This window comes from Thalassophryne amazonica, chromosome 15 (assembly GCF_902500255.1).
Source record: "Thalassophryne amazonica chromosome 15, fThaAma1.1, whole genome shotgun sequence".
NCBI classification, from domain to species: Eukaryota; Metazoa; Chordata; class Actinopteri; order Batrachoidiformes; family Batrachoididae; genus Thalassophryne; species Thalassophryne amazonica.
The window spans coordinates 19,016,170-19,138,065 of record NC_047117.1 but is presented as its reverse complement, the minus strand read 5'-3'; the positions used below and the strand labels follow the sequence as shown (position 1 = coordinate 19,138,065).

General features: G+C 40.6%; 5 protein-coding genes and 1 long non-coding RNA gene across 7 annotated transcripts; 5 read left to right on the top strand and 1 right to left on the bottom strand.

Annotated features, from left to right (window-relative positions):
• The first annotated feature begins 10,951 nt into the window (after positions 1-10,951).
• lap3 (leucine aminopeptidase 3) lies at positions 10,952-17,963 on the top strand. The gene is given in 13 exon segments (XM_034187779.1): positions 10,952-10,959; positions 12,232-12,286; positions 12,370-12,439; positions 12,442-12,477; positions 12,566-12,725; positions 12,857-13,021; positions 13,656-13,814; positions 13,907-14,031; positions 14,992-15,080; positions 15,190-15,292; positions 16,666-16,745; positions 16,833-16,945; positions 17,035-17,963. Coding segments are annotated over 13 exon segments (1,350 nt in total). The 3' UTR covers positions 17,222-17,963.
• Positions 12,283-31,032, top strand: med28 (mediator complex subunit 28). Its single transcript, XM_034188273.1, has 5 exons — positions 12,283-12,286; positions 22,035-22,199; positions 27,228-27,294; positions 29,396-29,508; positions 30,672-31,032. Exons 2-5 carry the CDS (start codon positions 22,041-22,043, stop codon positions 30,873-30,875), a joined length of 543 nt encoding a protein of 180 aa, XP_034044164.1. The 5' UTR covers positions 12,283-12,286; positions 22,035-22,040; the 3' UTR covers positions 30,876-31,032.
• Positions 31,033-33,693: 2,661 nt separating this feature from the next.
• klhl2 (kelch-like family member 2) lies at positions 33,694-64,871 on the top strand. Its single transcript, XM_034187991.1, has 15 exons — positions 33,694-34,066; positions 37,401-37,520; positions 37,607-37,713; positions 37,793-37,914; positions 42,880-43,042; positions 43,264-43,373; positions 45,774-45,890; positions 47,540-47,689; positions 47,798-47,915; positions 57,821-58,018; positions 58,118-58,219; positions 58,387-58,515; positions 58,631-58,771; positions 58,866-59,009; positions 63,461-64,871. Exons 1-15 carry the CDS (start codon positions 33,999-34,001, stop codon positions 63,487-63,489), a joined length of 1,818 nt encoding a protein of 605 aa, XP_034043882.1. The 5' UTR covers positions 33,694-33,998; the 3' UTR covers positions 63,490-64,871.
• A 4,875-nt stretch (positions 64,872-69,746) lies between these two features.
• On the top strand, positions 69,747-77,694 carry msmo1 (methylsterol monooxygenase 1). 2 transcript variants are annotated; one of them, XM_034188943.1, is made up of 6 exons: positions 69,747-69,819; positions 71,846-72,129; positions 72,223-72,371; positions 73,240-73,366; positions 73,466-73,620; positions 77,415-77,694. In XM_034188943.1, exons 2-6 carry the CDS (start codon positions 71,875-71,877, stop codon positions 77,602-77,604), a joined length of 876 nt encoding a protein of 291 aa, XP_034044834.1. In that variant the 5' UTR covers positions 69,747-69,819; positions 71,846-71,874; the 3' UTR covers positions 77,605-77,694. The 2 variants fall into 2 exon arrangements, with proteins under 2 accessions (XP_034044834.1, XP_034044835.1); XM_034188944.1 differs by having other exon boundaries at positions 69,770-69,819; positions 71,858-72,129.
• A 2,472-nt stretch (positions 77,695-80,166) lies between these two features.
• On the bottom strand, positions 80,167-99,975 carry LOC117526803. Its single transcript, XR_004565355.1, has 3 exons — positions 99,545-99,975; positions 81,388-81,403; positions 80,167-80,177 (listed from the first exon to the last, which is right to left on the bottom strand). It is a non-coding gene; the product is annotated as an uncharacterized LOC117526803 (long non-coding RNA).
• On the top strand, positions 80,994-116,418 carry cpe (carboxypeptidase E). The gene is made up of 9 exons (XM_034188878.1): positions 80,994-81,298; positions 97,162-97,358; positions 98,667-98,834; positions 99,411-99,528; positions 107,193-107,375; positions 107,595-107,734; positions 112,411-112,510; positions 112,689-112,807; positions 115,372-116,418. The coding sequence occupies exons 1-9, from the start codon at positions 81,058-81,060 to the stop codon at positions 115,468-115,470; spliced, it is 1,365 nt and encodes a 454-aa protein (XP_034044769.1). The 5' UTR covers positions 80,994-81,057; the 3' UTR covers positions 115,471-116,418.
• Positions 116,419-121,896: the final 5,478 nt, after the last annotated feature.

Below are 121,896 nucleotides of genomic sequence, written 5' to 3'. Positions count from 1 at the left end.
ATTTTCAATCTATTGCATTTATATCTGCTGCAGAATCCCATCTAGTGAAACTTGATAGACAACAAGCTCAAGCTTTTGTTGTGTGGGCCGCCAGAAGAGGTACTGCTGGCCCACCACCAAAGGGCGCCCTGCCTGAAGTGCGGGCTTCAGGCACGAGAGGGCGCTGCCGCCACGGACACAGCCGGGAGTGACAGCTGTCACTCAATTCCTGACAGCTGTCACACATTCTTCATCACACTCCATAAAGACCAGACGTCATCTCCACCTCGTTGCTGAGATATCGTACTTCATTGTAGGTAATATCCTCAGCCTTTTTGTGTTTATCTGTAATATGTACATTGTGAGTGTTTGCAGGCGTACCGGTCCCTTGTTTTGTGGAAGCTGAGTGAGTGCAGGACGGCACTCTTTTTCTCTGAGGGATCACTGCAAACACATCAGCATATTGAGTGAGAGGTGGAGGTGGCATTCCCAGCGCTGTTGTTACTGGGTGTACACACACCCACACTTGACTGTCTTTGTTCTCGCCAGCAGTACCAGATCCGACAGTCGGGGACGGTGATCACCTGGGAATTCGGGACTTGGCGGCTCCAGTCTTCGCTGGGTTCGGTGGCGGAGGAAATCGTGTGGTTCCGGTTCATCTCAGGACAGACGTCTTCTATCCTCGAGCCTGCCCGCACGTCACCTTTGTGATTTGACTGTAATTATATTCTGAGATTGTCTGTATATTCGTTGTGCACGTTTCACAACATTTAAATTGTTACTTTTTGGCTCATCTATTGGCCGTTCATTTGCGCCCCCTGTTGTGGGTCCGTGTCACTACACTTTCACAACAGCTTTAAGAACATGTAGTGGAGCATTTAAATCTAGTCCGGTGGCTGCACTCCAAGTTGAGGTGGGGGAGATACCTCTCAGGCTCAGAAGACTCCATCTGATGATGAACTATTGGATCAGTCTCCAGGGACATGCTCAGAGTCATCCAACTAAACCTATCTTGATAGAGTGCTGGGAGCATCAGGAAACTGATTCATGGAGCTTTGGCTGGGTTGGAAATGCTGAAGCTATGAATATAAACCATCTCCAGTTCTGCCCTACAGTGTTGCGTTTGCCTGTTCCCCTGTGGATTTTTGATTCCCCAAGAGTCGATATGGGTATACACCAGCTGCTCAACTGGAAGAAAAATACTCCAGAGTTGTTTCATGTACAGAAGCATTTTGAACAGGACAAAGATTTTCTCTTCATTTTCACTGATGGCTCTAAAGACTCAGTTAGTGGCGAGACACCGGTTCTGCAATTTTCATTCCAGAGTATGAAATCAGTATAAAGAGAGGAACATCTGATCATCTTTCTGTTTATTCTACCGAGCTGTGTGCTATTTTAATGGCCCTTACCTGGGCATAAGTTAGTGGTTGCCTCTGATAGTCAAGCCGTTCTCCCAAGTATTGAATCACGGAAGTCTTGCAGAACAGATTTAATATACAAGATTTATTACTTGATATGGAGGCTGGCTGCATAAGAAGGAAGTTTCTTTTGTACTTCCTCTGGGTACATGTAGGAACTGACGGAAATGAGGACGTTGACATCCTGGCTAAACAAATGTTAAGAATGGAAAGAATTGATTGGGACATTCCCTTAAGTAAGTTTGAAGGAAAGACTCTTATTAAAGAAAAGGTTTTGGAGTTATGGCAGGAGTTTTGGGACATGCATGATACAGGAAGGCATTTATATCAAATCCGTGAAGATGTTTTAGGTAGAATGAATGTGACTGGAAGCAGAAAAGAGCAGAAAATGATCTTGGCTCGTCTCAGGATAGGCCACACACGTCTTAATAACTGTCCCAACTGTGATCAACTGGAAACTGTTCATCATGCTCTTTTTATTGAGCAACGGAGGAGACTGTCTACGGTACTGTGCAGAGAGAATAAGAACATGTCCCTTGGGAATCTGCTGTAAAAAATCACATATCGTGCAAAAGGAATTATTTAAATATCTAAGGGACACTGGATTACTTCATCGCATCTAAACAAATGACTATGGCTGTCAGGAGCTAAAATTTTGTAGAATTTCAGCAATCACTCACCAGCCCGGTAGATGGCGGTAAATGCAGCTTAAGATGGTGCCGTCGTCCGCTATTGAATACGAAAGAAGAAGAAGATCCCTTCCGGGTCTTTTGAGCTAAGGTTTGAGCTTGTGTTGCTCCGGACTTCCCTCACGTGTGAGACCTTTTAATTCAGGAGTTATTAATTTTTTTTCATTGGCTCGTTCGATGTGTCACAGATGATCATGTTTGCTGTGAGGAAGTTTGCGGTTTTGACAGCGGTGCGGACGAACCACCGCAGATGTTTCTCCGCCTCACAGACTCAGGTCATTGGCAGAAAGGTCAGTGAAGCTCCATTGAGACTTTTGTAATAACGTAGTTTTTCCAAATTGATGGAGTTTATGTGACAACATATATGAAACAAAAATTGCTGAGCATAACAAAAGAAAGCATAAAATTTACTTCCACTGTGGTCCTCAAAATGCTAAAGAACTTTTAACCACCAACACCTGCAATGAAAAAATGTTGTTAATAAAATTACATAGAATGAAATTTACTTCAGTTGCGGACATCTAAATGCAACAAGCATATGCGTTGGCTGGGAATCGAACCCAGGTCAACTGCTTGGAAGGCAGCTATGTTAACAACTATACCACCAACATGTTCATTTCAGTGAGAAACATATTAAATGAAAAAATGTTGAGAATAAACCCAGAAATAATTACATTTTAAATTTACATCCGCTGGAGTCTTCAAAATGCAAAACAGTTATGCATCAGTAGGGAATTAAACCTGGGTCAACTGTATGGAAGACAGCTATACAAACTGTAACAAGACTACCGCCATAGTTTGACACAGCAAGGTATATATGAAGTGAAAAAATGTCAAGAATAACACCAGAAAGGACACGTAATTCAATTGCAGTGTTCTAAAGCTAAATAAATAAATAAATAAAAAGCAGGTATATTAACCACTAAACCACCAACACCTTTGCGTCAGCTTCTAATATATATGCAATGAAAAAATGTTGAGAATAAACGCAGAAAGAATGAAATTTACTTACGTTGCGGACTTCTAAATGCAAGAAATGTGTTGGCTAGGAATTCAACCCAGTTCAACTGAATAGAAGTCAGCTATGCTAGCCACAACACCAGCACCTTTCTTTTGATTGGCAACACATACGAGGTCTGTTAGAAAAGTATCCAACCTTTTTATTTTTTTCAAAAACCATATGGATTTGAATCACGTGTGATTGCATCAGCCAAGCTTGAACCTTTGTGCGCATGCGTGAGTTTTTTCACGCCTGTCGGTTGCGTTATTCGCCTGTGAGCAGTGGTCCACCCCTCTCGTCGGATTTTTATTGCGAATAAAATGTCTGAACGATTTTGAGCTTTGCTGCATCAAATTTTTCCAGAAACTGTGAGAGACCTCCAGGTGGACAGCATTCGGAAAATTCAGATGGCTTTCAGGGAAGATTTTATGGGGATTACACAGATTAAGGAGTGCTCCAGCCGGTTTAAAGACCGCCCACAGTGTCTGAGAGCGCGGCGCACTCCGAACGCCGATCGACAGGCTGAAACAACCAGATCATTTCCAACGTGACGGCTTTGTTGATCCGGGAAGTCGTCTGACTTACACAACAATGGCAGAAGACGTGGATATCAGTACTTTTTCGGCACATTCCACTGTTACAGGAGTTTTTTTCATGGAAAGAGGAGCGGAGGGATGCGCCACCGTGCATCACATGGCACGGCACAAAACCACCTCCATGTTGGTCTCACAGGACGGCTTTCAGACGGCTTTTCAGTCGTGTGACTATCCGAGAAATTGTGCATGAGCTGGACATGCCCCAACATGTTCTGTAAGGCTTCATCACGGCTTTTCTAACAGACCTCGTATATATATAAATGACAAAAATGTCAAGACTAATACCAGAAAGAATGAATTTTACTTCCATTGTGGTCCTCAAAATGCAAACTGCTTGAAAGACAGCTATACTCACCACCAATGCTTCCATTTCAATTACCAACATATATGAACTGAAAAATGTCAAGAACTTTTCCTTGGCTTGGAATCAAACCCAGGTCAAAAGCTTTAAATGCGACCATGCCAACCAGTACAACACAACTTCATTCAGCCAAATAAATATGAAACAAAAATTGCAGAGGTTCCCAAGAGAAAGCATAAAATATACTTCAGATATGGTCCTCAAAATGCAAAAGAACTTTATGTTGGTTGGGAATACAACCTGGTCAACAGTTTGGATGCCTTCTACACAAAACACGAAAATTCCACCGCCATATTTTTATACAGCAACGTTTATATGACGTGAAAAAATAGTAGAGAATAACACTAGAAAGAAATTTACTTCTGTTGCGGACATCTAAATGCAAAAAGCACTTGCACTGGCTGGGAATCGAACCCAGGTCAACTACTTGGACGGCAGCTATGTTAACAACTATACTACCAATGCCTTTGCTTTGAAAGCCAACATATATGAAATGAACAAGTGTTGAGAATAAAACCATAAATAATGAAATTTACCTCCACTGCAGTTCAAAATACAAAACAGTTAATACGTTAGTGGGGACTCAAACCTGGGTCAACTGTATGGAAGGCAGCTATGTTAACCACAATACTACCAACATTTTTGTTTCAGTAATTGACATAACAACACTACTGCCATGGTTCGACACAGCAAGGTATATACGAGGTCTGTTAGAAAAGTATCGGACCTTTTATTTTTTGCAAAAACCTGATGGATTTGAATCGTGTGCTTGCATCAGCCAACCTTGAACCTTCGTGCGCATGTGTGAATTTTTTCACGCCTGTCGATTGCGTCATTTGCTGGTAAGCAGTCTTTGTGTGAGGACGTGTGTAGTGCTCTCGGCGGATTTTCATTGCAAGGAAAAAGACGGAACGACTGGAGCAGCGCCGCATCAAATTTTGCGAGAAACTGGCCGACATTCAGGTGGAAACCATTCGGATGATTTAGATGGCTTTCGGTGACTTTTCAGTCGTGTGACTATCCGAGAAATTGTGGAAGAGGTGGGCATGTCACAGCATGTCCTGTGAGACTTCAACATGAAGGTGCTTTTGCTCCGCCTTCAGCAGCTTTGTGCCGAAGCCTTCGGCGCAAATTTCACCACCACTCTTTTCATGGCCACATCTTCTGTCACAATGGAATGTGCCGAAAAAGTGCTGATGTCCACCTCTTCCGCAATTTCTCAGATAGTCACACGATGGTCCCGCATCACCACAGCGTTCACTTTGGAAATGATCTGGTCATTTCAGCATGTTGATGGCCGACCGGAGCGTGGCTCCATCTCCACCGTTGTGCAGCGTCTTTAACCTGGTTGTACCGCTCCTTAATCTGTGTGATGCCCATAGCATCGTCACCGTATGTAGTGAAAAATGTCAAGAATAACGCCAGAAAGAAGGGCACATACTTCATTTGCGGTGTTCTAAAGCAAAAAAAAAAAAAAAAATGCATTGGCTGGGAATGTACCTCAGATCAACTGATTGGACAGCAGGTATGATAACCACTAAACCACCTTTGTGTCAATGAAACAAATACATCTATAGAACAGAAGCATGAAGAAGCACGTGTATTAACTGGGAATCAAACCCAGGTCAACTGTTTGGAAGGCAGCTTACATTAAACACAATACTACCGACATTTTTGCTTCAATAACTGACATATACAAAATGAAAAAATGTTGGATAAACCAAGAAAGAACGAAATTTACATCCATTGTGGTCTTCAAAATACAAAGCAGTTATATGTTAGTGGGGAATCAAACCTGGGTCAACTGTATGGAAGGCAGCTATGTTAACCACAATACTACCAACATTTTTGCTTCAGTAATTGACATAACAACATTACTGCCATGGTTTGACACAGCAAGGTATATATGTAGTGAAAAAATGTCAAGAATAACACCAGAAAAAAGGGCATGTAATTCATTTGCAGTGTTCTAAAGCAAAAAATGCATTGGCTGGAAATGTACCTCAGATCAACTGATTGGACAGCAGGTATGATAACCACTAAACCACCTTTGTGTCAATGAAACGAATACATGTTGAGAACAAAAGCATGAAGAAGCAGGTGTATTAACTGGGAATCAAACCCAGGTCAACTGTTTGGAAGGCAGCTACATTAAACACAATACTACCAACATTTTTCCGTCAATAACTGACATACGTATATATGAAATGAAAAAATGTTGAGGATAAACCAAGAAAGAACGAAATTTACATCCATTGTGGTCTTCAAAATACAAAACTGATTTGCGTTGGTGGGGAATCATTCCTGGGTCAACTGCATGGAACACAACAATGCAAACTATAACACCACTGCCATGGTTTGACACAGCAAGGTAGTGATAAAATGTCAAGAATATCACCAGAAACAAGCAAATGTACTTCAGTTGTGCTGTTGTAAATGCAAAACAATTATGCATCGGCAGGTATACTAAGCACTACCACACCAACACCTTTGTGTCAGCTCCCACTACATATGCAATGAAAAAATGTTGAGAATAAAATTTACTTCTGTTGCAGACTTCTAAATACAAGAAGCATATTCCTTGGTTAGACATCATTCAGTTCAAAATCAAATTCAAAATGAGTGAGTAAATTAAGACACAAGTAAAGGAATAAAACAGATACAAAAAAAAAAAAGCTATTCATCATAAGAAAGGGAGTAAAAATACATTTTTAGTCTTGATTTAAAAATGCCCACAGAATCTGACATGGTTGCAGGGGAGACTGTTTCGTAGAGCAGGTGCACGATAAGAGAAGGCTCTTTGACCCGCTGACTTCTTCTTCACCCTAGGTAGGAACACACAGTAGTCCCACATCAAACCCAGGTGAACTGTTTGGAAGGCAGCTATGTTAACCACTCTACTACCAACGCCTTTACTTCAAAGACCAACATGTATCAATGAAAAAATGTTGATAATAAAAGCATGAAGTCGCATATGCGTTGGATGGGAGTTGAACCCAGGTCATTTAAATAATGTTGAGAATAAAAGCATGAAGAAGCATATTTGTTGGCTGGGAATCGAACCCGGGTCAATGAAAAAAGAATGTTGTGAATAAAAGAATGAAGAAGGATATGCTTTGGCTGAGAGTCGAACCCAGGTCAGCTACTTGGAAGGCAGCTATGTTAACCACTATATTACCAACACCCTTGCATCAATTGAAAACGTATATGACGTGAAAACATGTTGAGAATAAAAGCTTGAAGAAGCATATGCATTTCCTGGCAATAGAACCCAGGTCATTTGCTTGAACAGCAGCTATGTTAACCACTATACTACAAACATGTTTTCTTCAATGAGAAAAATATATGAAATGAAAAAAATGTTGAGAATAAATCCAGAATGAATGAAATTTACATCCATTGCAGTTTTCAAAATGCAAAACAGTTTTGTGTTAGCGAAGAATCAAAACTGGGCCAACTGTGTGGAAGACAGCTATGCAAACTATAACAACACTACCGCCTTGGTTTGACACAACACGGTATAAACAAAGTGGGGAAAAAAATGGCAAGAATAACACCAGAAAGGACATGTACTTCAGTTGCAGCGTTCTAAAGCAACAAAATTATGCATTGGCCAGGAATCAAACCCAGATCAACTGTTTGGGCAGCAGTTATGCAAACCACTAAATCACCAACACCTTTGTGTCAGCTCCCAATATGTATGCAATGAAAAATGTTTGAGAACAAAATCAGAAAGAATTAAATTTTCTTTCCTTGCAAACATGTAAAGCCCTGGTCCCACCAAATAATGAAGGATGAATAATGAGCCATGCAGCATGTTTTTTTTTTTTTGCTGGGAGAGGATTTATTCAACAATCGTAGGACAATAGTGGCTCGTAGAGGCAGTATCTTCGGTTAATGAGGCTCATCTCTGAGCATGGTGCTAATTTCAAGATGTTCAAAATTTAGCAACAGCAGCGTGGAGCAGTTTATGTACGTGGTACTACAACGACTAACGAGGATTTAGAGGCACTGTGCGTGGCGCAGACGAGGCTGCTAAAGCCCATTATCTGAGCGTCTGGCAGCTAACGAGAACCGTTTTGGAAGCAGCTCAGCCCTCTTGAGCACAATCCCACCTGCTTTGTGCGATGGACACTGTATAATAAAATAATTATTTTTTGTAGCGGGTTAATCATTTTCTGTCAGAGCTTGGATGTTGAAAAACATCTCTAATCGCTTCTGGAATTACAGAGAAACCGTTTCATCTGTGGACCCCTTTTTGTCCGCTTGTCTCCTGCTGCATGAATGGATGGATCGGATGAGCTGCGCTCTGTGCGTGCTGATGCAATGGACTTGTGCTCAAGAAGAGCATTTACGCAAAACGCTGGCTCAAAAAAAGATTGATTTTCCAGTCAGTAACGCCCAAACACAAAGTTAAAAGTTTTGGATCACTGAATCAGATGTGTTTAAAGCTGCGGATGGAAAAGAAGCCAGTGGTACATTTATTGACTCTGAAACACAGGTGAACTGCAGCCTGGTGCAATGGGCACACCAGCTGGACTGTATGGAGCATCTATTTTTGGACTGCATTTAAAAATGTGACATCTTGAATGGATGCTGTGAATTGAAAACCCACACTTGGACCAAGTGTGAGGGAGCTGGAGGTTTGGACCACCAACCTGGAGCCACCAGGCAGGAGGAGAAGAGGGAGACAAAGAGGAGATTCATGGATGTGCTAAGAGAGAACATGCAGGTGGTTGGTGTGACAGAGGAAGATACAGAGGACAGGGTGAGATGGAAACGATTGATCTGCTGTGGCGACCCCTAACGGGAACAGCCGAAAGACAAAGAAGAATAGATGAAAACATGGATCATTCTTCAAATAATCGCTGACACACCCATGCTTGGCTCATTATTCATGGTTTATTATTCGGTGGGACCAAGGCTTAAATGCAAGAAGCATATGGGTTAGCTGCAAATCAAAGTGAAGTCAACTGCTTGGAAAGCAGCTATGTTACCTACTATACTACCAACACCTTTGCTTCAAAAACCAACATATATGAAATGAAATGTTGAGATATAATCCAGAAAGAATGAAATTCCCATCTACTGTGGTCTTAAAAGGCAAAACACTTTTGCATTAGTGGCGAATCAAACCCAGGTCAACTACTTGGAAGGCAGCTATGCTAACCACAATGGTAACTACAAGTTTGTATATGCATTGCTTTAAACAGCAGTGTATATATTAAGTGAAAAAATGTCAAAAATAACACCAGAAAGAATAAAAATATACTTTTGTTGGGGTTTAACTGCAAAACAACCATGTTGGTTGGAATACAAGCACAGGTCAGCTGCTTGGAAGGCAACTACGCAAACCATGAACCAGCAATGCATTTACCAAGTAACAAAATGAAAGAATAACACCAGAAAGGAATTTACTTCCATTGTGGTGTGCTCAGTGCAAAAACAGCTATGCTTGGACTGGAAGCCAAATCCAAATCAGCTTCTTGAAAGGCAGTTATGGTAACTACTATAACCACTAAAACTATGAGTCACTCAGCACACATGTATATGAAACAAAAAGGAGGATACCAAGCGAAAGTATAAAATATACTTCAGTTATGGTCTTAAAAATGTGTTGGTTGGGAACTGTAAAACCAGGTTGACTGCTTGAAAGGCAACTATGTTGATCACTACACCACCAACACCTTTGCTGTAATTGCTCAACATATATGAAATAAAAAACGTCAAGAATAAAACCAGAAAGAATGAAATTTATTTCCATTGCGGTCTCCAAAATGCAAAAAAAATCTTTGCGTTGCCAGGGAATCAAATTGAGGTTAACTTCTTTGAAGGTAGCTATGTTCATCTCTATACCACAGTTTTAATCTGTTGTACATATGAAACATAAATGGCTGAGGATAACACAAAAAAGTATAAAATTCTCTTCTATTGTGGGCTTCAAAATGCAAAATTTTCTTCATAAGGCAAAAATTCAACAGTGGTCATCTGCTGGGTAAAAAAACTATGCCAAACTAGTATTACCAACACTGTGTGTAACTGTTTTCTGCAGGGTTTGGTGCTGGGAGTATTTGAGAAGGAAAAAAGAAGATGAGCAAAGCCTTCTGACACATGCAGCACGCTCACTTTGACAGCACTGTGTCTGGAAAACCTGTCAGAAGTACTGTATATGTAAGAAATGAATTATCCCTGGGCCCATAGGTATTTGTAGAATAACACACTTCTTTTGCTTTTGTGCACCATCAGAGTGGAGTTGAAATGAAACAGTCAAGTTGTTTTTATCATGTAGCCCTTCACTGTTAATTCAAAGGTTAAAAAATATCACAAAACTATTAGTAGTTTAAGAACTTGAAGCCTATTTTGATCAAATCAGTTCCATTTAAGGTGACTAAGCAACACTTCACATACAGCCTAAGTATGTTATTCCAGGGTAGTTGGGGTTAATGGACGCTAACACAAGTGTCAAACTTTAAAAATGATCTGTGACTGAATGTTGTGCGTTGAAAACATCAAACTGGTGACAAAGTTCAATGTCAGTTTGTACAGTGGTAAATGGAGCCGTTTTGATTGTGAATGCTTGGTCTCAAAGTAATCCTCAAATGAGGTCAACAGCCAGTGGATTCTATTTGGCCACAACACATTCCCCTCTGAAGCTCTGTTTTGTGCAAAACATAGGGGGACAACTTTATTCTTGAACGTAAATTCGAGAAATATTATTGTTTACTAATTAAAACGTATATCCCCCCACCAACAAGCTGCTCACAAAAGCGTGAAAACGAATCCATTTCTGCAATTGCTTTCACTTTAAATTTCACTGCCAAACCTATTGCCCAACCAATCAGCAATATGTATTAGGCCCTGATGTAGTAGACCAATCAGGATCCACTGTATTACCTCTGCGAGCCACGATGGCAGAGTAATATCCAAGATATTATTTTTCACGTTGATGAGTTATGAAACTTACAGATCATGTAAAGTGACCAGTTTTGATAACATTTGAAAATAAAATGGATATTTAATATTTTGGTTACAATTTAACTGTATAGTAAAGCAAGACTACAAAATCAGACCCACACAGCTCTGTCAATTTTGTGTTGGATACAATAAGAGAACAGTTTTGATTTCAAACCTGGCTTTGAAAAACAATGGTGTACAGTAGAAGATGATTACAGATTATTCACAGCAGTAATTCAATTTAAACTGAACATTTTTTTAGGGCCCCTTCACATATAGTGCGAAGTTTGGTCGAAGTGCGCATGAAGCAGGAATAGTATGCAAAACATGTAGAATTGTACCTGCCACCTACATCTGTTGCTTCAACTATTTGTAGCAAACCCCACACCTGCAGATGCAAGGAAAGACCTTGCAGTACTTCACAATAGTTTGGATAATGTTCTCAATTAATTTTAACCATCAGTCTGATGATCTGTGAAAAACATTAACCACAATACACTTGATGTACCATAGGGACATTGATATTCCTTATCATGGAGACATTTCCTACAAAGCCATACCAGTTTAGGTTGCCCCCATCATTGTTGCATGAAAATGAAAAATTCGGCAGATATTCATTACATGTCCATGGCATATATGACACGTGGGCAGCTACATGAGACTGTCACATCTGTTATCACTTCAGTGGTCCTGCTGTAATCTAGCTGTTCCACAGACCTGAAGAAATAACTAACAAAATTACAGGTTTATGGGACAGCTTGATAACAGGGGTCCACTGGTCACAGTAATGGACATGACAGCCATGTGTTTCCCTATAATGTGATAACTAAGGGTGACAAGTTGGTGCAAATTACTTTTGAGAACTCCGTTAACTCTACCACTAATTTACATCCCTTTTTACCAACAGAATAATTTTAACTTTTGCCCTCTGTCCAAACTGAAATTGACCTTTGTCGCCATTGTTGCTGTTTTTAAACCCATAGCTCCATAAGATTCACCCACAGATGGTCCAATCTATACCTTTTTGTAAGCTTTAGACCAGTCAAGCAATGTGGTAAACTTTTCAATATGATTGGAGCATGTTTATATTTAAATTATATATGCATTACACAGTATTCTGACATATTTTCACTGGTGCTTTGGATATTTTACACAATAGATCGTTGATTTGCTTCCTGCCCATTATGTTGACTGTGTTGTTAAGTGTTATTTGGTTTTATTTTGTGTATTGCAGTTCTGGGTCTGCTCTTAAGCAAGGAAAAAGCAGAATCTTTTATGGAATCCACCAGGTAAAGTTTGAGTTATAGAGTAAGAAAACCCTTTTCTGCACTGCGTACTTAAAGATTAACTTCAGTTGCTGTGTATTTTGCAGGACTTCCCCTGTGTAGCAGTGGTTGGGCTGGGTAAGGCCAGTGCAGGGGGTTTGTGGGACAGAGAACTGTGGATAGCAGAAAGAACAACATCAGACAAGGTGTGTCTGGTAAGAATCGTTGCTCTGGTTCTCCGTGGAGGGTGGGGGCGTTGTCACATGGGTGATGTGTGTTTGAAATTTTCTGTGCATGATGAAGCTGGCTGCCAGTCACTTCAGGACCTGGAGGTGAGTCACGTGGAGGTGGATGGCTGCGGTGATGCACAGTCAGCAGCAGAGGGTGCAGTACTGGGTTTGTTTCACTATGATCAACTCAAATCCAAAAAGAAGACCAAAGTAACGGTGCAGCTTCATGGAAGGTAGAGCCAGACCTGGCTAAATTTTACGAACACAGGTTCATGCAGCTATCTGGTCATGCTGTTGTATTCGTGTGTGTGTGTGTGTGTGTGTGTGTGTGTGTGTGTGTGTGTGTGTGTGTGTGTGTCCTCAGTACAGATGTGCTTGGATGGGAGAAGGGAATCCAGTATGCAGAAGGCCAAAATCTAGCACGTCTACTCATGGAAGCTCCAGCCAATCACATCACTCCTACTGCTTTTGCCAATATCGTTGAAGAGAAAGTAGCACCGTACACAGAGCGAGTAAGAGTTCATAAGAGGTTTGTGCATCAGTGACTACCCGAATGACTACGTAAAATAACTGTATTTGTGTGTCTCTTTGTAACTCAGTGCCAACCATCTCTTAACAAACATACACGTTGTCTGTTAAAACTATGTAAGAGGAAGTACACCTCTTTCTACATCCCATCTTCAAACACAGCCTCATACGACCGTCCGTGAAAAATCTACTTAAGCTCCAGTTTTCTATCGGAATACAAACTTCCTATGGGCACTGCAGTAGTTTAAAGTGTATGAGAGTGTAGATATACTTTTAACTCACATAGCTCTATGGTGATGCAGCAGCAGCCACTGAGTGGCTGCTCCCTCTGTTTGTGCTGTGCATATGAAACAAAATGAGAGGGAATGCGCATTAATTTGGTGATTTGTGTTTAATTTATCTGATATTGATCAATCAAAACAATGCCTTGATCGAAGAAATTGCAATCCCAAAGATATAAAACAAGATGCAGTGAGAAGATGACATTAATTTTGGTTGAGGGATTTTCCCTTTAAATACTTGTTTCACTTTCAAATAATGTCAAGTCCACCAAAAGCAATGTTTTGTCAGTTAAAGTAATAGTGTATGTGATGCATTGCTGTTTTTCTTATCTGATAATCTATTCGTGTCTGCAGGTTGAAGACGTGGATCGAGGAACAACAGATGGGAGCGTTTCTTAGCGTGGCGAAGGGTTCGGAGGAGCCCCCTGTATTCTTGGAGCTGCATTACAATGGTTGTCCTGACAGCACGCAGCCCCCACTGCTCTTAGTTGGGAAGGGCATCACCTTTGACAGGTAAACCCAATTAAAAATCTGGTGTCACTTCTTGGAGATCTGATGGAGTCACTTGTCTTTACACACACACTTTTCTTTCTCTGCATGAATAGTGGTGGTATTTCTCTAAAACCGTCTTCTTCTATGGACACCATGAGAGCCGATATGGGTGGAGCTGCCACCATTTGTGCATCCATTGTAACAGCCGCAGCGCTTAAACTACCTCTTAACATTGTTGGTGAGTTTCACTGCTGTATTTATATTACAGCATTGAATCATAGTGGGTATACCTTAAAAAAAAAAGTTTGTTAAAGCAGAAATTAAGGTTGTCACGGTAATGATACTTTGGTCCAAAGTCGGTACCAAAATGGTAAAAACAGACACTCTGACATTAGTATAGTTGACACCAAGAACAGTTTTCCCCATCCTGCAGTTAAATTCAGAGCATGGAAAACCAGCTGCTGGTGCAGCAGAAGCTGACTTGGAGATCAGCATCTCTACTGTATTTGAAGCATGTATTAGCCTAGCTTGACTGGATTATGAATCAGCCCTTCTTAACACCTTGCTAGCTCATACAGTGTACTCAAGGACAGCTAGCCATGACACAGTGTTGCCAATGATAATAAAAGTGAAAGCTGGCCAAAGAAAAAAAGGATAAACTTTTGTTCAAGTATTGTGTGGTATTAAAGCCCTGACTTTGCTAAAAGCTGCATGACATGAAATGTCGTAATAACGTCTTCTTCTGGCTGCTGCATTAGGTGTTGCCATTCATCATCACCGTGACATCTAGTGGTTCAATTATTTATTGCATAATGCCATAATATTTAAAACTAATATTTCTTTTGGCTTGTGCAGCAAGTAATATTGTAGTGATTATTGACTAGATATATCAAATAACTCTAAACCAGCTAACAGTTTAATTAACTGCTGTAGATTTTTCTTTATTTCTTGTCTGAATCTGTTTTTCACTATTCATTAAATGCAATTTAAAAATTTTTAATTAAAGCTTGAATAGATACTTTTGTTATCTAAGCAACACGTGTATTTGGCCTCCGTTTTATTGATTTAAGTTTCAAATTTGGTATTGAGAATAGAGTAATTTCACTGGTATTTGTATCGAGTCCTAAAACTTTGGTGACAGTCCTAGCAGAAGTGAGCATCTCAGGCTTTCTGTTTTTATTGCTTATGATGGCATTAGGGCTGGCTCCGTTGTGTGAGAACATGCCCAGCGGAAAAGCTACAAAGCCAGGCGATGTTGTAAGGGCAAAGAATGGAAAAACCATCCAGGTGGGCGGATCTATGAAATGTGAACATCTGTTTGATGTGTATTCATTGCAAGTGTTTTGAGAATGATGATGAGAAATATGAATGTCTTTTATTGTATCTCAACATGTAGGTTGACAATACAGATGCAGAGGGCAGATTGATTTTAGCTGATACCCTCTGTTATGGGCACACATTCAACCCCAAGGCCATTGTCAATGTGGCCACACTAACAGGTAAGACAACAAAAGCACATACGACAATATTCATCTGTATTCTTAAGAAGTTAAGTATAAAAAATGTACTTCATGATAGAGCATCCAGTGGCAGTTCCAATGTTTTTTTTTTTTTTTTGGTGGTTCTAAGTGGATGCATTTTTATTACAGCCTTATGTCCCACCCTATAGCCACCTTTGAGAAGGACAATGTCTCTCACTGCAAGCACAGATGCAGTGCTTGTTATTGACATAACACATTGAAGGCAAACCAAATTATAATTTTGGAATAAATTATTAATTCCCAAGGCACAGCCAATGAGCTACACGTCACTATGTGTGACCTTAATTGTTCAATTTCTTCCTCACTGTGGTGGTGTACAGAAGCAAGATTAGAAATTTGTTTGAAGAGTAACTGAATGTCCTGAAGAAAAACTGTGGTTCGGGATAAACCACTATGTTATAGTAAAAAACAAACAAAAAAACAAAACAAAAAAAACTTAATGCTGTAGTGTGTAGGATTTAGGGGTGTGTATTAGCAGGAATGGAGTAGAGCCATAGTTCTCAAACTGTGGTATGCGTGGCTCCCTCTGGTGGTCCGCCAAGTCAACCCAACAAACTCAAACTCAGATTGAGAACCACTGGAATACAGCATTCATTGCCATATGTTAATTAGCATATAATAATTACCTGCAGCAATGAATCATTGTGTTTTCATGATCTTACAATTGGCCCTTCGTATCCACATGCGAGCGGCCCCTCTCATGGAGGCTGACATATTGATACAGTAGCCCATAAAGGACATACTCCCCTTTTTTCAGCGCAACTAGAAGATTGAAGAAAAAGGAAGAGCAAACAGTGACCTGTTATAACAGTTACTGGGGTTCCTCCCCAATAACACTCTACTGGTTGCTAGTGCAGGCTAACAAGTTTGTGGAATTGAAGATCACACATGTTGCTCATCACAAGAGAGGGTCAGGTAGCATGAATCCCTATCGCCAAAGATTAAAAAACTGAAGGGAAACAAAAGCATGACTGGCAACATTATAATGCAGTTTGTAGTTTCACCACTAGATGGCACCAAACCCTACTCACTGTAGCTTTAATACAATTTACAGTATAAAAAAAGTTGTCAAAATATAGAATGCATTTTGGAGCCTAATAAACTTTTCTTGGTGAAGGCAAATCACTCTCCCTGCCCATCCCCTTTTTTCCCTCACAACACAAGGCGTTGGGCTTCCTTTAAGATCTGAAAAGGAGACATTTCCTCACTGTTGTTTGAAAATATCCAGTTTGAATTGTGTTCCTGGATCTGTAGACACAAGCGATAACGCTGCCTTACTAATGCAGAACACCAAGCGTAGATTTTGAAAATTGGTTCTTTCTGTCTTCAAGGTGCGATGGATGTTGCTCTCGGTTCGGCAGCAACTGGAGTCTTTACAAACTCTGACTGGCTGTGGGAGCAGCTACACAAGGTATTTGGTACACACAGTGCACACGCCCACACAGACAATGCCTTCTCTCAGCTACCCATGATGACAAGTGTGTGCGTGTGTGTGCAGGCTAGTGTTGTGACAGGTGACAGAGTGTGGCGGATGCCTCTGTTTCAGCATTACACCAGACAGGTGACAGAAAGCCAGCTGGCTGATCTCAACAACATCGGAAAATGCAGCCGGTACGTATCCTGCACTGAGTAACGTTGGAGCGTATTCACGACTTTATTCATGTGCATCTGACTGGTTGTGGTTGTTTACTCCTTTCTAGTTCTGGTGGTGCGTGCACAGCAGCTGCATTTCTGAGAGAGTTTGTCACAGTTGCTCATTGGGCCCATCTGGACATTGCAGGCGTGATGAGTAACAAAGATGAAATTCCTTATTTGAGAAAAGGCATGTCTGGAAGACCGACGCGCACCCTTGTGGAGTTTGCTGCCGGGTTGGCCAATCAAAGCTGAGAGTTCAACCAATAACAATGAACTGTTTTCCTGTTGCTGCATTCACTTGTTGGCAGTTGTATAGCAGACAGTAAACTCGATGTTATTGTTTTCAATGAGAGGGCGACGGGAAGCGCATCGGTGCATCATAATACTAAAACTGAATTGAAAACAAAAAAATGAACAGAAAATAAAAAACTAAACCTTAATAACTCTTGTTAAAAATATATTTTTATGACCGTTTTCTTCCTCCCCAAGTTTGTAGACAAATAACACCAAGATAGGATTGCCCAACATGTCCATGTGTAACAGATACGTGGCCTTTCAGATCCTGTTGGGATACAGAGGGAATGAAACACTCAAATGCTTCACCTCAGGGAGCTCTGCTGGATGACTGCTGCATCCATGATTTGACATTTTGCATGGACTTCTGAGTCCACCGTCTAAATAGCAGTGTGCCAGGTGCTGGTGCACTTGTGTCTTAATAGAAATGGCAGGTGACACTCTGGTTTATTTCATATCATGCCCTAAAAATGCCCATGATTAATTAAGTGAATAAATAGAAACCCTGTGTTTTACTTTACTCTCAGATTACACACAGTGTAGGGGAAACCGGGACACAGTGAATCAAGGGGCAGAGTGAATCAGTATACACATATACACAGTTTTATGCAAAAGTTTGGGCACCCCAGATGAGTTCCATGATTTTCCTTTATAAATCATTGGTTGTTTGGATCAGCAATTTTAGTTAAATGTATTATATAGCAGACAAACACAATGATATTTGAGAAGTGAAATGGAGTTTCTAGGATTTACAGAAAGTGTGCAATAATTATTTAAACAGATTTGGGCAGGTGCATAAATTCGGGCACCCTTGTCATTTTATTGATTTTAATACGTTTAGCACTAATTATTGGAACACAAAATTGGTTTGGTAAGCTCATTGACCCTTGATCTCCTTATACAGGTGAATCCAATCATGAGAGGGTATTTAAGGTGGCCATTTGCAAATGTTTCTCCTCTTTGCATCTCTTGTAATGAGTGGCAACATGGGAACCTCTAAGCAACTCTCAAATGATCTGAAAACAAAGATTGTTCAACATCATGGTTTAGGGGAAGGATACAAAAAGCTATCTGAGATTTCAGCTGTCACTTTCCACTATGAGGAACATAGTGAGGAAATGGAAGACCACAGGCACAGTACTAGTTAAGGCCCGAAGTGGCAGGCCAAGAAAAATCACATAAGCTGAAGCGAAGGATGGTGAGAACAGTCATAGTCAACCCACAGACCTGCTCCAAAGACCTACAACATGATCTTGCTGCAGATAGTGTCTCTGTGCATCGTTCAACTATACAGCACACTTTTTGCACAATGAGATGCAGTATGCTGTAATGTAGAGGAAGCCTTTTCTGCATACACGCCAAAAACGGAGTCACTCGAGGTATGCTAAAGCACATTTGGATAAGCCAGCTTCATTTTGGAATAAGGTGCTGCGGAGTGATGAAACTAAAATGGAGTTATTTGGACATAAGGGTTGGTATGCATGACTGAAAAAGAATGTGGCATACCAAGCAAAACACTTACCTACAGTAACATTTGGAGGTGGTTCCATCATGCTGTGTAGCCAGTGCAGGTACTGGGAATGTTGTTAAAGTTGAGGGTCACATGGATTCCAATCAATATCAGCAGATTCTTGAGAACAGTGTTCATGAATCAGTGACAAAGTTGAAGTTGCGCCGGGGCTGGAACTTTCAACAAGACAACGACCCTAAACTGCTCAAAATCTACTAAGGCATTCATGGAGAGGAACAAGTACAACGTTCTGGAATGGCCATCTCAGTCCCCAGACCTGAATATTATTGAAAATCTGTGGTGTGATTTTTAAGCAGGCTGTCCATGCTCAGAAACAACAAACCTGAGATGTTTTGTGAAGAAGAATGGTCCAAAATACCTTCAACCACAATCCAGACTCTCATTGGAAGCTATAGGAAGCATTTGGAGGCTGTTATTTCTGCAAAAGGAGGATCTACTAAATATTTGTTTTTTTTGTTTTTTTGGGGTGGCCAAATTTATGCACCGGCCTAATTTTGTTTAAATAATTATTGCACATTTTCTGTAAATCCTATAAACTTAATTTTACTTCTCAAATATCACTGTTTGTCTGCTTTATGTTATATTTAACTGAAATTGCTGATCCAAACAACCAAAGATTTATAAAGGAAAATCATGGAAATCATCAGGGGTGCCCAAACTTTTACGTACAACTGTATGCCATATTTTTATGCATAAAGAATGTTTTGTTTTGGATACATTTAGGGTAAAACTAAGTGGCAAGTGAAGTCAGTTTTTTTTCCCTATCTAAATTTTGTGGATGTCAGTGTCTTTGTATTTATTTCTGACAACAGAGGAAATGTGGTTTAAAAAATTGTTAGAAGACTACCCTGTCCAACGGATGAGCATGTTATGTCTTCTCCAGACTATCAGCTGTTTGATAACATGACTCGTGTGTCACATGCCCCCGTGGCATAGTGAATCAGTCTAGCAAGTGATTTACTAAGCCACAGTATCAAGTGGATGACAAATATTACTTGTTGAAGCTTATACATTTATTTTTACATGATTTCTATAATTTGTGTATATAAACGACTATTTTCACGTTTGAACAGAAATGATCACAGTTGTATTTATAATAGTTTCTAAAGAAACACTATATAAGACACTCACACATTACATAGCTGGTTTGCTGAATTATTTGTGTATGCATCAGCATATATTTAATAATTTTGAAGAAATCTTTATAATTATGTTTTGTTTTGTTTTTTCTTCATAAGTTGATTCACTGTGCCCTGTGAATTAGTGTCCGGGGCACAGTGAATCAAAAATTTTCAAATTGATTCTAATCACCTGTAAATTACATTTGGGGAGCCATAAATAACACAGCCTTATGAACTTGCTGTATTAAATTAATTACTATTAAATGCACAATATAATGACCTAAATCTATGCATAATGTGTTTATGCTGCCACAAAACATTTCTGATCCACTGTGCCCGGCTTCCCCTAAATAGTGAAGTGGAACTGGACATGTCCTAAATGCATTTAGGGAATAAGGCTGAGCCACACACGCCTTAGTGGTTGGCACTGTTACCTCACAGCAAGAAATGCCATGGGATTGATTCCCACATGTGGCCTTTCTGTGTGGAGTTTGCACGCTCTCCCCATGTTTGCATGAGTTCCCTCCGGGTGCTCCAGTTTCCTCCCACATCTAAAGACATGCAGGTAAGGTGAACTAGAAACTTTAAAAATTGTCCAGGTCTCCCTTTTAAAGAGATCTCAATCTCAGTGAGACTAACCTGATAAAGTAAATGTTTAAATTTGCGCTTTACATGTTAGATTGTCAGATGCGCGCCCATAATGCCCATTTTACACTGGCTGTGTTATGTGCGTGCGCGTTGTGTTGTGGGTGAACTGCTCAAATGCTGTTAATTGTGTCTTGAGATTAATAAAGGAGTGGTTGGAAAATCAAAGTCAGAAAATTGACAGCATACAACCACATAGCAGTCAGGTAACTTTTAATTGCTGAAATGTTCATTCTATGAACACTTACCCACATGTAGAAATTCTAATAAAAGGTGCCAATTTTTTAATGTTGCTCATATGTCAAAATAACTGCCTTCAGATCATTTTTCTGTCTATTTTTGCTGTGTGCTGCTCACATAATGTTTTGAAAAAGAGATGCTCTCGTAATGCAGGCCGTGTGCACACTATAACCTGTTAACACAGTCACCAGCATAATAACACGCAACACAGCTGCCATGCGCACACAACACATCTGGTGTGTTTAAGGCCTAAATGTTCAACTTTTTCTGCTTGTCACAGCTGTGGAAACAAATGGATGTTGCTTACTCTTATTAGTGGTCAAGGATGGACAGCGAGAGACTGACTCCTTTTGTGCAATGGTACAGTTTATTTTATCAGAAAAACATGATAATGTAATGAAGCATTACAAAAAAATTCCTATTTTAATATGTTTTGCAAACTATGCAAACTCTGTCGCATCTCTGTGAAGTATAATTTCTTCCATCTTATTGACACTGTAAAGTTAATACATTTGCAGTTATTTTCTACCATCTGCTGCTGCAGATGAGTAATCCTGCCATACCATTGGTGTGACTGTTCTTGCCATCAACATGTGAATGCAGCTTAAAAACCTGAACTGCAATTAACTGTACAACAGTTCATGTAATTTATGTTGTTTGAATACACTTTTTAAATGATTTCTGTGTATGTGTGACTTATTTGCAGAAAGTAGGAATGTATCATATGTGTTTAAGCCTGATGTACATGTATGGCAGGGTGATAGAGCCCAAAGTAGTAAGAGCAGTGTAGAATTGCATATCATTCCGTTTTGACACATTTTAACTTTGTTATGATTGCCTTGAATTAAAATGTATCAGATACAAGATTGTGTGTTGCAACACTTTCTCTATAAGCAGGCTGAAGATGCACATTGTGTTTGGTACATTTGGTACCTCACCTTCATATCAGCTGTTAATGAGTTAATCCAGCAACTGCAGGAGATGCATGGTGCTGCTGCTACATAGCCAAATATGTAATGACTTGAAACACTACAACAAAAATTTTCAATAGTGACACTGATTGTATGGTTATGGGACTGTAAACATGATAAATTCAACACATTATATATATATATATATATAGATAGATAGATAGATAGATAGCTTCCTGACGTACACTCCAGTCCAGCTGGTGGCGGTAATGCTCCGTGTTAGCTGGTTGCGTACCGCCATTAAACGGGAAGAAGAATGTTAGCCGACGATGGCGTCTAACATGAGCGGGATGTTTCCTGGTCAGCAGCCGCCTGGTCCGCATCCTGTCGGTGGCCCCGGTGGACTGGGCCAACCGGGCTTTCCTGGTACTGGTGCCAGGACCCCGGGGAATGCCACACTGGTGGACGAGCTGGAGGCCTCATTTGAAGTAAGTGGATGATTAGCTACCTTCTGCTGGCTGCGTGAGCAAAGTTAGCTTATGCTAAGTTATAATTGAACACCAAATATGCCGAATAAACGGCAGAGACGACAATAAAAATGATTTTAAAGTGAGTGTCAGATTGCCAATTTGTAGTAGTGGTACTCGTTGTAAGCAGTTTAGGTTCTTGTCTTAGTTCCTTCGTCATTATTTTTGTGGCTATTAGCACGTAGCCGTACAGTACTTGAGTTGTAAATACGAAGTGTATATTTTGCCGGATACGGCAAACACGCACCTAGCGATATTTTACCGGATCTCCTCACCGATTGGCGAGTTCAAATGACGTCATCGTAGAGGGTATTTCAACGTGGCGGCGTCCTCGGCATTGAGTGTTGGCGCTAATTTTTCATCTTTAAATGCCATTTTGGGTGCTACGAAGTAGTTTGAGAACAGAAAATCCCCTACTGCTGGAGGGATTCTCGGACGCCAAAAGCAGCTTGAGGGATTCTCGGACGCTAAAAGCAGCTCAAAAATGTGGCATAGCCGTGCCCAAAATTATTTCCCTCGTGTGGCGAAAATTATTTCCACCATGCCCGAAATTAATTTCCACCGTCGCGCCCACAATTATTTCCACCGGCACTTTTCGCCACATGGTGGAAATAGCTCGAGGGATTCTCGGACACTAAAGCAACTCAAAAACGTGGATAGCCATGCCCGAAATTATTTCCACCGCAGTGGCCAAAATTATGTCCACCGGCGCGTTTCGCCACGTGGTGGAAATAATTTCGGGCACAGTTGAAATCATTTTTGCAGTCTTGTTAATTTTCTGTGTAGGGTGGGGATGATAAACAAAACCTACAAATTCAAGACAGAATAAAAATGAAAATACAGAAGTCAACGTTGGCACGTGTGTTTATCCTGGTTTTTCTCTGTCAGTGTCATGTCTGCAAAACCTTCAATCAGTCCACCCCTGAAAATGGTGAATGGTAAAATATGCCAATTTTCTATAATGAAAAATATTGAGCTACTATCATAAATGTGAAATAAGGAGATCTTAAACTCCGATCGCCTTTAAGTTCCCGCCCGACTGCGGCTGTTCGTTACGTCGTGAATAACTTTAGACGGCCGACAAAACAGCGCAACCACCATTTTGCCGGTGCCGCATACGGCGAAATATCGTCCAGTTCAACTTTGCCAAGGGTGCTGTCATGTTGAAATAGACTCTACGATGATGTCATTTGAACTAGCCAATCAACGAGGCGATCAAATATCTCTAGGTGTGTGCAAAATATAACCTGCCTTGTAAATACAACTTAAAGTACCAACCAATTAAATAACAAAATACAACTATTGTTATTATCTTTGTTTTACTAAGAGTCACATTGGAAACAAGTGTCTTTTCATTGTGTTATGCTGGTTTTTAGTGTTGTCATATATGCATATTTTGTTGCTAATCATTCCTTATTGGCCGAAATAAACAAAACAAAACTTCACTTCATATTGGCTAAAAAAGCTCAAGAAATACCCAGAAGAAAATTCTTTAATTCAGTTTATGTGAATATTTTTGGGTTTTCTTGATAGGGTTCCTTACTTTCTGACAGTTTTTTGAGGTTGGACACAAGACATTTGAAGATGTCCTTTTGGACTTTGGGGAAATTACTTTAAGAACTAATACTTACATTTCTGACATTTATGACCAAACAATAGAGAAAATATTAACCACTAATTGATAATGACAAGATTCTTTCACTGCATTTGTGGCCTCGAGTCTAATTTTTTGCTATTGGAATATTAAGTTGCATTAGTGTGTGTGTGTGTGTGTGTATGTATGTATATATACACTCAACAAAAATATAAACGCAACATGTTTGGTTTTGCTCCCATTTTGTATGAGATGAACTCAAAGATCTAAAACTTTTTCCACATACACAATATCACCATTTCCCTCAAATATTGTTCACAAACCAGTCGAAAATCTGTGATAGTGAGCACTTCTCCTTTGCTGAGATAATCCAATCCCACCTCACAGGTGGCCATATCAAGATGCTGATAGACACCATGATTAGTGCAGAGGTGTGCCTTAGACTGCCCACATAAAAGGCCACTCTGAAAGGTGCAGTTTTGTTTATTTGGGGGGGGATACCAGTCAGTATCTGGTGTGACCACCATCTGCCTCATGCACTGCGACACATCTCCTTCGCATAGAGTTGAAGAGAACACCTCTCCAACGTGCCAAACGCCAGCGAATGTGAGCATTTGCCCACTCAGAAGTCGGTTACGACGACGAACTGGAGTCAGGTCGAGACCCCGATGAGGACGACGAGCATGCGATGAGCTTCACTGAGATGGTTTCGACAGTTGTGCAGAAATTCTTTGGTTACGCAAACCGATTGTTTCAGCGGCTGTCCGAGTGGCTGGTCTCAGACGATCTTGGAGGTGAACATGCTGGATGTGGAGGTCCTGGGCTGGTGTGGTTACCGTGGTCTGCGGTTGTGAGGGCTGGTTGGATGTACTGCCAATTCTCTGCAACGCCTTTGGAGACGGCTTATGGTAGAGAAATGAACATTCGATACACGAGCAACAGCTCTGGTTGACATTCCTGCTGTCAGCATGCCAATTGCACGCTCCCTCAAATCTTGCAACATCTGTGGCATTGTGCTGTGTGATAAAACTGCAGCTTTCAGAGTGGCCTTTTTATTGTGGACAGTCTAAGGCACACCTGTGCACTAATCATGGTGTCTAATCAGCATCTTGATATGGCACACCTGTGAGGTGGGATGGATTATCTCAGCAAAGGAGAAGTGCTCACTATCACAGATTTAGACTGGTTTGTGAACAATATTTGAGGGAAATGGTGATATTGTGTATGTGGAAAAAGTTTTAGATCTTTGAGTTCATCTCATACAAAATGGGAGCAAAACCAAAAGTGTTGCGTTTATATTTTTGTTGAGTATATGTGTGTATATATATATATATATATATATATATATATATATATATATACACACACACACAGATTTAGCAGGGCTATCCCCCTGTGAAAATTTTGAAATTTATAACCCTTTGAAACACTATCTCCTGCGTTTCAAGGGCCACTTTGTGTTGCTAACTGGGACGTTAAATAACATGTGACATGTCCTGTGAAAAAACAAACAAAACAGAAAATCCCCCCTAAGCTGGTTAAATCACATCATATAAGAAATGGACCAGTGGTTCGAAAACCCTGGCTTCAGTAGTAATCCTACAATGTATTGCTTCTACCTGTGCACCTATAATCCGGTTGCTAAGTGCTGACATAACGCATCACGTGATAAATCTGTTTCCTGGTCCAAAGACCTGCAAGTTTACAATTAAAGTTACGTCTGTATGATCCTTTTAAGGATCTACAGTTTAAGTTTAGTTTGTGTTTACAGTGTGCTCAAACCTCCGTCCCTTCGTTCTCTGCCTCCACCTCCGTTAACTGCATTCATCTGTTTCTAAGGTAAGAACACTTAATAAAACTTTTTTCCTTTTACTTTATATATTTTATTATGCACAGGTAAAATATACATGTCTGTTTGTTAATAAAAAATATTTATTGCAATAAACAGGACGTTAAAGTGCGAACTTCACTTCCCCCCCGAACGACATGAACAGGAAGCGATCGCAGCTCACAGCAACTCCCATTGAAAATAATGGAAAAACAACCTGAGCGTCTGACATTTTTACATAAAACAAACGCAATAACGTCTAAAAACCCAGTTAATATATCCAGGAGAGGTTTAGGCACAATATACAAAGAGTTTTAGGTTGCGATGTTAATGCTGTTGTCCATGTGCAACGGTGTAAATGCAGCCTGATCAGATCGTCTCAGTGCAGTTCTCAATGTTAATGACAGCGCGCCTTTTTTGTATGGAGCGGGAAGTTGAAAATCACATGATGTGTTACATCACACTTAACAACCGGATTGGTGTTTTCACCATTTAGCTCGATTACCTGCCTGGAGAGTTGAACTGATTAGAATCAGCTCGTTTATTGACAGGATGGAACAAATATGTGCAGACATGGGTCCAATACAAAAGTATTTGTATTTGAAAATACTTAAATACATTTTTCAGAGTATTTGTATTTTCTGATTTTGAATTCAAACTATTTGTATTTCAAATACATCGCCGATCCCAAGTATTTCCAAATACTTTTTCAAATACTATTCAAACTTGGGAATCTCTGTGACACCGTGTTGAATATAGATTGTGATAGTTTGATTATTGCCTGTGATATTATAATAGTGAATTTGTGATAAAACATTTAATCCTTTACTTATCAATAGTATTTGGTCATGCTATTTTCACATTAAATTGTCACCGGTTTATCAGTTTTTGTGTTGATTTGTTGTTTATAGTTCATAGAAAGTATTTGTATTTGAAATACTCAAAATATCAAGTGTTTGTATTTGAAAAAGTACAAAGTATTGTTGTATTTGTATTTAAATACAATGCAAAGTATTTGACCCCATGTCTGAATATGTGGCAGGACTTTTAGTTTCTGACGCTGGGGTTTCCCACCTCTGAAAGTGGAGTGGGTAAAGGAGGCCGAAAAGGAGGTGCGTGGACCCATATGTTGAGCAAAATTAACAGGGCATACCTGTAACTGAGGAACCAAAGACTCCACTGATCCTAATCAAGTATGAAATCCTGCTCCCTGGTATACTGCTGGATTTCACTGATTGAAATCCTGTATGCACCACCTTGAAAGACTGAACAAGTAACAGTGCATCACCACTCTCACTCGGGTTACCTTTGATGATGAGACTATATCATCTTGTCTACTTTATCTGTCTAGAATATCTATAAATATGTTATTTCAGGGTCTTCTAATTGTCTATTCAGTAGGAATCAACAAATGACTCAAGAGAGCTGGTGTGACAGGTTTTAGGTAGAGGGTAAAACTGTTTATACCAATTGTATCTCCTATGGAGCAACATTTCAAACCACGCAACTAGAATATCTTGTGTCAGTCAGATTGACTCATTTTACTTTTTTTTTTTTTTATCTGCAGGCCTGCTTTGCATCTCTGGTAAGTCAGGACTATGTTAACGGAACAGACCAGGAGGAGATTCGAACTGGTAAGTAAAGGCCTGTGATTCTTTTTAGTTTAGGTTGATTCCTGTGCATGCCTTGCTGCTTATTGTCTCATGCATCATTACACACTGTTGTAAAGGTGGGGGCTTGGGATTAATGGCAAAGCACCAGCTGTCCCTCTTTTGATGACCTTTGATGTAACAGAAATGAAATGCCTTCCAAAATTTCAGTGGTTGTTATTGTTAGTTTGCCACACCATGTTAATTTTCTAATTGTCTGCCTTATTGCAGTACAAAATGTCAAAAAGTAAAATGCAGATCAGTATAGTTTACATGGTAATTCATATTAAGTCAGCCAGAGAAAACCTGACTGTCACTCCCGGCGAAGTGGTGAATCTGAAGGCCAGAATTTGAACTAATAGATGTAAACACAATTGGGCTGTATGCTGTTTGCTATCTTACGAAATACCCAGATGTAGTAGTCAAGTTCCTGTATGTCTGCCCCACCAGTATTTGAAATGTCTTACAAACACTTACCAAAATCTGCTGAATAAAGTCTACTTAAGTGGTGTTACTGTTCAACTGTTTATTGTGTATAGTATCTACAACCTCTGGCAAAAATTATGGAATCACCGGCCTCGGAGGATGTTCATTCAGTTGTTTAATTTTGTAGAAAAAAAGCAGATCACAGACATGACACAAAACTAAAGTCATTTCAAATGGCAACTTTCTGGCTTTAAGAAACACTATAAGAAATCAAGAAAAAAAAGATTGTGGCAGTCAGTAACGGTTACTTTTTAGACCAAGCAGAGGAAAAAAATATGGAATCACTCAATCTGAGGAAAAAAATTATGGAATCACCCTGTAAAATTTCATCCCCAAAACTAACACCTGCATCATATCAGATCTGCTCGTTAGTCTGCATCTAAAAAAGGAGTGATCACACCTTGGAGAGCTGTTGCACCAAGTGGACTGACATGAATCATGGCTCCAACACGAGAGATGTCAATTGAAACAAAGGAGGGGATTATCAAACTCTTAAGAGGGTAAATCATCACGCAATGTTGCAAAAGATGTTGGTTGTTCACAGTCAGCTGTGTCTAAACTCTGGACCAAATACAAACAACATGGGAAGGTTGTTAAAGGCAAACATACTGGTAGACCAAGGAAGACATCAAAGCGTCAAGACCGAAAACTTAAAGCAATATGTCTCAAAAATCGAAAAATGCACAACAAAACAAATGAGGAACGAATGGGAGGAAACTGGAGTCAACGTCTGTGACCGAACTATAAGAAACCGCCTAAAGGAAATGGGATTTACATAAAGAAAAGCTAAACAAAAGCCATCATTAACACCTAAACAGAAAAAAAACAAGGTTACAATGGGCTAAGGAAAAGCAATTGTGGACTGTGGATGACTGGATGAAGTCATATTCAGTGATGAATCTCGAATCTGCATTGGGCAAGGTGATGATGCTGGAACTTTTGTTTGGTGCCGTTCCAATGAGATTTATAAAGATGGCTGCCTGAAGAGAACATGTACATTTCCACAGTCATTGATGATATGGGGCTGCATGTCAGGTAAAGGCACTGGGGAGATGGCTGTCATTACATCATCAATAAATGCACAAGTTTACGTTGATATTTTGGACAATTGAAAGGATGTTTGGGGATGATTAAATCATTTTTCAAGATGATAATGCATCTTGCCATAGAGCAAAAACTGTGAAAACATTCCTTGCAAAAAGACACATAGGGTCAATGTCATGGCATAGGGTCAATGTCAACAAGCAGATCTGATATGATGCAGGTGTTAGTTTGGGGGATGAAAATTTACACGGTGATTCCATATTTTTTTCCTCAGAATTGAGTGATTCCATATTTTTTTCCTCTGCTTGGTCTAAAAAAGTAACCGTTACTGACTGCCACAGTCTTTTTTTCTTGATTTCTTATAGTGTTTCTTAAAGCCAGAAAGTTGCCATTTGAAATGACTTTAGTTTTGTGTCATGTCTGTGATCTGCTTTATTTCTACAAAATTAAACAACTGAATGAACATCCTCCGAGGCCGGTGATTCCATAATTTTTGCCAGGGGTTGTACATTTATGAGCTGGTGACATGGTGTGTCTGGTGGTGTCTTGACTGCAGGTGTGGACCAGTGTATACAGAAGTTCTTGGATATTGCCAGACAGACAGAGTGCTTCTTCTTACAGAAAAGGCTTCAGCTGTCTGTTCAGAAGCCAGAGCAGGTGGTTAAAGAGGTACATGTTTGGCTTTGAGTTTTCATCCCTCCTGATTTACTGCTGTGAAATGTTTGTGAACCATCGAGTTTTTAAAATTTTTTACTTTCTGACATCAAATTTTGCAAAAATAATTCAGACTTTGACGTGTTTATCACCACTGATGTGACCTGTTCTCTGTGTGCTTCCAGAAACAGATCATGGCATAAATAGTCAGCACTGATTCATTTTGTCATCAATGCATTAATGAAGTCTAGGGTTGGGTATCGAAAATCGGTTATTTTCTGGTATCGTTAAGAAATTATTCAATCCACCGACATCGATAGCCTTTTTGCTTAACGATTCCCTTATCGGTCCTTCAGAGCGGCCGTTGTCGATTATCTACTGCAGCGTATTAATTAGGGAAAGAAATAGTTATGAGGAAAAAACCAAGAGTGGATTTATGACACACAATTGAATTAGTTGTTTGGAAACACCACCATGTGTTTGCACATGAAGAGCCTCCGTGCACTCTGAGGTGCAAATACAGAGCTCAGCCACACAGTCCCTCTGTCGGCGCGGTCGGACCAAAGGCAGCAGCATTCACAGAGACACATCCTGCAAACCTCATGTCTGATTTATCCTGTCAGTTACCTCCAGAGATTTACAGGAGGAGCTAATGCTGCCTGTGGGTATGAACACAGTAAGGGTTACAGCAGTCTGACATTTGACCCCGGTGACCTTGTCCTTCACCCAAATGATGGACCTCTAGTTGACATTGTCGAGGCAGTTCTGGAATTCACATCTGGAATTCACACAGGCAATTCCAGAACTCAGCTACATGTGTGCTCCATGATTGGTGGATATCAGGGTGGAAAATATCTCAATTTTGGTATTTGAACCCAATTTACCCCCCAAAACCCCATTTAAAGGCAATTCTGGAGTTGAGTATCAGCCACATATCCGATTTGTTGGAAATCGACCATAGGGCCTGGGGGGTAATGGGGGAACAAACAAGCTTTGCTGAAATTATAGTATGATAGTGAGATTTTCTCGACATTATGAATGCACTAAATGCTTTGTCACTGTCCGGTATTTATTGTTAGGGGCAGTATTTGACCTGACTTCCTGTTGCTGTCAAGTGCTGGTTATGTTTGCCGCCCTCTGCCTCTTTATTCTCACGTACGTTTTCTCCTTCCCTTCAGGATGTGTCAGAGTTGCGTAACGAGCTCCAGAGGAAAGAAATGCTGGTGCAGAAGCACTTGACCAAACTGCACCACTGGCAACAAGTGCTGGAGGATGTTAGCCTTCAGCATCGTAAGCCCTCAGACCTCCCCCCTCCCGGACCTCTAACCTTTCTGGAGCAGGCATCCGCAAACTTGCCCCCTGCACCTTTAAAACAGAATTAAAACCTGACCACCCTTTTGAGGAAACCCCTGAACAATCTGGCCTAGCTGATAAGCTGAGGGCAAAGGTTACACAGACTGTTTTAGCTCAGCTTTTGTTTCAAGAACTGAGTTCTGTAAATATTTTATACTCTGGAAATTAAAGGAGTCTTGAATCTAATCTGTTGTTTTTTTTTTTTTTTTTTTTTTTTTTCTTTCTTGCATTTCAGTGCATAATGTTATGTTAAAGCTACAGTGTATTGGATTTAGTGGCATCTAGTGGTGAGATTGCAGATTGCATGATGACATCATCAGGCACAATTTTATTCCCTTCATGTTTTCACATCTTTGTCGACTGTGATTTATGCTGCCTTCTGTTCTCCTGTGATAAGCATCCATTACGCAAAACCTGTTCTCCTCCACGATCAACCAGAAAACAGTGTAGAGAGAAACGACCTCTGGTTCCTCCATGAAGGGGTCCTACTCCCATGAAGGACTCATCCAAAACTTCTGAGAATCTGTTGTTGTAAATAAGTATACACCAATGGAAAAATGGTTTTGAATGCTATATTCCAATCCTACACACTGTAGCTTTAAGCTATGAAATTTAATTTATTTTTCTTCTCTCCCCTCACTCCCTCGCTAATGAATTCAGCAACTTGACACCATAACAGACTTGTTCTGTGCAGCTTCACGCTGAGTACAGCCACACTCAGAGCTTCACAGATGGGCTCCAGGGACAATGCTGTGGTCATGACGTGACAAACCATGGAGACAGTAACATAGTATCCCTCTGTCACTGCCTCCTCCTCTCTGTGCTCTAATGCTGAGTTTTGTCCCCATTATACTGAAAGTATCTGACAAATGTAAAGTTGTTCCACATCACTTTTCAATACGTATTATGATGAGAAAGATGGATTTTGGGAGACATATTCAGTGGTCAGAAACTACAGTATGTAAAACTGGATATAGGGGCACTCGTGAGTGCAAAGTCCACCACCGTAAAGATGCTGTATCAGTCTGTAAAGTATATTCTACTTCATGACAGCAATCTGGGTCTGACCTTGAATATGTTAAAGGCTAAATTAGATGTTGCATATTATACAGCCACATATGACTTCTTGTTCATGTGTGTATCGGGCACTGTTTAGCCACATTACATAATGTTTGAGTTACCTTAATGTGGGTTTCTTGATTACTGTCAGCAAAAGACTTTGAGATATCTGAATGGTAATTTATATTAAGTTTTCTACTTGATTTAAATTAAGCAGTCTCTTAAAGAAACAGACCTTTTCAGACAATCTGAGGAGGAGGTGGTGGTCTAGTGGTTAAAACGTTGGGCTGAGACCAGAGGATCCTCATCAAATCCCAGCCTAGTCACTAAGGGCCCTTGGGGAAGGTCCTTAATCCCCTAGTTGCTCCCGGTATGTAGTGAGCGCCTTGTATGGCAGCACCCTCACATTGGGGTGAATGTGAGGCATTATTGTAAACCACTGAGTGTCTGATGCAGATGGAAAAGCGCTATAAATGCAGTCCATTTACCATTTAGGTTTAAGCCCCAAAGCATGATTCCACAAACAGGATAATAATTTAACCATGTTCTTAAATGTGTGTATATTGAGCAGTCTTTATCATGTATATTAAATTATTTATATTATATTATTTTTTCCAATGTCCTTACTTCATGAAATTTTTCTTTTTTATTCCTAAGATTTTTGAGCCCTGAACTGTCATTACCTTCCTCCACTGATGAGGTAGAAACATTAAATGACTACATCAAAAACAATATTAAATTATTTACATGTAGAAAGGGCATATGTATATATGTGATTTTTAACTTAAAAAAAAAGACATCCAGATAATGGCAGTGCTTTGACACAATTATTTGAATTTCCTTGATGCCATCATATGTTGTCACTGATGTCATAGTCCGACACATTTGTTAGACTCAGGAGATTTAAAAAATCAGAGAATTTGTTCAAAGAGCTGATTGATATGAAGGTCATTTTAAACTTTAAGCATAATTTGATTTTCTCTGAAATAATGTGGGCTGCATTGAGTGATTAATCACTTTTTAAATTTCCATTATGATTTTGGTTTACACCTGCAGCATGGTGATTTAGTGCTTAAAACTATTTGCTTTACAGCAAGTAGGTTGTGGGGTCATATCCCACCTCGGGTGCTCTGGCTTCCTTCCACTTCGCAAGACTTGTAACTTTAAATTGACCATATCTGTGTGTGTGAGTATGACTGAGTTTGTTCATCTATGTGTGCCCCTGTGATAGACCGGTGTACCCCACCTCTCACCCTATGACTGCTGGGATAGGCTCCAGCCCCCTGTGACCCTTGATTGAATAAATGGATGTAGAAAATTAACAATTTTAACCTTATCACAAAATTGAAAAATCACCTCTCGTAATCCAGCTCCAGCTCCTTCATGGACCACCAGGGGGCAGGGGCCTGCATTTTGGGAATTACAAAGGGTTGGTTATAGAAGTTATATTTTTACTTCTATTTTAATGAATTCCTCAGTTCAATTATCTTTAAAATTTGAGTTATATTTAAGGAAAATCCACTGTTAAAGAGTACATTTTAAGAAAAGTGCATGCAAGAAAAGTGAGAAAGTTATTGAGTAAACATGTTAAGTAAATCTGATTTCGATGTTGATTAAAATAATCCTGATTTTTTTTTTTTTTTTTTTTTGGGCCATAATCGAGCAGCCGTAAATGCGGAGTAATCGTGATTTTGACACAAATGTAATCCCCTACCCAAAGACAGAATGCGTCGTTGTTAGTCTTCCACCGCTAGAGGGCGACAATGTTTTCTTGTGGGACTCCTTAACGACTCGGAGGACCGTCTTTGCCGACGCGTCCTCGTTTGTGCGTTTATCGGCGCTTGGAAAAATAACAGTCTTGTCGGTTCTCCTTGCGTCCATATACAACCAGGAGTACGGGGGAAAAAAAAAAAAAAAAGCACCGTCTCCCCGTGGGTCGGCCTTAGCTGCCTGCCCGCGTGCAGGGCCTGATATAAAACCGCGGTCAGGGTGAACATGAAGCCGCCTGTCCGGCAGCCTCACTCGCCCTTTCGGAGCCGATGACCGCCGCTTAGCTTGGCACCGACGACAGACGCCGCTGTGGAGAATATGGAATGGTGCTTCATGCTGGAGCAAGCTTACAGCCTGTAAATCATCCCGGAGTCATGGACAGTCACCCGCTGTAAGTGCTGCCGCATTGACAGAACTCGTCCGAACCCGAGCGGGCGGGCGGGTGGGCGGCTGGGTTTTAATGGGCGTGCAGGCAACACAGGCACCGATTCTATGGAGTAACATCTGCCACAAAATAAAGACCACGAGACGCTGACTCGGAAACCAGTTTAAAATTAAAATGATGGGATTAAAGTCGACTGCCAAAATCCAAATGAGTGGAGACTGTGTAACTCACAATGTAGCATTTCAAATTTTAACTTGTTTGAATCACCACACTTAAAATTTCTACTTGATTTTGTGGAGATTTTCTTTTAACACACACACACACATAGGCATGTCAATTTCAGAAATTAATCAGTTAGTTTAAAAGACCTTAATCTGGAACTATTTTGACAATTTCTTAATTTTAATTTATCACATGTATGGAAATGTTCTGCAGAATCCACGCGCCCCGATCCTGGTGTCGGCACTCCTCCTTGCCTTCACTGCGCCTTCGCTGTACATGCGTCATTTCAGAGCATCAGCCACGATTCACCGATTATCGCCTCATTTCTGCTTAGAACTGCGCTCACCGGATAAGCGGTTGAAAATGTGTGAGTGAGTGATGTTCTGCAAAATCTGAATGTTAACTATTGCTGAATTGTGCCTGGACTTTATTGTAATTCTGTTGCTGCACAGGATGTCCGGATGTGTGCAAAGCTGCGGTCCAGATGTAAAAGTGTTTCACCCAGTATGCAAATCAGAACTATTCCAGAATATGACCTGGGCCATACTGGAATTTTGCAACAGCGCAAGACTTCCAGAAGTGTGCAAAGCCACAGCTGAAGTTCACATTTCTTCAAACTTCATTTTTTCACTTTTTTATTCATTTCAGTAAAATGAATGAAAGAATGAAGAAAAAAGAAACATTAAAATAAATGACAACTCAATTCCATCACCACATAATTCCAAGGTGTTTACAGTCCAATAACCATCCAGTGCCAAAAATAAATCTCAACAATATGAACAATCAAAAAGACTTTAAAGTGCTCTATGTTAATTTTTCTCTGCAATTCTTTTTTCAACCTGTTCAGCAAATCAACCCTACAAAATGAAATACTCTTCACAGTTGTCCCTCCCTATCATAAAACATTTTTAAAAATTAAACCTTAAGTGTAAGTAAGTCCCTTTAGCTGCTTCCTTGTTTTGGGGTCACCATAGCAGATCTGCATGTCACTTTGTCACATGTTTTATGGTGGATGCCCTTCTTGATGCAAGTCTATATTTCATGAAGAATGGGTGTGTTTAGAACTGAGAACCTTCTGCACGGGAAACAAGCACACTTAACTGCTTGGCCCCCAGTAATTTACAAGGTTGCTAGGCACCTAAGACATCAGATTTAGAGCCTCGTTCTGACACTGGACGAGCACAGCAGCCTTCCAGAAATAGCGGTCAGTTTCTGGAGTGCAAGAAGATCTGAATTTGCCCTTAAAATATTTAGTTGGTAAGTGCGAGAGATGGTGAATGAGTCCACAAAAGTTTCATAAGTAGCTGTATAAAAACGGTTAAATATTCAGCTCTGAATTTTTATCCCTTGGAGGAGTGGACGAGTGACCCTGTGAAGTCTTGTTGGTTATGTCAGGGATGAGGTTACCACTAACACTGCAGTTCCCAAACAGTACAAAAGACCCCAAATTTGAGAAATTAGATACATTTATGTGTAAATCTCCCAAAGAACTGTTTGACATCAGTAATGTTGTGACAGAAGATGCAAGGTCTCGTATTCAGATCAGCACACAGAGTTATAACGCTGATATGATCTCCAGGTCCAGATCTATAGTGAAGTCCATCAGTAGTTGAGTAGTGATTTGAAGTTTTTTTTTGTTTGTTTTTTTTTTTTGGCTCTGTACACATCCTGTAAGATGCTACAGAATGTGGAGTTAAGCACAGATACCAACTGGCCTCGTGGCCAATACAGGACACTACAGTGAAGTTTTATTTAACCTTTATTTAACCAGGTTAGTCCCATTGAGATCAAGATCTCTTTTGCAAGGGAGACCTGGACAATAAATTTTCCAATTCACCTAACCTGCAGGCTTGTAGTGTAGACTTTCAGCTTTAATTCAAAGGGTTTCACAAAAATGTTGCATTAACTGTTTCAGAATTGCAGCCATTATTTTACATTCTTTTAAAAAAAATATTCAGAGCTCAAAAGTAATTTGATTAACTTAATATCAAAATTATTGTTAATGTTGACACAAAGTGTCACTTTTACAGCCAACTTTTTGTATTTATTTTTTATTTTTGGATAAGTCGGGGGATGATACATTTCCTTGGCCTTCATTTACATCAATCATTTAGAATGACTAACAGTAGAGTACTGCAGAGTAAATCTATTTGGAGTAGACAGTTCTCAAATCATGAGTGATCATGCAAGGAAACTAGTGAAGTCGCAGTCATTATACGTTAGACTACAATGCTTTGTTGACAGATAGGCAGCATTTTAAATGTGTTTTTGGAAACAAATCCATACATAAGTGTTAATTAATGAAGTCATCACTGTAGTAGATGACAGAAGGGTTCTGACATCCCCAGACTGTAGCTGTATGTGTAATAGATTAGGTCAAGATGATACCTTGATGTACAATGTAGTGATTTCTGTGAGCAGGTGACACATACACTCACTTAGAAAATACTTTTCTTGTGATGGATGTGATTTTGAATATATTTCATGTGTGTCATACTCTAATAAATCAAATTTGAAAAGTGTAGCTCATATTTAAGTAAACTGAAATTAGGACAAGGTTCTTAAGAAATACAAACGGTGTATATCGTGCAATAAATTTGTCTGGACGAGTAGTAAGTTTCACACGTCCCGAGGCCTGTTGTGCTTGATGCAGATTGGATTCCAGTCCGTTGTCCATCCTACTTTTCTCATCTTGTCTGAAAACTCTGTTTTAATTTTGGGCCATCTTAAATGCAGACATGTTAAGGCTGCTCGGGCTCTGGGCTGCTGGCAAACAATATTTATCAAATTATGTTAAAAATAATTTTGTCTGTATGACTGTATTTTCAGGGCATTATAGTTTCAAGTGAAACTAGAAATATTTTTACAGTGTTAATTTACCACCTTACCCCTTGTTGTATTATTTTTCCCTCACTTCTATCACCGTACAAGTTCTGCAATACACATGTGCTTATATGGAAAATAAGACATTAAGTGAGGTGTTGCTTCCTCATTAATCAGGACACACAAACATTTATGACCACTCGCTTGTTTGCCTGCAGCAGGTATTGCAAAGGTTTCCATCCTTGTTTTGCTTGTGACCAACCAGTCATGTCCACTTGTTGTCTGTCCCTCACAGGTGTACTAGACTTTGTCCACACACTTTGGACAAAGAAGATGGAGTAGAAAGGCAAGGTCCCGTCACTCTCAACCCTCGGCATATGAGGAAGGCCTTCAAAGTCATGAACGAGCTGCGCAGGTGACGCAAAATCAGTTGTTGACTTATCGTCCTCAGTGCTGTCAGCAACATAAATGTAAATCACACATGATTATGTGCACACGCAGCCAGAGCCTGTTGTGTGACGTGACCATTGTGGCTGAGGATGTAGAGATCTCTGCTCACCGAGTGGTTCTGGCTGCCGGGAGCTCCTACTTCCATGCCATGTTCACCGGTAAGGCCTGTGTTAACTTTGGGCATGTTTATTGACATACTGCTCGTTGGTGACGGATGGTTAATGTGTGCACCGACAGGGGAGATGGCAGAGAGCAGAGCCAAACGAGTGAGGATAAAGGAGATGGACGGTTGGACTCTGGGCCTGCTGATAGACTACATCTACACGGCAGAGATCCAGGTCACAGAGGATAATGTGCAGGTACACACAGACACTTGTGTACTCGTCTGTGTGATTTTTCTGACAACTGTGTCCTCTTGGTTCACTGAGCCAGTGGTCATAACATTTAGAAATGCTACACTGGAGTGGAAACAGGCAGAGCTGATTTAAAGTGCAATACTGTATTCAAATAAATAGATAAAGAAATAAAACTAATCATAATTTTATGTGGCACTAGAAGGAATGAATCCGACATCATTCAAACATTTATAATTTATTATGACATTGTTGAAATTTCATCTTAGTATTAAGAATTGAAAACATTTAATTGACTATTTTAAAAATGATTACAAATGCAGATCAATGTGTAAATTGTGGCCTTTAAAAGTAGAAATTTAAAAATATTTATTATTTCTACATAAGAAATATTTTGTTGTTATTTAAAAAAAAAAGATTTTGACTTGTTCCAGGTTTTTCAACATGAGGATTTAATCCATTTCTATATTGAGTAGGACTGCGGTGATTTAAAAATTAATCTAATTAATCCCTTATCTACATCTTAATGTGAAAAACAATTTGTCACAGGTTGACTTGGGTGTGTCAGAAAGAAAGCAAACATACAAATGTTGTCTGGCCGGCTTTCAAAATAAAATACCCCGCATAGATTAGGGAGGATATTTCAGTTAATTAATAAAATTGGTAACATTAAACACAGTTAAACAGAAAAAAAAAGCTGCAAGTACATAGACTACTCATTTAGAATCATAAAAGCCACCGAAGAATGTCCAGATCTCATCATTCCTGAAATGCTACCCTAGGATTTGAAATCAATACGATCGTTGAAAACTGTGTTGGTCATGAGACTTCATAAAGCTGCAGCCTGGCCGAGAGAGTGATTTAATGAGGATGGGAGTATGAGGTGCTTAGCTCTAAGCTTTCTACTGTAAGAGTTGAGGTAATAATTTATACTTGGGGAAAAAAAATCAGTTGGTACAGAAATATCGTGTTGCAACTTATGTTAGTAAGATCAAGCAGCACCATCATGTTTCTGAAAAGACCGGGTCAAAGAAAAAAGGGTGCGAGAGTAATTATCTTATTTATACGTGTGTGTGTGTGTATATATATATATATATGTATATATGTATATGTATATATATATGTATATATGTATATGTATATATATATGTATATGTATATGTGTGTGTGTACCCCCCCCAGGCTGGCAGCCGTGCAACTACATGTTGCTGCGACTCCTCCACACTCACATCACCTCAATTCAGAAAACGGACTGTTTCAAGTTTAGTGCACATAAACAATGTCAAATGTGTATGTGTTGTCTTAATTCTGATGTGTGCCATTATTAAAGTAAACAAGTAATAATTGTGGATTAATTGCTGTATCTTGTCTGTGGTAATTTGAGTGTGGACGTAATCTTGTTGTTGCACTTGTGTAATGACAATGACAATAAATCTCATCCATCCATCCATATATGTGTGTGTGTGTGTGTGTGTGTATATATATATATATATATATATAAAATTAATCTAAATTAATGTTATTTCAATAGCCATAAATTAGAGCTAAACTAGATTTGAATCTGCTCTACATCAGTGACAATTGAATGATTTAATTGCTTCAAATATGTTTTAAAGTTTTTAAAACTACACTCAACAAAAATCTAAACGCAACACTTTTGGTTTTGCTCCCATTTTGTATGAGATGAACTCAAAGATCTAAAACTTTTTCCACATACACAATATCACCATTTCCCTCAAATATTGTTCACAAACCAGTCTAAATCTGTGATAGTGAGCACTTCTCCTTTGCTGAGATAATCCATCCCACCTCACAGGTGTGCCATATCAAAATGCTGATTAGACACCATGATTAGTGCGCAGGTGTGCCTTAGACTGCCCACAATAAAAGGCCACTCTGAAAGGTGCAGTTTTATCACACAGCACAATGCCACAGATGTCGCAAGATTTGAGGGAGCGTGCAATTGGCATGCTGACAGCAGGAATGTCAACCAGAGCTGTTGCTCGTGTATTGAATGTTCATTTCTCTACCATAAGCCATCTCCAAAGGCGTTTCAGAGAATTTGGCAGTACATCCAACCAGCCTCACAACGCAGACCACGTGTAACCACACCAGCCCAGGACCTCCACATCCAGCATGTTCACCTCCAAGATCGTTTGAGACCAGCCACTCGGACAGCTGCTGAAACAATCGGTTTGCATAACCAAAGAATTTCTGCACAAACTGTCAGAAACCGTCTCAGGGAAGCTCATCTGCATGCTCGTTGTCCTCATCGGGTTCTCGACCTGACTCCAGTTCGTCGTCGTAACCGACTTGAGTGGGCAAATGCTCACATTCGCTGGCATTTGGCACGTTGGAGAGGTGTTCTCTTCACGGATGAATCCCGGTTCACACTGTTCAGGGCAGATGGCAGACAGCGTGTGTGGTGTCGTGTGGGTGAGCGGTTTTCTGATGTCAATGTTGTGGATCGAGTGGCCCATGGTGGCGGTGGGGTTATGGTATGGGCAGGCATCTGTTATGGACGAAGAACACAGGTGCATTTTATTGATGGCATTTTGAATGCACAGAGATACTGTGACGAGATCCTGAGGCCCATTGTTGTGCCAACATCCAAGAACATCACCTCATGTTGCAGCAGGATAATGCACGGCCCCATGTTGCAAGGATCTGTACACAATTCTTGGAAGCTGAAAATGTCCCAGTTCTTGCATGGCCGGCATACTCACCGGACATGTCACTCATTGAGCATGTTTGGGATGCTCTGGACCGGCGTATACGACAGCGTGTACCAGTTCCTGCCAATATCCAGCAACTTCGCACAGCCATTGAAGAGGAGTGGACCAACATTCCACAGGCCACAATTGACAACGTGATCAACTCTATGCGAAGGAGATGTGTTGTACTGCATGAGGCAAATGGTGGTCGCACCAGATACTGACTGGTATCCCCCCTAATAAAACAAAACTGCACCTTTCAGAGTGGCCTTTTATTGTGGACAGTCTAAGGCACACCTGTGCACTAATCATGGTGTCTAATCAGCATCTTGATATGGCACACCTGTGAGGTGGGATGGATTATCTCAGCAAAGGAGAAGTGCTCACTATCACAGATTTAGACTGGTTTGTGAACAATATTTGAGGGAAATGGTGATATTGTGTATGTGGAAAAAGTTTTAGATCTTTGAGTTCATCTCATACAAAATGGGAGCAAAACCAAAAGTGTTGCGTTTATATTTTTGTTGAGTGTAGATATTATTTTTTGAGTATTGTCGGATGATTGCACACAAACTATGCGCACGCTTTTCTGCATTCTGCCGGGGGAGTGTAATACAGTTATTCACCAGTTTGCTTAAATACTGTGGATGGGACAATAATTAAATGTCTGAAATAGGAGATTGTTTCTAATACCCAGTACATGAGTGTGTATTCATAGACTCCAGTGTGTGTATTTTGGAGACAAATGTTCTTTGTACTGCGCAGAACTGTTGTCCACCTGTTACACATGGAGACATTTATTATTAAGGCCTAGTTCAAAAATAATGAAGCCAACGTGTGACATAACCATCAAAATTTAAAAGTGGTCTTTTTTGTGAAATGTTATCATTTTAGGTATGGTTATATATCAGAGTTTCAATATTTCTATTGGTCTCGGTTCAGTCATTGCTAGAAATTCTGAGTGCATATATACTATAATGTACTAGAGCGTAACGCTTGCAACAACAGCTGGAGGTATCTTCTTTAGTCTGCAGAAGCCTGAAACAAAGAAATTCTGTCCATTAGTTCCTGGTATTATTGAACAAGTAATATAATTATTCTATTGAAGCAGAGTAGGAGATATAGCTAAGGTTTTGACACAAATAAATCAAGGACTTATTTCCAGCGTTACGCTTGCAACAGTTTTACCTTGCTTTAGAAACATGATGTTTTTTTCTAGGAAATTACATTTCTACCTTTACAAAAATGTATTACTGTGTGTTAGTATGAAGCACAAACAAACAAACTGACAAACTACAAGGTTATTTCTTTAACATTCAACTTTAAATGATAATGCTAAATATCAATGTCACACAAAATTGATGAAAAAAGTGCTATTTTGGGGGTAAATTTCGTGCATATCTCTGGAACCGTGCTGAATTTTTTCCATGAAATTTTCAGTACCTGTCAAAGAGACTATAGGCAACTCACAGGTAAATCTGGATGGTGCTAAATAAAATAATGGCTTGTTCATGACAAATGCAATGCAAATCAGCAGTTAGGCTTCATTATTTTTGAACTAGGCCTGGATGGACAACCTCCAAACAGCATATTCATGAAGGCAAAATCACTTAATGGACAATACTCACTACTTTTCACATTTGAAAGATGCAATCCTCAGTGCGCACTGCACAGCATGCATGTTTTTTTGTGAGTGCTGTGCTGTTTGTGCATGTTTTAACACACGCCTTCGGTAAATCAGGCCCCTTTTACTCTTTTAGTTACAATAGACGTTATAAATTTTCTTGACACATCAGCTTAAACCATTTTGTTGTTGTAGGATGTTAAATGCGTAACCTCTGCCTGCACAGGAGGACACCACTGAGCAGTGGTTGTTTTTAAAAACTTTATGAATTCTGGAACAATGCCAGGATCAGGCTTATCTTGAGGCTGCATCGAGTTTTGTGTCCACCCTTCTTTGTGTTAAATGTTGTTTTGAGGTGGGACAGTACTTGCTGAGCACACTTAGGCACATGTTCTGCATCTCAAAACTTTTTTCATCATAAAACATTACAGCAGAGAGAAATTCTAAGAAAGTGCAAAATGTTGACTTTAGGTTGTTTTTGTCTTGTAGTTGTATAGACAGTGGACATTTTGGGCGCTGCAGCATGTGGTTGCCTAAGTATAAGACAGGCGTTCCTCTTAACCAGGCCACCTTCTGACTGCATGACAAAGTAGCAAATCTAATTTCCTCATGTAGACACTGTGTGTTTCACAGGCGCTGCTGCCTGCAGCAGGACTGCTCCAGCTGACGGAGGTGAAAAAAGCTTGCTGTGATTTCCTGAGCTCTCAGCTTCATCCATCCAACTGTCTGGGAATACGAGCCTTTGCTGATCTGCACGCCTGCTCTCAGCTCCTCACACAGGCCAACAGTTACGCAGGTTTGTGTAATGCACAGCTCCGTTTGCGCTGGAGATGACATAGTTCTTATTGCTCGGCTGAAATGGGTTTATGCGTGTCCTGGAGCATGTGGGGCTGTGAAGGAGACAGAATGAGAACAGACTTAATTAATGAAAATGCGGCGAGAGAAACAGTTATGTAAAATTGCTGTGCTTCTCTGCTGTCACAGCATAGTAGTTCCTTTTTTTGTTTGTGCTGGCAGAGCAACATTTCACTGAGGTGGTTGGAAGTGAAGAGTTCCTCAACTTGGGCATGGAGCAAGTTTCCAGCCTGATCGCCAGCGACAAGCTCACCATCCCCACAGAGGAGAAGGTACAGGTGCTCATTATACATGGGTTCCATAGTCAAAGCATCGGCACAGCAGGGTGTTATCCCGAACAGGAGAGAGGGCTGTCACACCACAGAGTGGAGTGTGGTCTGAAATGTGCGCCTGACGTAGGTGGGGGAGCCTGCTAGGGGGGTCTCAGGGCATGCCCCCCAGGAAAATTTGAGATATTGACACTGATTTGGGGCTATCTGCCTTGGTCTTGGCATGAACAAAGCAGTTTGTTTTATTTATATAAAAAACATTAAGTAAATATTTTTGTTTATGTGGGTCATCAATTCCACTTAGTGCAGCATTGCATAGTAAAACTAGGAAAGTCAGAGTAATGTTAATTGAACAATTTTTAGTTGTTAAAAGATATTAATTAAGGAGAGTGGGGATTTCAGGGTTTGATTGGTTTAAGCAAGGTGGGGAAGGGATCTTCACTTCTCTGGCTACGCGCCTGTACTGTCTCTGTTTTCAGGAGGAAAACAGACATGACGAGAAGAAAAACTTGTTTTGTTGTTGGAATGAATTTGTCTGCTTGCTGTTATTCCAGGTGAGTCTTGTGTGGATGCTGTCTCAGCTGCAGGTCGCTGACAGAGTTGAAACAGATTAGCAGCTTGTGTACTTTATTCAACAGCACATCCAGATTATCAGAAAGAGTCCAAATATATTTGTGTATTTAAAAAAAAAAAAAAGTGCAGTTATGCTAATCCTGTGCAACATTTTTCTTGTCAGTCCCCAAAGCCCGTATACAATGTTTATTTATATAATTTCTTCCATGGGTAAACAACAGTTTAGAAAGTTAGATTGCAACAACAATACAAATGGCAATTTGCTTGTATCCCTGTGTAGTCTGGCCTTTATGTGAGTCGTCCCATTCTCTGGGGGCAGGTTATTTTAAATATTCTCAGAAATCTCTAAACTTCGACACATACGAGGTGCCTTTAATAAGTTTTGAGACTTTTTTCGTAGGGGCAGTTATAATCATCCCACACTCTTGTAATTTTGATATGTCATTACCATATGTCTAAGGAGATAATCTACCAATTTTTGTTATTCCAGGTTGAAAGAGACGGCTGTATGTGGATGTTAAGCGGACCCTACTAAATCACGCTTGTCAAAGCTGACTTTTTTGAAAAATGCAGTCAGGACGGGAGGACACTTTGGAAGAGCGATACGCTATAAAATTTTGTGTTAAGCTCGGAAAGAACGCTACATGACTTATGAACTGCTTCAGACTGCTTATGGATTAAATTGCATGGGCAGAGCATCGGTATTTCGTTGCCACAAAAAGTTTAAAGGTGGCAGAGAGTCTGTGAGAGATGATGAGAGGTGTGGGAGGGGGAGGGAAGTCAGAACACCGGAGCTTGTGGGGAAAATTTGCACTTTTATGGATGAGGACCGTCGAGTGTCAATAGAGACAATAAGTGTAGAGTTTGAAGTCAGTGTGGGAACTGTGCACACGATTATTCATGATAAACTGAACATGCGGAAGATTTGTGCAAAGTTCAGGACAATGCACCAGTCCACAACTCCATCCATGTTTCCAACTGTTTGACCGAGATGGGCATCAAGACAGTTCCTCACCCTCCCTACAGTCCAGACCTTGCTCCCTGTGACTTTTGGTTGTTCCCCAAGCTCAAGGAAAACCTTAGAGGCAGTCGTTTTGAAACCATTGAGGAGATGAAAGAGGCTGTGACAAGGGTCATGGACATGTTCACACCAGAGGACTTCCAGGGGGCCTTCCAGAAGTTGTTGGAACGATACAGGTGCATTGTATCTGGAGGGGAGTACTTTGAAGGGGACTAGAGTTTTGTGCTTGTCCGAGGAAAAAAGTGTCCCTACGAAAAAAGTCTTAAAATTTATTGAAGGCACCTCGTAAACCCAAAACTGAATGTTTCCACTAGTGTTGAGCAGAAAAGGTCTCATAAAAAATATCTGTGTGCACACTTCCTATGCTTATGTGTTCTGATGCATTCTCTGCTGACACAGATTGTGTTAGTGACACCCCCCCACCCCCGATTTCACAGCGAGAGTGCATGAAATCCCAGAAACTTACTGCAGACCAACTCTGTGCTCTGTGCATGCTGAGTGAATGTTAGTCAGTGTAGTTCAGGGGAGTATATTAGAGGTTTCTGCATAAGTCTGGTGTGTTGGTAATGGCAAGTGTAGCAAAATTATTCTGCAATAACTGATGTGCAAAAAGCTGTCATTTATGGTTGTCGAACCGTCTTCTCAAACGTTCCTGGAATTTGAATGTTTTAAATTCTGAAAGGCTAATCTTGAATTTTGTTCCCCACCATGCTTAGACCAATCAAACCTTGCCTGGCTTTCAAACGTGCACTTTAACTATTTTTGTAGCCAATGTGCTTACATGTGTGTGCGTGTACATTGTTGTGTAGGTTTTCGAAGCCGTGGTAGCTTGGGTCAATCACGATAAAGATGTTCGCCAGGAACACTTGGCTCACCTGATGGAACATGTGCGCCTGCCGCTGCTGTCCAGAGAGTACCTGGTGCAGGTCAGTATGTGTTTGTGGAAGGAAATCTGCCTTCTGAAGCCCATATGTGCAGTTCTTTGATCATTAAAGCTTAAGCCAACATAACACTCCAGGGCGTTTGACAGAAGTGTCAGCTGCAGGTGGCTCAGCCTGGAATTAGATCACAGGTGTGCTTTGACCACAATGTGACCATGACTGCTGGTTCTAAGACTTACACCCCCCCGCTCCCCGTCCTTCCAGGGGGAAAAAACACAACCCCTGTACCATACCTTTCTGAAATAATTGAGGCATGTCATGTTTACAGTTGCTAGCATCCAGTCATCCAGGCAACATGGTGCTACATACGTATCCACTTTATAGTTGATGTTGTTCAACAGGTTTCTGCTGCTGCTTTTGTTAAAACAGGAATTTTATTTGCAAACTGACTGAAAGTGCATCTTTAATTCAACCTCATTCATGAGCGGTCTTTATTTCTTCAAATTACTTGTGTACATTTTGTGATTATGTCACATTCAAAACAAACATGTAACTTCATTGGTAACAAAACTACAACCAATGTGTGAACTAAACAGCAGCTTTTGCCCATCAACAAGCATATTGATGTCCGCCTGCTAATGCAAGACATAAAGAAAATAGCTTTCCTCCTGAAATATTATATTTAAAATGTACTTGTTATTTTCAGTGCTCAAAATTAATTAAGAAAGGGTTTATATCTTAGTAAAGACGTCACAGGAATGCAAAGGATTCTGGGGAGGAACTGTAAATACTTGTCTGCTTATTATATTAATTATAAAGTTTTATGCTCCTTATTGTAGTGAGCATACTGAAGTTTCTTACAGCTTGTTAAAATTATGTACCAAAGTGATTTTGATGTCTAAATTAAGAAACAATATGACACTAATTGAACGGCTGGAGAATAGAATAGAACATTTATTTATCCCTCTACTCTGCCCACAGACAATCACCTCATGCTCTTTTTCACAAAAACTGATGTTTCTTCACTCTCTTCACTGTTGTTGCTGTCAGTCCCACGTTCTAATGCACACAGTCCCATGTTCTAATGCACAAGCATGTGTGTTAGAATGTGGGATTCATCAGCAGCTGATACTGTTGCATGTATGAACGGCATCCACCTGTTCAGTAACTATGGATTTTTGTTTGTTTTTGTACTAATGCACATACTAAATTTTGTTCGTATGACAGCATTTAGAACCTTCTCTATGCACAGTTTGATAAATGACGTTTGTTTTTGTACTAATGCACATACTAAATTTTGTTCGTATGACAGCATTTAGAACCTTCTCTATGCACAGTTTGATAAATGACGGCCCTGGAGTTAGTCACTTGGTGCTGCTGCTTACATTTGGGCAGTTCTGTAACGGAATTATATTCAGAGCAAAAAAACTCCATCCTGTCCCGAGAGAATCAGCCCAAACTATATTTGGTGGGTTCAGCCCCAGTCTTCAGTTCAAGTTAGCTAAAAGAACAGTGTTTCTCAAATGGTCAGTAATGGAATTAAAACAAAAAAAACAGTTAACTACTACTACTACTACTACTGCTACCACTACCACTACTAGTTATCCACAACTGTAGCAATTCAGTGCTAAACAAAGTTCTTGACAGAATGAAATACAATAAAAACTGATTGGTTCTTGGATTGGTTGTGTTAGCGTGTGGAGGAGGAGTCACTGATTAAGAATAGCAGTGCGTGTAAAGACTACCTGATCGAAGCTATGAAGTACCATCTGCTGCCCGCCGATCAGAGAGCCCTGATGAAGACGGCACGCACACGCGTAAGGACTCCAGCCTGCTGTCCAAAGGTACATTCTCCATTACCACAGAAAACTAAAATAAATCCCTCTAAAGACGAGAGATCGTTCCCTCTGCTGTTCATCATGTGATGGTGCTGCTGTTTCCATTGTGTTTAGGTCTTGGTTGTGGTTGGAGGCCAGGCGCCAAAGGCCATCCGGAGTGTTGAATGTTATGATTTTGAGGAGCAGAGATGGTACCAGGTGGCTGAACTCCCCACCAGGCGGTGCAGAGCAGGTATGAGTCCCTTTGCACACTGCAGTGACATAAACTGGGTCTGTGTCCTGCTGCAGTCTGCAAAGGTTGACCTGAAGGCCAGGCTTAATCTGCATCTCTTCTAAAACCGTGCACTCTGAAAAAATGCATTTGGATGGTGCTAATCAACAATTTATGAACAGAATTTTTATGTTTGTCATCAAAAACATACCAACGGAGTTATGAATTCTTGGGGCTGTATCTCAGAGTTCATAGGTAACTATGGTAACAGATTAATGATGAATGTATTAATATAGCTATAGATAATAACACATCCACACTGCTAATCTGTTGTAATCATTACAGCTTGTTTCTGTTACATGCACCCTGCGCTGGATTTGACATTGCTCCCCTCCCCATGCTGGGAGATAAAAGGGGCTACACTCAATGCGTAATCCAAATTTGGGTTAAAGGCTGTGCTTCTCTGCTGCATCTAAAAATGGGACAAGACTTGTCAGCAAGACTTGAAGTATTTATTCTGTATATGTGGACTTCAGAGGAGAAAGATGCTGAGCCTGGACTCTGATTTAGTTCAGGAACTTGTGTCTTTTCTCTGTGGTCTGTTGAAGAATTACATCTGTACTTTCAGATCAACTTTTGGATGAACTGATCTTAGAGAAGATAAGTGAATTCTTAGAAATGGTTTTCTGTGCACAAATACAGTTGAACAGATGTTATACACTCAACAAAAATATAAACGCAACACTTTTGGTTTTGCTCCCATTTTGTATGAGATGAACTCAAAGATCTAAAACTTTTTCCACATACACAATATCACCATTTCCCTCAAATATTGTTCACAAACCAGTCTAAATCTGTGATAGTGAGCACTTCTCCTTTGCTGAGATAATCCATCCCACCTCACAGGTGTGCCATATCAAGATGCTGATTAGACACCATGATTAGTGCACAGGTGTGCCTTAGACTGCCCACAATAAAAGGCCACTCTGAAAGGTGCAGTTTTATCACACAGCACAATGCCACAGATGCCGCAAGATTTGAGGGAGCGTGCAATTGGTATGCTGACAGCAGGAATGTCAACCAGAGCTGTTGCTCGTGTATTGAATGTTCATTTCTCTACCATAAGCCGTCTCCAAAGGCGTTTCAGAGAATTTGGCAGTACATCCAACCAGCCTCACAACCGCAGACCACGTGTAACCACACCAGCCCAGGACCTCCACATCCAGCATGTTCACCTCCAAGATCGTCTGAGACCAGCCACTCGGACAGCTGCTGAAACAATCGGTTTGCATAACCAAAGAATTTCTGCACAAACTGTCAGAAACCATCTCAGGGAAGCTCATCTGCATGCTCGTCGTCCTCATCGGGGTCTCGACCTGACTCCAGTTCGTCGTCGTAACCGACTTGAGTGGGCAAATGCTCACATTCGCTGGCGTTTGGCACGTTGGAGAGGTTTTCTCTTCACGGATGAATCCCGGTTCACACTGTTCAGGGCAGATGGCAGACAGCGTGTGTGGCGTCGTGTGGGTGAGCGGTTTTCTGATGTCAGTGTTGTGGATCGAGTGGCCCATGATGGCGGTGGGGTTATGGTATGGGCAGGCGTCTGTTATGGACGAAGAACACTGGTGCATTTTATTGATGGCATTTTGAATGCACAGAGATACCGTGACGAGATCCTGAGGCTCATTGTTGTGCCATACATCCAAGAACATCACCTCATGTTGCAGCAGGATAATGCACGGCCCCATGTTGCAAGGATCTGTACACAATTCTTGGAAGCTGAAAATGTCCCAGTTCTTGCATGGCCGGCATACTCACCGGACATGTCACCCATTGAGCATGTTTGGGATGCTCTGCACCGGCGTATATGACAGCGTGTACCAGTTCCTGCCAATATCCAGCAACTTTGCACAGCCATTGAAAAAGGAGTGGACCAACATTCCACAGGCCACAATTGACAACCTGATAAACTCTATGCGAAGGAGATGTGTTGCACTGCGTGAGGCAAATGGTGGTCACACCAGACACTGACTGGTATCCCCCCCCCCCCAATAAAACAAAACTGCACCTTTCAGAGTGGCCTTTTATTGTGGGCAGTCTAAGGCACACCTATGCACTAATCATGGTGTCTAATCAGCATCTTGATATGGCACACCTGTGAGGTGGGATGGATTATCTCAGCAAAGGAGAAGTGCTCACTATCACAGATTTAGACTGGTTTGTGAATAATATTTTAGGGAAATGGTAATATTGTGTATGTGGAAAAAGTTTTAGATCTTTGAGTTCATCTCATACAAAATGGGAGCAAAACCAAAAGTGTTACGTTTAGATTTTTGTTGAGTGTAGTTTGCATTGTTTTATTATATTTTACCACTAGATGTAGCACATACTAAATGGATATGTTGTCATTGTTGAATTTGTATATCCAGTGAACAATATAATAATTTGATATTTGCACCATAAATTGCCTCATGAAGTTTATACAAGCCTATTCAATTTTAAGGTTGTTTGGTACATATATTTAAATATGAGTGAAGAGAGGTTTTTTTTGCTCACCAGCAGCGATCTAAAGGCATTACTGATTCTCTCATTGTCCATAGTACCTCAGTGCCCATCCAAATAAGTTTTGTTCCCCCCAAAATTCTCAAACTTCACTTTATTAAGTTACATTAAATACATTACACATACATAAATAATTTAAATATTGAAACATAAGATAAAAATGCATTTAATAAATTTCTGATCAGGTGACAGTCTTGACTGACAGTTGCATGCTGTGTGTGTGTGTGTGTGTGTGTGTGTGTGTGTGTGTGTGTATATATATATATATATATATATATATATATATATATATATATATATATATATATATATATATATATATATATATATATATATATATATATATATATATATATATATATATATATATATATATATATATATATATATATATATACACACACACACATAAATGGCTACTTTTGTCCGGAATAGGCTCTGAAACTACAAAAGGTGAACTCCCCAAAGTTACATATTCTGAACCACCATGACATGGGCTACAACCTGGTACTAGTTTCAAACAAAAAAATTAATATTAAGACAACAATATTAACAATAATCTGATACATACAGTTTTGTCTTTCTGTCTGTCCGGAATAGGCTCTGAAACTACAAAAGGTGAACTCCCCAAAGTTACATATTCTGAACCACCATGACATGGGCTACAACCTGGTACTATTTTCAAACAAAAAAATTAATATTAAGACAACAATATTAACAATAATCTGATACATACAGTTGAACTCCAAAGTTACATATTCTGAACCACCATGACATGGGCTACAACCTGGTACTATTTTCAAACAAAAAAATTAATATTAAGACAACAATATTAACAATAATCTGATACATACAGTTGAACCATATGTACCTCAGTGGCAGTTGTACTCCAGCACAAATCTCTCAGTTTTAATAGCTGGCCGCTGGCCCTATGCATATATGCAGGAGCTCAGCCTGCCTACTGCTATAAACAGAGCCCAGACTCCTGGGCTATCTGCTGCTGGCTAGCATACATAGCGTGGGTGTACATGCCAGCTTGGTTGTATAACCAAGCAGATTCAAATATCCCCCTTGATATGAATGCATCCTTTCTCTGCACATGCTGCACGTGAGTGCTACAAACCTGTTTGACTCTCCTTGAAAAAAATTTAACAACTCTACAAACTTTAGTGTTTTCAGACCTGTTTATAGCAAAAACAAATGTGAGTATTCTGTCATTTACTGACTAATAATATACTGAACATTTTGATTGTAAGAATATAAATACACAATTTAATACAAAGTAACTTTCTTCCATGTGCTTTGTTATCCCCATACTTCCCTCTACCAATATTACACCCATGATATTTGACACCATGTGTGAATGAGTAGATATGCCATCCTACTTAAAAATAGTCCTTAAATCTGGTTTAATCATTATGGCAATATGCACCCTCAAATTGAGATTTTTCTGTACCTAATGGCCAATACTGCGTTATGTTTATCAACTTCAAAATAAATACAGGGTAAACTCTTCATAATGCTGTCCCCAGGAACAAGGATTTAGACCTGCAGATAAGGTGCCAGCTCAGAGATGTAGATGGGTTCTCCCCATGCCAGGCATTGGTGGCTGAGAGGGGGTGGGGGTGGCTGGGGGGTCAATCCACATGATTTTGATAAAACTTATACACAATCACTATGATATAATACTTATCAGAATATAGCCTATTCCTTCTTGGAATGAAGGTTTTCACTCTTAGCAGAGAGCTTTCAACCACAGGCTGTAAATTAAACTTTAAAAGTTTACTGGAAGGCTGTAAATTAAACTTTAAAAGTTTACTGGATAAAATATCAAGCTTTGTCTTTTCTTGCAATTTGTACATGTATTTCTAAACATTTGCACATTTTCTAAAAATAAAGGTGTAGAGTGTACATGATGTGTATCACTTGCCTAGCGTTGATCATAATGTATCGGGCAGATGCATGTTTTCTGTATCACAATGGCACTCTGCAGATCATTTGAAAAAGTGATGTAGTTCTAACTGCTGATGGGGCAGCACCCTTTCAATCAGCCACTAAGTGGGCATAGAGCTTGTGTTCTCCAATGGCGCGTTGTATATAGGCTGCTCATTATGATGTAAGTAAGTCCCTTCGGCTGCTCCCTTGTTTGCACTTGGGGTCGCCACAGCAAATCCAAGGTGGATCTGCATGTTGAATTGGCACAAGTTTTACGCCAGATGCCCTTCCTGACGCAACTCCACATTACATGGAGAAATGTGGCAGGGGTGGGATTTGAACCCGGAACCTTCTGAACTGAAACCAAGCGCATTAACCACTTGGCCACCACATTATGATGTAAATATCCTAAATTAAATTTTGTTAATTATCAACTCTTCACAAACTGCTGTCCTATTATAATAGTGCACTAGCTTTGGGGTTGATCTTATAGTTTTGGTATGTTGATGTTTCATGGCTCAAACTGTTTTTAGTGGTCAAACCTCTTTTTTTACAATTGAAAAGATTGTTTGTTCTCTAAATATACCAATGAATGCATAACTTTAAGAAATATGCAAGGCAACATTTACACCATTTAAAGATGGAATGCCTGTTGCAAAAAGAAACCACTACTTTTGCTGATAATGTGGCTGGCCTGAATATGGCAGAACCTGCGATCTTCCACAGATAGTTAGTCAGATGCTCCAGAGTTGGTAACCCCAATCAGCTGTATATCCACTTTCCTGACAGAAGGACAAGGAACTTTGTCTACCAAGAGGCTCTTCAGAACTATTGGTCAGTAAAAGCTACATTTAAATATATATTCAACATCTCAAATCCAAAATTAACGTTTGCTTAAAAGACATTTTATTTTTGTAGCATTCTTATAAACTAGATTTGCAGTGTATCAACAATTATAAAGGTCATAACATCAATTCTGATTAATGATTATGAGCATACTTGGTCTGCAATATAAAGTCTGAAGAACTTCATTGTTGTTTCTTGCATGCAGCAAAATTCAGTTTTCTCTCTTGGTTTGGGGATTCCACCTATTTTGGGTTTTTAGTTCAAACCTTTGCCTATTCGGACTACATATATACACTCAACAAAAATATAAACGCAACACTTTTGGTTTTGCTCCCATTTTGTATGAGATGAACTCAAAGATCTAAAACTTTTTCCACATACACAATATCACCATTTCCCTCAAATATTGTTCACAAACCAGTCTAAATCTGTGATAGTGAGCACTTCTCCTTTGCTGAGATAATCCATCCCACCTCACAGGTGTGCCATATCAAGATGCTGATTAGATACCATGATTAGTGCACAGGTGTGCCTTAGACTGCCCACAATAAAAGGCCACTCTGAAAGGTGCAGTTTTATCACACAGCACAATGCCACAGATGTCGCAAGATTTGAGGGAGTGTGCAGTTGTCATGCTGACAGCAGGAATGTCAACCAGAGCTGTTGCTCGTGTATTGAATGTTCATTTCTCTACCATAAGCCGTCTCCAAAGGCGTTTCAGAGAATTTGGCAGTACATCCAACCAGCCTCACAACCGCAGACCACGTGTAACCACACCAGCCCAGGACCTCCACATCCAGCATGTTCACCTCCAAGATCGTCTGAGACCAGCCACTCGGACAGCTGCTGAAACAATCGGTTTGCATAACCAAAGAATTTCTGCACAAACTGTCAGAAACCGTCTCAGGGAAGCTCATCTGCATGCTCGTCGTCCTCATCGGGGTCTCGACCTGACTCCAGTTCGTCGTCGTAACCGACTTGAGTGGGCAAATGCTCACATTCACTGGCGTTTGGCACGTTGGAGAGGTGTTCTCTTCACAGATGATGCGAAGGAGATGTGTTGCACTGCATGAGGCATATGGTGGTCACACCAGATACTGACTGGTATTCCCCCCCAGTAAAACAAAACTGCACCTTTCAGAGTGGCCTTTTATTGTGGGCAGTCTAAGGCACACCTGTGCACTAATCATGGTGTCTAATCAGCATCTTGATATGGCACACCTGTGAGGTGGGATGGATTATCTCAGCAAAGGAGAAGTGCTCACTATCACAGATTTTGACTGGTTTGTGAACAATATTTGAGGGAAATGGTGATATTGTGTACGTGGAAAAAGTTTTAGATCTTTGAGTTCATCTCATACAAAATGGGAGCAAAACCAAAAGTGTTGCGTTTATATTTTTTGTTGAGTATACTTATAAAATATCTACAATTATGACAAAATATAAACTTTGGAATATTTTGTAGAGTATATCTTAAACAGGTTAACCTGGGCAGCGCCGGGTACTCCAGCTAGTATATATATATATATATATATATATATATATATATATATACACGAGGTCTGTTAGAAAACTATCCGACCTTTTTATTTTTTGCAAAAACTATATGGATTTGAATCGTGCGCTTGCATCAGCCAAGCTTGAACCTTCGTGCGCATGTGTGAGTTTTTTCACGCCTGTTGGTTGCATCAATCGCCTGTGAGCAAGCTTTGACTGAGCAGTTGGCCACCCCCCTCGTCGGATTTTTATTGTGAGGAAAATGTCTGAACGATTTGGAGCTTTGCTGCATCAAATTTTTCCAGAAACTGTGAGAGACAGCCAGGTGGATACCATTCGGAATATTCAGACGGCTTTCAGGGACGATTCTATGGGGATCACACAGATTAAGGAGTGTTACAACCGGTTTAAAGACGGTGCACAATGGCGTAGGGCGCGCCGCGCTCCGAGCAGCAATCGACAGGCTGAAAAGACAAGATCATTTCCAAACTGAATGCTGTGTTGATCCGGGACGTCGTCTGACTACTACAGAAATGGCAGAAGAGGTGGACATACCACTTTTTCGCCACATTCCACTGTTACAGGAGTTTTTGTCATGGAAAGACGTGCGGAGGAATTCGCGCGTTGGGACGGAGCCGCTAATGGCGTGGGACAAAAGCAACGCCGTGATGAAACCTCACAGAACATGTTGTGGCCTGTCCAGCTCGTCCACAATTTCTCGGATAGTCACACGACTGAAAAGCCACCGAAAGCCATCTGAATCTTCCGAATTGTGCAAGAGCTGGACATGTTACAACATCTCCTGTGAGACCAACACGGAGGTGCTTTTGTCCCGCGCCATTAGCGGCTCCGTGGCGAATTCCTCCGCTCCTCTTTCCATGACAAAAACTCCTGTAACAGTGGAATGTGGTGAAAAGGTGGTATGTCCACCTCTTCTGCCATTTCTGTAATAGTCAGATGACGTCCCGGATCAACACAGCGTTCAGTTTGGAAATGATCTGGTCGTTTCAGCCTGTCGATCGCCGCTCGGAGCGCGGCGCGCCTTCCGCCATTGTGCGCTGTCTTTAAACCGGTTGTAACACTCCTTAATCTGTGTGATCCCCATAGAATCATCCCTGAAAGCCGTCTGAATCTTCCGAATGGTTTCCACCTGGCTGTCTCTCACAGTTTCTGGAAAAATTTGATGCAGCAAAGCTCCAAATCGTTCAGACATTTTCCTCACAATAAAAATCCGACGAGGGGGGTGGACCACTGCTCACACAAAGCCTGCTCACAGGCGAATGACACAACCGACAGGCGTGAAAAAACTCACGCATGCGCACGAAGGTTCAAGCTTGGCTGATGCAAGCACACGATTCAAATCCATATAGTTCTTGCAAAAAATAAAAAGGTCGGATAGTTTTCTAACTGACCGCGTGTGTATGTATGTATGTGTCTGTGTATGTATATAAAAATCCCCATTTTTAACATTGAACAAATGTTCAAAAATTCATCTCTATCTCTCTCTCTCTCTCTCTCTCTCAAAAATTCAAATTTCCTTAATATTTGAGAGCCTTATGTAGGATGGTATCCTTTATTGACTGACAAAGTTTGATACAGATTTTGTGGCCATTTAAATTTAACATTGAAAACCCCATTTAAGGTGTATTTTTACATCATATCTTAATCAGACATGCCCAATCGCTCTCATAATTGAAAGTGAGGTGCATACTGGCACTCACCATCACCTGATAAAATTTGATCCAGATCTGATCCGGATTGTGGATTTGTGGACACTGAAATTTAATATTGAAAAGCCCATTTGGTGTTCATTTTGTATTATATCTCAATCAAATGTGCCTCAATCATTCATTTTTCTGTTATGGATTTGCATACAGCACCAAAATTGAGCGGAGGTTCCAATTTTATGCCTGTTTGTCTATCTTCCAGTTTATCAGTTGGAAACCAAGTCCCCAAAAGCAATGGCAAAGATAGTAAATGTTCTGTGAAAATTATCTGAAGAAGAATTTAGAAACTGAAAAAGTTGAAAAGAAAAAAAACCTGACAACACCACAAAAAAAAACAAAAAAACTTAGATCCAAGTGCATGAACTAAATACATACTCCTAACATTTGATCACATCTAATTTAGCTTATGAAAAGCCACTTCTAACAGGACTTTGATTTTTTTCCAAGGTAAAAATTTGTGAAATTGGGAACTAGTGTTGCCGGAGGTTTGCACTCTATGAACGCGGTGCTCTAGTATTACTGTGGTTTGACAGTCTGTCCTTTCTGAGCATTGTATTGCAACTATCTAATAATATAGCTTATTGTGAGATTAACTGTCCAGATAGACCATTTATGAAGTCTGTACACCAGTATTTCCATCGAGTGAAATTGCTGTGGTATTTACTTTGTATTTTGGCAAAGCCTGTTGGCTTTTAACTTGTTCCAGCTTCAGTTATGGAGGGACGGACAGACACACACAGACACACGGAGGAAACCCATTTCTGTCTTCTGCACTGTGGCGACTACGGCAATCATCAAAGCTTTGGAGTTAATACTTGTAGTATTTTTTTAAAGCCTCTGTTACATGAATATGGTAATCAAAATATAAAGAAATGAGGCCTTATAAATAGCATTAACTACAGTTTAACTACAGTATATTATAAAATAAGACAAAAGTATGATTTGTTGTGTAAATATTATATGTACACAATGAATCATGAATCATGATTTTGTAAATCATACTTTTTGACTATTAAATATATTGAACTATTTTACATGAATTATAATGTCTGAAATCAGTTTGTTAGTTTTGGGAGCATGTGCAGGTGCTGCTACCTTGGGTCCTGTATGGCAACCACCCAGGCTGACAACTGGCCCATCCCCACCTCTGGAAAGTTACTGTCTATCTGCTGCAGCCAGGTGAAACATGGCTCTCTCCTTGGCCTTTGCTGGTTGCTGCAGTCCTCAACACTGAGACACCTGCACGCTGGGTCACGAACCAGAAGAATGTGCCACGCGGCCAAAATGTTGTAGACATTTTTCACATTAACTTTGCGTGATTAGTTTTTTCTTCTGTTTGCCCTCTGTCATTGATTTTAGGAGTGGTTTACGTGGGCGGCTGTGTGTACGCAGTCGGCGGTTTCAACGGTTCTTTGCGTGTGCGGACAGTTGACTGCTACGACCCAATGATGGACCGCTGGACAAGCGTCAACAGCATGCAGGACCGGAGATCAACTCTAGGAGCTGCCGTGCTCAGTGGACTGCTGTATGCTGTGGGAGGATTTGATGGCAGCACAGGTACCATTTGTAACAAGAAAATCTGAGAGCTTTTAGACACCGAAAGCCTCGACATTTATTATATGTGAAATTATTTGATGTTTCTGTACGTGTTTGAAGGTTTGTCTACAGTTGAGGCCTACAACTCCAAGACAGATGAGTGGTTCCACGTGTTACCCATGAGCACCCGACGCAGCAGTGTAGGAGTGGGTGTTGTAAATGGTGAATACATTTCCCACTTGAGTGTTGCAGATAGCATTTAGAGTTACGTAGTCAGAGAAAATAACAGCTCACAGTACAGTAGGAGTAGTTTTGTCAGGGCTCATGTTTGGTTCTTTGAAGCCTTATTTCTTCACTTATAAATTATGTTCCTTATGTGTTTTTTTTAGGAATCCTATACGCAGTTGGGGGTTATGACGGGGCGACCAGACAGTGTTTGAGTACAGTGGAAGCTTACAACCCTAAAAGCAACACGTGGAGCTACATTGCTGAAATGGGCACGAGACGCAGTGGGGCAGGTGGGTGCATGCATAGGGATTTTTTTTTTTGTGTACAAACTTTTCCCAAAATTTTAGACAAAAGTCAAATAAGCCATAAAACAGCAGATGGTGTAATCAGTCATCTGTTGACCAGGTGTGGGTGTCTTAAAAGGCCTCCTGTACGCTGTGGGTGGGCACGATGGCCCGTTAGTCAGGAAGAGCTGTGAAGTTTATGATCCAGCCTCCAACAGCTGGCGACAGGTCGCCGACATGAACATGTGTCGACGTAACGCAGGTAAGGCCGCAGCCAGACATCGTCATCATTAAGGCGGTCAGTTATAAAATACTCATGGCGCTAAGTATTCATGAGCTTTGATTGTGTGTTTCAGGTGTGTGTGCTGTAAATAACTTGCTTTATGTGGTGGGAGGCGATGACGGCAGCTGCAACTTGGCCTCTGTTGAGTTCTACAATCCGAACTTGGACAAGTGGACGCTGCTACCGACTTGCATGAGCACAGGGCGCAGTTATGCAGGTACCATGAATATACCTACTAGGCATGTAGAGATGAATCGATACGAATCTGTATCTAGATACAAACGTGCGCAATGCGAGTGTATCGATTCACTCAGTGTGCATCGATTCAAATGACAGGTGAAATCGTGATCTCACTGCTCACTGCATGCTTGCATCAGTTTTTTCCGAGGCACATTGAATGTACCATCCCTGCTTCGCGTTTTGTTTTGGACATGGATGGAAGCCCGAAAGCACATTTCTACCATAAGAAACATGGAGGTCCGCGAGCAGTTGAAGATTTTTGACGTACCTAAAACATTTAAATCAGGTGTTTGGAGATATTTTGGCTGAACCTTCCCAAGACGCAGGTCGTTTGTAAAGAATGTCGTGCTGCTAAACCATACGGCCACTGCTCCACTCGGATATTCATCAGATTGTAAACCTCCAGCAACTGGGTGACTCACCTTAAGTCACTCAGTGAGAGTGATGTTGTCTTGCAGTTTACTGTTTAAGTTCTGACAGTGTGATGAAACAGGTTCCACATATGAGGAACTGATTCCTGTTCCATAATGTTGAATCTGGTAAATTTTCTGCTTATAAGGACTAAATCAAATCCTCTGCCTCTAGTAGAATCAGGAGAAGCATACCATAGTACCATACTGAATTGCAGCTTCTTATTTTCTATTTAAATTTTTGGTACAATTTCTTTGCATCATGTTGAATTGCATTGTGAGGAATTGAATCGCCATCAAATCGGGAACAAGGGTGAATCGTATCGCAATATGTATCGTATCGCTGGTAGTGTATCGAGATGTATATCGAATCGTTGTCAGTGATGAGATTCACATGCCAAATACCTAAATATAATGTGACATTGTAACTATCCAATTACTTATGAAACAGACTGTATGTATTGCCATAACTCCTGAACAATTAATGCAATATTTTTGTTCAGCCCCTTGAATTAAAGTCTTCACACCCGGTACATGCTCATTGTTTCTTTTCAGCTACATTGAGATGGTGGACAGAGGCAAATTTACAAAAACTGCCACCATCCAGAGACTTGGGAATCTGCCAAATTGCGTTGTAGGATCCTCCAGCTCACACAATCAAATGCCTTTTTTTGCCACATTAATACTTAGTGTCTTCTGCTATGACCTTTGTGCTTTTTGTGTTGTCGACTTCTCCTGATGTTTCTCAAATTTGACATTCTTTTTTTTAAAACTTAGTTAATCATCTACTAATTCTTGTATGAAACACCCTGGACAGGCCGCCAGTCTGTTGCAGGGTCGACACATATAGACAGACAAATTCATCCACAGTCTCACTCACATCTACGTTCAATTCAGAGTCACCATTTCATCAAACATGCATGTCTTTGGAAGTGGGAGAAAGCCAGAGCACCCGGAGGAACCCACGAGAACATGGATACTCCACAGAGAAAGGACCAGGTCGGAGGTGAACCTGGGACATTTTTACTGTGATGCAACAGTACTAACCACTAAGCCACCGTGCTGCCAGCTATTTCTGTTCTTTTTGCAAAATCTGCCATTATCTGTCCTTTTACATTGCATTGGCTTGTGCACCCAATGTGGCTGAGATTTGACGAAGTTTATGGTGTATGCCCCTACTGCTTAGAAAGTCTTCATTTACTCGGGCTTGGGACCAGCACTTGGACTGCTGTGGCTAAGTTGAAAGAATCTAGGGGTACAAATTGTTCTTTAAACATGTTAAATCATTCTGTGAGCCAGCTGTCACTTCCTGGTCATTTGCATTATTTATCTAATTTAGCTGTTGGTTTGTTATTATCCAAAGTTCCCATTGTTAGAAAATCCAATTTATTTCATATACAGTGAGGAAAATAAGTATTTGAACACCCTGCAATTTTGCAAGTTCACCCACTTAGAAATCATGGAGGGGTCTGAAATTTTCATCTTAGGTGCATGTCCACTGTGAGAGACATAATCTAAAAAAAATCCAGAAATCACAATATATGATTTTTTTTAATAATTTATTTGTATGTTACTGCTGCAAATAAGTATTTGAACACCCGTGAAAATCAATGTTAATATTTGGTACAGTAGCCTTTGTTTGCAATTACAGAGGTCAAATGTTGTGGAGTTGATTCCAAAAAGCTCTATTCTGGTCTCATCTGACCACATGACCTTCTCCCATGCCTCCTCTGGATCATTCAGATGGTCACTGGTGAACTTCAAACAGGCCTGGACATGTGCTGGCTTGCAGAGGGACCTTTTAAACTGACAGCATCATGTGTTACTAATGTAATCTTTGTGACTGTGGTCCCATCTTCAGGTCATTGACCAGGTCCTGTGTAGATCTGAGCTTTCTCAGAATCATCCTTACCCCACAAAGTGAGATCTTGCATGGAATCCCAGACCGAGGGAGATTGACATTCATCTTGTGTTTCTTCCACTTTCTAATAAATAATCATAACAGTTGTTGTCTTCTACCAAGCTGCTTGCCTGTTGTCCTGTAGTCCATCCCAGCCTTGTGCAGGTCTACAGTTTTGTCCTTGGTGTCCTTAGACAGCTCTTTGGTCTTGGCTGTGGTGGACAGGTTGGAGTGTGATTGATTGAGTGTGTGTGAACAGGTGTCTTTTATACAGGTAACAAGTTCAAACAGGTGCAGTTAATAAAGGTGAAGAGTGCAGAATAAGAGGGCTTCTTAAACAAAAAAATTAACAGGTCTGTGTGAGCCAGAATTCTTGCTGGTTGGTAGGAGATCAAATACTTATTTGCAGCAGTAACATACAAATAAATTATTTAAAAAAAAATCATACATTGTGATTTCCGGATTTTTTTTTTTTTTTAAGATTATGTCTCTCACAGTGGACATGCACCTAAAATGAAAATTTCTGACCCCTCCATGATTTCTAAGTGGGAGAACTTGCAAAACTGCAGGGTGTTCAAATACTTATTTTCCTCACTGTAATTTGGGAGGAGGTAGGACATGCTATTCCTTGATGTAGTTCTGGTTTGGTCACAGCTTCATTGGTGCAAGGTTTCTAATGTTTAAAACTTCGTTTTTCATTACCTTAGGGATGGTGGAAAAGTGGTTAGTGCCCTTGGTTTGAGTGTGGAAGGTTCCCGGTTCAAACCCCATCCCTGCCACATTTCTCCATGTAATGTGGAGTTGCGTCATGAAGGGTATCCGGCATAAAACTTCTGCCAAATCAACATGCAGATCCACATTGGACTTACTTTTAGGGCAGGCCTGCACAAATCTGCTCCTGGAGGGCTCCTGCAGGGCTCCTGCACTGCATGTTTTTTATGTGTTCCTGCTCCACCCACAGATAATTAAATCTGACAGGTGTGCTCAGCCTATGAGGAGCTGGAAAACAGCAGAATTAAATAATCAGGTGTGATGAAAGCATGCAGGGCGGGTGCTCTCCAGGAGTAGATTTGGCCGACTGTGCCATAATACAGCTGTACAGAGATATTTATTTTTTCAGTCTCGTCCAGGATTGTTTAATTGTATCGTTTCCTGTTTCTCTCTGTTTGATGTACTACTGGATCATTTGCAGTTTAATAGTCCTGCTGCCGTGCCGTACTCTTAGTCTTCTAATGGTTCGCTCACTTCTGTTGGTTACTTCTTTTATTCTTCTCTGTCCCTTTTTATCCTCCCCGGTATGAAATATGGGGAGATACAGCGATCAGCATGTCCGTCCATCTGGCCATTTTCACTTGTTAGTGTGATATCTCAAGAACCAGTTGACCAATTTCATTCATATTTAGCATAAGACTGTACGTGGGTAATCCCCCGGCACTGTGTATTAATGATTTGTGGGAAATGGGGGGACATGTCATCTCCTGACGACTCTGCTCCCCTAAATCCTTAGTACTTGTGGACATGAACACAGTAACAGCTACAACATTGGACCCCACCGACCCTGACTTTCACCCTAATTATTGACATATGGCTGACTGGGTAGTTCTGTAATCCACCTAAGTGTGTCATATTTGGTTGAAATCAGGTTGAAAATCAAATTCCTTCAGCTTGCTTTTGATGAAAATTAGTTTGTTTTTAACAGCTATTTTGGGACCCACCTTCAACCACCGACAACACCTGGATGAGTAGGCCAAAAACACAGGCAGATATGACCCCAATGACTGACTTTTGCAAATTTGACATTGCTAACCAACTCTGGAATGGACCTCATATTTGTGCTATATTCAAAGCAAATCAAATTGGGAAAACTACAATTTTGATCTCTGACTCCAGTGATTGACCACCTGTGCCAAACTTGATGGACATCGAACTGGAAAAAAAAAATCTGAATTTTGGCTTTTGAATCTACTGACCTTGACCTTTACCAAAACAGTTTAAGGGTCAGTCTACATGCACACAGCATGTATGATGGAAATTAGCCCCACACCTCAGGAGTAGTGTAACAAACAAACATTTCTGAAGTTACAGTGTGATTCTGTTTTGTGTGTGTTCCCACCACAGGTGTGACTGTAATCGACAAGCCGTTATGACTGTTCTGGAGGTGTGCCACTGATTCTGAGCAGAATGTGCTCTGCTAAATACTGATCTTGGATCTGTCTGTGATGCCAGTAAGCTGCTGTTGGGCAGCACTAGCACAGCCATTGAAGAAGATGAAGAATACGTCAAGATTGCGGACGATTCTGAAGGTTTTTTTTTTGTTGTTGTTTTTTTTGCACTTTTTGAGCAGAGGAGACGTGACAGGGATGGAGTCATATTTTAATGCCCTCGTGGCAGGACCAAGTGGACTGAGCAGTTTGAAGCACCACTGCAGTGCCACTGAGATGCTGCTGTTATGAAGCTACTAGAACAGTAAACTTTAACCTCGGTAACGATAACATGATCCAGCTCGGACTGGGCGGAAATAAATGGGAGAAGAAGGCAGAAAAGGAGCACTTAGGACACAACTTTTTCTTTCTCCTTTGAGCTGATCATCTGGAGGTGTGTGTGTGTGTGTGTGTGTGTGCGCGTGTGCGCGCGCACGCGTGCGTGCTCGCTTGCATGAATGGGTGCTGCCTTGATTGCACATGCGAGCATGTGTGTGTCTGTGCACTGTTCTGCCCCCTCCATGTGGTGGTGCCTGGTCTGATTTTTGCATGAACGCTTTCTGTCTGACCTCTGACCTTTCCTACGTTGCGGCGTAGATGCCCAGAGTAGCTGAATGTGGAACTAAGCCTGATTTCTGCTCCTTTGTTGACTGACCAGAACACTGCTGTGCCTGGCTGCTGTTCTGAGATTATTATTTGACAGTCGGACTGAGAGTGCTGACAAAGGCGTCTGTTTCGCCACATGGCATCAGTTCAGAAGATCACCTGTGGAAGACGCTGATGTACATTTCACTGGATCGCTAATGTAATGGAGAAAGTTCTTGTTGCCTAACTGTGACACACGTGGGGAGCAGCTAACTGACAAGTGGATGTTTCGATGCATCACCGTCACCTGGCAGCCATCTTTGCTGTGGTTATAACCGCTCCTGGCACGTGACACAGCCTGATCTCACTGCATGGTCCCTCCCTTGGTGTAGCATCCCTGATACGACTGCACACCCTGACGTGTTGTGAATGTGCCAATTTTAATGTCTGAATATTTCTGTCTCTCTTTATCAATGATCTGTTTTCTCTTTCTGGAAAGTGACCAAACCTACTCTTGATTTGTCTCGTCTCTTTCTCTTTCCTATTATCGACTGTTGCTATAGTAACCAGTATCGCCGTTTCTTGTCGGTGTATTGAGGAATGTAATGTAGGCTAATGACTTTGAGACGTTTCATTACTTGTTTTATATTATCATTAATAAATATGCTTCTTGTATTTAAAGCTGTGAAATGATACATGCTGTTTTTAAACCTTTGCCAAATCAGTAAAACATTGAAATGGAACTTGCTGTTTGTAATTATTAGAATTGATGCTTTTATTTTTCTGTGAACAGTGTTGAGACAGTGATGTGCAGAACAAAATGATACACAGAAGAAGATTAACCAAATGTGACCTCATGGAGGAAGCTGGACAAATGGAAAAGAAAACTGCTGTGGGGGGCTTATTACCAATGAGTCAGTTCAGTTCCCAGTCACACAGCTAAGGTGCCCTTGAGTAAGGCGCTCAATCCCCAGTGTGTTAGGTGCGTAGTTGAGCACCTGGGCCTGTATATGCGAAGCAACTCCTTCTCAAAGAGCTCCTAACTTGGCCTAAAATTTTCTGACAAGGAATCCTAGTCTGAGAGAGATCCAAGCGATGTCTCTGAGAGCAGCTCTGAGGGCATATAAACTTTCATCTTTGTGAGGAGGCGGGGTTGACCCTGTTGCTAGGTATGACAAAGTCCACTAAGAGCTGTGATTGGTTGTCGCAAAATGGGAAGAAGTAAAAAAAACAAATGCGCTCTGCGCTCCAAGTTATGAGTGGACAGCAAAATCAACCCATCATATAAGATGAACTGAGTTAAGATGTGTAATCATGAAAATAATTTAATGTCATGATGATGAAACTCGGCAAAAGTGAAAGAGTTGTTACGCAGTTTGAAAATGTTTGTACCTCATTCACATGCTGATAATCTATATATTAAAAGCATGCGTGTGTGGTTTATTTAGTAAGTTCAGTGTAAGTACATACAGTTGTATAAAATTTTGGGCACCCCTGGTGATTTACATGATTTTCCTTTATGGTTATTTGGATCAGCAATTTCAGTTAAATATATCATAAAGCAGACAAACTGATATTTGTGAAATGAAGTTTATAGGATTTACAGAAAGTGCAATAATCATTTAAACAAAATCAGGCAGGTGCATAAATTTGGGCACCCAACAGAAAAAATAGATCAATATTTAGTAGATCCTCCTTTTGCAGAAATAACAGCCTCTAAACACTTCCTAGCTTCCAATGAGAGTGTGGATTCTGGTTGAAGGTATGTTGGACCATTTTTCTTTACACAACATCTCCAGTTCAGTCAGGTTTGTTGGTTTCTGAGCATGGATAGCCTGCTTAAAATCACACCACATATTTTCAATAATATTCAGGTCTGGGGATTGAGATGGGCATTCCAGAACATTGTACTTGTTCCTCTGCATGAATGCCTTAGATTTTGAGCAGTGTTTAGGGTTGTTGAAAAATCCAGCCTCGGTGCAACTTCACATTTGTCACTGATTCTTGAAAATTGTTCTCAAGAATCTGCTGATATTGACTGGAATCCATGTGACCCTCAACTTTAACAACATTCCCAGTACCTGCACTGGCCACACAGCCCCACAGTATGATGGAATCACCTCCAAATTTTACTGTAGGTAGCAAGTGTTTTTCTTGGAATGCTGTGTTCTTTTTCAGCCATGCCCCTTGTTATGTCCAAATAACTCAGTTTTAGTTTCATCAGTCCACAGCACCTTATTCCACGCAGAAAAGGCTTCCTCTGCATTACTCTCCCATACAGCAGTAGGTCTTTGGAGCAGGTATGTGGGTTGACTATGACTGTTCTCATCTTTCACTTCAGTTTATCAGATTTTCTTGGCCTGCCACTTCAGGCCTTAACTAGTACTGTGCTTGTGGTCTTCCATTTCCTCACTGTGTTCCTCACAGTGGAAACTGACAGGTAAAATCTCTGAGATAGCTTTTGTATCTTCCCCCTAAACCATGATGTTGAACAATCTTTGTTTTCAGGTCATTTGAGAGTTGTTTAGAGGTTCCCATGTTGCCACTCATTAGAAGGGATGCAAAGAGAAGAAACATTTGCAAATGGCCACCTTAAATACCCTTTCTCATGATTGGATTCACCTGTGTAAGGAGGTCAAGGGTCAATGAGCTTACCAAACCAATTTTGTGTTCCAATAATTAGTGCTAAATGTATTCAAATCAATAAAATTGCAAGGGTCCCCAAATTTGTTTAAATAATTATTGCACACTTTCTGTAAATAGTAGCAACTTAATTTCACTTCTCAAATAGTGTGTTCGTCTCCCATATGATATATTTAACTGAAATTTCTGATCCAGACAACCAATGATTTATTATGAAAATTATCAGGGGTGCCCAAACTTTTACATACAACTGTACAGCCCAGTTTCACGTTTTTTTTTTTTTGTTGTTTTTTTTTAGCTCATGGGCTGATACGGAGTGACATTTCATTGCTACGTGAAGAAGCTAAAGCGAACATTAATATGCTCCGAAACGAACTCTCTCAGAAAATGGAAACGCTGCATAGAATTCATACAGAAACAGCAGAGACACAAAAAGAAATGAAGCGATCTCTCTGTGATGTTACAGACAAAATAACTGTCATGGAATAAGTGCATGAAACCTTACAGAAAGATTACAGCAAACTATAGGAAAAATACAGGGATCTAGAAAACAGAAGCTGGAGGCAAAATCTTCAGGTAGTGGGAGTCAGTGAAGACACAGAAGCAGAGAACACAGCACTTTTCATGACAGAATTTATCTCAGAAGTGCTCAGAAAAGAAAACTTTCAATCACCAATCCTGATAGATCAAGCTCACTGGACTCTCACCCCCAAACCACAAGCTGGAGAACGCTCGAGAGCACTGATCGTCCGTCAACACTACAACATTGACAGGGAGAACATTCTATAGCTGGCAAGAAACAAAGGCCGCCTATTCTACAAAGGATCTCCACGTCTTTCCTGACATGAATCCTGAGGTCAACAAACTGTGGGCCACTTTCAATCCTTTCAAGGTAAAACTACGCAATGCCGGAATATCCTACAGTCTGTACTATCCAACTAAACTCATCATAAGGAGGTACAACACCAAATATTCCTTCACTGACCCTGAAAACTTTATTAAAATACAGCCATGCAGGAATAGCTAGCTCAAAGTTACTGAGCACGGTGTTAAGTTCTAGCCCCGAGGGCATAAGCAGGCATGTCCCTAAAAAAGACGTTGCTTGGATGGCAGCATGTGTTGCTCCAAAACCTGGATGTACCTTTCAGCATTGATGGTGCCATCACAGATGTGTAAGTTGCCCATTCCATGGGCACTAACACACCCCCATACCATCAAAGATGCTGGCTTTTGAACTTTGTGTTGCTAACAATCTGGATGGTCTTTACCCTCTTTTGTCCGAACGACACGATGTCCATGATTTCCAAAATCAATTTGAAATGTGAACTCATCAGACCACAGCACACTTTTACACTTTGCGTCTGTCCATTTCAAATGAGCTCGGGCCCAGAGAAGGTGGCAGCGTTTCTGGATATTGTTGATGTATGGCTTTCGCTTTGCATGGTAGAGTTTTAACTTGCACTTGTAGATGTAGTGACGAACTGTGTTAACTGACAATGTCTTTCTGAAGTGTTCCTGAGCCCACGTGTAAGATGATGTCAGTTTTTAATGCAGTGCTGCCTGAGGGATTGAAGGTCACGGGCATTCAATGTTGGTTTTTGGCCTTGTCGCTTACGTGTAGAAAGTTCTCCAGATTCTCTGAATCTTCTGATTATATGATGGACTGTATATGATGGAACCCCTAAATTCCTTGCAATGAACGTTGAGAAACGTTATTCTTAAACTATTGGACTATTTTTTCATGTAGTTGTTCACAAAGTGGTGATCCTTGCCCCATCTTTGCTTGTGAACGGCTTAGCCTTTTGGGGATGCTCCTTTTATACCCAATCATGAAACTCACCTGTTTCCAATTAACCTGTTCACCTGTGGAATGTTCCAAACAGGTGTTCTTTGAGCATTCATCAACTTTCCCAGTCTTTTGTTGCCTCTGTCCCAGCTTTTTTGAAATGTGCATCCATTTCAAAATGAGCAAATATTTGCAGAAAAACACATCTATCAGTTTGAACATTAAATATCTTGTCTTTGTGGTGTATTCAATTGAATATAGGTTGAAGAGGATTTGCAAATCATTGTATTCTGTTTTTATTTACATTTCACACAACGTCCCAACTTCAGTGGAATTGGGGTTGTCGTACACACAAAACGTATACAAGAAGGAGAGACGATCGGCGGAAAACACGCACACACACAACCTGCAGCCACGCGACTGACAGCCTGAGGAGGCGTGTCCACCTGACAGAAGGACACGCCCACGAGACAGCAGAGTGAATGTAATTTACCAAACAAATTAAGGATATTTCAAAAATCTCATTTGTTAACCAAATCCTAATTTATTTCAATGACAAACTTGCTAACAGTTAGCAGCCATTACGTTTGGTGAATCCAGCTCAATCAAATGAATGTGTTTTAGAGATTTTATTAAGGCAGTGTTGCTGTTTCTTAAAATGCAAAGCCACTGAATTACTTAGAGTGGACAGTGTTTGTGTGACTTTATATGTCGGTTGAACGTGACTCAAGTAGGAACAGAAAAAAAAAGACCCGAAACGCGTCAAAAACAAGAACATGTTTTATTTTTTATACTGGAAACAGTAGGTTCAAAGATGAAATAAGAACGTTGACACAATAAATGATTACGTGTTATCATTTACCGATCAGAAATTATATGCAGACTGTGGAAACCGCCTCTCTGCGCGCGCTCCCGACACTGGGGAAACAGATTTTTTTCAGGGGAACCAACTTTCGTACAACACCTGGAACTTCGTTTAGTGGGAGTGCGGACTCTATTAGTCCAACCCAAACTCAAACTCTTTGGTGTCGCCCCATCTATTCAGGCTGTAGCGCCGCTACGGCTAGGTCGCTTTTGATTGGTCATTAGTGTTGAAACCCTCAGTCTCACTATCGTCGCTCCATACTTCGGACCAATCACAGTGTTCGCTCGGTGAACTCGACGGCCGCCTCCTCTGTTCTTGACCAATCAGATTGTGGGACATGGGTACACTTTCCTGGGCACGCTCTGTCGCCCAGGTAGTCCGGAGCAACCGCAGAAAGGTGAGAATTTGCTATTTGTCTGCAGTGAAAGTTGTCTTTTTAAAACGCAAAGTTGTTATTATAGCTGCACTGAGTTTGGGCTAATGCATGACATTAAATACAATGCTAGCAAGAGTGCTAAAAGAACCAAGCAGGACAAAAAAATTCAAATTCAATTTTCCTGCTTTTATACTGACTGGCAATGTTCTTGAAGTATATAGCAAGACTAAATACCTTGGACATTTTATAAATGATGGATTAAAAGATGATAACGATATATACAGACAATGCTGTAAATTATATGCCCAGGCAAACACCATTGGACGCAAGTTCAGCTTCTGTTCACCACAGGTGAAGTAGCCCTGTTTAAGGCGTACTGTACACCGCGTTACTGTGCCCATTTATGGTCAAACTACAAGAAATCTAGCATTCACAGGCTGCGAGTTGTGTTACAATGATGCTATGCGCATCCTTTTGAAAATACCCAGAGGGGGCAGTGCCATCCAGATGTTTGTCACTGCAGGAGTGAGCACATTTCATGCACTCATAAGACATTTAATGTTTAAATTTATGAATAGACTGGAGGAATCTGGGAATAGTATTATTTTGGCTCTTGTAAATCTCATCCTGAGCTGCTCTCGCTATACATCTAGCCTGAGGGAGCACTGGCTGAAATGTTTGCACATAACCTGATTTTTACTTTATTTTTTTATTGATTTATACGGTATATTTTTGTATTGTACGTGTTTTGTGCTATCTATGGACCTGAGTCTGAAATAAAGTTTTCAATTCAATTCAATTCACTTATTAGAGAGATTTACACACACTTGGAGCGGTTAAAATGTTGAGGGACAACCACAGTTCTGTTCTTTTACAGATGTCATGTTATTTGTTCCTACAGATACAAGAAGCTTTAAAAAGAATTTGGATGATTCAGAGCTGCATTTTCCCCGCATATTTATTTAAAAATGCACCTTTTGTCCAAAGTGCTAATATTAAAGTCGTGAGTATAAAGTTCTCAAAACAGAAGGCGATATACAAAACAAGAGAAATAAAGGAGAAAATAATAAAAACCTGCTATTTATCTAATTGTATTAACTGTGTGTATAATGTCTTAAAAGAACAGATTTCTTTCAGATGGTCTCCTGGCGTTTATGAGACAAATGGGGTTCAATTATTCAGCTTTTACGTTTATTATGATATTGAGTGGCATATAACAGGCTATTTATTTTATTTGGGTTGTGATTAAAAAAACAATTTATTTTTACTTGAATGACAATGTTTGACATTTCATATTTTATTTTCAGCTGTCCTGTTGATGAAAAAAGAATCAATAAATCTGTCAAAATTCTTGCGTGTCTAAAACCTTTACACACACATGTCTCTCTCACACACACATGCACAGTGATAGAGAGACAGAGTCAGGTCCGTAAGTATTTTTTTCAACAGTGACACTGTGTGTGTAGCCTAATTTTGCCTCTGTACGTGATCACAGTGGCATGCAAAGAATAGTGGAAACCAATAAGACAAACTTGGCAACACTGAAAGACTTGCATGCTTATGTGGCTGAACTATGTAATTTACAGTGACATGAATTAAATTGACTGCATTTACATAGCGCTTTTCCATCTGGATCAGAAGCTCAAAACATTTTACAATGATGCCTCACATTCACACACCAATGTTAGGGCGCTGCTGGGCAAGGCGCTCACTACACACCGGGAGCAACTACGGGATTAAGGACCTTGCCCAAGGGCCCTTAGTAATTTTCCAGTCAGGCTGGGGTTTGAACTGACGATCCTTTGGTCTCAAGCCCAATGCTTAGTGAAATATCACATTTGATAAGCTGGAGTCAAACATTATTTGTAGCTTTTTCTTAGTAATTAAATGGCTTCAACCATCCATAAATGATCAAAGTTATGGACATTTTACTTTATCAGTCTGAAGGTATAATTAATTTATTAATATTTGAAAATTCACCCTTGATTATTTTCTAATTTTTGAAACCTTTATCATATTTAATACTGCGTCACATGTTGTTTTGCAGTCAAATCTGCAGTGATTTTGTTGTACATCATGGAGGTGAATGACACTGTAGACATCTTGAGCTCCGCCTACCTTGCTGTAGAATATGTGGATGCAATGTTGCCAGAAAACCCATTTCAGCCATCAATAAAACACGCCTGGAACTACATGCTGGACAACTACACAAAGTTCCAAATCGCCACATGGGGGTCCCTCATTGTCCACGAGTTTGTTTATTTCCTCTTTTGCCTGCCTGGATTCCTTTTCCAGTTCATACCCTTTATGCAGAAGTACAAGATCCAAAAGGTATGTGTCCTGAAATGATTTTGGCTCTTATATTAGAGGCGGAATTGTCTAAATAAGGCTGTGAGTGTGTTTGTGTGTGTGCACATTGTGCAGGACAAACCAGAGACGTGGGAGAAGCAGTGGAGATGTTTCAAAATGTTGCTCTTCAACCATTTCTGCATCCAGCTGCCTTTGATTTGTGGGACATACTACTTCACTGAATACTACAACATTCCCTATGACTGGGACTCCATGCCACGCTGGTCAGTGGAACAGCACCCTGGTGCCAGCGCCAATTAAAAAAAAATTCCCTCATTGGAGGCACAATTGTTTAATAGTTGGACAGCAGAAATTGTACTACACTATAGGTCTGACTACTGAGGCTAGAGAGTGAATCTCAGTTTTAAATAACTCATTGACCACAAATTTTTATGTGATCCAATTCATTCTTCACTATATCACAATAACAACTGAGCCTGGCGAGTGGATCTTGGTCTTAAATTACTCTGACCCCAAAGGTTTTATTTGAGCCAGTTAAATATTTTGTCTAAAATGACCATAAACCCCTGTTCTGACCTTTGACCCAGATAAAATTACCCCTTCCTTTATGTCCATAACAGGTCTGCAAAAATTGTCAGAACTGGAAAACTTTACATTTGAATAACAGTGTTTCAATTTGTGATGAGGACATTTTTTTTTTTAATTAATTAATTAATAAATTTGTTTTGGGGATCCTTTTCAAGACTTCATCCAGTTGAAAAATCTGTTTTTGGGACCACTGGCAGTAACAGCAAACCATTTGAATTTTTTAGATGTTCTAAAAATTAATAGAATGAAATTAAAATAAATCACATCCTGAACATTAAAAAGCAGCAAACAAAAACCCAGTTGACCCTTGATGGATGTATGAATTTTCAAGTCTTACTTTAGTGATCATTGTGTAATAATGTTATGTGTTTTTTACTTTTTCCAAATAATTAAATTAGTTTGTTATTTTTTATTTTTTGGTTGACTTTCTTGCCTTAAAACAACTCTTTTGGAATAAATGATCTAATAATGTCTTGCATCTTTCACTTGGATCCAGTTGGATAAGTCTTTGTGCTTTCCTAAATTCCTCCTCCTCCTCTTCAGGCCGTACCTCCTGGCTCAGTGCTTAGGTTGTGCTGTTGTTGAAGACACCTGGCACTACTTTCTCCACCGTCTGCTACACCACCGCAGGATCTACAGATATATCCATAAGGTTCACCACGAATTCACTGTGCGTAACGTGCACATGGAATCAACTCTGCAGTTAATCTCTTTACATTAAATCTGGTTAAAATTTGAGCTACAAATCACTCCCTCTGCTGCCTCTCAGGCTCCGTTTGGGATGCAAGCAGAATACGCCCACCCCGCTGAGACCATCATCCTGGGCGCTGGCTTCTTCATCGCTATTCTGATCTTCTGTAACCATGTTTTCTTCCTGTGGGCCTGGGTGTCCTTCCGTCTGCTAGAGACCGTTGATGTCCACAGGTAGAACATGCAGAACACTTACACATACTTTCTGTGAATTGTTTTGTCCATCACAACCCTCAGCTTTGCTCTTTGCAGGTGTAGCCTGTGAGCTAATATCTCATAAATGGCTTTGCTTGTTTTTACCTCTGATAAGAAGATTACACCTTTTGGAATGTTGGAGGGACTAATCAAAAACTGTTGAATCAATTATGATGAAATGTCATTGCTGCCAACACAATTCCTGGGCTGTTGGCCGAATTGAGACATTCTCTGCAATTGAATAAATTTCTGTTAAGCACGTTAAGCTCTAGTGTATGTTCTGTTTTGAAACTTTATTTCAGATTTTGAATCATCATTTTCTATAAAATATAGCATTTGATTGTACTGTAATTGTGTGCTTGTAATTTACACTGCATCAATATTTTTTTGTTGGTCATTAATTTATGGCCTTTCAAAGCAAACAATTTGTGCACCTCTGCTCTTGACATATGTGCGGTTTGAAGTTACACTTAGCTTGTAATGTCCTTGTTGATTATCTGGCTTCTTTAATTTCCAAAGTGTAGATCTGGTGCCGACCAAGGTCACTGCTGCTTGTATAAAAAGTACAAATTCCAGCCCAGTCTCACGTTTTGTTTTTTTTCCCCGTGCTCCCATCACAAAATGATTCAAATTTTTGTGACGGGGTTTTTTCATGATTCGCATTTATGTTTGACTTTGCCAGTAGATGTCCTCGGAGAGCAGCATACTGTATTTAGTTAGCAACTTTGTAGGCTGAAAAAGAAAGAATTGTTGCTGTATACAATATTTGAAATGAACACAAAAGTCATAATGCAAATAGTACACTGATAATTTTGCATGATGATGTCAGAACCACACTGCCAGTTTTAAACTTTTAACCCCATTGTTCAAAGTCTCCATTTGTGTGTTCATTTGATTTGAACGCACAAATCAAATATATTGCTTTGATTGACTTAAAACTTTTACACAAACTATGGTGTGAATGTGCCTCAATTCGTCACATTCCATATTCACATTCTGCATTGTTTAGTACACTTTTCTCCCAAACTTTCTGGTTCAGTGCTACCATTAAGAATGGCACCAGGTGTAAAATCTGTGACAAATTAACATGCAGATGCATAGCAAATCCCCAAACAATATGGGAACAGCTAATACAAGTATACATATACGATATATATATATAAATTAGCACTGTACAAATCCTTTAGGTGCATTTAATGCATCATAAAAGCCCTAAAAATGATGAAAACCTGATAAATATTCATAAATAAATGAAATGTGTGATGAATTTCAACTTTAATGATAATCAGTATGAAAATTTGATTCTATTTACGTGTACAATTGGCAAGATTGAGCTTTTTCTTTTGTTCAGAGATTGTCTGGTTACGAGGGACTGATTAATGGTGATATCAGTGTCCATTGTTCAGTGTCGGTACATAATATCCCCAATTTCTCCAAAAATATTAGTCCTATCAACTTTCTGTTTTTGCGCCATTCATCCTTGACCCAAATTACATAAGCATGCCAAATGGCAAATGTCACCGCTCCCACTTCTCTGTGATCAGCCTTACGCACACAGAGGCCACTTTGCTATTAATATGTAGATATTCACTTTTGTTGGACCAGATTTTGTGTTGGCATGCCTACAAAAAAGGGGTTGTCAGGGAAAGGCATCAAATGCTACTTTTATGATAACTCTGGGATGCCTAAAACGTTTGCACAGTACTCTTTCTGTGTGTGTGTGTGTGTGTGTGTGTGTGTGTGTGTGTGTGTGTGTGTGTGTGTGTATATATATATATATATATATATATATACACACACACAAACAACCCCAATTCCAATGAAGTTAGGGCATTGTGTAAAATATAAATAAAAACAGAATACAGTGATTTGTAAATCCTCTTCAACCTATATTCAATTGAATACACCACAAACACAAGATATTTAATGTTCAAACTGATAAACTTTATTGTTTTTGTGCAAATATTTGCTCATTTTGAAATGGATGCCTGCAGCACGTTTCAAAAAAGCTGGGACATTGGTATGTTTACCACTGTGTTACATCACCTTTCCTTCTAACAACACTCAATAAGCGTTTTGGAACTGAGGACACTAAGTGTTGAAGCTTTGTAGATGGAATTCTTTCCCATTCTTGCTTGTGCATCAAGCAAGAATGGGAAAGTTGTTCAACAGTCCGGGGTCTCTGTTGTCGTATTTTGCGCTTCATAATGCGCTGCACATTTTCAGTGGGTGACAGGTCTGGACTGCAGGCAGGTCAGTCTAGTGCCCGCACTCTTTTACTATGAAGCCACACTGTTGTAACACGTGCAGATCGTGGCTTCGCATTGTCTTGCTGGTCTTTTTCCTCTTTTGTCCAGATGACATGACGTCCATGATTTCCAAAAACAATTTGAAACGTGAACTCATCAGACCACAGCACACTTTTCCACTTCGTGTCTGTCCATTTCAAATGAGCTCGGGCCCAAAGAAGGCAGCGGCGTTTCTGGATGTTGTTGATGTTTGGCTTTCGCTTTACACGGTAGAGTTTTAACTTGCACTTGTTGTTGTGAAAGTGTAGTGACACGGACCCACAACAGGGGGCGCAAATGAACGGACAATAGATGAGCCAAAAAGTAACAATTTAATGTGAAGGTGCACAACGAATACACAGACAATCTCAGAATCTGATAACAGTCAATCCACAAAGGTGACGTGTGTGCAGGCTCGAGGATAGAAGACGTCTGTCCTGAGAAGAGCCGGAACCACACGATTTCTGCCGCCACCGAACCTGGTGAATACTGGAGCCACCAAGTCCCGAATTCCCAGGTGATCACCGTCCCCGACTGTCAGATCTGGTACTGCTGGCGAAGAACAAAGACAGTCAAGTGTGGGTGTGTGTACACCCCGTAACAACAACGGTGGGAATGCCACCTCCACCTCTAACACACACTCGTGCAGCGTCTGTTTAACCACTTATCTGACGGACGTAGGACGAAACAGTCGCGACCCACGCCGGTCCTCTGGTTGACAGCTGCAAAACAATAGCTCTTGGAATCAATTAATTCAGGCAGAGAAAGTTACCTCCATAGAAGTACGATATCTCGGCAACGAGGTGGAGATGACGTCTGGTCTTTATGGAGTGAGATGCTGTAGAGTAGATGGGTGACAGCTGTCAAGAGATAATGAGTGACAGCTGTCACCCCCGGCTGTGTCCGTGGCGGCAGCACCCTCTCGTGCCTGAAGCCCGCACTTCAGGCAGGGCGCCCTCTGGTGGTGGGCCAGCAGTACCTCCTCTTCTGGCGGCCCACACAACACTTGTAGATGTAGTGACGAACTGTGTTAACTGACAATGGTTTTCTGAAGTGTTCCTCCACCCACGCGGTAAGATCTTTTACACAATGATGTCAGTTTTTAATGCAGTGCCGCCTGAGGGATCAAAGGTCACGGGCATTCAATGTTGGTTTTCGGCCTTGCCGCTTACGTGTAGAAAGTTCTCCAGATTCCCTGAATCTTCTGATTATATTATGGACTGTCGATGATGAAGTTTATCAGTTTGAACATTAAATATCTTGTCTTTGTATTCAATTGAAAATAGGTTGAAGAGGATTTGCAAATCATTGTATTCTGCTTTTATTTACATTTTACACAATGTCCCAACTTCATTCTGGTTGTGTGTGTGTGTGTGTGTGTGCGTGTGTGTGTATGTATGTATATATATATATATAACACACAGATGGGAAACAGGCAGATTTACCTTTTTTTTTTGTTTGCTTTTTTCCCTCTTTCTTTATCAGCGGTTACGACATACCCCTGAACCCACTCCACCTGATCCCATTCTACGCTGGCTCCCGCTTTCATGACTTCCACCACCTGAACTTTGTTGGGAACTATGCTTCCACCTTCACCTGGTGGGACAAGCTGCTGCAAACGGACAGTCAGTACAAGAAATTCATGATAACACAGGAAGTGAAGAAGGAGCAGTGAAACATACGTGTCATACCAGTGCACAACAAGCACTTAAACTCACCCAATGTTTTACTTCACGCTACACCAAAGTAATGCTACAATGTCTGGAATTTAGAGGTATTTAATTCCAGAAATGGAATATGGCACTCCTAACCAAATGTTTTTGTGTGTATAAATTACCCACAAAAATGAAATAATGTATTTGGAAGATGAGAAAGAACCTTTCATACCTACATGGGAGTGGGCCCCCTCATGGAAGCCACCATGTTGTAGCACCTTGTTGATACAGTAGCCCAAAAGAGACATACGTACACCATCTTTTGCACTTAGCAACATGGCTGGAAGACTGAAGAAACAAAGAAATGGAATCACCGTTTGCTCCCCTGTAGACTGTTTACTGGTTACAGGTTAACAGGTTTGGGAACCTCTGTTTTTGTGGAAGTCATACATATTCCATATCACAACAGAAGGCAAGAGGAGCATTAATCCTTGTCGCCAAAGAAGCATAAACATGAAGGGAAACAAAATCATGGTGAAGGCATGTGCCCTCTCTACCCTCACCACTAGATGATACTAAATCATACATACTGTAGCTTTAAAGGAGAACTTTGAAAGTGACTCTGCTTTGGATTGCATGTTGACATCTGTGCCTTTTTGCTGAAGCAGTTTTGACGTCCGTAGCTACTGTTTGAATAAAAACCACAAACTTCCTCTTTTCAGTGTTGCTCTTCTTGATTGAGCCCTCAAAATTTTTCACCATGACTTTGTTGTGAAATGTTGTATCTCAGCGTTGACAGCGAAATGAGTCAGGATGACTGACTGACAGTGTAGATAAGTATGAATCTACACTCAGCAAACAAGTCTTGCATATTTGAGGCGCCTTATAATTGTATTTTTATCAAAAAGCATTGGCTCCTGTTGCAAGCTCAGGTTCTGTTCAGCTTGTTTTCTTACAAATGAAATGCTTTTTAAGAAACCTTAAAAACATTTCATTTGTTTGTCAGTTGCAGTTCTGTTAAGAGTCATGGGGGCGCTGGAGGCTATCCCAGTAGATATTGGATGAGAGATAGAGTACACCCTGGACAGGCTGCCAGTCGATCACAGGACTGACACACAGACAGACAAACTCATTCACCAAACCTGCATGTCTTTATTTATTTATTCTGATGGCGTCACAACAGGATCCGAAACGATGTGAGCAGATACGAGGGAACCTCAAGATAGATCTGGCATGGTATGCCTGCTGGTATGACCTGCACATGCCACGTAATGTCCACCCCCACCGGAGTGTAAAGTATGTGGTACGCTTCAGCACAATAATAATTCTGAATTATTATCATGTACAGTGAATGTGAATAGCGGCTATGAAACCAAAAGCTCCTTACGCTAATGCACACACGCCGCCACAAATCTGAACAGGCTGTTATATCCACAACAGACCTTACATTTGTCCATTACTTCCCATGGGCGACGTAGATAATGTGAACTATTGTCTCCATCATAACACAGGCAGCTGCGCCTCTCTGTGGTGCGCAGTTACGTGTCATTGCGCACGTCAGGCTCAGAGCTGGATGGATCTCATGCTGTAATAAACAAATTATTGCTTGATCACATTTAATTCTGTCAGACATATGACATGGAACTGAAATCCCATGAGATAATCCAACCAGAAATCACGATGCAGAGTTGCGTTGGGGCGGGGGGAATAAAGTTTGCTGCCATGAATATAAATTGGGAAAGCTCACTGCAAACTTTTTAAGCAAAGGTGTCGCTGCTGTCAACTTGTAATCACTCAGTGGAGAGCAGCACTGGGGGATGACAGCTAGGCTATGAAAGTGGCAAACTGTCAGTTGTCTTATAAAGTTTTATTTAGCATTAGTGAGGTAAGCAAGTATACCTCCGCAAGGTCCCTCTCCATGCTGCTGCACACGTCTAATGACATTTTCTTCTTCTCAGTGGCAAAAAGAAGCAGTTTCCTGTGAGTATTTTAGCTTGCCCCGATGGTGTTTGTGTTCTAAATACAATATTTTGCCACTTAATTTAGTTTTGACCCGAGCAAAAAGATGACACCCAAAACATCTAATAATAGACCTTATGTTGAAAAATGTCTAAGTTCACCTTTAATGGCTTTAAATATGTGGAATTTATTTAGTACCACGACCACTGACTGTAGGTGTGAGTGAGAGTGTTTGTTTATACGTGACCCTGTGATACACTGGCAGCCTGTCCAGACTCCTTCTCCCCTAATTGGAATACCCTTACCAAAAAATAGTACTGATAAGTATATAAAAAGTAAACTAGAAGTATACCTGAAACATACTTGCATATACTACTTTTTGGTAAGGGTAAGTAGGTGTAGAAAATGAATGAATGAACAAACATTGTTTCCATGTGTGTTAGTGCCATTTCCAATTTGTAAATCTCACTCACTCATCACTCATCTTCAGTCGCTTAGTCCAGTTAAGGGTCACGGGGGCTGGAGCCTAGCCGTGCAGTTATAGAGCATAAGATGGTGTACACCCTGGACAGGATGCCAGTACATCGCAGGGCCACATACATACAAACAAACACATTCACACCCGCACACACACCTACGGACAGTTTCCAGTCCACCTAACCTGCATGTCTTTGGATGTGGAAGGAAGCTGGAGCACCCGGAGAGACACACACAAACACAGGGAGACTATGCAAACTCTACACAGAAAGGCCACAGGTGGGAATGGCACCCATGACCTTCTAACTGTGAGGCAACAGTGCTAACCACTAAACCACCATCCTGCCCAATTTGTAAATCTATGTATTTTTAATGAAAGTACATTTGAACTTTCACTGCTTAGATTTTACCTTATACGTTTACTGTCAAGATTAGTTGCTAACAAAGAGGTTATCTTTGGTTGCTCACCACTAATGATTTTCATTTTGTGTGTGTGTGTCAAGCTTAATATTCAGTTACAGTGTGTTATTATTGAGATAAAGCAACGTAAATAGTCCACCATAAATCTGCTCCAGAATATTCTCTAAAAGTGAATATCAACAGGACATTTAATCAAATAAACAGTTCGTTCCTTTTCCTGTTTAGAAATAAAATGTCTTATTTTGAAAATCTGCACGGATGTGTAAATTATTTTTGTGGCTTTGCGCAAGATGGAGCAGGGAGTCTGCGCGCAGGTACGACAGCACAGAGAGAGAGAGAGAGAGAGAGAGAGAGAGAGAGAGAGAGAGAGAGAGAGAGAGAGAGAGAGAGAGAGAGAGAGAGAGAGAGAGAGAGAGAGAGAGAGAGAGAGAGAGAGAGAGAGAGAGAGAGAGAGAGAGAGAGAGAGAGAGAGAGAGAGAGAGAGAGAGAGAGAGAGAGAGAGAGAGAGAGAGAGAGAGAGAGAGAGATCTATTGCTTCAAGCGAGCCTGCAGAGCTGAGATCGGGCTTGGGAACAAGCCGCGGACAGCAGGACGACGCAGAATCAGGACACGTCAACATGAATCGCATCCTTTCGGTACTTTTGTTCGGGGCCGCCTTGGTTGCGCTCAGCGCCGCCGCCGCCACCGACAGTGAGATTTCCTTTGAATATCACCGCTATGAGGAGCTGCGGAAAGCGCTGGTGTCGGTCTGGCTGCAGTGTCCGACCATCACCCGCATCTACACCGTCGGGAAGAGCTTCGAGGACCGCGACCTGCTGGTGCTGGAGATATCCGACAACCCCGGGACGCACGAACCTGGTCAGTTTTACGCATACATATGGCGATGAATGCGTAGCGCCCCCCTCCGCGTGTCCCATTTTTAACTTACCAGACGTACAGCACATAACACAAACACGTCACGCACTATTGCGCATCGCAGCCGGGCGAGTTGGCGCTGCGGCGTTTTCTGAGCGCAGGTGTGTCTGTGCGTAAAAGCGCAGCGCGTCACTTGGATGAAGAACGATTGGGGCATCAGCCGCCATTTTACAGGATGATAATCTGTGCTGTTCCTGAGTCGTGATATTGGGGGGAAAAGGGGGGAGTGGATCTGTAATGGCTCCTTTTTTTGATCTGGTCATCAGAGGACAGCATGATGAGGATTTGGTCCTGATGAGCTGTGTGTATTATCCTCCTCCATCTCAATGCTGCGTCAGCACTGAGGAGGTGATACAAGAAAATATGAGAGTTCTTGCTTTGAGGAACACACCGGTTACACAGGAACAGCAAACATGAACGCCACTGCGGGTTTTAGCACTCTGGTGTGATGAGAGAACTCAGGAGAGGCACATGAAATGTATTTCTAGGTTTTATTGCCTCAGTTTAGGGAGAACACCAATACTCTAAAATTCACTGAACAGCTGAGGGAGAAACAGTGGTCAAAGTAAGCAAATTAAAAAATTGCTTTTAACATTGTGTAAGGAAACTGTATTGGACTCAGTCCTATAATCCCAAACAAGCCTTTTTTCCCATATTGGCCCCATTTGCAGTTTTTATACAGAGTAAATGCCAGTATAGGTCCATTTGAAGCAGTGTTTAATCACTTCTAGAAGTCCACTTCCACTAACAGAGCTCAACTTACTTCACTGCATTTACAGGAACAGCCCCATAATAGGTCTTCTTGGCTGTTGGGTCTAAATTGTGGTGAAGACCCACCAGACTCAACAAGCTACGTATTCAGTGGTGTCATAATTCTGCGAGTTTCAGCCACAAGGTAGATTTTCTAATTGCTAATCAAGGACACAACTCTTCACAGGAGGTAAAAGCCATCAGTGCCTGTACCCCCCCTCGCCGTCTTTCTAATGCCTCTGCTGTTCATATTCTGTTTCAGTTCTTTTGCTCTTGTTCTCATTTATCAAGAGTGGCTGCTGTTGTTGTCTTCTCCTGTGTGAGTTAACAATCAGTCAGCATCAAACCCCACCCAATGACATTTTTCCGGGCCTCTCTCAGAAGTACCCTCCACAGAACTGAGACTTATTTCACTCCCAAGATAGGCCCCAAAAATCAGCTTTCGAGGGAGGTCCCTGTGGTGGAGTCACACCCCTACAATGGGTCACAGGTTCCTGCAGTGGAAACGGGCTTTACATTGAAATAACTTTATCAGCATATTAAACCAGATTGATCAACAGTAACAAAGTTAATTTACACTACGGTAGTTGATTTAACACCTTTCAGTTGGACTATATACAACTGCTGCAGTGTTAATTTAACACTGCAACATTTACGGAAGATACAGGTCATGTCAGGTGTGGGAGCATGCGTTAGCGCTGCATGTTACTGCAGTCACCACACCATGGAACTATCATGGGTCACGTGCGTGCCATTGTGCAGGGTTTCTTTGTTCAGTTATGGGTCATTCTGTGCTGTTTGGTTCATTCTACACAGCACTTATGCAGTTTCTGTGTTTATTTTCACTCAGTGCATGGAGCAATGTACAGGTCTTTCTCTAGGTTACTTTGGGTTTGATATACTCCTGTCGCTTTTGTTTCATTCCCCCTCACCTGTAACTTTTTCCTTGGTTCTTTTTTATGTTTTCATGCCCCCCCCTGTGATGTTAATTTGATACTTATCTGCTCTTAATTCTGGCCCACTGTTGTAATTTGGTGTCATCATTTCTTTGTGCACTGCTCCTTCCTGTTTTTACTTCTCCAAGCTGTTGTTATGCTTGCGTGCTTCCAGCGTTAATAGATGAGCATCTTTATAAGGTGTCTCTTTTCATGTGTCCCCTGCCAGATTGTCATAGTTCCATCCCACTTTCTTGCATTCTTCTTGTGTTTCCAGTGTTCTTAGTGAGTATTCCTAGCATTCCAGATATTATCATTACTGACCGTGGAGTTGTGCCTAATGTCTCAAGGACACTTGCTAATTTTGGATTATAAATGTGCTACTGACTTTTTTGTCTTCAACACTGGCAGAATTGGACTCTGTTGTTTAAGACTGATCCGCAGTGCTAAAACAAATATTTGTACCTGAATCAGCACTTCTGTTTTTGACTAAAACCTTTAGGATCTGTTTCAGAGACACCCGGTGACATGTATTAGCTTGCTAAAATGGTCTGTTATGGGACCCCCTTAAAGTAGATTCATTGCAAACACCAAATTACAACATAGCAAAGGCTAAATGTAGAAATCTCTGACAACGGAGGAATGTGCATATACATTATTTTAACCAGATTTATAAAATTTTGCATATGAATGGATCTCCTTTATAAACCTTCATGATTATGAAATTCTATGCACATGCACGAGCCTGCTTTCCCCTCCCACCTTTAGCCATGAATGGATGTAGGCACACCCTCATGTAATCATTTGCATATAAAAACACTGCATGTAATATATATTATTAGACAAGGCAGTGCAAAAACAAAAAACAAAAAAAAAAACCCAGCAAAAAAGTAGTGCAATTTCACCAATTGTGAACTTGACACTCACTAGAGAGGTGCAGTAAAAGAAATGTGTTTTATTTGGTGGTCTTGGTTATAGAATAAAAACAAAAGTAAAGCCACTGAATGGGAAAATGTAATAGAAGTCTCCTGCCTTTTTGTGAAAGTCAGACGACGTCCCGGATCAACAAAGCCTTCACGTTGGAAATGATCTGGTTGTTTCAGTGGGGTCTGAGCATGTCGATCGGCGCTGGGAGCGCGCTGCGCTCTCAGCAGTTGTGGGCCGGACTTAAAGTGGCAGTAACACTCCCTAATCTGTATAATCCCCATAAAATCATCCCTGAAAGCCATATTCATTTTCTGAACGGTGTCCACCTGGAGGTCTCTCACAGTTTCTGGAAAAGAATTGATGCAGCAAAGCTCCAAATCATTCAGACATTTATTCACAATAAAAATCCGATGAGAGGGGGTGGACCACTGCTCACACAAAGCCTGCTCACAGGCGAATGACGCAACCGACAGGCGTGAAAAAACTGACGCATGTGCACGAAGGTTTAGGCTTGGCTGATGCAGTCACACGTGATTCAAATCCATATGGTTTTTGAAAAAAATAAAAAGGTCCGATACTTTTCTAATAGACCTCGTATGAATAAAAATCACACCACAAATTCTCAAACTAGAAGTCTGAAATTTTGCTCAGATCAGTAGAACTTCTGCACTTTCTGCCATAGAATTGTGAAACATTGAAACATGATACCATGAAACAGCAGCTATAGCAAATTATAACTGTAAAATATGGGTATAAAAAACATCTGTTACTCCAGTAAAACAGGAGCAATCATTGTGACGCAATAAAGGGATTGATTACACAGTAAACTTTGCATCTAAATGTACTCTGCTGGGATAACATTTGGTCCCAGTCTAAATAGAGTAAAATACACTGTATTATAGAGTGAAATCAGCTCTACCATCTTGTCAAATCAAGTTTTACTACTCCAGTAAGTAATTCACAGCACGATTGAGATGATTTTACACTGTGATAGAGTGGATTTAGCACTGTGATAGAGTATATTTAACTGTATTTGGACTCTGCAAAATATAGGGTATTTTGCTCAAATATCACAAACCATTTTTTTTAAATGGTTTTAAATATAGTTTTGGTTTTAAATAGTATAGTTTTAAATATACTGTAGTACTCAGAAAAGGTGTTTTCCTTTGGTTGGGGAAGGGAGAGGGTTAGGTTATGGTTATATAGTTATGGTTAGGTGAAGCGGTAGGGTTAGAAATAGTAAAATAAAAAAAATGTATCACAAAAATGTGACTCATTTTGTGACAGGAGCACGAGAAAAAGCATGAGACTGGATTAGATATTTCTATTCAGTGTTAAATAGTGTTTTTGATCATAGTCTACATGAAGGTGTTAGCAGTTGTGTGTAAGTGTTTGTGTGGCTTTACATCTCAGGTTTTTGCGTTTTGCAGCTCACATGGTCAGAAGGCTGAATGACCGTATGTATGTATGTGCTAAATAATCCCGTAACTGTGGTGGGCGTGCACTTGCATGAGTCACAGTAGCGATGTGGAGCCATTATTACTACCAGATGAGTTTCCAAACCTCAGCTCATAGAGCACCAGCCCCTCCTCTTCCCTCCATCTCTGCTGAGCAAAACATCTGAGAAGAGACGAAGGAAACAAAGAGATGAAGAAAGCACCAGACAGTGACAGGGTGAGGGATAATGTGAAATAAGAGCAGAAGATATCAACATGTCAAAGGTTGATGAACTGGGCAGTTTCAGCTCTGCTCCTCGTGGAGGAGTCACACAGATATTTTATCTGATCCAGCACCACTGAGGTGGAGCTGAAATAGTAGTTGCCAGGGTAACAGATCGGCTTAGTCCACTGAGCTGAGTGGCAGCTCGTGGTTGGCTGTCTGATTCAGGAAGACGGAGGTCCTGAGCTCTCGCATCTGTCAACAAGCAGCCATCTGTCATACACTGTAGAATAGAGTGTAAACACAATTACCTATTGACATATGATGCATTCAGTACACCACATGGTAATGGGTTCTCTGCACCAGCTCTCTAGGAGCCGGTTTCTCTGCACTGGCCTTTGGAGAAGTTCTCTTGACATATTTGGAACCCTTTACCAGGTTTGGAATAGGAAGAGAAGCCATAACTTGCAATGGATTTGGCTTTGCCTGGAGGTGAACAATATCATGTCTCCATCCAACATGTTGTAGTTTGCAGACCACTGGTCTCAAACTCAAATTACCCATGGGCCACTCACCAGATACTGTTCTCCGAGAGGGCCACTGTAACAATCAAAGCTGAAAATAACTTGCCCAGAGTATTAGTTTTGTGTTGACAGGCACATTTTGTGTTGGATCATACTGGCCATAAAAACATTTTTGATGTTGAAATGTGAAACCCAAAGAAGTTAATCTCCTTGTTACATTTTCCATCATGGTTTACTCCTTACAACTCTGTTGCCAATGCTACAGTGACCATATCAAACAACTCCTATACTTTTCAGGCAGAAGTGCTCTCTGCTGTCTACACCTAAAACAGTTCGGCTAGGTTCTGGTAGGGTTGTGGAGACCAGCGGCTTTAGTTTCCTTTATTGGTGAGGGAAGGTTTACTGACTTTGATTCCATGTGTGGATGATACTGTGATGTTTGCAGGATGAATGGATACCCCGATTGAAGCACTGGAGAAGCTGAGTGAGGAAACAGATCTGGATTTGTGGCCATCAGATGTGTGTGGCCAATGTGTTGAACATGTATACAGGCCCAAGAGGCCTGTTGGTGGCGATGTTATCTCCAGATTCCACAGTATGCTGCAGATGAGAGTCTACAACTGTACCTGGAAAGGATGGAGATGAGATTCAGGTTATGTCCCCAGCCAAACTGGTACACATTTACACTTGAGTGGACGGGATTTGAACTTGTAATTGGCAACTGGAGGGTGTCCAGTCCAGTGACCTTAGAACTGCATCTCTACTTTTTGCAGATGATGGGGTTCTGTTGTCTTCATCAGACAGTGAGTTAGACAGTGACTCAGAGACCATAGTCCTCAGTCAGAAAAGGGAGGCTTGTCCTGTTTTACTGGAGCAGATGAATGTGAATTTTGGGCAGAATCATTCATTTGGTGATACATACAAGCATAACATTTTGTATGAATGTTCTTTGTAGATCACTTTTTCTATTTTTTAGGAAAAAGGTGTTGCTGGTGCTTCATAAAATAATAAAAATCATCAAACTTGACTGTTTTTTCTCCTTCATTTTTATATATTCATCTGTATTAGCCTGTTCCGTCATGCACAGGGTGTTTAAATGCCCAAACATAAGATTTTTGTGTGTGCAGGGCTTTACAAAGCAGCCAAAACAGGAAGATCCTCTGCTGCTGTCATATTTTTATATTCAATCAGTGCCCCTGAACTGGACTGGTAATACCGGGGTGACAAAGAGGATGAATTCTCCTTACCTACAAAATGCCCCAAAAAGCTTGGAAACCACATGGTCTCTGTCAGTCAAGTGTCCACCCTAGCCTTCACATGGCAGAGGTGATTCCACTAATAGTGGTGGTGAGAAAGGTGGATGTCTGGTGCCTCAGAGCCAATTGCTCTGGACAGATGAAGCTCATTAGCCAGGTAGGGGCACTTAATCAAACCGTGTAAACTGGAAGGGGAAGCTACCTTTACAAGCAGAGAGAGACTAAGACCGAGACATGGATGAAAAGAGTGTATGCCGCTCACTACCAGGGCACACTGGAGACAGACACTGCTGAGGAACTCAGCCAGCATGTGGTTCAACCTCATCTAAATATCAGGTTCAGTATCACAAATGCTATCTGATTAGCCCCTAAGATACTAAATAGCCACACCTGAATTGACAGGTTGTGCCAGCGTGGGTCCAGATGGTCTACAGATCTCACAGGATTTAAATGACATTGGATGAACCATTGGACTAGGTGTAGGTTAGGTGCATGAACCTAGCTGTATCCCTTACAGAAAAGTGAGCAAAAGGCAGTGAAAGGATAAATACTTGATCTTTAGTATCAAATTATTGATGGAGGCTCAGAATCACAAACAAACTGGGGCAAATGTTACCTTTGTCAGGGGGAATAAAGCAATGAAGATTGTAAAGGAGTATTGCCAGCTGGTCTTCCACCTTTTCATCTCCTCCCAAACCAGGAGGTGTGATGTACACGTTTTTTTCAAATATGAGAACCAGTTTTTGCCCATTTACTCAGCAAACAGGGAAAACTATAACTGGAATAAATTTAATCTGGTGAATGTGCTACAAAATAAAATAGCACTTCCGCAGACAAAGCCATTAACTGACATGCTTATTAAGGAAGGTGCATCATTTGTGAATACAATAACACCAAAAACTCCAAAGACATTTGAAGAATATGCCAGAAAGTACATTTTACCGAAAGCGGAACAATTTAGTTGCAATTACAAGAGAACAGATTTAATTTTTGATGTATATCATCAGTCTAGCTTGAAGTGTGAAATGCGATCTAACCGAGGAAAGACCATTAGAGAAGAGTAACGGCAAAGTCTAATAAAACACCATCGAATGGAAGAACTTGATCAGCGTCAGTGACAGTGCCAACAAAACAGAACTGTTTCATGTCCTTGCTGATGAAGCGGGTAAATTGACTACATCAAATCTTGTTACTGTAACAAGAGAAGAAAATGCTCTCCCGAGTGCCAGCTTCACAGACACCAACCTAGAGCAGTTGGCTCCTTGTACTCATGAGGAAGTGGACACAAGAAGATTCTTCTGTAGATGACATAAGGCTTGACCTCTACAGGGAAGCAGAGGTCATATGAGTTCATCCTGCCAACACTAAGTTCACTGAAGGAAAATGCCAAACGTGCTGCCTTTCACGCAGGACATATTTGGGGGCAGTTCATCATCAACAATCAATTCTGTGTCCTTCCAAGTGGGCATGGTTGAAAGATGGTAGCAATTGGAAAAGCGTCTGGACGTCTCTTGAACCTTGAAGAGCACGGTGAATTAGTGGTTAGCACTGTTGCCTCACAGCAAGAAGGTCATGGGTTTGATTCCCACCTGTGACCTTTCTGTGTGGAGTTTGCATGTTCTTCCCCTGTTTGCATGGGTTTCCTCCCACATCCAAATACATGCAGGTTAGGTGAATTGGAACTTTCTAATTAGCAAAAGAGGTCTCGATCTCAATGGGACTAACCTGGTTAAATTAAATAATCCTATTTCTGAAAGCTGACAAAATGTGGCTATAAGACGAAATGTGGTGGTGGGAGGTGAAAGTGTTCAAAGATCACAGCAGGCTGGACTCCACTTTGCAGTTTCTCTTGTAAATTGGGCAAAGAACTTCTGCGACATGGACATTATTATCATAATCAAGATTTTGGAGAATTTAATTCTTTGAGATGCGCACTGTGTATAGAGGCTGTTAGGTCTATTACATAATTGTTCTATTATACTTATTCTGGACAACTTGGACATTTCATTTCATAATGGACATGAACACAAGAAGAACTTGGACATGTATTCATGTTTGCACACTGGTCAAACTTGTATAATAGACCCTAACAGGTGCATAATTCCGTTGGCAAAAAGCCTGAAAATGTTACCATTGTCACCTTATTCGGACATATACACAATCATATCGATGCAAAACCACCTATCAGGGAGCCACATGATGACCATCTTGAAAAAATGCCCACCATATTGTTTTTTTGTGGCTAGCACTTTTCTTTATGGAAACATGTCCTACAATGAGTATTTCCACCAAATTTCATGCTTGGACATAGGAGTAAATGGGCTGGGAGAGTCTATGTACATATCGGTAGCCCAGCTTCTTATCTATTGAGCTACCTGCTGTTGTCTTGGCAGTGACACTTGTGTCTCTGGGTTCTCAGCCTGTGAGATTGAGAGACATCTGACCTGCATTTAAATCTGAAGTGAGGAAAGGCCGATTGTAGGGTTCCTGTGTTTTCCCCATCACCACCTTGCTGTTACATATCTTTGCTGTAGGAGTTGCAGGATGACAAGTAAGAAGGGAAATGGCAGTGGCTATAAATGGGCACCAGCCTTGCCTGGTTAAGCAACTTGAGGTGGACTGGCATGCTGTCCTTCAGGAGTCATATACTACCATCCATTTCATGCTACGGTATCTACAGATAATCACTGGCCTCACTGGTTTCAAGAACTTACTTCTTCTTATGGTCTGCTGTGTAATAATGGTCTCAAGTGGTTAAATATGAGGTTGGAAGTGTTTTAATCCAAAACTGGCATCTTTACATATGAGAACAAATTTTAAGTCCTGTTGACGTAGGAGTTAGGTTGCAATATGTAGACTAGAGTTGGAATCTAGGTGCCTAAAGCACACACTTCAAAAAGGCACTTTATGTTATGTGTCGACGCGGATTGAGGAGCGAACCTGCGTCAGACAGAACCCAGCGCTAAAAATAACCAGAAAGCGGTTCCAACAACAAAAACAATTTATTTTTCACCTGTGCCTAAATAAAATGTACAAAACCAAAACCAACGTCCTTCTGGAGGAGTGACTGCTGGCACGCTCTCCAGCGCCCGCAAGGAGAGAAGTCCGGCGTTCCTGGACCCACTACCACCAGACAAACACCCCCCAGGTGGACACGACAAACTGACTCTCTGTGAAGCAAAGAAGATGTGAGGTAAGTCAGCAGTTACAACAATATCTTTCAAAAGACACACGCTATCAGCAACACATTCAGGTCTGTACTTTTTATCTTTATGCAAATGAGCAGCTTCTCACAACAAGTGGAGGATCACTTATCCTGCACGCCACAGCAGTGAGAAGCAAGCTGCACAATTCTCATCACAATTCAAGTATACTATGTAACAAAACACCAAGTTACTATCAACAATTAGTCAAATACTTAATTACCTTTAATGTGTGCTGACAGCATGTGCCCTCACCCTTCCTTGCTTCACGGGCTCGATGTGTCAAACCCAGGCGCGGTCCTCAGCGTCTCACAAACGAACATCACAAGGTCGAGTTCCCGGCAGTTCTGCTTGAATCACACATGCCTTAAAAGCAGAACGCCATCCAATTATCTGCTTCAGCTGAAAGTCTTTAAGGTTGCATGTGAGCACCAGTCACAGGTGCTTCACATGATGTTGATGAGGGTGAGGATTCTTCAGCCAGCACCTTCTCCACAGACAAATCAGTTTCCATGCCACCTGAGGAGCAAAGAAAAGAAAAGAACACCAAAACATCCAGCCACACCCCCCAACACACAACACTTTATATGTATTGACCTACTGGTCTTGACTTGAAAGTAACCTGTGATGGACTGGAATCCCATCCAGGGAGCCATACACTCTCACCATACTTTACACATAAAATTATTATTACTGTACTGCCATTACTGGACAGTACAAATATATTGAGTTCATGAAACTGTTAATTTATTGTCTTGATCGCGGCCATGCAAGCTAGCTGCCTAGCTGCCGTTGCAAATTGCTGCCATGGTAGCTGGCTCAGAAATTGGTCTGTTAAAGTAGTTTACTTGCAAATAAAGTATTCTACATGTGACATCAAGCTGCTATCCAGGAAATTGTTTTATTAACCTTCTATATATGACTTTACATATTAATATATGATTATCTGCTCATTGTCATTCCCATTAAAATTTGTGACGTCAATTCTTAATGTGAAAACAAAAAGTAGTGAAGGATTCTTGTTGAAAATGAGAAGAAAATAGAAGAAAAAAATGGATTCCAAAGTGCAAGTTTGTTCTCAAATTATTTAAATATATTTGGCTCATTTCTTTGACATGCATTTGTGCAATGCATTTTTTAAAATCTAAAATTAAATGGTCTTTCTACACTTTCAGATATGTTTTTGTTTAAATCTATTGAATACAATTGGCTGTTCAGGTTTATTATGCAAGTCGTTTTATTGATAGATGATAGACAGCTGTGGGCTGTAAATAACAATCACACGCCTTATCTTGCCCACATGGTTGTTAGTTTGAGACCATCTCATGAAGCTGGGATGTTGTAATATGCCAGGACTGTTTTACCAGGCAACAGAGGATGAATGTAATCCCCAGCCAACACGCACACAAATTCTCGGCTGAACGTTACAGCAGCCACACACATTGTTAGATCATATCATATTATGTACAGGATTTTACATGAAACACATGTTCATAATAGAAAACATTATACTGCAGAGGAAAAACGAGTGTGTTAAATTCTGACGCACTTCAGCTTCGTAGAGTCTCCTCATCCAGACAAAAAAACAGCTAAAAGGAAGGAGCAGTTGTGAGAAAGGAGGAGAAGACAACAAAGGAATGATAATGGAGAAAACGGGGGGAAATGTAAAAGGAATGTGAGTGAGAAGAAGGAGACGAGTGGGTGAAAAGAACCGAATAGGAATAAGGGAGAGGTAGGAAAGAAAAGAGGATGAGAGAAAGGCCACAGCATCAGCCAGAGGTCATTTTTTTATACATCAGACCCACACATGCTTCCTGCTCATCCTCCTCCGTTCTGCTGTGCTTCCAAAGCCTTTCTGCTTCTTGCAAGCTCGTTTGTTTAGTTTTTCTTTGACTCTCCCCAGAGTTTCATGCTGATATTTCCTTCCCCATTTGCTGTCTTGCAAAATAATGTACATGGTGTGTCTTGACTTTCTGCAACCCGTTGAAAGATCACTTTGTGCCATGCAGTGTAATAGCATTAAGTATTGCAACATGCAGAGTCTGTGTGTTTTTAGAGGTTCAGGTCCATAACTTAATTCCGATTAATTCCAATAATTCCGATTGGACACTCACATTGCGCACGTCATCACACAACTTCTATGAGGAGTACCAAGATTGCCGACGGTGGATCGAAAGTCCGCTGAGTTAACTTTTCAGCAAAAAAAAAAAAGTTTCTATCTCATATCATTAAAAAGTTATTTATAATTTAGTAAAGCTTGGTCCCAGCCGTCGTATACGACCGTCCCCAGAGGATTAATGGCAAACTGCAGTAATTCCAGAACCCTTCCGGATGACCAGTGAATCTGAATGTTTCAACCTCTTAGCAGTAAACGAGTTAGAAATAGAAATAAGGTCTACACAACGTGGGCTTAATAAAAAGCATGACCAATGCAATGAAGCACATTTGACACATTACTACATAAACTGAGTTAATCAAACTGAGTTCAACTGAAACGGGAGAAATGTGGGGTGAATGTAATTGCAAAGTTCTTACAAACAACATCCTTATAAACTTACTTGTATGCTTTTGTCAGCCGATCAGTGCAGTGTGACGGCGAGCTACGGGGGCCGGTGATGAACACATTTAAGCAGGGGTGTAAGCAGCTCTCAGTTGAATGGAGTCAGAACTCCATCTACTGGACAAACAGTGCAAGGACATTTTATATTGCCAACACAAACATTATTTCAGTAGCTGCTCTGTTTATGAGAAATTATCAGCGTCCCATCTGTAAAATTTCGGCCGATAGTGAGTACTTTGAAAAGGGCTCATATCGGCCGATAATATCGGGCTCTAGTAGATATCTATTAATCTTCTGTCAAATGACTTAGCAATTAACCAATTGATCACTTTGTCCTGGAAAATGTTTCATCTGATGAACGAAACCTTCAATGAACAAACCTGCTGAGGTACTCGACTCTACAAACATCAACTATTCAAATACCAAAACCTCAGTAGATTTTTTTTTGTTTGTTTCTGGTGTGTGTAATATCAGATGTCAGAGTACACAGTCAATCAGTGTTAAAGAACCGGTTGTACACAAGTGCGTAAACACACACAGGCGCTCAGTGAGTGTGTTTACTCGGCCTCTCTAAGCTGATTTGTCTCCCTAAATACTTTCCCCTGTCAAGGTTGCCAGAACAACCGAGATCACTCAAATGTTGGTGCTTCCCTAATGACGTTGGAGCTGCAGTCATTACAACATCACTCTGGAAACCATATTGATTAACTGCCAGACGTTTTCAATAATTCCCGAGTGAGATCGGTGCGGAGACCTGTGTAGCAGAAGTTACACAGAGGAGGTGGTTGTCATCAAACATGCTGAGCTATAGGAATACAGATGCCCTGCCACTTTATTAGGTACGCCTGTTCAGAAATCCTGTGCAAGAGGGTCTCCTGAATTTCAAACCAAGTGACACGTTTCACCTGAGTTTCCCAAAGTAACCGCTTGTTTGACATAATGTCATTCCAGCAGTCTCCAAGGATCCTCCGGAGAGACATAGTAAAAAACCATCCAGTCGTCACCTTAGGTTCATGGTTATCGTCCACGTTTCGCAACCACTAAGATGCACCAGGACCCTAAAGACTTGAACATTCATTCTCCTGCAAAGATATGGCCATTGCCAAACATCTCTGTCCAGTGATTTTCCCAGGCATCGTTTGATCTCAAAAGCCAAGGACCCAGTTCCATGAATGTCACTTTCGAGATAAGCGAGTGCCTGTCCTAGTTCAACACTTTCACATTACAGGAAGGCTTTTGATAGCCGAGTCCAGGAAGAGTTTGAAAGCCTGGATTTTAGTCTTGATCTAAAACCATGGCAAACCCAGACACTCAGTAAGCTTCTCAAATGCTGCAATCAGGGTATTCATTGATTCCGCAAAGATCATCATCCGCGAGCTTGAGGTCGGTAAATATTTCCATCGCAACAACGACACCTGCTGGTTTTCATCAGAATCAGAATCACCTTTATTGTCATTGTAATTTACATTACTACGAAATTTGAGTGCAACTTCAAAAGGTGCTTTTCCGAGGTGCAAGTAATTATTAGCCAAATAAAAGATAATAAAATTTAACAAAATAAATTATTTAAATATATGTACAACTAAAAATAAAATGTGGACAAAATCTAAAATGTAGAACGAGAAATTATGTACAAATGTGGAATGATATTGCAAAGGAAAGGATTGCACATGGGTAACCGAAGGAAGTTAAAATTCTTTGAAACGTGAAGTGGTTTTAAAGGGCGCATAATTTATTTTATCATTTTGTTCAACATTGGAAGACGTTGTTTGATCTTTTGAGTCACTACTTCCAAAAGAGCATATCTCAATAATAATCGAAGGGAAATGTTTTGAAATGAAGCGTGCTCAGCTTACTGTTCTGGCACACATCAACACGGGCATGAACGATTCTCAAAACATGTTTGTTGAGGAAGAACAGACAGGTCTCCTGACACCAAGCATCTGCACAAGAGCTTGAATTGTAGTAATTCATTTTGGCAGAGAACATCTTCAAAGTGTGAGTGCATGAATGTGAGTGGATGAGTTTGACAGCTCTGTGAGGCCTCTGAAGTCTGCAAAAAACATTCACAGACGCCAGTGTGGAAAGAGTTAATTGTCATCTTGAAATCATTAGTAGCAACATGAGAGAGGAACCAGATCCAAGTATTTAAAAATAACCCGAGTTCCAGATGTGCACTGTAGGGTGTACTCATACGGGAAACAACCGGGATTATTAAAAATAAAAACATGCTTTTAATGCGGTCAGAAACCAGCCAAAATATAGAAGAAAATACTACATATAGACACAGCCATGTAGAAATACCTGGGAAGCCATATACTGGATTATATGAAATCATAATTTAATTTTTATTTCCCAAGTTAGTTATTTTTAATAAAAGATAAGAGGAGCAATCTGCTTATCTGAGTATGATTTAACATAGACACTATCTTCAAAGATAACAGCATTTTTTAACCACATTACCACACACTCTGAGATTACTACAGCACATTTAATCTGCACTTTCTGGTTTGGACTGTCAAAGCTATTCTTTTGCCAGTGTGGAGCAAATTTTCACTGAGAAAACTGTAAAGTCACAAATACAAGATTATATTTCTAGCAAAGTCACGAAATGTGGACCAGTAAAATATTACCAGAGGAGCACATACTAAAAAGCAGACAGTTTACAATGTATATATAAAATCTGTATGCATGTGTCAGAGTTTTGGCAGGTATTCACACTGAAATGCTCATTTAAGCCTTAAGGATCACTAATTAAACACATATTCAGTCCTTTTAAACACGTAAAACAGTGTAAAAATGTTTGATTTCTGATTGTTTTCATCCAGGTTGTAAAATTAAAGGATTAGATTTTTGAAATGAAAATGCCTTGATCAAGTAATATTAAAGGGGTCGTGTTGAGAAAAATTACCATTTAATCTACCTTTATATTTTTGTTTCTATGATATTTAATGTTTAACATCTCCAAAGTCCCACAATTCTGCAAGTGTTTTCACAGATAATCCCCTGCTTTAAGCGTTGTTTAACCCGAAAACAGTTTGTTAGAGACGTCTGTAACAACAATACGCTGCAAATAATTTTACTTCAAATCACTAAAAGACACCCCCCCCATGATAATAATAATAATAGAACTGACATGAACAGTGAAAATTGCTATAACACACGACACCACCTTAATTGAGGAGATATAAAATAACTGAAAATGCACTTTGTAGTGCAGCAATGAGCCCTGTAACTTACATGACTCATAGACAGATTGAAAACAAACAAGAGTGATGACTATATAAGCCCAAGTTTTGTTTGGGACGAGTACAATGATAATAATAATAATAATAATAATAATAAATATTCTGTTATATGCCTTGCTAAAAGTAATGAGTCAGGGTAAACGATCTAGATGATCATACAATATTCTCCCTGCTACTTCTTATTAATGCACAAATGGCCAAAGGTCCACAAGTATGGCACAACCAATGGTTGGGTGGATTTCCTTGGATGCCTTTTATGTCTGTCATTATACCACATTTGAATCCAAGTAACACAGTAAACTATGTATGAAGAACGGGGCCTTAGTGTTAAAGTGTATGTGGTACAGTTGACCTGCCACAAAGTGTGCACCAAGTATCAGGCACAACCATCTGTAAGAGTCTTTTCTTGGTAATCCACTGCCTCTCGGTCATTACAGTCCAAATCAAGTTCAGCAGTCAAGCTGTAGTGTGTAATTTTACCCTTTCAGCAGTGGAGTCAGTGTGTTTGTCACTGCCACAGTGTGTCAGTCTGTCCTTAGACTTGGCCTAATTGTGTTTTTGTGTGTCTGGGTTAACCTGTATAATAGATAAGAATACTTTAACCCTTTGTTTCCTCTGCACCAGAAAGATTTCTGTTCATTTCCTTGAACACAGACTAAAGTGTATCTGTGCAACAAAGGCTATGAAGAAGATTGAACATGCAATTTTCTGTGTACGGTGCACTAAGTGTGTCTGTCTCTGCAGGCGAGCCTGAGTTTAAGTACATCGCCAACATGCATGGTAATGAGGCGGTGGGGAGGGAACTGCTCATCTACCTGGCACAGTACCTGTGCAACCAGTATCAGCAGGGCAATGAGACCATCATCAATCTGGTCCATAGCACCCGCATCCACCTCATGCCTTCCATGAACCCAGACGGCTTTGAGAAAGCTGCTTCACAGGTACGTGCAACAATAACACACAGCAACACAAATGATATGAACTAAGTCTGAAAAGCAGTTTTGGTTTTAAATCACAAATCTATTCCCCCTGAAGAGGTTTGCCTCATCCTCTATCTCAGACCAAGGCTAAGAAATAAATAAATGCACAGAAAGCTCTGATACATGCATTTTTCTCTTCTATATTGGACTATTGCAATGCTCTATTTTCTGGTTTACCACAGTCCAGCATGAGGGGTCTTCAATTAGTTCAAAATGCTGCTACCAGACTTTTGACACGAAGCAGAATGTTTGACCACATTACACCCATTTTGGCATATCTTCACTGGCTTCGTGTCCCTGTGAGATCAGATTTTAAGGTTCTGTTACTGGCCTATAAAAATGTTCACTGACTGGTACCTCTGTACCTGGCTGACCTGGTTGAGCCCTACGTACCGGCTCGGGCCCTGCGTTCGCAGGGTGCAGGACTTCTTTGTGTTCCTAGGGTGAATAAAAAGTCTGCGGGTCACGGAGTCTTTTCTTATTGTGCCCCTGCTTTGTGGAACAATCTTCCTGCATAAATAAGGCAGTCGGATTCTGTGGAGACTTTTAAGTCAAGACTTAAGACCCTTTTGTTTTCCCTGTTGTATTGTTAGTATATTATACTCGTAATATGTTTTTTATTCTTTTTACTCTTTTATGTTTTTGCTCTTTTATTATGTTTTTAATCTTTTAATTTATTTTGTTTTGTTTTCTGAATTGTGTTGTGTGAAGCACCTTGAGGCGACCTTGTTGTGAATTGACACTATATAAATGAATAAATTTGAATTTGCATGATATGATTTTTGGCTGAATCAGAAATAAAGAATAAGAAAAATTAAAAATCACTTGCAAAGTGATGATAAACAGACACTATGTCCTTGACAAAGGTGACAGTTTTTTTTTTGCATTCTTTATTATCAGTGCATATTGTTCTATGTCAGGAGGATTATTGTTGGCAGTAAACATCTAGTAGTCCAGGTGATAAACTCTGCTGATGAATCTAACATCTGGCCTTCCACCGGCTGTTCCTTAAAGCTAGAGTATGTAGGATTTAGTGTCATCTAGTGGTAAGATTGCACATTGCATTATGCCATCAGTAATCACAGTTCTTTCCATTCATGTTTTCTCTTCTTTGCTAATAGGGATTCAAGCTCCCTTGTGTGCTCCCATTTCACATGAACAGGGGTTCTCATATATGCAAATGTCAAGAAGCTCCTCTGTAAATCCTCATGTGGCTTTTCTCTTCTGTTGTTTGTCCATCTGTTCTTTTTCACCTGTTCACTCACACAGTCTGGACAGATGAAGGACTGGTATACGGGTCGTAATAACGCTCAGGGAATAGATTTGAACAGGAACTTCCCTGATCTGGATCGCATCATATATATCAATGAGCGACAAGGTGGCGCCAATAACCACCTGCTGCAGAACATGAAGAAGGCTGTGGACGAGAACACAAAGGTACAAAAGAGCCACAATTAATGGGGCACTGCGTAGCGTGGACTCCTCCACCAAGGTATAACGAGCACCGGACAAATTTATGGCAATGTGCTATACCACAATGTGGCAAAAGTCGAAAAATATATTAATTAATAAAAATAACTTCCTTGATGTGCCCCTGAATTCAGATTTGCATCAACCATGAAAGTTCTTTGTTGCACCTTTTCCCACCTTTTCTTGAAAAACTACCAATATGTTATTGAGTAGTCCTGGATGCGTGTGCGCATGTACACATGCAAATATGTAAATGAAAAGAATTTATGAAAAAAAATCTGGATTTGAAAATTTGATTCACAAAATTTGATGGATTCACAAATTAATAAAATAAATAATAAATCAGCCAATACATTTTTGTGTAATTCTAATGAAAAATAATAGCAACAACAACAAATACTAATCGATGTGACCACACAGTAATAACATTCTTTGTGGAGGTTATGGTAGGAATTAATGTTTAGGATGGACTCTCATGTTTGTTGGTTCAGAGTGTCAATATTTTAAATGCACCATGTTTTATTTGACTTGCTGTTTCTGTAGTTGGCTCCAGAGACCAAAGCAGTGATCCACTGGATCATGGAAATCCCCTTTGTCCTCTCAGCTAACCTGCATGGAGGAGACGTAGTGGCCAACTACCCATACGATGAGACTCGCACTGGTACATGTGCACTCACACAACCTCATCATTAAAATGCCTATAAAGTGTACATTTGGTTGATACAAGTGTTTCTATGTAATGTTTATGAGACAGGCATTTGACCATTTTTTTTATACTTAGAAATCTAATTTAAATGAGAAGAAAGAGTGTGTTTTTCCACTTTACTCTCCTGTGTGTTAGAAAAAGCATGCAAAATGTGTTTGCACATGCAAGCTTTTAATAAACTCCATATGTAGGTTCATAATTATTACTTAATGACAGTCAAGATCTTTGGTCAAAATCAAAAGGACTTTTGTATTCGTGATTCATCCAAGTGGCTTCTTCACTCTAAAGTAAATTGATGACGGAGATCCAGATATGTGGAGCTTTCAATGAAAGTGGCCTTTTATTGTGGCCAGCCTAAGGCACACCTGTGCAATAATCATGCTGTCTAATCAGCATCTTAATATGCCACACCTGAGAGGTGGGATGGATTATCACTGCAAAGGAGAAGTGCTCACTAACAGATTAAGACAGATTTGTTAACAATATTTGAGAGAAATAGGTCTTTTGTATATACTGAAAATGTTTTAGATCTTTGAGTTCAGCTCATGAAAAACGTTCAGTGTAGTTTTATAGTATGTTCAGGAAACAATTTACAGAGAAGTACTTTTATCAGTTTGCTGTATATTGTCACATGAAATCAGTTCTCACAAGTGAGACTCGTGAGACCTTATGATGCTATAGCACATCAACTGAGCAGGGTCCAATAGTATCACTATGACTGATACCCAAGAACACAAACACAGCACTTCTGACCAGGGGACATGTGCTCACATGTGGCTTTTATTTACATGTTTTGGTCTGCTGAGAAATACTGCTATGCAAAACCAAACAGAACAAAATCAAACATGTAACATTGTACCATTTTAGTCTCTGCTGGTCACCGAAGCAAAAGACCATGAGGTGTGAAAAGGCTCATTCCTTTGAAACTGAGAATGACTCCACTGATACCTAGGGTCTATTCCGGGTTGTGGTATTACTGAAATCCAATTTTTCAATATATCATCACTGGATGTAGTGAGCTGTCAGTCCGCTTTTTTTGTGCAGCAGCCCCGAGTGCTTTAAGTTGAAAAAAAAAAACATTGCATCACCATGTTTCATAGTGTCATGGTGATGTAGTGGAAAAACAACAGCACACCTGAGGTGAGTTTTAAAAACGTTTACGGTTTGCTGTCTTTCACATATGTGTGCGTGATCGCACTGTGTTTCAGTGCAGTGCCAAGACAGCAGCTGAAAACAGAAGCACTCTTGCAGTGTCTTCTCATCATTCTTCCTGCTCACACAGACTGTGCAGAGGCGTAGCTAAAGTGGCAAGGGGACAGAATGGCCCCCAGTCTCCTAAAGGTCCACTTTTGAAGGCATTAGAAATTATGGAATCACCGGCCTCGGAGGATGTTCATTCAGTTGTTTAATTTTGTAGAAAAAAGCAGATCACAGACATGACACAAAACTAAAGTCATTTCAAATGGCAACTTTCTGGCTTTAAGAAACACTATAAGAAATCAGGAAAAAAAATTGTGGCAGTCAGTAACGGTTACTTTTTTAGACCAAGCAGAGGGAAAAAAAATATGGAATCACTCAATTCTGAGGAAAAAATTATGGAATCATGAAAAACAAAAGAACGCTCCAACACATCACTAGTATTTTGTTGCACCACCTCTGGCTTTTATAACAGCTTGCAGTCTCTGAGACATGGACTTAATGAGTGACAAACAGTACTCTTCATCAATCTGGCTCCAACTTTCTCTGATTGCTGTTGCCAGATCAGCTTTGCAGGTTGGAGCCTTGTCATGGACCATTTTCTTCAACTTCCACCAAAGATTTTCAATTGGATTAAGATCCGGACTATTTGCAGGCCATGACATTGACCCTGTGTGTCTTTTTGCAAGGAATGTTTTCACAGTTTTTGCTCTATGGCAAGATGCATTATCATCTTGAAAAATGATTTCATCATCCCCAAACATCATTTCAATTGATGGAATAAGAAAAGTGTCCAAAATATCAACATAAACTTGTGCATTTAATGATGATGTAATGACAGCCATCTCCCCAGTGCCTTTACCTGACATGCAGCCCCATATCATCAATGACTGTGGAAATTTACATGTTCTCTTCAGGCAGTCATCTTTATAAATCTCATTGGAACGGCACCAAACAAAAGTTCCAGCATCATCACCTTGCCCAATGCAGATTTGAGATTCATCACTGAATATGACTTTCATCCAGTCATCCACAGAGGTGTCAAGTAACGAAGTACAAATACTTTGTTACTGTACTTAAGTACACTTTTTAGGTATCTATACTTTACTCCATTACTTATTTTTCTGCCTACTTCTGACTTCTACTCATTACATTTTCACACAAGTATCTGTACTTTCTATTCCTTGCATTTTTAAAACAAACAGCCTCGTTACTCTTGGCTTCAGCGCCGGTGGATGTGCGCTGCTGAGGTGTCAGCGCACGTCCACCGGCGCGGCTCCACCTGAAGCCCGAGGCGCCAGCGCAGTACCACCGGCGCGGCTCCACCTGAAGCCCGAGGCGCCAGCGCAGTACCATCGGCGCGGCTCCACCTGAAGCCGGAGGCGCCAGCACAGTACCACCGGCGCAGCTCCACCTGAAGCCCGAGGCGCCAGCGCAGTACCACCGGCGCGGCTCCACCTGAAGCCCGAGGCGCCAGCACAGTACCACCGACGCGGCTCCACCTGAAGCCCGAGGCGTCAGTGCGATTCCACCAGCACGGCTTCACCGAGGTCCAAGGTGCCAGCGCACATCCACCGGCGCGGCTTTACCGAGGTGCCAGCGCGGATTTATCTGACCATGGGTCCGAAGAAGGCACTGACGGCGGAGGAGGGAGATGATATCAAGAAGTCCCTGGACTTTTTGTCTGAGGAAATCTCTGTTGTTTAAATGCAGCAGAAATCCATTATGGAGCTGGTGGAAGAAGTGAAGGCTCTCCGGATCCAGAATGCTGAGAAAGACCGGCGTCTGGTGCACCTGGAGAACCGTGTTGCGGAGTTGGAACAATACACAAGGATGAACGATGATATTATTACAGGAATTCATATTAAACCTCAATCCTACACACGGGCGGTGTCAGAAGACAGCGGAGTGGAGGCCAGTGAGCAGGAGGCCAGCTCAGTGGAACAATAGGTGGCTGACTTCCTGCAATCTAAAGGTATTCAAATGGACTGAAATAACATTGAAGCGTGCCACCCCCTGCCCAGGAGAGAGGATGGAGACAAGCGAGCAGTTATAATGAGGTTTGTCAACAGAAAACATAAAATGGCATTGTTAAAACAGGGATGTAAACTCAAAGGAACAAACGTATTCATCAATGAACATCTGACCAAAAGAAACACAGATATCACCAGGAAAGCTCGTCTCTTAAAACAGCAGGGAAAAATTCAACAGACATGGACATCCAACTGCAAAACATTCATCAAACTGAACGGAACACCAGAACAAGCGAAGGTTATGGTAATCAGGAACATCAAGGAACTGGACAAATACGATCAATAAGGTATGAGGACACAAACACATCACAACACCATGTCACAGACCAGAGGAACCTATTCATCTACTACATCATCTACATCTGGAGACAAGAAGGATATAACTCACAGGATTGCTGATCATGGAAAACTAGAACTGAGAACATTTAAATACACAGACCACAATGTACTGGACTTGGAGCACGATATAGACCCGGACAATAATTTCTTCTCAAATATCAATGACAGTTGTTGCTATTATACAGATGAACAGTTTAATCGGATCATTAAAACGGATAACAAATGATCAATAATCCATTTCAACAGCAGAAGTCTGTATGCAAACTTTAACAACATTAAAGAATACTGAAGTCAATTAAAAAAAATATTTAACATAATTGCTATATCAGAAACATGGATCAATGAAGATAAAGGAATGGATTTTGAACCAATCGAAGCAGTGGTTCGCAGATTGAAGCAATGCTTCGACCTATCGTTTCATTTATTCTTTCTTTCTTTCGCTTAATTTTCCCCCGCTAAAACCATAAAGAGCATACTTCTGTGAGTATTATTTACCTTTTCTATGTTAAACCGACCTGTTATGGTCTTCTGAAACAGTTGATAGATGTATTTTATAACTTAAAAACGGGAGCGACGCTAACGCGTTAGCATGTCTATGGCATTTTCAATGTTAAAAGTTAGCATGAAGCAGTTCCAGCTGTCTTCACGTTCGGGTGCATTTGTTTTCAAATTGTAATATTTCTTAAATTTATTTTTGTTTATATGTTAATAATCTAATGATTATTATATACAATTTCAGAGAAAGAGACAAAAAGAACCTGAATAGAAACACAACAGAAAATAAAATATAAAAGCAGCTAACAATGAACATACAAAAATAAATACAGAAATAAATAAGTGTTTCCTGTGAACACTAGTGACAAGTTTAATGACAGTTTGTTTCGGTCAAACCATATTTTCAATGTCTTAATTTCTTCAGTGATTTCCTCCAGAACTATGCCAAACTAGAAAACTGCTGCATCCTAGTAAGAGCAGAATACTACTGGAATGAATTTGAATAAGGAAAGTTGTTGTTGTTTTTTTTTTTTCCTCACTAAATGGATGCTGCACTCACTCCAGTTTATCGTCTGGAATAGTCCCAGATTGCATTTCACAGCTTCTAGAATTGAAACGTTTTCGTGCAGGTGGTGTTGGGGGGTAATTTTGGGTTTTGGGTCTTGGGCCACATGTAGAATTAATCAGTTTTTAAATTAAGCTTTCAATTCATATAGTGGCATCTACCTTTTTTTTTTTTAAAGGTTACTTTATACTTTAAGTAGGTTTTGGAGCACATACTTTTTCACTTTTACTTGAGTAAAGAGGTCAAGTTGATACTTCAACTTTTACCAGAGTGTTTTTAAACTGCAGTATCTGTACTTCTACTTAAGTAACAAATGTGTGTACTTTTGACACCACTGGTCATCCACAGTCCACAATTGCTTTTCCTTAGCCCATTGTAACCTTGTTTTTTCTGTTTAGGTGTTAATGATGGCTTTCGTTTAGCTTTTCTGTATGTAAATCCCATTTCCTTTAGGCGGTTTCTTATAGTTCGGTCACAGACGTTGACTCCAGTTTCCTCCCATTCATTCCTCTGTTATGGTCTGGACGCAGGTTGAGGAGCGGTCCAGCGTCTGACTGAACCCAGCAATAAATAACCAGAAGCAGTTCCAAAAGAAACAAATTTATTTTCTTCCCACTGTGCTGTACACAAAATACAAAATAAATGAGTCTGGTGGGGTGAAGAGGCGGCGCGCTCTCCCAGCGCCTCAATGGATCGGAGCTCGAACGTTCTGGACTCAGGAGTTCTGCCGACACCCCCCAGGTGGCTTTTCCCAAGACTGTACTCTGTGAAGGAGGCACAGAGGTGAGGTTATTCAGTACTTATATCAAGAAACACTATTTAGAGGCACACTTATCAGCAACACGTTCAGGACCGATTTCAGGCTTAATTCAAAAGAACAGCTGCTCACATCTTGTGGAGGATTATCAATCCGCATGCCACAGCCGCGAGGAGCAAACGAGCAATTCTCTTCAATACTTAAATTTAGCTGCGCAACAATGCCACAGTATATTCACAGATAAGCTTTTAAGGATAATCACCTCTGACGTGTGCTGACAGCGCTTGCCTCTCACCCTCGTCCTCCTTCACAGGCGCAAAGTCAGCTTCTGGAGCAGCCCTCAGCGTCCTCAAACGATCGTCACACGGTCGTATTCTCCCGCCCCTAAGCCCAGATCACTGCTCGCTTAAATGCAGCTCTTCATCTCCTCATTGGCACCAGCTGAGAGTCCTTAGAACTGCACGCGAATGTCACAGGTGTCGTAAATTGTCCCGATTAGAGAATCGCACGTGAGTGCAACAGGTGCAGCAGATCACCGTGACAGAGGTGAGAGACTCTTCTGCAGCACATTCTCCCCAGAGATCAGCCCCAAACCACCTGGGAAGGAAAACAAGCACAAAAACCGCAAAACAATGTCCAGCCAAGCCCCCCAACACACAACATCCTCATTTGTTTTGTTGTGCATTTTCGATTTTTGAGACATATTGCTTTAAGTTTTCTGTCTTGATGCTTTGATGTCTTCCTTGGTCTACCAGTATGTTTGCCTTTAACAACCTTCCCATGTTGTTTGTATTTGGTCCAGAGTTTAGACACAGCTGACTGTGAACAACCAACATCTTTTGCAACATTGCGTGATGATTTACCCTCTTTAAGAGTTTGATAATCCTCTCCTTTGTTTCAATTGACATCTCTCGTGTTGGAGCCATGATTCATGTCAGTCCACTTGGTGCAACAGCTCTCCAAGGTGTGATCACTCCTTTTTAGATGCAGACTAACGAGCAGATCTGATTTGATGGAGGTGTTAGTTTTGGGGTGAAAATTTACAGGGTGATTCCATAATTTATTCCTCAGAATTGAGTGATTCCATATTTTTTTCCCTCTGTTTGGTCTAAAAAAGTAACCGTTACTGACTGCCACAATTTTTTTTCCTGATTTCTTATAGTGTTTTTTCTTTTTTTTTTGCATACACTACTACTACTATTACTACTACTAATAATAATAATCATAAAAATAAAATAATGAATATATTTTTAACAACTAAAATGTTTAATCAGTCTTACTCTGTGCCTTATTTTTATTTTTTATACTTGTGCACTATGTGGAATTGATGAGACACATAAAAACATGTTTACTTAATTTAACTTGAATCAATATCTAAGCTAGCTAGGGCATAACTGGGTCTGTTTGGGGTTCCTGCTGTAAAATCAGGTCATTTAGGATGAGGGGAGCCATGAATATTATCCAAAAGACATAATGAATTGTGAAGTCAATTTGGGATCGGGTAAAGGCAAAGAAAAGGTGAAAATGTGCAAAAACAAAAAACAACAAAAACTAATAGAGCAAACATTAAGCAGTATAACTAAAATTCTCAATAGCTGAGTTACACACCAACGACACACAATACACCGTATGAATGCTGTTAAATAAAATTAGTAGAAGCAGCATTATCACAGAAATATATCAATATCATGTATCAGTGGTCTAACGATACACATTGTATCTGGTTTTGAGAAAAGCTACAGAACCCTACTGATGTCCAAACAGAAATATTCAGGTCAACAACAGGATTCATTCTAATTTTGTCTTAGAAAGTTGCTCAGGTTGATGTTCCCCAAGAGGGTTATTGGATGTGCACCAGTTGCTGGATGAGTGAGGTGTGTTTAATCTTCCTGGGAAGTGGTGAAAGGTAAATAGTTGGACTGCATTTATATAGCGCTTTTCTGTATGAATCACTGTTAAGCTCAACGCGCTTTACAGTGATGCCTCGCATTCACCCACTGACGTCAGGGTGAAAGAACAGAATTATTAATGTGCGGAAAAAAGAGAAAATTTAGTCCTTCTTTCCAGTTGAGGTCAGGTTTTTCCTTGTTTGAGGGGTGAAGCATCTTGAAGACTAAACACAAAGTCCAGTTACTTTTGACTAAACATCTAGATATCTTCTGAGTGGATAACTGAGAACCAGTGCTTTCTGACAATCACTGACTAAACTGGTTTCTCCTGTTGCTGCTTAAAGGTTCCAATCATGAGTACAGTGCAAGTCCTGATGACGTGATGTTCAAGTCTCTGTCTCAGGCCTACTCCATGTACAACCCAGTCATGTCCAATCCTCGGCGACCCCCCTGCCGCAAGATCGATAATGATTCCAGCTTTAAAGATGGCATCACTAACGGAGGGGCGTGGTATAATGTGCCAGGAGGCAAGTACAAAAACTAATCACACTCTTAGTGGTTTTCAGAAAACAAGATGCTAACAATTCCAGACAACTGATGGTGCAAAGTTAATATGTACCTTCTGAGCCCTGGTCACTAATCCCTTAATCTGGGTTCCAAAATCAAACCTGAAAGAAAATGAATGGTGATGTTCACTCAATCTAATTTTTGCTGCCTCCCTTTTTTATTAAATGATATTATTACAGGAATGCAGGATTTCAACTACCTCAGCAGCAACTGTTTTGAGATCACACTGGAGCTCAGCTGTGACAAATTCCCCAGTGAAGACAAACTCAAGTCCTACTGGGAGCAGAACCGTGAATCGCTTGTCAACTACCTTGAGCAGGTCGATAACAAGATGAGGCTATGAATAATGTTCACCTGTTTGCTCTCTTCCACATCATCCATGGTTTTGATGTACTTGAATCCGGTTTTAATAAATATGAGGTGTCATCAGTTAAAGAAAAGCACAGTCAGAGTCTTACTTTGACTTCTGTTTCATTGTAGACTATATGATCTAAGTCATATTTCATGGTTTGTGTGGTCAACTTCAGTTCATTTGTTAATATACATCCATTCCTGTATTTGAGGCCTGGAACACATAAAAAAAACTTGAGATGTGGCAATTTATTTATTTATAAGTATTAAATCATCACTTTTACAGCCAGTTTTCTTAAAAACAAGTCAGGGGATGGATACATGAACATTTCCAAGTCACTGAATATATCTTGGATTTAATTTAAGTCAATCATTAAGAAATGCAAACAGTATGGTTCTGTATGGTAAATGTGTGTCAGGTGTGCAGTTCTCAAAAATTGAGTGGCCATGCTGGAAGGAGATGAGTGAGGGAAGCCAACAAGGCCCCATGGCTCTGAAAGAATTATAGGCTTGAAGCCAACAAGGTCCCATGGCTCTGAAAGAATTATAGGCTTCTCTGGATGTGAGTCGAGAATGGCGCAGCTTTTACCTGTTGCATTCCCATTCTCAGCTTAATGTTTGAGAGGAGTTGCTGAAGGTTTGTAAAACAGGAAACACATCAAATCTAAGCTCTGGTTTCCCATGTGCCTTCTGTCAAACTGCAGGTGAATTTTTGTATGTTCTTGTGTACTATTTCATCATAAAGCTGAATAATGATTGTGATGCAATTGACAAATGTTGTCTTATACACAGTTCTCCAACCACAACCACAGGAGCCTATAACTCCTTCAGAGTTATCTGGGTGTCTTGGTGGCTTCCTTCACTGGAATGGGGAAGTGATGGTTTACTGGTTAAGCGTTGGGTTTTAGACCAGAGGGTTTTTGTTCAAAACCCAGCTAGACTGGAAAATCACTAAAGGCCATTGTGCAAGGTCCTTAATCCCCTAGTTGCTCCCAGTGTGTAGTGAGCGCCTGATGTCTGTGTAAATGGGAGGCATAATTGTAAAACACTTTGAGCTGCTGATGCAGATGGAAAAGCTCTATACTGTATAAATGCAGTTCATTTAATATTCAGTCTCCTTCCAGCATGGTCACTCCATTTTTGAGAACTGCATACTTGACCACACAGTACCATACTGTTTGCATTTCTTAATGACTGATGTACGAGGTCTGTGAGAAAAGAATCTGACCTTTTTATTTCATGCAAAAAATATATGGATTTGAATATGTTTTTACGTCAGCCAAGCTTGAACCTTCGTGTGCATACGTGAGTTTTTTCACACCTGTTGGTTGCGTCATTCGCCTGTGGGCAGGCTTTGAGTGAGCACTGTTCCACCCCTCTCGTCGTCGTTTCATTGCGAGGAAATGGCGGAATGATTTGGGCTTTTTTTTCCATCAGAATTTTTTCAGAAAGTGTTAGAGACAGGCAGCTGGAAACCATTTGAAAAATGTATCTGGCTTTCGGTGAAAATTTTACGGGCTTCACAGAGAATAAGGAGTGTTACTACAGCTTTAAGGACGGCCACAATGGCGCACGGTGCGCCGCTCTCCGAGCCGCCATCGAGAGGCAGAAACCACCACATCATTTCTAAACGGATCGCTGTGTGGAGCCGGGACCATCGTGAGCAATTTCTCTGGTTATCACAAGAGCTGGACATCAGCCATTTTTTCCGGCAGAAAGGACAAGTTGGGACATGTCTATCTCGGCTTTCAGTGCTTACCAGTCGAGTGAGTATAAGAGAAATTGTGGAGAGCTGGGCATGTCCCAACTTGTCCTCTAATACTCCGAAACAGAGGTGTTCCTTTGTCTCGCTTCATCAGCGAATCGGTCGTGACGCGCGAAGCCTCCGCGCGGCTTTCCATGACAAAATCTCTTGTTAAAAGTGAGATCTGCCGGAAAATGGCTGATGTCCAGCTCTTGTGATAACCAGAGAAATTGCTCACGACGGTCCCGGCTCCACACAGCCATCCGTTTAGAAATTATGTGGTGGTTTCTGCCTCTCGATGGCGGCTCGGAGCGCGGCGCGCCATGCGCCATTGTGGGGCATCCTTAAAGCTCTAGTAACACTCCTTATTCTCTGTGAAGCCCATAAAATTTTCACCGAAATCCAGATAAATTTTTTGAATGGTTTCCAGCTGCCTGTCTCTAACAGTTCCTGAAAAAATTCTGATGGAAAAAAAGCCCAAATCATTCCGCCATTTCCTCGCAATGAAACAACGACGAGAGGGGTGGAGCAGTGCTCACTCAAAGCCTGCCCACAGGCGAATGACGCAACCGACAGGCGTGGAAAAACTCACGCATGCGCACGAAGGTTCAAGCTTGGCTGACGTAAAAACATTTACTCAACAAAAATATAAACGCAGCACTTTTGGTTTTGCTCCCATTTTGTATGAGATGAACTCAAAGATCTAAAACTTTTTCCACATACACAATATCACCATTTCCCTCAAATATTGTTCACAAACCAGTCTAAATCTGTGATAGTGAGCACTTCTCCTTTGCTGAGATAATCCATCCCACCTCACAGGTGTGCCATATCAAGATGCTGATTAGACACCATGATTAGTGCACAGGTGTGCCTTAGACTGCCCACAATAAAAGGCCACTCTGAAAGGTGCAGTTTTATCACACAGCACAATGCCACAGATGTCGCAACATTTGAGGGAGCGTGCAATTGGCATGCTGACAGCAGGAATGTCAACCAGAGCTGTTGCTCGTGTATTGAATGTTCATCTCTCTACCATAAGCCGTCTCCAAAGGCGTTTCAGAGAATTTGGCAGTACATCCAACCAGCCTCACAACCGCAGACCACGTGTAACCACACCAGCCCAGGACCTCCACATCCAGCATGTTCACCTCCAAGATCGTCTGAGACCAGCCACTCGGACAGCTGCTGAAACAATCGGTTTGCATAAGAATTTCTGCACAAACTGTCAGAAACCGTCTCAGGGAAGCTCATCTGCATGCTTGTCGTCCTCATCGGGGTCTCGACCTGACTCCAGTTCATTGTTGTAACCGACTTGAGTGGGCAAATGCTCACATTCGCTGGCGTTTGGCACGTTGGAGAGGTGTTCTCTTCATGGATGAATCCCGGTTCACACTGTTCAGGGCAGATGGCAGACAGCGTGTGTGGCGTCATGTGGGTGAGCGGTTTTCTGATGTCAATGTTGTGGATCGAGTGGCCCATGGTGGTGGTGGTGTTATGGTATGGGCAGGCGTCTTATGGATGAAGAACACAGGTGCATTTTATTGATGGCATTTTAAATGCACAGAGATACCGTGACGAGATCCTGAGGCCCATTGTTGTGCCATACATCCATGAACATCACCTCATGTTGCAGCAGGATAATGCACGGCCCCATGTTGCAAGGATCTGTACACAATTCTTGGAAGCTGAAAATGTCCCAGTTCTTGCATGGCTGGCATACTCACCGGACATGTCACCCATTGAGCATGTTTGGGATGCTCTGGACCGGCGTATACGACAGCGTGTACCAGTTCCTGCCAAAATCCAGCAACTTCGCACACCCATTGAAGAGGAGTGGACCAACATTCCACAGGCCACAATTGACAACCTGATCAACTCTATGCGAAGGAGATGTGTTGCACTGCATGAGGCAAATGGTGGTCACACCAGATACTGACTGATATCCCCCCCCAATAAAACAAAACTGCACCTTTCAGAGTGGCCTTTTATTGTGGGCAGTCTAAGGCACACCTGTGAACTAATCATGGTGTCTAATCAGCATCTTGATATGGCACACCTCTGAGGTGGGATGGATTATCTCAGCAAAGGAGAAGTGCTCACTATCACAGATTCAGATTTAGACTGGTTTGTGAACAATATTTGAGGGAAATGGTGATATTGTGTATGTGGAAAAAGTTTTAGATCTTTGAGTTCATCTCATACAAAATGGGAGCAAAACCAAAAGTGTTGTGTTTATATTTTTGTTGAGTGTATGAATCAAATCCATATAGTTTTTGCATAAAATAAAAAGGTTGGATTCTTTTCTCACAGACCTCGTAAAGAAGTCCAAATGGAAATGTTCATGTATCTATCCCTGGCTTGCCTCAATAAAACTGGCTGCACAAGTGATGATTTAATCCTTATATTTAGAATAAATTGCCCCTGTCCCAACTATTTTATAATGTGTTGCAGGCCTTAAATGGAGGAATGGATGGATATTAGCAAATGAAATCAGGTTTACCACACAAAACATGAAATATCATGGGTTCATACTATCTGGAATGAAACACAAGTCAGTGTCAGGATCACTGCAGTTTATTTATTTTTGAATAAGCTTTTTCCATATTGTCCCAACTGTTTTGGACATTTGGGGTTGTAAAATAGACTACTGGCATGAAAGGATGAAAGCTGGACAATGACTGACAGGCCAAAGTAGTTTTCATTGACACACAATTGGCTTTGAAACATGCAGTATTGAACCATACATGGATATGGTTCAGATTTTTCCACAAAGAATCCAAAAGTCTTTTTGTATACAACTCCCTCTGCAAAAGGCACTTTCATTTCCAACCACAACCCACTGTTTCCCTCAAAACCCTGAATATATGTATGATGTGTCTTTATGTGCGCCCACATAGGTTCACCGTGGCATTAAGGGCTTTGTGCGTGACCTCCAGGGCAACCCGATTTCCAATGCTACCATCTCTGTGGAGGGCATTGATCACGATATCACCACAGGTATCAGCAGCATGTCCCAAATCCTGACAGCTACACAGAATTCACTGTCACAAGATGAAAAAAAAAAATGCTGTGGTGCTTCCATCTAGTGGACAAACTGAATACTGCATTTGTATGAATGCTGCTCTGTATTTTACTAATCAAACAAAAGACTGATTAACTCATCTGTGTTTTCTAGCCAAAGATGGAGACTATTGGCGCCTGCTGGCCCCAGGAAACTACAAAGTATCAGCGTCGGCCCAAGGTTACCTGGCTGTCATCAAGAAAGTGGCTGTGTCTTATAGCCCTGCAACCCGGGTAAGAGTAGAACCAGCAAAAGTCTGGCTCAAATTTGTGGTTTCCCTCATGAGTCTCCTTCCAGCATGGTCACTCAATTTTTGAGAACTGTCTACTTGATGCAGATTTATCATACAGAACCATACTGTTTGTATGTCTTAATGACTGATGTAAATGAAGCCCAAGACATATTCAATGACTTGGAAATGTTCATGTATCAATCCACTGACTTGCCTCAAGAATGCTGGCTGTAAAAGTGATGCTTCAGTCCTTATATTTAGATTAAATTGTCCCACACAATTATTTTTGTAATGTCTTGCAGACTGTGAAAGCAGGAATGGATGTACATTAACAAATGAAATTAAGTTGATTATTTTAAAGCATATCTTAGGTTCATACTTTTCCATATCATCTCACCTTTTTTTCTGATTTGGGTTTGTATGCTCATGGGCCATCATTGATGTTGGTGCTCCGGTATTTTCTCTGAGTGAAATTTTATTATTTAATATATATGTTATCACCATAAGCACTAATTTGCAGGTAGCTTGAAAACATTATGTCTGCTGATGGTGCATCAGTTACTAAGGCAATATGCGACCATATGTTTGACCACATCACCCCTGTCGTCAGATCCCTCCACTGGCTGCCCAACAAATACAGAATAGAGTACAAACTCTGCCTCCTGACTTATCAGTGCATGCATGGAACCGCCCCTGCCTACCTCAGTGAACTCCTCACCCCACACACCTCAAGATCTCTCCGCTCCACCACCTCCTTACACTGCCTTCACCAACCCAGGACCAGACTCTCCACCATGGGAGACATGGCCTTCGCCCCTCGGCTCTGGAACTCCCTCCCAGAGGCCCTGAGGGCCCCACAAAGTGTGGAGGCCTTTAAAAAGGCCTAAAGACATTGTTATTTCAAAAGGCCTTTTAGATATCTTATCATTTGAAATGGTTTTTGAAATCTGTTTTAATTCTGTTTTTAAATCCTTGCTGTAGCACTTTGAGATTTCTTTGAAATATAAGGTGCAATACAAATAAAATGTATTATTATTATTATTATTATTATTATTATTATTATTATTATGTTTTAATACCCGCACCTGATCCACTCAACCTATTTTGAAAATTACTGCGCATGTCCACACAAATATGCGTTAATCAAACAGCTACAGTTAGCCTGTTAGCCTTAGTGTAGCTTGTTTGATAACTATGATATGAGAAGCATGTTCAGGCTTTTTTGTTCCTCTGCTCTTGTCCACAGTCCTCCTCTTTGGCCATTTATGGGTTGTACAAAAGTTTGCGTAAATTATACTGCGTTGAAAAACCTTGGAAGGTCGGAGATTCCGACTTCTTGCTCGGGGAAAAATACCTTGAATGCTCCATTGGGCCAGATTTTTCTCTTGCAAACTTGTGAGGAAACTGAGAAACTCAAGGTACCCAAGTTGACATCACAACATTGTTAAAAATGCATAATTGAAATTAATTTTTAACAATACTGCCAAGACATTATGTACCATTAGTTATTAGTATCTTTAACAGTTTCATTGAACCCCAAAGAAAACGTTAGCCTAACGCGATTGTGATAGGCTAAGTAGCTGACATAGAGGCTTGTCTCAGAGTAATCTCATGAATGTACTTTTTCTGGCGGTAGGATTTTTGTATAGGGTTTTTCCGAAGTCCGGAGGACTCTGGACGCAGCATTAGGCATACAGAGCCGCCTCATTTGAGCTTCGAAGCCGATCTGTAGCAAACCTAAGGGTGCCGTCATGAATAGTTTCTCCATTATACCTATTTACAGTCTCATGATAACTCTAGACCAGGAGTGTGCAACAAGGGCCGAGACACCGCAGGTTTTCTTTGCAACCAGTCACCTCAGTAGGTGGGTCGCTGATGAGCTTCTCCCCTGAACACAAACACCTGATCATTAATGATGTCACCTGCTGAGGTGATTGGTTGCAAGCAAAACCTGCAGTGTCTCAGCCTTTCATGGCACATGATTGCCCACCCCTGCTCTAGACGCACCACTGACTCCGTTTAGTGCAAATTGTTTGTTTATCTTTCATCACTACAACTGATACAGCTTCTCAACTGGGAATTACAACTTTATCCTTGATCAGTTCTAGGAAGACTCAGTTTCTTAGAGAAAAGGAGTTCATTACAATAAGTTGCTACAAAATTCAGTGTTCAGTTTGGCCTTGGTCCCCGTCATGGCAGTGGGATGAGCAGAGTGTCTCTCAAATCCTGTCAATGAATGAGGCAGGGGTGGAGCCCATTCCCGCCATGGACAGTGACCCACTGGTGGTGGTGGGGTGGTGGAGGGAGCTTTGGGTAGCAAACTGCAAACAGAAAGAGGTGAGCAAGACAATGAGCTTTTAACAGTGGAGCCTACGTTGTATTGGTTCAAGGTAATGTTAACGTGTAACACCTGCTTAGGATTAGGGTGTGCAGCTGGATTCATTCGGAGGCTGGATTGTGAATCTTCTGCCAGAACTAATGCTATGCTTCAGTTCTTACCAGTTCTGGTTATACCTTATGCAGTGGAGAGGTGGTTTTTGACTGGCTCACACTCTTCTCTCTCAGATGAACTTTGAGCTGGAGTCTCTGGTGGAGAAGAAGGAAGAGGAGAGGGAGGAGCTTATGGACTGGTGGAAGATGATGTCAGAAACACTGAACTTCTAAAGGATATGACTGGCTGATTGGACCGACCACACATCGATGTAATATATTCAACATTTAGTGCGCCTTTCCACTGTAAAAGAATATATGGTCTTTTATAAGTTTTCTTCCCGTTCACCTATTACTTTAACGATAAAGATGCTGAAATGCCGATTTTCATAGGGGGAATTCACAGATAGTGTGGAGTCAGTGAGATCAGTGTCGATTCCTGTGGTATTGTGTTCCTTATTGTACAAGTGATTGATAACCATAGCACTCATCAATATAGCCAATGAGTGGCTAAGTAATTACACATCACAGTAGCTCTTTTTTAAAAATCATTTTAAATGTCTCTGTTTCATACAAAAACACATGTACACAGCAAATTCATAATAAACATGCACACATACAAGCTGTCAGGTTATCTCTGTGTAGTTCCTGTTAAACTAAAAAAAAAAACACCTGAAAAAAAGCCAGTATATGGCTCAGATTATCAGGGACATTAAAAACACTGTAAACAAAAGACAAGTTAATTTCCCTCTATGTTGTTGATGTTGAGATTTTTTTTAACTGAATGCAGCACAGTTTTGATTTTAGTACAAGATAAATAGTTATAATATATACTGTATTTATGAATAGCTATTGCAAGAAATGTGTGGTTTTGTAACTTAAAAAGAAAAAGGAAAACAAGGCCAAAAGATGTATAAATCTGCTCACTGCACTCCACTCAAAGCCATCCCTTCATAGGTTGCACTACACACAGACTTGGACTGTGGTAGAAGTCATTTTTCAAAAACTCTAACACCATTTAGCTAATTTTCTGAGTGGATATGTTTTGTTTTTTTAATTCTGGATGTAGTTCAATGTGTGAGTCAATGGAAAGAATTTAATGAATGTACTGCTATAGATATAGAAACTTAAAAATGTAGAAGTACCAATTGATCAATAAAACTTCTTTATGTTGTCACATTGTTCAAGTCATCTTTATTTTTATGTTATGGGACACAACTACTAAATGGTGAATTGATAGTAAATGTCCAAATAAGTATTTTCAAGTGAACAACATGAAATGGATAAATTAACAATATCAACTGTATAAAAATTTTCAAAAAATTAAATTGTGTATCTCACAGGAGAAATTGGGAAATTTGTGAAAAAGCACAGGTGGAATAAATGAAATCCTACACAATTAACAAGAAATGAACTAATTCATATACCTCACAGTTTAAACAGGCTGCACAATGAAATGTTAGTGTTCACTTTCAATTTATTTCATATATATAGTATATTTATTTATATATAAATATATAGAGCCCGACCAATATGGATTTTTTGAGGCCGATGCCGATAATGATATTTGGATGAAAAGAATGCCGATAATCAATAAATCGGCTGATTTGCCGATAGCCGATAAATCAGCCGATATTATTATTATTATTATTATTTTAATTAATAAAATGTTCTTTTTTGGACTCTTAACAAAAAAGGTATGAGCTAAAAGCTGAAGCTTTGTCCTCATATTGATTAACTTTATAACAGAGAAGAATTTTCAAGTTCAAAAAATGCAATCAAGAATTAAACCTTTGTGAAATTAACAAATACATAGCCTTAAAAAGAGTTGTGAAATACATCTGATCTTGTACCTCTTGTTGCTGCAACTTAGATATAGGTTCAGGATAAGGATATAGATCCTTATAAATTTACTTGTATGCTTTTGTCAATCGATCAGTGCAATGTGACGGCGAACACATTTTGATGAACACATTTAAGCAGGGGTGCAAGCAGCTCTCAGTTGAATGGAGTCAGAGCTCCATCTACTGGACAAATGGTGCAAGGACATTTTACATTGCCGACACAAACATTATTTCAGTAACTGTTCTGTTTATGAGAAATTATTGGCGTTCTATCGGCCAAAATTTTGGCCGATAGTGAGTACTGTGAAAAGGGGCTTATATCAGTCGGGCTCTAATATTAGATAGATAGATAGATAGATAGATAGATAGATAGATAGATAGATAGATAGATAGATAGATAGATAGATAGATAGATAGATAGATAGATAGATAGATAGATAGATAGATAGATAGATAGATAGATAGATAGATAGATAGATAGATAGATAGATAGATAGATAGATAGTGCCAATTCACACATGTAAGGTCTAACCTTACTAACCCCTGGATCAAGCACACAGGTGACAGTGGTAAGGAAAAACTCCCTCTGATGATTTGAGGAAGAAACCTCAAGCAGACCAGACTCAAAGTAGTGACACTCTGCTTGGACCATGTTACCAACACACTTAACAATACAGGAAATTCTGGGAAGTGTTAGTTGGTCGGACCATATACCACCACTATTGTCGTCCCCATATGTTCAGAATATATACTCAACAAAAATATAAATGCAACACTTTTGGTTTTGCTCCCATTTTGTATGAGAAGAACTCAAAGATCTAAAACGTTTCCCACATACACAATATCACCATTTCTCTCAAATATTGTTCACAAACCAGTCTAAATCTGTGATAGTGAGCACTTCTCCTTTGCTGAGATAATCCATCCCACCTCACAGGTGTGCCATACCAAGATGCTGATTAGACACCATGATTAGTGCACAGGTGTGCCTTAGACTGCCCACAATAAAAGGCCACTCTGAAAGGTGCAGTTTTGTTTTATTGGGGGGGGGATACCAGTCAGTATCTGGTGTGACCACCATTTGCCTCATGCAGTGCAACACATCTCCTTCGCATCATCCGTGAAGAGAACATCTCTCCAACGTGCCAAACGGCAGCAAATGTGAGCATTTGCCCACTCAAATCGGTTACGACGACGAACTGGAGTCAGGTCGAGACCCCGATGAGGACGACGAGCATGCAGATGAGCTTCCCTGAGACAGTTTCTGACAGTTTGTGCAGAAATTCTTTGGTTATGCAAACCGATTGTTCCAGCAGCTGTCCGAGTGGCTGGTCTCAGATGATCTTGGAGGTGAACATGCTGGATGTGGAGGTCCTGGGCTGGTGTGGTTACACGTGGTCTGCGGTTGTGAGGCTGGTTGGATGTACTGCCAAATTCTCTGAAACGCCTTTGGAGACGGCTTATGGTAGAGAAATGAACATTCAATACACGAGCAACAGCTCTGGTTGACATTCCTGCTGTCAGCATGCCAATTGCACGCTCCCTCAAATCTTGCGACATCTGTGGCATTGTGCTGTGTGATAAAACTGCACCTTTCAGAGTGGCCTTTTATTGTGGGCAGTCTAAGGCACACCTGTGCACTAATCATGGTGTCTAATCAGCATCTTGATATGGCACACCTGTGAGGTGGGATGGATTATCTCAGCAAAGGAGAAGTGCTCACTATCACAGATTTAGACTGGTTTGTGAACAATATTTGAGGGAAATGGTGATATTGTGTATGTGGAAAAAGTTTTAGATCTTTGAGTTCATCTCATACAAAATGGGAGCAAAACCAAAAGTGTTGCGTTTATATTTTTGTTGAGTGTATATCACGGCTGATGTTCACTCACAAAATAAGTTGTAGTACTCATCTGTGTTGCTTAAAGTAACTGTTAATTTGACACAAATTCATTCCAGCAGTACCCAACAATCCTCCAAAGAGATCAAGTCTAAACACCATCCGATCATCATCTTAGGTTACTTGTTAGCGTCCAAGTCTCACAATTGTACAGTAGGAAATGAACACTCACGAGATGGAATACTTGGAGTTTCGTTCTTTTGCAAAAGTATCATTACTGGCAAACACCTCAAGTGAGTTCAAGACTCTATAATCTCATTTCAGGTGTCCTTATCCAGGACAATCATAAATCCAGACTGTCAAATGCTTCACTAAAATTTTTCCTTCAAATTAGAACCTCAGTGGAGTGCTTGCAGCATTTCAGTAGGTGGTGATGGTCCTTGGGGTGGTGATGATATAGTGGTTAAAGTGTTGAGCTTGAGACCAGAGGATCCTCGGTTCAAATCCCAGCCTGACCGGAAAATCACTAAGGACTTGGGCAAGGCCCTTAATCCCCGTGGGCTCCTTGTACAGCAGCAGCCTGACATCGGGGTGAATGTGAGGCATTGATGTGTAAAGCACTTTGGGCATCTGATGCAGATGGAAAAGCGCTGTATAAATGCAGTCCATTTACCATTTATCATCATTTCAGTAGCTATCCTGCCACCTGGTGGTGGTTTTATTTTAATTGTCTGGTAATATAATTATTTAATTCCTACCCTCCTTTCAGAACAAACTGAAGTACAGATTCAGTTTCTGGGTTGCGAGAGGAAAATGTTGTCTTGCATTAACAGGTTGTGGCCACTAGGTGGTAGACAAAAACGTCTACAGAAAACCCACCACAAAACCAAATTGCAGCTTCACACAATGTTTTATAATATCTGTGCAGTGAGTGATATGTGCCCTTGTAATACAGTTAGGTGTACTGTAATCACTGCCATGTAGCTGGCATAGCAGTGCTTTACCCTTTCAAAAGCATTTATATTGAAATTCTAAGAGAATCAAATATATTATGATATATAATTTTACCATCTGTACTTCAAAATGATATTGTGATGTAAGTTTAAGGCCATACCGCTCAGCGCTAGATCAGACCATGGAATTCTACATGTCCAGAGTACGGATGTTATAAATTACTGGCTGATTTGGAAAATGATGTTCTATGATACAACAGCTTCATAATAAAGTGACATCTACTATCCTTGTTATTGTATTTTTTTTTTAAGTCACCTTAGCTTATACAACAATGACTTGGGTTTTGATCATTCCCAAAACTAAATTACTGAACCTGAAAGGCCTAATAACAGCTTAGGAAAAATTGTACTTGTTACGCTTTGAGGATGTTTAACATGACACCAAAGTCATATTTATTGTAAAGTAAATTGTTATTTTCATGGTTATTTATTTATTTATTTACTGGGCTCAATATGACTTTATTAAAAGTGTCATAATGCCTGCAGAGGGCAATAGTGATTCATTTACACCCAGTCTCCTAGAAAACACTAAAATATAACACAAATGATCTCATCTCATCTCATCTTCAACCGCTTATCCGGGGTCGGGTCGAGGGACCACAAATGATATGACTCAATACTAATACGTAGATCTGACCAAAATCTATAGGGATGCACCAATCCAAGGTTTTTCACTCATGACATAACTCTGATAACTAAAACTTGCATACCTCTAAAGGGGACTGACTAGTCAGCAGAGGTGGACAATCCCGTGTTCAGAGAGTAAAAGTCTTACCTTCTACCTATGCACCTAAAAAAGCAGATTGCACTGATTAGCTAATTTTCCTGGTTGAACAGTTGAACTAATTAGAATCAGATGGTGGTGGAGGGAACAAATATGTGGTCGGACTTTTCCTCACTGATGCCCGGGTGTTTCCACCTCGGTGAATCAGATCCTGTACAATCTGTGACCTCAAGTTATAATATTATATTCAGACATTGTCTTGCTGAAAACTGACTGTATTTTGATTCAGAGAATCTAGCTTGTTTTATACAATTATAATTTTTTTTCATTGTGTGTGTAAGTCTGTTTCATAGTATGGCTTTTTATTGTGCAATCTTTATTGTACATAACCATTCACACCCTTTGCTCAGTATTTTGATGGTGCACCTTTGGCAACAATTACAACCTCAAGTCTTCTTAAATATGATGCCACAAGCTTGGTGCACCTATCTTTGGGCAGTTTTGCCCATTCCTCTTTGCAGCACCTCTTAAGCTCCATCAGGTTGGATGGGGAGCGTCGGTGCACAGCCATTTTCAGATCTCTCCAGAGACGTTCAATCCGATTCAGGTCTGGGCTCTGGCTGGGCCACTCAAAGACATTCACAGAGTTGTCCTCAAGCCACTCCTTCGATATCTTGGCTGTGTGTTTAGGGTCATTGTCGTGCTGAAAGATGAACCATTGCCCCAGTCTGAGGTCAAGAGCGTGCTGGAGCAGGTTTTCATCCAGGATGTCTCTGTACATTGCAGCATTCATCCTTCCCTCAGTCCTGAGTAGTCTCCTCACAGCATGTTGCTGCTACCTGTCTCATCAGACTAGAGAATTTTGTTTCTCATGTTCTGCGAGTCCTTCAGGTGCCTTTTGGCAAACTCCAGGTAGGCTGTCATGTGCCTTTTACTAAGGAGTGGCTTCCGTCTGACCGCTCTACCATACAGGCCTGATTAGTTGATTGCTGGAGAGATCGTTGTCCTTCTGGAAGGTTCTCCTCTCTCCATGGAGAAATGCTGGAATTCTGACAGAGTGACCATCAGTTTCTTGGTCACTTCCCTAAGGTCCTTCTCCCTTGGTCTCTCAGTTTAGATGTGCAACCAGCTCTAGGAAGGGTCCTGGTGGATCCAAACTTCTTCCATTTATGGATGATGGAGGCCATTGTGCTCATTGGGACATTCCAAGCAGCAGAAATGTTTCTGTACCCTTCCCCA

What these genes read in the sequence shown, in the direction of transcription:
- med28 (XM_034188273.1), top strand. Translation starts at nt 22,041, where the DNA reads ATGGCGTCTAACATGAGCGGGATGTTTCCTGGTCAGCAGCCGCCTGGT. An exon ending in AGCTGGAGGCCTCATTTGAA is followed by an intron (nt 22,200 to 27,227) that starts GTAAGTGGATGA and finishes TTTTATCTGCAG; the next exon opens with GCCTGCTTTGCATCTCTGGT. An exon ending in CCAGGAGGAGATTCGAACTG is followed by an intron (nt 27,295 to 29,395) that starts GTAAGTAAAGGC and finishes TCTTGACTGCAG; the next exon opens with GTGTGGACCAGTGTATACAG.
- cpe (XM_034188878.1), top strand. Translation starts at nt 81,058, where the DNA reads ATGAATCGCATCCTTTCGGTACTTTTGTTCGGGGCCGCCTTGGTTGCG. An exon ending in CCCCGGGACGCACGAACCTG is followed by an intron (nt 81,299 to 97,161) that starts GTCAGTTTTACG and finishes CTGTCTCTGCAG; the next exon opens with GCGAGCCTGAGTTTAAGTAC. An exon ending in CTTATAGCCCTGCAACCCGG is followed by an intron (nt 112,808 to 115,371) that starts GTAAGAGTAGAA and finishes CTTCTCTCTCAG; the next exon opens with ATGAACTTTGAGCTGGAGTC.
- klhl2 (XM_034187991.1), top strand. Translation starts at nt 33,999, where the DNA reads ATGGTGCTTCATGCTGGAGCAAGCTTACAGCCTGTAAATCATCCCGGA. An exon ending in CCATCCCCACAGAGGAGAAG is followed by an intron (nt 43,374 to 45,773) that starts GTACAGGTGCTC and finishes ATTGTTGTGTAG; the next exon opens with GTTTTCGAAGCCGTGGTAGC. An exon ending in CACCAGGCGGTGCAGAGCAG is followed by an intron (nt 47,916 to 57,820) that starts GTATGAGTCCCT and finishes CATTGATTTTAG; the next exon opens with GAGTGGTTTACGTGGGCGGC.
- msmo1 (XM_034188943.1), top strand. Translation starts at nt 71,875, where the DNA reads ATGGAGGTGAATGACACTGTAGACATCTTGAGCTCCGCCTACCTTGCT. An exon ending in AGAAGTACAAGATCCAAAAG is followed by an intron (nt 72,130 to 72,222) that starts GTATGTGTCCTG and finishes CACATTGTGCAG; the next exon opens with GACAAACCAGAGACGTGGGA. An exon ending in GAGACCGTTGATGTCCACAG is followed by an intron (nt 73,621 to 77,414) that starts GTAGAACATGCA and finishes TTTCTTTATCAG; the next exon opens with CGGTTACGACATACCCCTGA.